The sequence below is a fragment of the Diadema setosum genome, chromosome 13, assembly GCF_964275005.1.
Source record: "Diadema setosum chromosome 13, eeDiaSeto1, whole genome shotgun sequence".
In the NCBI taxonomy this organism is placed as follows: Eukaryota; Metazoa; Echinodermata; class Echinoidea; order Diadematoida; family Diadematidae; genus Diadema; species Diadema setosum.
In genome coordinates this window covers 14,606,320-14,709,254 of record NC_092697.1, presented here as the reverse complement: position 1 = coordinate 14,709,254, position 102,935 = coordinate 14,606,320, and the positions used below count along the sequence as shown (strand labels likewise).

General features: G+C 39.3%; 3 protein-coding genes across 3 annotated transcripts; 1 reads left to right on the top strand and 2 right to left on the bottom strand.

Moving 5' to 3' along the window:
• Window positions 1-14,924: 14,924 nt before the first annotated feature.
• Window positions 14,925-34,797, bottom strand: LOC140236748 (pumilio homolog 3-like). The gene is made up of 15 exons (XM_072316676.1): window positions 34,491-34,797; window positions 32,512-32,635; window positions 30,527-30,602; window positions 29,795-29,888; window positions 29,048-29,289; window positions 27,489-27,592; window positions 26,853-26,928; window positions 25,271-25,369; window positions 24,193-24,327; window positions 23,117-23,259; window positions 22,067-22,212; window positions 20,520-20,611; window positions 19,614-19,695; window positions 18,698-18,803; window positions 14,925-16,993 (listed from the first exon to the last, which is right to left on the bottom strand). The coding sequence occupies exons 1-15, from the start codon at window positions 34,747-34,749 to the stop codon at window positions 16,864-16,866; spliced, it is 1,908 nt and encodes a 635-aa protein (XP_072172777.1). The 5' UTR covers window positions 34,750-34,797; the 3' UTR covers window positions 14,925-16,863.
• A 1,724-nt stretch (window positions 34,798-36,521) lies between these two features.
• LOC140236801 (dedicator of cytokinesis protein 7-like) lies at window positions 36,522-89,359 on the top strand. The gene is made up of 42 exons (XM_072316736.1): window positions 36,522-36,562; window positions 37,947-38,040; window positions 39,076-39,251; window positions 40,076-40,271; window positions 41,833-42,051; window positions 42,721-42,806; window positions 43,876-43,942; window positions 44,576-44,800; window positions 45,891-46,035; window positions 47,833-48,044; window positions 49,077-49,170; window positions 49,769-49,931; window positions 50,518-50,635; window positions 51,332-51,544; window positions 52,574-52,675; window positions 53,836-53,859; window positions 59,627-59,713; window positions 60,469-60,685; window positions 61,078-61,272; window positions 61,757-62,031; window positions 62,974-63,069; window positions 66,694-66,834; window positions 68,202-68,315; window positions 68,914-69,251; window positions 69,818-70,133; window positions 70,848-71,036; window positions 72,965-73,115; window positions 74,169-74,262; window positions 75,844-75,940; window positions 76,367-76,501; window positions 77,306-77,458; window positions 78,185-78,343; window positions 79,162-79,274; window positions 80,841-81,021; window positions 81,629-81,772; window positions 82,058-82,189; window positions 82,912-83,046; window positions 84,268-84,448; window positions 85,142-85,287; window positions 85,947-86,090; window positions 86,685-86,782; window positions 87,536-89,359. Exons 1-42 carry the CDS (start codon window positions 36,522-36,524, stop codon window positions 87,762-87,764), a joined length of 6,435 nt encoding a protein of 2,144 aa, XP_072172837.1. The 3' UTR covers window positions 87,765-89,359.
• Window positions 89,360-96,832: 7,473 nt separating this feature from the next.
• Window positions 96,833-101,037, bottom strand: LOC140237210 (GTP:AMP phosphotransferase AK3, mitochondrial-like). Its single transcript, XM_072317155.1, has 5 exons — window positions 100,883-101,037; window positions 98,995-99,111; window positions 98,390-98,562; window positions 97,589-97,707; window positions 96,833-97,087 (listed from the first exon to the last, which is right to left on the bottom strand). Exons 1-5 carry the CDS (start codon window positions 101,022-101,024, stop codon window positions 96,988-96,990), a joined length of 651 nt encoding a protein of 216 aa, XP_072173256.1. The 5' UTR covers window positions 101,025-101,037; the 3' UTR covers window positions 96,833-96,987.
• Between the last annotated feature and the right edge of the window lie 1,898 nt (window positions 101,038-102,935).

Below are 102,935 nucleotides of genomic sequence, written 5' to 3'. Positions count from 1 at the left end.
CCATGCGGATAGGACATAAAATGGAGGTCCCGTGTATGAGAGAGTCACAGCTCATGCACGTAAAAGATCCCGCTTCATTCATTCATCGCAAAGAGCAGGGTGTCTAACCCGGTGAAGTGGTCCCACCCCACATCCAACTGGACCCCATGGAAGACCAGCTTAGTGTAGCTGAATATGGGCTATCCAGCCATCTTCACAGATGGAAAATGAACAACAACAACAACAACAAGGTTGTGTTGTCATATCCTGATTCAAAACAAAATCTGCCGTAGCGCTAAGAAGTTTTACTATACGACGGTACCCTGTTACCTATGAACATTTTTTTGATAGAGCACTCGTTTATTCCTCTCTGATCCCTACTTGCTCCCTCCCAGACAACCATGGAGTGTTGCATGAGTATAAATGGCACGTAAACTGTGAAGAAGAACCCTATTGTACAGCATGGAGAGATGTTAAGCTCCTGAATAGATCGCTTTATCCGACACGGATGCGCTATCCGCTCTAAGCACCGAGATATCTGGTCTGTTTTCTTTGGTCGTGGTTCGGTAGCTTTTGTTGCCGTTGTAATTTTATTTGTGGGTTTGTTTCTATCTTTTCTTTTCTTTCTTTATGGGAAGGGGGATGATGAGTGATCTTTTTTTTTGGGGGGGGGGGGCTACGCGTGCAACCATGGTGCAATCTGTGGTCATGCCCTGTCTTATTTGCTTCGGCAGCATGGATGGGAAGTTTTTGAATAAGCATTCCTTTTCCCACTGATCATTGAAGTATGCCAATCGTGCTGGTTGAATAATAGTGTTGTGAGAATAAAACACTATGCTCCCTATCACTCCGTCTTCGCTACAGATGTAGATCTAATGGATTACCCGTTAATAAGGGCAGGTTTGATGCAAGCCTGACAGATGAATTGCATTATACTATTTGTTCATCCGACGATATAGGGGATGAATTTCATTATATTTTTGTTTGTCCCTTTTTCAATAAAGAGAGATTATTGTATTTACCAAGTAGCTTGACGGCCAGTAGACCAAGTGCATTACATAATTATGGCCAAATTATTCAATTCAGCTAATGCTTGCCATTTGAAAAAACTAGCCAAATTTGTCAGAATTATTATGTTTCAGTTCTCTTCAATACCAAAGAAGAAAGACAGTATTTTTGTAGAAAGTAAAGTAGATGTGAATGTTTGTACACGTAGTGGTAGAGTAGTTAAACGTCCTTTACGCCTTGTTTTGTAAACATATTTATTCATATCTGTTATTTTCACACGTACATGTACATTATCACTTATATTTTTGTATTCATATATTGTAAATATGTTTGTACTCTCATACCCCGAGAGGGGGTCGATAGAGTCAATAAAATCTTACAAATCTTACAAATCTTACAAATCTTACAAATACTTGGAATATAGGGTTAGTCTTTCGAGATTGTAAGGTCCGATGCCATGCCAACACATATTATCTAAAGTAGGGAAGCATTTTACAGGGCCTGTAGAACCGTGGGGGGGGGGGCTGGGGGCTGGGGGTGAAGCCCCCCCCCCCCCCCCCCATACATTCGACAACACACGCTCAACCATTTAGAAGCATTTATGAGAATTATGAAAACATGAGAAACAAGAGAAGGCAAAAACAAACAAACAAACTTAACATAAATACAATAACATACATTTTAACATCCATTTCTTACTTTGCAGAACTGAAATAGCATTATCAGACATTACAAGCTAAATGTAAGATAAACTCTGACATGACGGTGTCCGTGTGAGTTGGAAGCGCGAAAAATTGAAATGAAGAAAACGAATCAAGCGTTAATGTAGCCTTAACCTTTATTATAGCAGTACTGGTTTCGAGATAAAATCACTGTTCGTAAAACTTTGGACAGTGATTTAAAATCTAATCCGGGAAAACAAACACACACACACACACACGCACAAAATAAGCGGTCGACGTCTTGCATAGGTGAATGAGAGTGTGTGTGCTGTCTTTGTTTGCAGATTTCTGTTTTTTATATCTGACTGTACAATAAATTGATGAGAGAATCGATGTGCTTTTACGTGTGTGTGTGTTGTGTTTTGTACATTTGTCCCCTTTGTTTGTGCGCTCAATCTGAGTTGTGGTGAACGTGTGCGTGTGTGATTCTGTGTGTGTGTGTTTGTGTGTGTGTGTGTGTGTGTGTGTGCGTGTGTGTGTGTGTGTGTGTGCGTGTGTGTGTGCGTGTGTGTGTGTGTTTGTGAGTGTGCATGCACGTGCGTGATTTTCTTCGTTAGCTCTCCAATTGAGATGCTTTTTACTTGCATTGTAGTTTGGTTCTTTTGTATACGGTTCCATGACATTTGCTCCTGCGACAATTGCTCCCATGAAATATCTGCACGCTAAGCGAAACATAGATTCTACCCACAAGCATAGTCCTAACCCTTATTCCAATCCTCACATCAAACTAAAAGGGACTGTACAGTACTGGTTGAGGTGGGGATTCATGTTTTGAACATTCCTAAGTGAGATACTGAGAAACCTCTTATGATATATGGAAGAGCATGTAATTTCAAGAAGGATTCAACGTTTATTTGATGAAAATTGGTTTTCAAATGGTTGAAATATCCAAAAAAGTGATAATAATAAAAAACTACAGGCCACGCCTTTTATTAGGATCTCTTTGTTTCACCTTGTTTTTGGATATCTCAGCCATTCCAAAACGGATTTTCATCAAATAAACTTTTGATACCCCTTTAGAATTGCATGCTCTTTGACATCTCATAGAGTGGTTTCTGAATATCTCGCAAAACGTTAAAAGATAAATCCTCACCTCGGCCAGAACTGTGCACACCCTAAACCCTATCACGACCCTAACCCCAACCCTATGTCCTTGAGGATGGATGAACTTACACTGGAGCAAATGTCGTGTTACTATTTTGTACTGCACCCGATGTCACGTATTCTTGTGGTATAGCGACCTCACCAATTCATGTACGACAACTCTTCAAAGATGACTGTACAATAACGGAAGAAGTGTGTGTGTCATCTAATATTGTATGCATGTTGGGTATTTTGGCGGAAGGTTAAAAAGCATAGTATCGTCAGGGTCAAGGTTGGCAATCAAAAACGTAAAACGGGAGAAATTGTAGCATTGCAACTTACATCAGAGTAAGCCATCATCAGTAAAATATACAACGCTATTGCTAGTTACGTCTTTAATGCTATAACTTAGCTTTACTAGAAAACCAACCATTTGCAATCAGAGACTGAGTCCACCAGTGAGATTAGGCCCTAAACATATTGTGAAATGTTTTTCCCCCGAATCACACAATCCTGGGCTAGCATTCAAGACTATACATTGCATATCATTCTACGCCGAATACACGTTCTGCCAACACGAATAACGAAAGTCAATCTGCGTGTCATATGCTTTGTCGCGATCACTCTCACGTTTTTGCGACCATCATGGGTGCAGTGAGAACGTGTCAATAGTACGAGATTATTCGATGGTGAGGGCTTAGAAAGGGACATTCCCTTTTCCCCGTATCATTGCGTAATAACGGGCTGGTCGACAAACATGGCATTGTTCAGATTCTCTTTGGCGAGAAGGAGGTGCGTTCACCACTAAAGTCGTCGGGACTCATCTCTTAATACACCTAAGAATGCTATTGACCTCTTGTGCTGGATATATTACGGGAGCGATGGCGACATGATTTAAGTGAAATGAAATGAAACGAGGTGAGATTTTATTCACCAAACAATAACATGATAAACATTGCCAATATATTCAAAACCGGCAACAGGGTACGGGCTAGTCGAGGGCAGCCATTTCAACAATATAAATCATTAACGTATTTGCAATATTTACAGAAACAAAATTACAGTATACCTATTTAAAGGTTTTAAAATCCATTCCTGTTTGTTTGTTAGTTCGTTCGTTTGTCTATTTATTCATTATCATTAAACAAACGTGTATATATAACGAAAAATATAAAATTTATAAAAAGCATATATACATCATATAAATACATTCATTATTATATATACATTTCATTATTCATACATAAGAATGCTTTCAAAAAGGAAAAAAAAAAGAAATGGTATATTATGGCTTACCCATTTCAGAGTCGTACATAAATAAATTCTATCATGGGGTCCGGTACAATAATTTATTGACAAATGTAGTCATTATTCATCGAACAAAGACGTATTCATGAGCATAGCAACCCCCCCCCCCCCCCTCCGTTGATGTCTCTTAGATTTGCCAAAACTAGTTTTGCACCTGTAGTTTCTATGCCAACGCAGACTTCAAGTTGAATTCGATAGATAAGAGGTAAAACAAACACATTACATAGCATGGTAGACTTTTCATCAAAACAGGACATATGGAATTATGATGGCTATGGAATATTCAAATTCATGTATAGTTTCCATGGAACTTTCTGTCACAGTCACAGATGTTAAGCATTTCAAATGCTGAAACGATATCTTTGTGCGTATATAATTATATATGTATATATATATATATATATATATATATATATATATATATATATAAATATACCATATAATAGACATATATGTGTGTGTGTCTGTGTGTGTGTGTGTGTGTGTGCATTGTTCTCTTTTCGCTAACCATTATCATTCGTACATATATTTTGTATTATATTTAATGATGTGTCCTTTCAAATATTGTTTTAACAGTTGAATCGCTATAAAAGGCACGATTTATTTTTATATCATACAACAATAATTGGTTTTCTGCATTTTCAGAATCTGTTACCTCCTAATATTTCTCAAATGTTTTGCGTAAATAACAACATCCATCATCATAATACTCGTAACAGTAAGTTATTTCATATGTTTAAAGTTAAATACAACTTTGGTTTTTTTTTTTTTTGTTTGTTTTTTTTAAATCTGTCCGTTTTAATCTCCCCGTTGTTTGGAATTCTTGCTGTGATAAGTCTTCAAAGATGTTAAAAAAATCTCTCAAAATGTATTTTCTTGATAAATACTAAACCTCATTGTTTTTATCTGCACATTTTCATATGATTGTTACATTTCTATTTTTGTTGTTGTTGTTTGAAGTTGTAAAACACACAATATGTCTCTATACTCATACAAACGTGAGAGAACTTTTTTTCATACAACCCCTCAAGGCTGTTTTGATAATCATCTTTTTCATTTCCATGAACTGCTTGATATGGCAAAATATGTAAACTCTCATTTTGTTTTTCTGCATTATGTCATTGATTTCATTTTGATTGATTTTTGTTTGTGTTCTTTATAACCACAGATCTTTTATTGGAATGAATAAACGAACGAACGAAACGAACGAACGAAACTTCAATTATGTATTTCCTTTGATTGATGGAAATAAAGTATATTTAATTGAATTGAATGAATTTGACTTACACTTGGAGACTCATACAGGGATTGTATGGTGAACTGGGAAAGCTCGTCTGGAAATTTAAAACAGGAATAACAGTTATTTTTCTCCTAAGAACTTCCGCATTTTCAGCCCCAGCAAGGCTGAAATAAATATTTGATTATAGAGAACGACAGTCCAAGGTACAGGTGTTACATCCCATCACGCTTTCAATTGTAATCTGATTGGTTGTGCGACAAAGAACGGTGAGAGCATGAAAGATGTGTATCATAGCATTAGATACCAGATAGGGCATGACTAATAGTGGGATCAGTATTGTCATGGAAATTGCACACCGACTGTTCTGAATGCTTTTATGCGTCTCAAAGTCTCTTGCGTTCCAGAACTTAATTGTATCGTGATACAAACAAACACATAACCCCCCGAAAAAAAAATTACAAAGAAAAAAATTAACAACAACAACAACAACAACAGCAACAACCATAAAAACAACAACAACAACAACAAAAGACTGAAGGCAATATGCGGTAGACACCACCACCTATAGACCTTTCTAAATATAAACATCATTTTTTTTTCGACTGAGGAAAAAAATGTTACACTGCAGAATGGTCAAATCTTCTCAAATTTTTTTTCTTGCAACTTTGCCAGAGAGTGTGTGTGTGTGTGTGTGTTTTTTTGTATGTTAATTAATTCCCATGTACAATCCTAAGATTAATAAGCAATCATGCTATTACGTGTATATCGTTTTGCTCTTAACCCAGGTGTATATGCTCATAAACAATTTGCAGTTTTGTTACGTCAAATTACACATAATGTTTGTATCAATTTTCAAACGGGGAGGGGAAAATTCGGGGGAAAATGTGGTTTGATACTCTTGTCCCGTATTTCCACCCACAACATCGCACGTTTTGTTTATAGTTTTCGTTCACTTTTTTTTTTCTCTCGAGGAGCAAAATCTGCTCCGCCATGTATAATGCGAGGTGTAATATTGCAAATATTTATATTTTACACGTCCAACGATGACGTCTAGATTTGAACACAGCTGACGCGAAGCAAAAGATTTACAAGGCAAAAAAAAAAGTACAATGGAGTTAAACTTTATTTAGTATTCGATCAGATGATTTGTTGTTTTTTTTATCCAATCGTAGCGAAATTCAGCTCCACACTATCCGCTATGGGTTACGTAAAACGGACCAGGTGTATGAGCAAAGCGGACCACGCATCAGACTGGAATCAGATTTTCCACTTATTACTGTGATTGAATGATGTTTGGCATTCTGTTCATGGTTTGTATGGTATCAGTTTGTAATGATATAGCATGGAACTATGTCTAGACGATTAAAAAAGATTTGGAAGAATTGAAGAAAAGTCCTATTGCTATCTTTTAGATTGCAATCGATAGCAAAATACCCAGGTTTTTTTTGTTGTTGTTGTTGTTGTTTTTTTGTTGTTGTTTTTGTTGTTGGGTTGTTTTTTGTTTTTGTTTTTGAGGGGGAGAGGTACAATCGGTCTATTCATAAATACAGACTGCAACGAAAATAATTAGGATGTCAGTACATTTTAATGAATATCAATATGTATGTTCCCCCCCCCCCAAAAAAAAAAAATAGCAATCTTTATCTAGCGTGTACGGTTATGAATGCACTCGCGCATTTCATCCTGGAAGATGCATTGAGTCCTTGTCAAAAGCATTGCTACATCAATTGGGTCAAAGGCCTGTCTTACCCCACAACGACCTTCGGGAAGTACAGATCCCTAACTAAAACAGATGTGAATTCATAGTATTCATACCTAACTCCAAGCATTCATGATGGACAATAAAATCAATCAAAAATCGTAAAAGTTGTAGAGGTTAATCATTCACACTTAAAAAAAAAATGAAAATAAAAACACAGAGAAACCATTAAATGACATCAGGTACACTTCACTTTATGTTTCAATTTAATTCAATTACATTACATTTCAATTGCATCTGTATAATTATATACACTTCATTTTCATTCAACAAAACTAGTAATACATTATACTTTCGACAAAATATATTATATTTAGAAATTTGTAAAACACATGTTATAAAGTGTAATACAAAATACATGTACGAATGGATTCATTGAAACCCTGCCGACTTTGTATTGGTAACAAAATGGAAATATTTCTAGCAATGGAAAAGAGCCATGATCTCCTGAAAGACGGAGCCTGCAAGACGTGGATCATTCCATAATACCAATTACGTCTACATCTATATCAAGACTGTACATGTGCTACTGTGTAAACAGCATATTATACATATATTATAGTTGATGTGTTTGCGGTGATATATATTTTTATTTAGAGTGTAGGTTTAAGATTTCTTCAACCAGCACACATAGAGCAAAGTTGAATGGTTTAAAAAGTGTTTTCTTTTCTATTTTTTTTTTCGGCGAAAAACAACGTAGGTCTATTTGCTTACCTTTACGACAGATCGGCTCAAGGTGCTGAGTCAGGCTACTACTGGACTCGCGAAGACAACTTGCTTTTCGAGTCAATCAAAGGAAAATAATTATAGCACGTAATTCCAAGTTAAGTCTGACTTTGAGCTCGATCCACCGTTGAGCATGGGTACCCATGAGCACTGTACTACACACCTGTTGTTCTCATTCGCTGCCGATCGATGTGGTGCTGCGACTATGTATCATCATTGTGTTACAAACATAAAAGCCCAACGTCGTCTTCGGTATGATCACGTGATCGCTACTGCTCAAATCAGAAAACGTCAAATATTAGGACAAACGACGCTGAGTGGCGTCAAAATCGTGGTATTTCAGCTTGTCGCAGTGCGTTAGTGTATAGGGCCTACAGTAGTATAGTTGGAGATTCGAGTGCCTCTAAACGAAGACATACTGAATATACAGCAGTGGTACGTCCAGTTCGTCGTTTACAATGAAAGTAAAATCGTCCAGCCGTTCCCTATTCAACGGAGAGTACAATAACTACACTGTCAGGCCTACTTCACAGTTCCGCTCCATCGCATTAAATCGCATATTCCCCTATCCTTGTAGAATTTGAGGTTATTTACCAAATCAGATTTCTGTATTTTGAGTCACTATTTCTTGGCTTTCTATGTGGACTTTTATGTGTGTGTGTGTGTCAAGACTGGTGTGTGTGTGTGTGTGTTTTCTATTGATTCCCTTCCCTTACTTTAAGGCCTATATACAGGGGCTGCGGAAGCGGGGGGGGGGGGGGGGGCTGCAGCCCTCCCCCCCCCCCCACACACACACACACCAACGGCGTAAATCCGTACTGAGGAGTGGGGGGGGGGGGGGATGGTCACCATCACCACGATCACAAGCCCATAACCGGACCGGCGCAGCCCACACACACACACACTTTACAGGGATCGGATGTCCCACTCTTTTGCAGAAATATAAAGTGGGAGGAGAATGGCAGCAAAAATATGAAGACATTTTGTTCTTGTTGTTGCTTTTTTTTTTTGCTTGTCAGATGACTTGCGGCGGAAAATCAGTTTGTTTTTGAAATATCTGTGAGAGGGAGCGGAGCGACTGAACGGGGGAGGGTGTGTATAGGGGGGGGGGTGGTGTATCCTCTCCACACGAGGAAGATTTTGCATTTTTAAGACCTGAAATTCAGCGATCTGGTGCACACGTTTGGTGAAATTTTTGTGTTTTTTTTTTCTTAAAAAAACCCAGTAGAAAATGAAATATTCACAATATATTATTGAATGATTAAATCGTGGTATTTCAGCTCTTGCTCCGCCTGTGCGACATCACTGCGAAGGCCTACAAAATAGTGGGGTCTATCACCGGCGTAGACAGGATTTGATCTTAGGGGGAGTGGTTATGAGATCGTGAGGGAGCGAAGCAAGCAAGGGGGGAGGGTATGGTAGGGGGTTTCCCCCTCCCACGGTGAAATCTTTTTACATTGAAAATTTTGACATTTTACTGTCCAAAACTGCCGTTTGTAGCTATATTCTTCGCTTTGGAAACTAAGGGGGGGGGGGGGCACACCGGCGCAACTGCTGTCAATCACTGGCAGCAACATCAGGAGAATGGCTAAATGCGAGCGAGCGGAGCGAGCGAGCTTGAAAATTAAGGGGTGCCGCACCGGGCGCCGCACAGGGCGCAACTGCTGTCAATCACTGGCAGCAACATCAGGAGAATGGTGTAGCGATCAAATGCGAGCGAGCTTGAAAATTTTGGCATTTTACAGTCCAAAAACTGCCGTTTGTAGCTGTATTTTTTTGCTTTGGAAATTAAGGGGGCGCACCGGGTGCCACTGCTGGCAATTACTGGCAGCAACATCAGGAGAATTGCATAACAATTGAATGCGAGCGAGTGAAACAAGCGAGCTTGAAAATCTTGACATTTTACAGTTCAAAAACTGCCGTTTTTGGCTGTATTTTTTCGCTTTGGAAATTAAGGGGGGCGCACCGGGCGTAACTGCTGGCAGTTACTGGCAGCAACATCAGGGGAATGGCAGAACGATTAAATGCGAGCGAGTGAAGCGAGTGAGCTTGAAAATGTTGACTTTTTACAGTCCCAAAACTGTCGTTTATAACTATATTCTTCGCTTTGGAAATTAAGGGGGGGGGGGGCGCACCGGGCACAACTGCTGGCAATTACTGGCAGCATGCAACATCAGGAGAATGGCATAACGATTGAATGTGAGCAAGCGAAGCGAGCGAGTTTGAAAATTTTGACATTTTACAGTCCCCAAAGTGCCGTTTGTGGCTGTATTTTTTCGCTTTGAAAATGAAGGGGGGGGCACACCGGGTCAACTACCGGCAATTTATACTGGCAGCAACATCAGGGGAATGGCATGACGATTAAATGCGAGCGAGCGAAGCGAGTGAGGTTGAAAATTTTGACTTTTTACAGTCCCAAAACTGTCGTTTGTAGCTATATTTTTCGCTTTGGAAATCAAGGGGGGCGCACCGGGCACAAGTGCTGGCAATTACTGGCAGTACGCAACATCAGGAGAATGGCGTAACGATTGAATGCGAGCAAGCGAAGCGAGTGAGCTTGAAAATTTTGATATTTTACAGTCCCAAAAACTGTCCTTTGTGGCTGTATCATTTCGCTTTGGAAATCAAGGGGGATGCACCAGGTGAAAACTGCTGGCAGTTACTGGCAGCAACATCAGGAGAATGGCATAATGATTAAATACGAGTGAGCTTGAAAATTTTGACATTTTACAGTCCCCAAAGTGCCGTTTGTGGCTGTATTTTTTCGCTTTGGAAATTAAGGGGGGGGGGCACGCCGGGCCAACTGCAATTATTGGCAGCAACATCAGGAGAATGGCATAACGATTAAATGCGAGCGAGCGAAGCGAGTGAGCTTGAAAATTTTGATATTTTACAGTCCCAAAAACTGTCCTTTGTGGCTGTATCATTTCGCTTTGGAAATCAAGGGGGGTGCACCAGGTGAAAACTGCTGGCAGTTACTGGCAGCAACATCAGGAGAATGGCATAATAATTAAATACGAGTGAGCTTGAAAATTTTGACATTTTACAGTCCCCAAAACTGTCGTTTGTGGCTGTATTTTTCGCTTTGGAAATTAAGGAGGCGCACCGGGCGAAAACTACTGGCAATTACTAGCAGCAACATCAGGAGAATGGTATAATGATTAAATGCGAGCGAGCAAAGCGAGCGAGCTTCAAAATTTTGACATTTTACAGTCCAAAAACTGTCGTTTGTAGTTATATATTTCGCTTTGGAAAATAAGGGGGGGGGGGGGACGCACCGGGCGCAACTGCTGTCAGTCACTGGCAGCAACATCAGAAGAATGGCATAGCGATTAAATGCGAGCGAGCGGAGCGAGCGAGCTTTAAAATTTTGACATTTTACACTCCAAAAACTGCCGTTTGTGGCTATATTTTTCGCTTTTGTTTGTCCCACTGTTATGGGGGAACCATTCCCCCCTCCCCCCCCCCCCCGCCATCGACGCCTCTGCATAATGAGGGAGCTTTTGTTAAGTGAAAGATCTGCTGCACACTCTTTGATAAATTAGGGAAATATACGTCAATCTCAAAAGTGTACAAAGTCTATCGAAAGGGATCCTGTATAGCGGAGCTTTTGCATGTTTAAGATTGCAATACAACTATCTGGTGCATAGTTCTGGCGATATTTGGACAATTTTCCATTAAGAAGGTTCGAGATTTGTCCTCATCTCGGGAATTGCTTGGGGGATAAATGATTTGTCTGCCTAAACACTTCCGTAGGGGCGGGCAGATGCCCCTTTGCCCCCCCCCCCCCCCCCCGAGATAGATTCGACGCCCCTGATCTTCCCTGGGTATGCCCATAGATGTATCCTGACTGAGTCACCAGTCACTGTTGTTTCTCAGGAATGATTCAGGAAATTGGGGGGTTCAATTATGGCGATATAGTTTTTTTTATTGTTTGTTTGTTTGTTTTCGTACATATTTTATAGTCTATGGTGTTAAGGCCCTTTTGGCATAAGGCCGACGGTTATGTCGATGTTACTTTCTTCGCGAGCGAGGGAAGCGAGCGAGCGCTTGAGAAAATTATGTATACATTTTCCTACAAGATAGAGTTACTGTTCAGCTCTGTTACCTGTCTGAAGGCCGGCGTACAAACGTCACGCAATATGCCAAAATTGATACAATCACATTTCTGCCTCCTCCATTTTTTTTCAAATTTCAGGGGGGGATTATTGTACAGGCCATCCCCCCCCCCCTCCTCCATTTCAGGGGGGGATATATCCCCCCATCCCCCCCCCCGGGATTTACGCCCATGCCACACACACACTTTTGCCCCTTCCAAAAACAAAACTATTAAGCCGATTCACAGCGCGTTTACATCAATCATTGTCTACAGCGCAACTAATATGCCTACACTCTATGCCTACTTACTTTCTTCTTAATTGTATACACCAAAACAATTTCAAGATTAAAGCCAAAAATAACTTATCAAAATCAATACATCATTACAACAACACATACACTGTAGGGTCCTACCAAAAAGACAAAGGAAATAGGACCCCCCTACCAGCACCCAAACAGCAGACTGTTCCGCGTCGACATGGGAAACTACATGTATGAACAGTGCCCTATAAGTCAACGTCAGTGAGGTTTTTAAAGCTTTAAATCGTGCGGTCTGGTGCACAGTAAATGCAGTATTTTGAATTATTGTAATAAAATAGATTGTCTCGAATTGACTTTTTTGGTGGTGGTTGGAAATCCATATTAAAGAATTTTTTTTTTGTGTGAGGCGTGAGATTAAACTTGCCAGGCGTGTGAGCGTGAGAAATACCGCAGACGCGTGAGTCTACTGCTTATCGCTAATTGGTATGTTTGTTAATAGAATATAGAATTATTGTAAAAGAAAACATGTAATTAAAATCGAACATACAATAAGAAATAATTATAGCATTTCACTTTTCACTAGCTTGCACGAAATAGTGGTATCGGTCAAAGCCACATTCTCCTACCAATCTGCAGCACTGGCGCCATTGTCAAACAGCAATCCTATTATTTACACAAAGTGAATGATATACATATATATATATATATATATATATATATATATATATATATATATATATATATATATATATATATACATACATATATATATATATATATACATATATATATATATATATATATATATATATATATATATATATATATATGACTTTGATTAATACTTCAGTAACTGTACCAAATGACCCACTGCGAGGATGTTGTAACACTACAATAATCTAATTCAAAAGGTACAGGATATTTCTAGAGATTTCATTTTTTTAAAATGGGAATGAGCTTTGTGGAGAGGTAATGAGGCGAGACAGTAGCCAGCAACTCATTTAATTTGCAGACTTGGTTGTGTCCATAATCACTGATTTGTGGGAACATCTGTGTGTGTGTGTGTGTGTGTGTGTGTGTGTGTGTGTGTGTGTGTGTGCACGTGCGTGTGTTCAGTGTAGTATCACGCAGTTATACATTTTTTCTTTTAGTTACTTGGATATGCTCACACAAAAAAAACAAACAACCTTCTAAACCAGTACTCTGCTTATGACATCACCAGTAAATCATTGCTAAAGTATTTATATCATTAAGAAAAGACACAAGACTAAGCAATGCAAATACCCGCTGACTTGCCTTGATTAATGATACCCTCAACATCACACATGTGGCCAAATGAATATCTAAATAAGTGCCGTATATTTTTTAGTAATTTGTACATTATCTTTAAGATTACTTGGATATGCTCGCAACAAACTTTCTAAACCAAGATTCTGCCAGTGACTTCATCTGTCAATCATTGTTGAGGTACTAATATGATTAACAAAAGACATTAGAATGCACCTTTCTCCAGATTGAGAATAACTTGGCACGAGTCCATGTTACTAACATAATCAACAAAAGCATTGCAGGGAAACTTGCATGTTTGCTCGGTCTAGGCGATAGCACATTCCATGCTATGTTTGTGGGTTTTTTTGTTTTTTTTTTAACTTTATTAGTAATTGACAGATGATACAAAGGCAGAATCTTTGTATAGAAGGTTTTATGGTGGGCGTACACAACTAATTTGAAAGAAAATAGTAGAAAAATGATTAGAAAATACTTAGTAAATGGAATATACACTGTATTTAGATATTCTTTTGGCCACATAAAGGGGGTATCTCCCTGCGCAGCAAATGTCTGCAAACGTAGCGAATTTTAGGTTTTGTTAGGGTTCGTATTAAAACAGATGCAATCAAGTTGGTGAACAGTTGCAATCAAATTCACGATTTTCCTTGTTGCAAAGAAACTGTGAACATGTTCAAAATTTCACAAACTTGATTGCAACTGTTTACAAACTCTGACATAACCTAAACTTGGCTATGTTCCCAAACATTAGCCGCTCAGTGAGATACCCCCTTTAGTGATGATCACGGAAAATGTATGAAGGATCAATACCAGTCAACATGAATTTGCATTGCAGTGTTTCTTTAATTGACTTGTTATCATTATGACTCCAAAGTGATTGCAAATGCCTGACGAAGGTCTTAAGAAACCTGCTGAACTGTACAGGCAAAAAAAGAAAAAAAAATCTTTCCAAGACAAATATTTGCTAGCTGGGGAAAACCATACACTGCATTGTGAAAGAGAAAAAATGTGAACTAAATTAATTCTAAAAATAGCATTTCGTTCTCACATCTTTTACCCATTTCCAACTTGAAATAAAGGTGATTAGGTCAATGGAAATAAAAAGTCTATGTCAATATGCCAGGTAGGTTTCTCAACACTAATGCATACAATCACTGCAGTTTAGTGACACCTTGATCACAAATATAATTTCTGAGGGTTGGTTTCAATGAATAGTCCGTCTGTGCAGCTTGACAAGAAGCCAATGTAACTAATATGTAAATCTACCATTTCCATAGCAAAACAAAAACAAAACCAAACAAAGGAGAATAAAACAAGTATGACATAAACAATACTACTGCATGTATCAGTGTCAAAGACTTTTGCTATGAAAGACACATGGTATATGATAATTTTGTCTTTCCTGATTGGAATTCAGAACTATTTCACAAGAAAGGCACTAATAAAGCCAAAGTTGGGGCTACTCCAAATATATTTACTTTATTGTACAGCACGCAAACAAAGCACCAATCTGGTACTAAGACAAGACATGTCACAGTGTGCCTACATGCCGACAGGGAAGAATAAGAAAACATATGTTGCAGAAAATGTATATATCCAAAAGGTTGCATCTGACATCTGCTCTCGACAAAAGTTCTATAGCAAATCATTGTTTAACTGATAGTAATCATTTGTGTAAATCAAAACAGGAAGATTGAAAGCAAGGTCTAAAAACTTACTGAAATATGAAAGATAATTACCCGTATTCACAAAGGTGATTAAAAAGGTCCGTGGGTGAAAAAATTAGCATGAAATAGGTGTACAATTTCTACGTGCATATCAACGGGACGGTGGTTACTGGATGTCTGTTGACATACGCATTCTGTCACATGCACTAATGCAAAAGAAAATTAGCATTCATCATGGACTAACATTAAACCATCTTTGTGAATACGGGCCAACGCATCAATATTCTAACTTGGCAAATGGTAAAGTGAGGTAATACTTGACATTTGACATAGACACAGGTTTCACAGCACTCCATGTCTCCAGGACACCTGCAATCACATCACACGAATGAATTTGTCGATGGAAACGTTTCCTCCGGAAGACTGGGTTCATGACAACTGCTCCAATCAGCACAACACGGATGCTTGTTTCTAAAGGCGTACTGCTGAAGGTGTACTGCTCATATCATATTACACATGCTAAAATCAAAAGGCCCTACACAAAGGGTCTTCATACTGTCTTTTTAACTGTCTTCAGTCCTTCCTTCATTCTTTCTTTCCATTCCTTCCTTCATTCTTCCTTTCTCTTTCTTGCCATCGCTCCCTCTCACTCTTTCTCTAAATCTCAACTTACTCGTTAACTTTTTGTGTGCCACATTTCACAAGCCTGATTTGCTTAACTGCTTGCCAAAACTTTGCAAGTTTTTGCTTGAACGTGCTACCGTGCGCAAACCGATTGATAAATCGCAATATGCCACAGTACACTGAGAGTGTCATGGCCTCGGCCTTGTCAAACAGTCTACATCACAGCAAAGGTTGGAAATTCCTCCACGACTTTGCAGTGCTGCGTTTCTTGCACGAATGCTTGTGCAAAAAGTTACATGGCTGGGGGGGGGGGGGACAGGATGTCTTCAAAGAGCGCTCATGCATAGTAGTATCAGAATAGTGCGGCACACACGGACATTTACATCAAGGCACACAAAGAGTTGACTGTATTTCATTTCACAATCCCATCAATCTTCTTTGATTAAAGGGATTGTACAGTTTTGGTTGAGACCTAATTTTCTAACATTTTTGGTGAGATAATGAAAAACCTCTTATGAAGTATGAAAGATCATGTAATTCTATGAGGAATTCAGTGTTTATTTGATGAAAATTGGTTTTGAAATGGCCGAGATATCCAAAAAAGAGCGATTCTACTAAAGTGTGGGACCCACACTTTATTAAGATCGCTTTGTTTAATTTTGTTTTTTAATGTTTCAGTCATTCCAAACCCGATTTTTATCAAATAAACTTTGAATTCCTCTTAAAATGGTATGCTCTGTACTATATCGTAAGTGTTTTCTTGGTATCTCGCAAAAAGTTAAAAGCCCAATTCTCATCTCCACCAATGCTGTACCATCCCTTTAACCCATTGAAGGCTAGTCCCAAGTATACTTGGGCAGGTGTCTATGGGAAGTGCATGTTATAGCAAAATCAGTCCATCCTCAACGGGTTAATATCATTCCAACTCATTTCTTCACTTGTCTCTTTCTTCTCCTTATGCTCAGTTTCTCCTTTCTCCTTTCTAACATCATATTCTCCACTTCGTAAATATCTTGCGGAGGAGGATCATCTCAACAATCATCCTCCACAATTTGAGTCCATGTGTTACAGGTTTCCAAAGTTCATCCGAGGTCGATGGCATCAGTCCATCTGCAGCTTTTCTCTCAAGACCACCACGCCTTTTGATGACAGCTTGGCGAAGCCCTTCCCCCACTCCTGCATGACGGTGCGTATCCTCTCGGTAGCGTCCTCGTTGCCGCAATCCGCCAGGCTTGAGGAGAGAGATAAAGGGGAAACATCAAACTTATTCCCTCTGTGTTAGAGAGGGAGGGGAAGATGGGGGTCTTTCTTTGTTTGTCTGTTTGTTTGTTTCGTGGGTGGATGATGGGTGGATAAGTGCATTGTCTGTAATCACCTCACGGGATCGGTGTTCCCCTGCAAATTGCAGTCCTTTGTGCGAGACAAGACGCCATGTCTCTGCATTCTCGTTCGCTCAAGCGAGTATTTCTTCACTCTCCAGACAAAGGATTGTTGTTTTCAATTCCATCCCCAATATGCCTGTCAGACATGCTCAATCTCTCACTGACTCCATCACAATGTGCTTTTGCTTCACTTAATGGTTTCCACATTGTTAGAGCACATGAATGATACAAACTGAAAAAGGTTTGGTGCTACATAAATTTCAAGTACACAATGTTCACAAATACTTGTCCCCCATCCCACTGAATTTCAATCCACTTACTGTATTTACAAGCAATTATAAATCTGGCATTTGCTCTTCAGGCATTAGACACCAAAGCAGCCTTAAAGGGTAAGATCTGATACATCATCAGAGTACTTGAAAATAAAAGGGGGTGGTAACTCACTACCTTTGCAAGAAATTTTTATGGTAATAATAATGGCAATAGTAATGGTTGGTGGTATCAATCTACCGTCTTTTTACAACGGATACACAGTGATTAGAGATATCATCCCTGGGTGTAGCATTAGAGTCAATATTTGTACAAACTAAAAGGCAGTGACAATACAAGTTCAATAAGTACATGGGGTTTCAGAATAGGTGCGTCTCGAAACTCTGAAGTATGTTTGATTTCTTTCAACTGCTGGTGAGAGTTTTGAGGAGGAGGGAGATTGTTTCATAATTTTAGAGAAAGCTGCACTGTCAGCCAGTTTGTTGTTAAATGGTAAGCACAAACATCACACTGGAATGAGCCTTCTCCCTTACCTGTGTGTTAGAGTGATACTGCTTAAAAACTGGAAGGGAAAAATCTGTTTGACTGGTCTGGTATAAGCAAAATCAAGCTCGTACAGCATTGCTTTCATTCACCATACAAATTATTATTTTTGTTTTTGTTTTGTTTTTTTAAATAAAGTTATATTGGATTATCAAATAACAGATACCTGCATGTACCATGATTAGACAGATTGAACTATAAAAGGAATTTTTGATGTTTTCTTGTTGAGGTATCTCTCTTCATGCAAAAGGAGACACAATATCAAACAATAGATTGCACGCACCCAAAATTGAAACTCTGCAGCAAATGTTCCACTGAACATTCCTTCCTACCGTATCCGAAGGCCTTTGTGTCACACATCCCTATTGTGAGTCTCACCACAACCTTTGAAAATAGCAGTTATGTAGAAAGATGCCTCAAACGACCCCCTTCCCCCCCCCCCCCCTTGATAATAATGTTAATGTCTTCTTTATTAACCTGGGTAGCCTCTTCAGTGTCGCCACTGCTCTACCAGAGGGCCCTGCTATTATCATTACCCCAGCATTGCCAGGTACCCATTATTACACCTGGGTTGAGAGAGACATTGCGAGTAAAAACATCTTGTCCAAGGACGCAAGTACTGGGTGGGAATGGAACTCGGGTCCTCCAAATGGGAGTCAGGATTCTCATTCACTATGCCACAGCACCCCCACTTTACCCAACTTTGCACTGTGCAGAATAATAAAGAAGACATACAATACCTTGCCAGCACAAATGCCCCTCTGTTGACCCTGGCCCAGGACCTGATATTTTCGTCTGAGAGTTCCTCCAGCAGACAATCAGAGAGCGTCGACTTCAGTTCCGCACCTGACGCACACAACAGCAATAAGGAGGAGGGTGAATATATACCGGTGACGTTCATTATTCAAAATGTTCGTTACACCAAAACACACAGCAAATTCTGTGCACCTAAATGTTTGTCAGTATTATGAAACAGTATTGTGTAAATCCAGCCATTTGCACCATTATGCCTAAGGTTCATCAGACTGAAATTTGAAATCAAGCTTTTTTTTCAAAGGATTTGGCAATCCAGAAATTAAATAATGTATGCTGTTTCAATGGTTCATCAATCTGAAAACGAAATAAGATTTGCTACATATATTCAGAACTGCAGAAGGTTCGGTAGTACGAAAATGAAAAAAAAATGGAAAAAAGGTGCAACTGACAAACCTTAGTAATTTTGAAGTTAATTCCTTTTCCACATTTATGAATTCATATTGTCTCATTTCCCAAGAAAACATGCATTTACTGATACCGTGATACACACAGAGATAATATAATGTGGCATAAATCATATCAGCTTGATGAAAGAGTTTTGATTTCAAACAAAACAAAGAAATACACAAGAGTGAAGAAACTTTTACAAATGCATCAAACAGAAAAGTCATCATAAAAGTATGTTACACACATCTCCTTATCAGTGAAAGTCTGCAAGTATTGAGAATCCTGGGACAACATAAACTGCACATGAGTATACAAGACCTGGAAATATTAACATACAATCCTTGTACCTAGAAGTCGACTCCAGGACGAAGTAGTTTATTTTTATTCATTTTTTGAATTTCACACGCAAATGCAATAAACATGCCCTGGCTGTGTGATGTGTGGCCAACATACCTTCTTTCTCTCGCTGTGACTTCTCGAAGGCAAGCAACCTCCTCACCAGGAAATGGCCCGAGGGATGCTCCACAAGGTGCATCTGCAAGCATTAGCGAGTGGAAGAACAGATGGTATCACATCGAAGTACATCAAAAAGTCAGGCAAATTCATAGTGAGACATCATCATCTCTTCACTGAATTTTGTACACTCTAAATATATGAAAAGGCTATCATCTGACAGGGAGACTACCATCTGTATGACATGCCTCAAAGAGGCAATGTTGATATATATATTAACAAAAAAAAAAAAAAGCCAAAATACATGGGATAACATCAGAATATGAGATACAAAATATTACAAACTCTGAATAAATAAATTGCATTCTTGATTGGAAATTCCATCTCAAACTGAAAGGTACATATAAGTTTAGATGTACTGTTTACCATTGGGAGCAGTGGTTTAAAAATGTTTTGAGTTATCACAATTGATGCATATGTGAAGGTCGGTTGTATCACAAAACATCCTAACATATAAACAGTGTACATTCACACACAAAAAAAAATTGCAATAAAGCCTAAAATATATAAGAGATATCACTATTTTTCTCAATAAACCGTAACTGTAGATGGTTTATTGTAGAAACAGTTCTAATAAAACCTATTGTTCACCTCTGATATATTCAACAATACTTAACATTGATTATACTGATCAACAACGTTACATTGGTCGTTTCCATCCCTAACTCACATTTTAGAACTATTTAGAAGCACTACAGCTGGTTTTTGTTTTATCTGCAAATGGCAGATAGTGCCTTTAAATGGATATAAACTGCTGACGTTTTGCCTCACATATTGCCTAATGACAGTACACAAGACATTATGACATGAAGATGTGGAAAGGTCCAAGGTCAATTACGCACTCACCTCGTCCATCCTGCTGGGGTTATTGACCAGGATGGGTACGAGATCCTCCGCAGCTAGCGTTGCAAACATGGCAAAGGACGAACTCTTGTCACCTTTTAGAAGGAAGATAAAAGGTGCCATTTTAATAGTAATGTAAAGGTGCCTTTGTACAGTTTGTGTAATAAGCTAAGGTGCCTTTGTAGTAATCTGAGCTGCCTTGGCAGAAACCTGCCGTAACCACACACATTTTTTTTTCTTCCTAGCAGCTTTTATCATTCCTTTTTGAAAGTATGGACAATGTGAACACAACATGTTGATTGCAGGTTGTGAAGAGAAATTTCTAGTGCCTTCCAAAAACATGGATTAAAGGTCCTTCTTGACACATGCCTCATGAAAAATATTTACAACAAGGAAAATATTTCCTGTTCCTTTGTCGTTGTTCTTTCCTCAAGTGAATTCACTTTGCTAGGAATTTATAATGATGGCAATTTGTGGGAAGAAAATTGTCAGAGCCCATAAGGAACAGGGGTAAAATTTGCTCTTTGGCACTATCATTATCACTAGCATCACTATCATCATCACCAGTGTCATTACCATTGCCATCATCTTTATCACCATCAACATCATCATAGTCATCATCATCATCACCATCACCATCATCATCATAATTATCAACATCATAACTAGTCATGACCACCACCACCACCATCCTCATCATCATAATCATCATCATCATCATCATCATCATCATCACAGTTATATTGATAATGGCAATGGGGTAATACACAACATATCACTCCAGGAAATTGTGGCAACATGGAGAGGGACAGCAAATAGATAACCCCCTACCCATTTAAAATTGGAACAATCAAAGGATCCCATCAAAACTGAATAAAAGAAGAAATTAACCATATCCAGATGGAGATAAAAATATCTTCTTCCCAATCAGTAGATGAAGAGGTCAATTCTTTTCAGTGTGAGTGAAGCTGGACCTTACAAATATGAATAGATTTTGCATTTGATGACATAAATGGTATCCTGGGGTACCAAATAAAAATCAGCCATTTTGTTGAATTATTTATTTTTTTAAAAAGGTTGTACCCTGGGTGCCAAAAAGAGGAAATTATTTTGGTGCTGGAGCTAGTGCGCGCTAGCCACTGCACTGCACTGCACTAAAGCACACGCTAGTGGTATCGCAGCTTCCATGCACGCATAGTATAACATGCAGTGGCATGGGAATGACTATGTACACGCACACACAGTGCATGCATTTTTCTCTGGCTGTCCTCGAGTGGACCTGAGGTGGCGCTACACAACGCGGTTACCGGGGTACTACGGTACCAGGGGTAATATGTGATGTATCATTTCTGGGTGCTTTCTCCAGTCCTCGCAATACTTGTTGCTTCATTATGTCTTTCTTGTGGCAACTTAATCATGCAAAATGCTTAACCCATCGCAAAGGAAAACATGATGAGCTGTGCATTCGTGTTCCTGGGAATTGCCACCTGTGGGCGGCAGGGGGTTTACGCCTGGCTTTGGTGCATGAAGGTCGTATGTCACTTTATTACCTTGTGCATGTTCCAGGATAGCCAAGGCCAGCTGACTGTTGGACTTGCTGTATGCCATCTCCTTGGTGTGGGTCAGCAGCAGCTTGAGGAGGGCAGGGGAGGCCGCCTCAAGGAGTTCCTTCCTCCGTACCGTCCTGTCCTTCTTACTACAATGACACGAACAGAAGAGGGTGGTTTGCATTTCCTTCAAGACTGACAGCTGCCTACCATAACAAATTGCTGATATTACAGGGGCGGATCCAGAAAATCCGTAAAGGGGGGGGATGTTTTTACAAAATTAGAGGGGAGCACACGCGCCCCCCTCCATTTTTTCTTTTTATTTATTTTGTTTTAACATAAAAATAAAGGGGGGGGGCCCTGTGTATCCCCTCTGGATCCGCCACTGCATTTTGTTGGTATTACATTACGAAAACCAAAGTACAACTTACAGTACACAGAATCTTGGCACACTGATGTAATATCACTTAATTTTTTCATGCAAACACAGCTTTGCATTAAAAGCAATGTTGAAGTGTGTTTGAACATTCTATCTTCTTGTTAGTATGCCACAATGTGCTTGGTTGATACCATTTGCTAACTGTTGCGAGTCACTTGGGGCAAACCACACAGGGTTGGCATCATTTGCCCAATTTCTTTTTCATTTTTTTTTTTTTTTGTGGGTAGGTAAGCGGACCACTTCACTGGCTTACAACCCTGCTCTTTGCAATGAATTAAATGAAGTGAGATCTTTTATGCGCATAAGTCATGACTAACTTACTCAAGGGACCGCCATTTTATGCCCCATCCAAGGGGCAGAGTGTTTTGCCTCTTACTAGAGGACACGGTATGATTTCACACAACACTGCTCAGTTGGACTTTGAAATCAAACACAGGCCATTTGGTTTGGGAGACAGGCTATACTAAAGGACATGGAGTCTTACTGAATCTTAGAGAATTGATTCTTAATTGAATCATAAAATGAATTCGCACCCCTGTGTGTCTAAATGAGCATCAATTATGCAGCAGATCCCCCTTTTCAGGAATATATGCAATAATAAGCTCCATCCCTACCTGACTGGGTTGTCATCGCCTTTCTGCAGCTGTTTGACGATGTCCGGATGGAAGTGAGACGGATCTCTCGGGACAAGGAGGTAGAATAGAACCTTACGGCCGTACTGGTCTGTAGCCACTTCGTAGGCAGACTTCATCAGCTCCTGTTGAAAAAAAAAGGGGATGGGTCATGATTGACTAAGTACCTTTTGTGAAGAGGTTGACCATCGCAGTAAATTCTATGATGCTTCAGGTAAAAATAATTGTTTGTCTCGTGAAGAAATCGCAGGTAAGATGTATGATGTTTCGCTGGCTACTGCTGAGCTTCGTCAAGTACGTACAATGAGACATGGTGGTACGTACAATGAGACATGGTGGTACGTGCATGTAAGTTATAATGTGCATGCAAAATTCTAGTTGGCAGCATGCCATCTTTTCCAGGACGGGCCTGGCAGGGCGCCTTACTGCGTCCACTGGTTGACAGTCCGGTTTAGCGGCTCCTTCACGGACATCACAGGTGGGATCTCATCTAAGATGTATTGCCACACTGTTGGTGGAGGTGGATGGACATCCCTTGTGTTGGTGTCTCATTGTGCTCGATGAAGCTTGGCAGTTGTGAGCAAAATGGCACACGTCTTGCCTACGATTTTTTCGTGAGACAAACTCCCTCCCCCCACCCCTTACATCATGATTAGCCCTTGTTTACATGTCCTCCTGTGCCTTTCTGCTAATGATACCACAGACCTCCCAACCTTTCTTACTGAAAAATAGGGATGATTTGGTGCAACAGTGAGGAAAGAAAGAGCAGTTCCCATACACAGTAGGATCATGTAGTAGAATAATCATGGAAAAATAGGAAACTCTATTGAAATAAGAGCTGGGAATGGTCAAAATTTAGATTCTTTCCTCCAAATTCAGAATGGTTGGGGGTATGGCCCTGTTTTCTGAAGAGTTGAAATTGATTATATAGCTGATTTCAACTGTAAGTCTATGGCAGCCTGTGTGGTAAGGAAATCTAAAATCAATTTCATCTTTTGATAAAACGGGGCCCTGATATATCATAATTGAACTGGAAAACTTTGAGGCCCCATACTCACTTCAATGATGACTTTGCCCACAATCTTGGTGTCATCCACTGAGTCAAAGAGGGCCAGGAGGACCCTGTGCCCAAACTCCTCCTTGGCGATCTTTGTCACGTACGTCTTGAAGGACTTGATGATGATCTTCCGGTCCTGATGCAATATAAAAGGAGAGGAAGTCACAAAGCTCAACGTTTGGTATTTCAGTCTGAATCTCATGAAGGGATAAAATAAAACCTAGAAGCATGTTTCACCTCCCACTGCTTAATAATGTCACAACTTTGCTATGCTTGTGATATACGCTGATTGTCCACAATTACTGTATGGGCTGAATATTTCAAGAGGTTTTTATTTTCGGGGATTTTGCAAGTCGGGTGCTGTTTGCAAATCTAAAAACACACAAAAATATTAACTCTCATCCCAACATGAATGTGATGTGCATGCACACATTTCTACAGTCAGTACTGTACTTCACAATTGCAAATTTAACCACTTGCGAATTGTCAGGAAGTCCCAATTCGCGAAAAATCAGACTCACTTAATATATGGCATATATTCTGGCTCAGAAAATTGTTCTAGGACCAACAAACTTGATTCTTGATACAAATGGAAAAATAAATATCACGGCTCTAATTGTGTTGTAAACAATGCTTCAACTAATGGGTGCACTTATGGCAAACGTTTCTGGCCTTAAACATAGTTATGAAACTGTGTTTCGTGAATTACATTTTGCTATAAACGGTAGCCGAGATTACAACCATGATTTTGAGACATGGTTTTGAAATGCAATAGTTGAGGCATTTGGGAGTGGAATTTAAGAAAGCAGTTTGCATATATCTAAATACGTCAGAGTTCATTCTACAATATGGTGATAAAACTCATTTTCGGTATTCCATGCCCTAAGGGCCCTTTTCTTGCATCACTGCCCATATATTTTCAAATTATTATTATCATTACATTTCCATTCATTTTCTTCTAATTGGCGCACAAAAAGGGGAGTAATAAGCATGAGGGCAAATACAAAAGTTATGAGTACTCTACAATGGCTCCCTGAAAATAGGACCGAAAAATAAAATGAGAACATAAGCATTCTTACCTTGGCAGTTCCAAACCAGAGGCAGTACATGGCAGCCCGAGCTCCGTCCAGTGTGTGAAGGATCTGTACCACCACCTCCCTTAATGACTCTATCAGTTCCTGCCAAAAAAGAAAAAATGTGGTGAACAAAAATTCACTGTTTGCTTATTCTTCCTCATATGGCACAATGTGTCTGGTTGATACTGAGGGACAGAGCGTTAGCCTCTTACTAGATGAGATGGTACACACAACATTGCTCAGCCAGACTCGAGACTCGAACCTGCGTTGTTTGGAGTGGGAGGCAGATGCGATACCAACTGAGGTTAACATCCTTAAATTCAGTGTGACAGTGTGCGTTCATTTCTAAGGACGGTTATAAATGGTCTAAAGAACCATCAAGAACAGTTTTGCATTGTTGTCCTTTCACTTTGTTATTTTGATATTTACAAGTTGTTAAAATCATTCAATTATTCTTTTTGCTGTCATTTCATGAAGGTACTCAGCATTTAAAGGGACTGTACAGTACTGGTTGAGGAAGAGATTCTTGTTTTAAACATTCCTAAGTGAGATAATGAAAAGCCTCTTATGAAATATGAAGGAGCATGTAATTTTAAGAAGGATTCAACATTTATTTGATGAAAATTGGTCTTTAAATGGCTGAGATATCCAAAAAAGTGCTAATAATAAAAGGCGACATGCCACAACTTTATTAGGATCTCTTTGTTTCACCTTGTTTTGGATATCTCATCCATTTCAAAACCGATTTTCATCAAATAAACTTTTGATACCCCCTAGAATCGCATGCTCTTTGACATCTCATACAGTGGTTTCTGAATACCTCGCGAAACGTTAAAAGCTAAATCTACACCTCTCCCAGAACTGTACACACCCTTTAAAGGTGTGCTTTCAAGGCCAGTTTTAAATGATCGACAGAACCATTCAGAAATGTTTAGCAATGTTGTCCATTCAATTCACTATCTTTGAAGTTTTTACAGTAATGCAATGATTCTCTGTGATAGTCATTGTTATTTCATGAAGCTACTTAGAATTAAAAATCAAAGTGTTAGTAAAGATGAGACAGAGTAGACATGGAGGTAACATTTACACCATGAAGTGTGCTTGGATTCAATTTTAATGTTTTGTCTGGGTGTTGTGTATTCTACCTCTGAAACCAAGGGCTTGAAGTCCCCTCCTAAGCATTGACGGGGCACTGAATATTTAAATGACAAACCTGAGGGTGCATCCATTTCTGCCAGGAACCTAACAATGAAGAGTCTTAGGTCTGATCCACTGAACCATTATTGCTCTGGTAATTATCACATACAGACAAAAATGAATTGAAAAAATAAATGATGACGTGCTTCAGAAAAGTTTCAGTAACTTCTCTTGCAACTAGCAAGTTAGTCTGTTGAGGGAAAGATGACTTTGGTATAGCATACATTTCCCGTAGACACGTGCCTGAGTACATTAAATACCCAGGACTAGTTTTCAAAGGGTTAATGGGCATATCTCAATGGAATGCGATCACAAATTTTGTCAGCTAAAAACACTGGTCTAGCTCTATACAGCGACCTGGAAGTAGGACAAAGTTCATCCAACTCACCCCTCGCATTTTTTCAGGTGCATGTACCAGGAAGTCGTAAATGGCCTTGTGTACCATGGTGTGCTTGATCACAGCCCTGCACATGTGACAAAACACAGAATATAAGGTCACATCTCCACCACACATTGACTTTGCATGAACTGGAAACACAGATATCATGTGATGTATCACCTCAAATCCTCCAGATTCCTTTGCCTCAGACTAAGAATATTTTTGTGAGCACAATTTACCATGTATAACCCGCATCCCCTATAAGCCAGTTCGGAGTTCCATTTTGCACATGTGCAGAAAAAAGGTCATTCGTACCAACAGGCATGTAGGTAATGATGGATCATTCTGGTCATCTGGTCTATGCTTGTTCATTCTTTTTTCTTCCTTTTTTTTAACAGAATTGTTGAATCAAATATTTATTACATAAAACTTATGCATTATGTTGTCCAGCAAATGAGTGAAGTACCCCTAACCGACAGAGAAAAAAACAATGTGCCCATGAGCTAACTCTGAGCAGGCTTATCCTTAGGGTATTTCTAGAAAATAACAACAAAGGTCTGGTTCATACACCAATAAATACAGCACTTGAGGTTTTGAGTACTCTAGAATTTAACAGTTGGAGAGTTATTCATTAGTAACTCATACTTGTCAAGAAGGGGTGTGAGGATCTTCAGCATGTGTTCCAGTATACTCTGCCTCATAGTGGGGTCTTTCTCTAGGATGTCATCTAGGGTGTGAATGCCTGATGCCTGAAACAAAGACAGCCAAAACACAAAATAAATATTATATTTCTAACAGAGTCTTCCCAAATATATTCAAATCAATAGATGTGCATCTCAGATCATTATGTTACTATCAAAACACATAGAGCAATTCAGAAAAGATACCATTACTAGTAAACTATGACAATTTCATAGGAAGAATGCAATGGGAGTGCTACTTGTTGCAAGATGATGATATGTCACAGGAAAGACTACCGGTAATGCAAACCACTGGGGTTTCCATGACTACCGTATCCTCTGTTGGGATGTGTGAAAGCACTTTGAGATTCTCCAAACGTTTTCACTGTGAGAGACTCAGGCACCTAAGACTTGCGGTTTATCATGTTGCTAACCCTTTCTGTACAAGGGACTTTGGACCGTGTGTACAATGCTATGGGTTTTCTTGTCTATTCAGCACTCAAAGCACACAACAGGTTTAAGGGATGGTACAGTTTCGGTCGAGATGGGGCTTAAGGTTTCCAACCTATTTTGATGATTATTTTATGAGATAATGAGAAACCTTTTATGAAATAGGAAAAAGCATTTAATTTTTAGAGGAATCCAAAGCTTATTTGATGAAAATTGGTTTTGAAATGGATGAGATATCCAAAACAGAGCGATCCTAATAAGAGGTGGGACCTACCTTTTATTAGGATCGCCTTTCTTCTTCTTCTTCTTCTTTTGTTGTTGTTGTTGATATCTCAGCCATTTCAGATCCAATTTTCATCAAATAAACTTTGAATTCCTCTTAGAATTGTATGCTCTTCAACATTTCATAAAGTGGTTTCTAAGTAACTAGCAAAATCTTAAAAGCTGAACCCTCACCCCAACCAATACCATACCATCCCTTTAAGATGATTAGAAAATACTGGTCACATGAAAGTTTCTGGTGAGTGGGTCCTTCTGAGAGCTGATGCTCACTCCAGACAGATTTTGATTCACAGTAACTATATATCAAAGGGACCTGAATATAACTTAAAAACATGCACTAGTCCCTGTGTGGAATTGAACCACGGATCTTCCGCATCTACTCATAATAATACAGGGTACTTATAATGCTCCAATTCAACATGACTAATGTGCCCAAGGCGCATCTACACAACTGTGCACTATCCACAGGTCCTGGTCCTACCCACCTCCCTTGAGTTATTCGTTGCATTAGATAGGCCATTGCATTTATACCGTATTGTATTATCGGCTGCCAAAGGGTCAAGCTTATAGCTTTTTATTGGCAATATAGCTATTTGGCAACAGTTCTGTATGGTAATTCATAACACATATACTATAATCATGTCACAGATGTATGTGCAATGAAAATTGTAGAAACTAGCTTTTTTGAGTATTATATTTGTATATATTATGTTTGATTATATTCCTAAACTAAGAATTGTAAATGATGCCATGCAGAGAACGGATGAATCAAATCAGATCAAATTAAATTACCTTAAAGACGGCGAACCTGGCCCCGTAGAACTCCTCCATGAGGGCGGACCGGTCCTGTGCGTTGGCGTGGTTGTTGTACGCCTCCTCCACCACTTCCGCTGCCTCGCTGTGCCGAATCAGCTGGCACACCTTGCCATGGAACGCGCGCATGATGAAGGCGCGCTGCTCCCGCGTGCCGTAGCGAAGCATCTTCAGCACGAAGAACTTGGCGTACTTTGACTTTGCCAGCTCAACAATGTCGTCTTTGAGAAGGAGAAATCATGGCATACAAACAACTGAATATCTGTGCATTCTCAATTGAGGAGTAAAGGTTAGAAACTGGTCTTGGTATACCAAGAGACTAACTTACATTTCAGCGAAAATGTTTACCAAAAGAAATCACCAGAGTGCCATTCACTCATGATTTCAACAATTTCACTCTTTTGAGAAAGAAGGGGAGAGACAAGAAAATTCATCAGACTTACTGCACATACTTTATTTGTAGAAGAAGCTGCATTTGTATCAAGTTACGCAATGGGAAGACCTACATTTCATTAATGCAATAGCTACACATGACATCATCAAATATGACCCCCAAAACAAACAAACAAACAAACAAAACAAAACAATGAATTAAAGAAAGTGAATGTTACATAGTACACTGGCTCACATTACTACATGTGGTGTCAAAACATAGCATAATTGCAAGAGAAGCCATGAAGCTTCATCAGATCAAAGTGTCTATAAAATAAAGAAGATAAGACTGACCTTTGACCTCATCAAAGATTTGAGTCCTCTGTTCAGGTGTTCCAAACTGCACACAGCACTGTATGACCCTCACAGAGTCGTGTGCCTTCATCAGCTGATGCAAGAGAATGCAGAAAGAGAAATTTTGCACCGTGACTCATGAAACTGTATCATACAAAAGTGTACATCGTTAGCTCAATATAGTTCATTTCATGTGAACAGACATAGCTCATGCAATATCTTGAAATACTACTGTAATTTTTGCCTGAATTCAAAGATTGTGAAAGGTGAACACAAAGATTCAAGATCTAGTAACTGCAACTATATGGTGGAATACATTTGTCATAAATTTTCCCTGCATGTGTAATGATATTAGAAAGCATCTGTAAAACAATGCCTTATTGTGGACAATGTTCATTTTGTTATGATACATATTCTCTGTACACCCAAGGTTACGTATACTACTGCATACTAGTAACACACCCTAGAAAAGTTCATAGAATCAATGAACACTTTTGAACTTGGCTCATTCTAAATTCAGTACCATAAGTATGAAAACACTTCAGTCAAAAATTATGAACATATACATAAAAGTAAAGCAGATTATCTACATCTAACTATACCTAATTTCAACATTGGGATAATTCTATTGACATTATACAAACATTTTAATCTTTCGAAACTAAGTGTCACATCAGTTAATGAGTTTACAAATAAATAGGCCAAGGTTACAAGTACAAAGTTGTTACTCACTTCCATGACCCTGCCTTTCAGCAGCTCACACAGCTCGCTGATATGCTTTTTCCTTGTCTCCGCTTTGCAGTCATGTCTGTTAAGATGAAACAAAGTTGTTAACATGTGGTATAATGGTTTCCTCTTGAAACTATTCAAGATAATAAAAAGTTTTGGTACGTCAAAAGTTTCCCTGAATTTCTGTGTTTCAGGTTAAAGTATCTATCATATAACTAACACTGTGAGACTTACTCGCCCCAAAGTGCTCTCATTTCTTAGTAATCATGCAATTAACTGCGACCAGCAGCCCCATACGCATAGCGTAATGGGGCTTCGCATTGTAGCATCCAGGATCATGACAGATTTAGTATCTCGGGCAAATATCAACTTAAAATCCACAAAATTCTTCAATTTGAAGACTTACCAATTATGTTGAAGTCTTGAAAACAGGCTTCGGGCAACGTTTGGTTCTGCCAATAGTCCCTTTCTGTTCGAATTGATGACTGAATGTGACTCTGTCGAGAGGACCGTGGGAGAGCTACATACACTGATTACTACGGCCAGCGCATACGCACACATCACATGCGAACAAATTTTAAATCCATGAACGGATAAGATGTTTGTGTGCGCATGCGCTGGCCGTCAATTCAGTGTAGCTCTCCCAAGGTCCTCTCGACCAAGTCACATTCAGTCATCAATTCGAACAGAAAGGGACTATTGGCAAAACCAAACGTTGCCCAAAGCCTGTTTTCAATACTTCAACTTAACTGGTAAGTCTTTAAATTGAAGAAATTTTTGGATTTTAAGTTGATATTTTACCCGCGATACTAAATCTGTCATGATCATGTAAGCTACAATGCGAAGCCCCATTTAGCTATGCGTATGGGGCTGCTGGTCGCAGTTAGCTACACAGTATGCGTATGGGGCTGCACGCTGCTGGTCGCAGTGATATTCGCACAATACGTGTACTACCTCGCCGCCGCCGTATGGCGGCGGCTCCGGTACGAAACCATTATTGCATGATTACTAAGACATGAGAGCACTTTGGGGCGAGTAAGTCTCACAGTGTTAGTTATATGAAAGGTACGTTAACCTGAAACACAAACTAAGACAAGGAAATTCAGGGAAACTTTTGAGGTAATACCAAAACTTTATATTATCTTTAAAGCAAAGTATCTCAATCAAAATACACACATATAAATACCAAAAATTCATAGAAATAAAATCAAACATACTTCCTGAACTCTCTGAAGACAACCCAAAGACAATACAGAAATACACATTTTGTCAATTTAACACACATAGTAATTAAAACTTACAATCAAAATTATAACAAATATATCATACTAAAGAAATATGTTGTACTGTGTGATCACACCTGTTTGAAATCAAATGAACACAAATATTCAAGGGGTTTTAAAAGAAAACTTCTTGCCTTTCAAATCTACAGAATATCACACCTTATAGATTGGTCAAAATAACAGTAGACCAATAAGAATGTACAACAATCACATCCACATCAGCAGACCTGGGTCTGTCAAAAGCCGCAGTCACAGTGAAAAAAAAGAGATTATGAAGTTTAAGATTGCGACGTTTAAGATCTCAAAGTTTTGCTCCTGTGAGAGCAAACTTTCAAAAAAATTCTCATTACACTTCCCACTTAAACTAGGGAAATTTCCCAGACCCCTACCAATCTAGATGTTTGTGCAGTGTGAACGCTAGCAACTAAAACTGCAAAGTTTGTCACATGACCAGTCCACCATCTGTTTGCGAACAGTGCTCCCAAAGTGCGCTCTCATTGGGATGTACATGTGTGCATTGATATGTCACAATTAGCTGTCTGACGAAGCGCTTTATCTTCTTTCTTACGCACACGCACCAGTGACCCAAACTTTTAAAAGTTTGGCTGCCAGTGTAGACTGACGAGCAAACTTCACAAAGACTTGGCAATCTTTTGCCAATGTGACCGCGGTTATAAATTTGCTGTCACCACCATCACTACTTACTGCCTGATGATCTCCCAGCTCGCCTTGGCCTTCTTCGCGAGTTCAAAATTGTTCTTCACTTGTCGCCGGACCTGTCTCCTCTCTTTCTTCTTCATCTCTTCCATCTTGGGCCGCTTGGTGCCTTCTGGAATGGGGGTGGAGGGGGTTGGGGGAGGATGGAAGAGAAGCATTACATAATCACGCTGCAGAGGAAATCAAATCCTACAGGTTAAAGGTCATCTTTGATTCGTATTAAATACTGTAAAGCAAGATATTTTAGCGGCATAAAATTTTCATGACATGAAAGTTTTGCGAATTGGATTTGACAACCTTTTTCGTGACATGAAATTTTTGTGAGTGATTGCAATCGGCGGCCTTTTTCCCGGCATGAAATTTTTGCAAATTATCATTGGCATTCAATGCATATAGTGTAGACAAGAACTTTCACATAGTATGCATTTTAATTTTGTGAGTCTTGGCTCTAGCAAAATTCACGAAAATAAAATGTACACAAACATTCCTTGTTTTACTTTTGAGCATGAATGATGTGATGTTCAGTAGATCCATTTGAACAAAGGCACAACTATGCCTAGATGTATAGTTACAAATAAGGGCCGCCTGGACAGTGCATAGATGCGAAAATTCATTGTCTCTACAGTAAGGTGTATCTTTTTCTTGGCTTGCCTGTTCATGATTTGGAAGGGAAGACGGATAAAAACACTAGGTTTGCAACTATCTCCAACAAGAGTCATAGCTATAGCAGGGCTCGACACTAACAGTGGCCCGGTGGCCCAGGGCCACCAAAAATGCACGTCGGGCCACCAAAATTTCAGAAATGAAGAATTTGGTGGCCTGATTGGGCCACCAAAAAAAGGTCGGATGTTTGCCTTTGGGCCACCAAAAATAAAAGTTAGTGTGGAGCCCTGGCTATAGGGTTGTCAAGCAACAGATCTGATAAGAGTCATCTGTGAAAGTACATCTCCTAGGAATTCTCTTGGTTGTTTAAATATTAATGCATGTCTAGATTTTTGATATGGCAACAAAGAGGTATATTTCATGGCATTTAAAACATCAGTGTATAAACAAGAAAAAAAAATATTGGAATGTAGCAACTGTAATTTTTTTGTTACTATCAAAGAATATATGCAAAGAAATATTGGAGCTAATTAAGAATTAAATTCCAGTTTTTCATCTGTCTATTTATATAAGAATTAAAAAGCAATGCAATCAGGAGTCCCAAACATAAAACAACCAATAGAGTTATTACTGAAGAAAGATAAAGGGGTCGAGTGGAGTCTAATACTGCAAATGAGATACATGAATTCTAACCTGTGGAAGCCCCAACAATATGAAGCATTTCTCCTACACAGAAAGAGATACAAATTACATGTATCTCATACACTGAATGTAAAGCATGGAAGTCAATATCCCGAATTTAGTCATCAAGCCTGTCTTTGGTTTGGTTTGCACTATTTTATCATCATTGATGGAAAACAAATCATTGAATGCATACCAAGTACAACATTCTGTTGTAGGTCATACCAATAAAAAAAAATCTAAGACTTCTTTTCCTCTGATTTACATCCTATGAAGCACTAATAACAGATTGAATTCACTGACCAATAAAGTTTGTGAAAATATATTGTCTACCATAACTACTGAAAACGCTATACTTACATTTATAAATTACAACTATCTATGAAAGTCTGCAAAAAAAAAAAAAACTTTTCCTGTAAATACTGTATACGCCATATATTTTGCAAGTCTAAATTTTCGCGAATCGGGAATTCCGGACGATTTCACGAGTGGTTACATTCGCGATTGTGGAGTCCTGTACTGAACGGAGAAGTATACATATGCATACGTCACATTCACATCGGGATCAGAATCAATATTTTCGCGTGTTTTTAATTTTGCAAATACCACCAGACTCGCGAAATTCGCAAAAATAAAAACCTCGTGAAATATTTGCCGTATACAGTAATAGTCATTTGATTTACCACTGTTGCCATCCTTGTTTTTCTTCCTCTTCTCTCCTGCTTTCCACTTGTTCTTCTGTTCCTGCCTCTTAGGAGCAGGTTTCTGGAATCTGGTACTGTCTCTCCCTCCTTTGCCCGCAGTTGCCTTTGCAAACTTCTGTTTCGTCTTTGATGATTTCGAGTTCTTCTCCCCTTCTGATAATCCTCCTGCATGTTTCTTGGGCTCGGGGCCTGTGCTGTCCCTTTTCGACCCTTTTCTCTTCACTGACGTCTGCTCCATATTTGTGCCTCCTTCTTTTGCCTTGTCTTTGTTTGAGTTTGACAAGTATGTGTCTGAGAGAGGGAGGAGAAACAGAGAGATTTCACTAATACAGTTGACAAAGTCCTACACCAGTGGCTGTTGAGGCAAGGCAACTTGGAATGTAGAGCATTTGAAACAAAAACCTTAAATAGATACTACAGTCAACCTCGCCTAAGTCAAATCAATACAGACTGAAGAAATAGCTTTGACTTCAGAGAAAACTACACTTATGAGGGATTAAAATCAATAGAATATACAATGAAGAGGACTTGAAAAGACCTTCGACTTAGGCGATTACTAGACCTAAAATGTAGGTCAGTTTATCTGTACTGAACGTGTACAGCGTCCTTGCCTAAGTTGAATCTACTTGGACTGAAGAAAGAGCTTCAACTTAGAGAAAACTTGACTTATGAGGGATTAAAATCAATAGACTATACAGTAAAAGTGACTTGAAAAGACCTTCGACTTAGGCGATTACTAGACCTAAAATGCTAGGTCAGTTTATCTGTATTGAACGTGTACAGCGTGTACACCTATGTACAGCTACGGTGGGAGCAGTTTCTGAGATAGCTTCTGCATTTACGCGCTATTTATATTTCCATGCCATCCGTGCCAGGATTTACGAGATGCACCATGGTTCAGCATAAAAGTATGCATGTTGAATCTGTGCGTATGTGAAAGCAAATCTTGAGTAGAGTTATCTAGACAGCATGGAGTATACTGCAAAAGTGGAAATTTTCACGGTGTTGAAATTTTCGCGCATTTCGCGCAACCAGAAACTAGCGCAAAAATAAAAGCACGCAAATATTTTTGCTTGTCATATGTTCCAGCAGTTGATGTCTCAATTCCGCAGAATTAAAAACCTGCGAAATTTGTCTCACCTGGCCCAGCCGAGTGCGAAAAATTAGTCGCGCAAAAATATCCACTTTAGTTTTACAGTATTGAGTACCGCACTCTCATAGTGTGTCAGAGCTCTCGTCTGCGCGTGGTAGAATCATGGCACGCACGCTAATCCATTCACAATCATATGGTGATCAACAAAGAATGGGCATAGGCGTCAAACAGTGGGCGCAGGAGGTTGAATCATGCTCACTAAATTGCTTCCGCAACCTCAATCTAAAAGACTAAATTTCGCAAGTAGAATCTATATCCTTTAGGTTGGTGATCAGTAAGTATATGCACATACTTTATGTGCATCCGTGCATTTCTTATCGGCGTAATAGTAACAAATTCATTGCGCGAAATCAGGCGTCAGTTAATACACACGGGCGGTCGAAAAATGGGCAACGCGCTGTTGTATGTCTAACGGTTAGCTATAAACCCGTACCGTACGTACCCACTAGTTTTTGAACGTGTGGGACTGTTATGCACTAGGGGCCTACAACAGATGAAAACAGCTTCGGCTTCATAAACGAGTTCTTACACTCTTTGACCACACGCCAACTCTAAACCAGCCAAACGTTTAAATAACATCAACGGTATGTTCTAAATTTTCTACAATCTCTCTTGTCTGCCACCAAACTAAATGAAAATCTAATATGACTTTAGCTTACCAACCTAACAGGCACGCACACGTGTGTTTTCCCCCAGTGTTTACTCGGTTATTCGGAGAAGTATCCGCGGATATTATTGTGTCCGTTCTGTGGCCGTAAGTGAGTACGGTGTACGTTTCACAGCTCAAAACCCCGTGCCACTATCTGCGGAGTCGACTGTATCCGATCCCGATCAGTCAGGAAGTGATTTGACTGAACATGGCTTCTGGTCAGAGGGCTTTCGCCCAAAAACTTAACAAGTAAGTATATCAGTATCAGACATCGCAATTTCTGAAAGTTACTCCCAATTTATGTAGTTTTCCTTTATGGTTCATCGTTACAGCATTTCATGCTGAATTCGTATCATATTTCCGGGTGTATTTTGCCACAGTGACAGATTGGAGTTATTACCGTCGTTGGTTTGTTGTGTAGGCTGGTGGAGTGGTGCTGTGCGGCTTGTGCTGTGCAGCTGTGCGTGTGGTATAAATACAGCAAGGAGCGCTAGCCGCTAGCGCTAGAACACGGTTAGCAGAGTGCTGTGACAGCGACAGTGTACAACGTCAACGGGCTGCTGCTGTGCTGCATACATATGCGCCACTCTACTACCTTTTGTTTGTGTAGTGTCATTCATTCGAAAGGCAGGGTGCGGTATAATGCACAAGCTAGATCAGACATAGTGATGACGGATGCATTACTTGAATTAATTTACCTGTCTTCCCTCAAAAAATAATTCCCTCTGTATGATTCTTTGGTGAATGTGATGAAAGTTCACAAGTCAGCCCGACCTCTCAGAAAAATAACTGATAAATATAGTATACCCAGTGCATAATTGGAACCCAGACGTCCCAGTCATATTGGGTGTCCGGACAGGTTGTGGGACCGGACGCGTACTGTAAAGTGTGTCTGGTTTGACAATTGACGTGCCTACGACTACATAGACAGTTGTTTGTCAGTGAGGAGCTGTGTGTAAATGCGTATTCAAAGTAAAATAAGCAAGTCAGTACGCGATATAAGTGTCCGGACACCCAACCCCCCAATCCTACTGGAACCTAGACTCTTGAGAGCGTTGACTGTTGTTAAATGTTAGTGTTATCTGATGAGACACTGATATCTAACGTTATTAGAGTTCTTGATCTTAGAATTAGATCGAGAGAGACAACTTACGGTAACTGTTGGTTATAGCGTTTACTGGTCTTCACATGTAACTAACAATAATTAAACATTAACAATTAGATTCCACTGCATCAACCATAATATTAATGATCGGCAATTGTGCACTTTACGGCCCTAGATAATATTATCGTGGGATATCACCTTGGCATACGGGGAATGAGGTACCGATGCGATGATATAGGGCCGTAAAGTGCACAATTGCCTGATGATCAGACATGCTAGAAATATGTAGTCTCGACCTTCAATTAGATGCCTTGCTATAAGGTAGTGCAGATTGTGAAACTAAAAAATCCTCAATCACCCTTTCCCAAAGAACACTAACACACTGATAACAAATACCAGTAATCACTGCATCTATCCAATATTTCCTGTCTATCACTGTGCTGTTGGGTTCTAGATTGGTATGGAAACATTGTGGCTTGACTCTATTAATTTAACTTCATACCATTGTGCGGATTTTGCATTTTTCAGATCGCGGCCTGCAGCAGACATTCGACGGCAGGTGTCATCACACTACTCAGCCAGAGATGTGGCCAGACTCACCAGCTCCCTCAGCCCAGGCGCCGTGAGTTTCTACTATCTACGATCCTGCATTCAGTGAAAAAAAAGAAAGAAAGAAAGAATAATGTTTTTGGAAGTGGTAGCAGCTGTCTGGATTGATAAAGGGCCCCTGTAGGTTTAGATCCATGAAATGACATGCTTTTATTTGAACAATTTCAAAAACCAGTTTTCGTCAAATAAACGTTGAATCCTTCTTAACATTATATGCTCTTTCATATTTCATAAGAGGTTTCTCATTATCTCACTTAGGAATGCTAAAAACATGAATCCCCACCTCAACCAGTACTGTACAGTCCCTTTAACCCAACCAGCCACAAGCACTAAACCCCACACCCCCCCCCCCCCAAAAAAAAAAAAAAAAAAAAAAATTAAAAAAAAAAAATCTCAGCCCCTTTAAAGGTAGGGGATACCTTTTACAGAACTCCCAAAATGCAGCAAAACATTAAATATGAACCTCAGGGGACTTGTTTAGGCCACTGCTTAGAAATTGGGAAGTCAACAGTTATCTACAATTTGAATAATGCACAAAACTCAACTACTCAGTAGTTCTGTGTGTCAGCCACACTTAAGCCTTTTTGTTGCAGTCTTCTGTATTTTTTTTTATCTATAAACACAAATCTAAAAGTATAAGAGCTGATGTAATAACATATAGAGTGTGTGGCAAGAATGTATATAGAAATGTTTGTAAGTTTTGATGAACTTTATTCACAAAATATACATGATGGACACACATGCAGTGCGTGGGTCTGCAAAGGTAGCCTAGTAATGTACTGAAATTTACGGTGAGCCCCGAAAAAAAAATTCAATTCAAAATCTAACGGTCAATAAAAATGTACTAAAAAACCTTCCACTTTCAATACTTTATGGGAGTTTCTAAAATGATACTCTTTTCAACATACCACTGTGTTTACACAACTCTTCATTTAAGGCATGCAAATGGGATTCCCTACCTTTAAAAGGCCCTTTTTGTTTTCTAGTGAGGGCTAGGGCTGCTGTCTTTAAAAATTACCGAACCTGGTCCTGTTGTGTCCATCTACAGATACCTCTCTCCGAGATCCTGGAACCCCTGGAGTATGAGGAATATGTCAACGAGAGCAAAGGGGCCCTGGAGACCGACCCCCTACGCCACCTCCTGGAATACCCAGATGATGACTTGAAGGTCATGGCTCTGTCGCGCGAGATGCGCACCACCAAGCCACCCCAGCCAAGCCCTGAGTAGGTGTCACAATGTCAGAGAAGAGAAGGAAAGCTATAAGAACTAAGGATGGCATTCATTGTGTGAAGACTTAAAGTTATTTAGTTCATTTTGCCAAAGTAAGTTAACAGAAACTGAAATCTAGTACATGGATTGAATTGGCATATTGTATCTTTTCTCGCAACTGCTAATTAGATAATTATATTGATGGTAGTACCCACATATTTATGCCACTGTGTTGATATTTAATGAAATTTGACTTGGTGATGTATGAAGTTTGCCAAGCTTTTTATCAAATATGGCTACATGTATGTCTATCTTTTTTTTTTTTCACAAATGTTTTTCCCATTCAATTTTTTTTGAATCTGTGGATTGTGGATATACATTTAGGAGACAGAGAAAGTATGTGCATGACACTGTGCTGCTGGTCACGCGTGATACCAGCTTCAGTCAAGATTCACAATTCAAGATTCTACATTCAACTCGGGCTCTTTTTCCACTGGACCATGTCTGTAATGTATTACTATCTATGGGTGCTTCTTTTCCTATAGCCTGGAAGACAAAACCTTTCATTCACCAGCTCCCTCCCATTGAGTTCCATAGGCTGGAAATTCGCTTAGTTGTTGCTAGGCAGGGCAAGCCTTTTGGCAACTTTTGTCAACAAAGCACGCATAAGATTTGAATACATTACAGAACCAGTCTACTGAAAGGAGCCTTCACACGATGATGGGTTAGACGCACAACAAATGTCATCGGAAAACGCTCTTCAAACAAACTGTAAGGAGCTAGCACATTTTTTTTAAATCTTTCTGTTTTTTCCCCACTATTCTTTCTTTCTCGTAAGCATGGAGAATGTTGGGCTCCAGGTGCGTGACTGTCTGCAGTGGTACACCTGCGCCTGGTCCGTCGTGGAGCGCAAGTACAAGGAGTATGCCATGGCGCATCAGGGCAGCATCATGAAGATCAAGCAGCAGACTTTGGCCAAGACTAACCGCCACATCTACGAGATCGACGAGGAGGATAGCGAGGAATGCACCACGGTAAGTGGGGGATTTGCCCAGGGATTTGAAACATCAGCCCCATTCACACACATCTAGAATTTCAATGGTTTTTGAAAATCAATTTTGGCAACGTGATGTGAAAACCATTACTCCTTGTTATTGGCACTCTTACAAAGAAATGAATAAATAAAATATGTTAATAATAATTATATTTGCATTGCAATGCCAAAATCAGCATATCTTGGTCAAACCCTTTCGAAAATTTGCTCATCACAGCATATGAGTATGGCACACAAAGAAACCATCAATTCTTTAATCCCGTTTTGCAATTCGCTATGTTAGGTCTGCACATTCTGGTGCCCTGGGTCACACTCTGGTCATTTTTTAGCCATGTGCATTCTGAAGATTCAGAACATTTAATTTGCAGGCAAATTCTCTTTTTTTTTTTCCTGCCTTTGAACGTTACCAAATGGAATGAATTTCTGCATCACAATGCAAAGATAAAAAGATGCTGTGTTTGAATGCAGCTATTGTTCGTAAAGTTAAGGCACCAGCTGGACCTCTGTAGGCAGAAATGGCATCTTTGTGGTAGCATATACAGAGAGAGAGTGTGCCCCAAGAAAGGGTTTGCATTGTATGAGTATATCAAATGAAAGTTGAAGACCTTTCAATGTTGTTTTAAAATCAATCATTAAGTTAATTAAAACCAGTGAATGTTCATAAGTCATCTGGTATGGGGGATGATGGGCTCCTCACTATCATTTTTCCTAGAATGTGACTTTGCCATCACTGGAATTATTGTGATGTTTTGTGCATAAAATTTCACTATTAAATTTCATTTTATTTACGACATGAATAGTCTTTCTATAGGCCTTCTGAGTACACATTTCAGTGCGTACTATAATGCCATATCCACAAAGCAAGGAAATTTAATTTGTAAAATCCATTGCACAATTTGAAGAATCTTAAATTTCAGATCTATCTTGTGCACAATAAAATCTCAAGATACCTATGCAAGTAAAATCATGGCTGCATACAGAAGATGACTCATTTCAGTATCAAGAAGAATTCATTTTTTATGATTTAACAGAAAAACTACCAAAGCAATTCACTCTATCAGTTCCCATCTACTTCTTCCACCAAGGAAGGAGGAGGTTAAGTGATCATCAGCATTGGTTTGTCTGTTTGCAAAATAACTCAAAAAGTTGGGACCGGCTTTGAACGAAACTTGCAGGAAACATTGATAATGACACAAGGAACAGATGATTAAATTTTGGTAGCAATCCAGGAATATTTATGGATTTTTGAAGGATTTTTTTATCTTTTTGCAGATAGGGTCAATGAACTTAAGAGGTCAAGCTGTGCGTGTTTAAGGTTTGCATATATGCGCTTTAAGTGTATGCTTTACTCATGGGAGGCACTGCGTAGCTTCAAGCTGATGACGTAAATAAAGGCTTCTATAATGGGAAATTGCATGATTTTCAGCACATGTGTATGATAACTGGGAGTTAGCTGCATGGTTGAGATCTGCGGTCTCAGAGTGCTTTTCTAGTTTTATGATTTTCGCTCTGCTCGATTCGCTTGTTCCTCTCGCGGACAGCCCACGAACGAGAGGAAGAGGACCTCGATCCACCTCGACTCCACGCCCCGGAGCTCGTGGTCGTCCAGCATGTTTGATTTGAGCCGCAGCGAGAACGACGCCCTGCTGCCGGGGCTCCTGGATCGCATCCCCATCGAGAAACAGGACGGCATGAATGAGGAGGTCCGGCTGAGGTACAGAGAGACCGATATATTCAGCCTCTACCCTCCGCCGGATGAGGTGAGTCCCTCTTGCATTATTTGTGTGTGTGTGTGTGTGCTCACTCACTCACATTTTTCTTCCTTTTTGTTTCTATTCTGAATGTAACTTTAAACACTTTTGTCAGTGAGCAACACTCATGCTTCACTTTGGCTGTCAGATGGCAAAACAACATATCTACATTGTATGCAATTTTCTTTTCTCGTAAATCAAGTTTAATGGGTTTTTTTTTTTCAAAGCTATAAGTGTTTTTGTGTTTTTGTCTAATATTTCATATCTGATACTGCAGAATGCTAATTCTATTTTACTAGAGCCATCATTTTTTTTAATGATTTACATAAGTCAAAACATATGTTGATTCACCGTATGAACCAAGCCAAGCTATTTCAGTGCAGCCAGTAACTATGTAGACATGTGTATGGCAAAACAATGCCTTGCTCTTTGTCTTGTTTTGCCATCAAAATTCTAACACATTCTTTCCATCGGGAGGGGGCATCAAAGCTAAGTAACAGGGTGCATTCTGATTTCAAGATTTGGTTGAAATTTACACTACACTAAGGCAAATTGAAATATGTGACTAAGTCAATTTCCAGAATTTTCAACATACTTTGTTTTGTCCTCTCCTCACCAACTTTTGGTACTACTTGTGTGGAGTCAACCAATTCTTTCTTTGTTCTTTGTTTGTCCCAGAATGATGCTATAGAGAGGAAGACACTACCGCCCATTCCAGCCGAACACTTTGGATATCGATTTCTCATCAAGTGCCTGCAGCTGAAGTAAGATTTTCTAGCAGAGTGATCAATTTTTCAACTCAGACAATAAGTCATGATGAATAAATTGTTAGAGGGAGGCAAAATTTAAGAAAATTCACAGCTGAACCTTCACCCCTCTGCTTAATATTCTCTTGCTTTTATCAATGCCTTGTCTGCCTTGGACTACTTAACATAACAGTGTCGGAATTTCAGAGCTTGGGTATTTGTTCCAAGTTCACCGTGTCACTGCCGGCAACCAGGGACAGCCTGGTGGTAGTGTCGCTGCCCAGAAAGCAGTAGGTGACAGGTTCAAGTCCCGTGGTTCCTTTTTTTTTCCGACATGTTTGTGAAATATAGATCAGCAGTTGCGATCTTACAAATATCATTTGTTAGAGGGAGACAAAATTGAAGAAAATTCATGATGAATTTGCATGTTTTACTTATCACGGGTAGTCACAGCATGGTTTTATCCGAACAAAAGTAATCAATCCATGCATTGTCATGGAAAAAGACAAGTCAGAAGTAGGCTACATGTGTGTCTGAACTAGATATTTCAGCACGACAGAGCATATAAATGCATGCATGTCAGCAAAGTGTCAGATTGTAAGTCAAATGCTCATTCAGTGCATATGGATGCAAGTGTTTATGTTAACAAGCAATTTAGATGAGTGAAATATTCTTCTGTCTTTATTTCCATGTAAGTTCCATGCCACACAAAGTACTCAGACATTTCCAAATTTGAAAAAAAAAAATTGTGAAAATTTTGTGCTCTGGAATCCATTCAGTCAGGTCTTGTGCTATTAAATTGAGTAAACGTTTTTGTAGTCAAGAGTCAAGAGCAACTGAAAATGTTGATACATGATGAATACAACAATTTGTGCATAAGCATTACCTCAGACTATTAGAGGTTGAAGTGCTGGGATGTCTTGTGTATGTTCTAACAAGTTGAAAGTCGGTGAAAGTGCAGACATGCTTACTGAGTCAATGTTCTGATTGAACCACAAACTGTTCCATACCTACTGTGAAATGAAATGTACTCCCAGGCTTTACTCGTATATACACATCTGATTTCTTTCTCTTTAATGCCTTCCAGACTTGAACCAGAATTTGAACCCATATTTGCCTCCATGGCATTGTACGATGCAAGAGAAAAGAAGAAGGTGAGTTTCAATCTTTTTTTTTTTTTTTTTTTACATAGAAAATAATGATGAGGTACAGCGACATGACTCCATGACATTTTCTCCTGTGACAACTGGGCCCATGAAATATGTGCACACTAAGCCAAACATAGATTCTACCCTTAAACATAACCCTTTACCGTAATCCTAAACCTCACATAAACCTGAAACCCTATCTCAACCCTAACCCTACACTATAAGTCCTTGGAAAAATAAGAATGGAGCAATTGTCACAGGAGCAAATGTCATGTCACTGAGGTAAATAGACATACCTTCAAATGCAGTCAGATTGTAGATACAAAACAAAAGGCCTATACAAGCAACTCCCACTGTACCTAAGTCCTCTGGACTGGCAGTTTTCTTTCGTTATACCAAAATTTCATAATAAACGAAGGGAATTTTGCACCATGGTTGCAAGTGAAACTGATTTTGGGACCTGACTTGTTTACTTCAGTGTGACAAGATTTTCTTATAACCATGTTTGTTGTAACTGGAGCGCCCTGAACTGGTAGCACTGTTTCTGTAGCATGTATGGTGTGTATGATTACTTTGAAAAGGATTGGTTCATTTTTTTTTTTAATTCGTGGACTTTGTTTTCACTTGAATATGACACAGATTTCAGAGAATTTCTACTTCGACATGATGACGGACCCCATCAAGGGCATGATAAAGAGTCGCCTTGGTTACCCAGACGTGTCCAGCCTGGCGAGGTCAGCCATCTTCTCGCTGACCTACCCCTCCAACGACGTCTACATCGTCATCAAGCTGGAGAAAGTGCTCCAGCAGGGGGACATCTCGGAGTGTGCCGAGCCCTACATCAAGGAGTCTGACAATCCCAAGGTATTAAAGGGGTTGGTTGGCACCAGATTTTTTGCTTATTGGGTGTATCTCTGTATGTTTCTTGTTTGTTTGTTTGTTTGCTTGCTTGTTTGTTTGTTTGTTTGTTTTCTGCATTCCTTTTCCATACATTAATGTAACATGAAGTCAATTGATCAGAGTTACAGATTGATATTTGAATCTTAAACAATGGAAATACCAGGAAACAGGTAATTGATTGACTCCAGTGCGCAACTGATAATAGCTTAATATTTAATCTGCTGCCACATACAATGGTGTATATTATATCTATCCTGAAAGTTGAATTCTTTCTGAAGACTCTTAAAGGGTGTGTACAGTTCTGGTGGAGGTGAGGATTTAGTTTTTAACGTTTTGCGAGATATTCAGAAACCACTCTATGAGATGTCAAAGAGCATGCAGTTCTAAGGGGTATCAAAAGTTTATTCGATGAAAATCGGTTTTGAAATGGCTGAGATATCCAAAAACAAGGTGAAACAAAGAGATCCTAATAAAGTTATGGCATGTCGCCTTTTATTATTAGCACTTTTTTGGATATCTCAGCCATTTGAAAACCAATTTTCATCAAATAAACGTTGAATCCTTTTTAAAATTACATGCTCTTTCATATTTCATAAGAGGTTTCTCATTATCTCACTTAGGAATGTTCAAAACATGAATCCCCACCTCAACCAGTACTGTACAGTCCCTTTAAGCTGTGCAGATGTGTACTTCTGTATAGTTCTTTGATTTTGCAGAAGTAGCCCCGAAGCTTATCCTGCTCTCATTGATTGGCAAATTGAATTGACACTTTGCCGAGTTTAATTACCTCACTCACCTTTTCAAGGCACAAGAAATTAAACTATGAATGGAATTTTCATCCATTCATTGCCTCTTGATATTAAAAAAATTGTTTGCCAGATCTGAACCAGTAGTTTCTGTCGTCAGTGACATCTTAGGATGATATCATAGATGAAAGGATCAGCGTACTGGAGGTAAAAAGAGCATATTTCTGTCAGACACCTACAAGTATGTTTTTTTTTTTGTGTGTTTGGGCTACAACCACTAATTTCCATTGCATTTCACCTACCATTAGCACCTCGAAAAGATCCGAGCCACATCGATGTACTTCTGTGAGAAGCTCGGAGCCTATCGCATGCCCCTGGCCTGGACGGCCGTCCATCTCATGAACATCATCAACGGAGCCAGCAGTCTTGACAGGAGCTCCGAGGCAGATCTAGGTATGGCTGACACATCCCCCTCTCTCTGGTTTCGCATTTAACCCTCCCAGCTCCACAATCTGAAAATACCATTGACATTGTATGTAGAGAGGTTGCCAATGATGTTCACAGGGTTAGAGGTACTTTGAAATGATATTTGCATCAGGAAATCTTCTCTACCTCTGCTGTGGATTTATGTCGTACAATTCATCTGATCAAAACTATATTTTGATAGCAGGTACTGTACACAGTATAACTCTCTTCTCATTATTGAGCCTCACCATACATAGCGCCATTACGGTATACAGACTTACACCTTACACATGGAGATATGCACATGTGGATGAGACTACATGTGATGGAAGGTTTGGTTTCTGTACTGGAACAAGCAATTACAATTTCTAAGCAATGTTCGATATGACATGTGATCGATTTTATGTACAGTGTTATGATGATAATAGATATTTTAGGCATATGATTTGAACTCAGATATTTAAAAAAGTCAGTGGCATTTCTTATCATAGATTGAAAGTCCATGATGCATTGTGAATGTACATTGTATGTATCCGATACTCCCTGTACACCAGTGCGTATACCTCCCTGTACACCAGTATGTATATCAGTGAATGTACATTGCATGTATCCGATACCTCCCTGTACACCAGTGTGTATATCAGTGAATGTACATTGTATGTATCCGATACCTCCCTGTACACCAGTGCGTATACCTCCCTGTACACCAGTGTGTATATCAGTGAATGTACATTGCATGTATCCGATACCTCCCTGTACACCAGTGTGTATATCAGTGAATGTACATTGCATGTATCCGATACCTCCCTGTACACCAGTGTGTATACCTCCCTGTACACCAGTGTGTATATCAGTGAATGTACATTGCATGTATCCGATACCTCCCTGTACACCAGTGCGTATATCAGTGAATGTACATTGCATGTATCCGATACCTCCCTGTACACCAGTGCGTATATATCCCTGTACACCAGTGTGTACATGTATATCAGTGAATGTACATTGCATGTATCCGATACCTCCCTGTACACCAGTGTGTATAGCTCCTTGTACACCAGTGTGTATATCAGTGAATGTACATTGCATGTATCCGATACCTCCCTGTACACCAGTGTGTATATCAGTGAATGTACATTGCATGTATCCGATACCTCCCTGTACACCAGTGCGTATATCAGTGAATGTATATTGTATGTATCCGATACCTCCCTGTACACCAGTGCGTATATCAGTGAATGTATATTGTATGTATCCGATACCTCCCTGTACACCAGTGCGTATACCTCCCTGTACACCAGTGTGTATATCAGTGAATGTACATTGCATGTATCCGATACCTCCCTGTACACCAGTGTGTATATCAGTGAATGTACATTGCATCGATACCTCCCTGTACACCAGTGTGTATACCTCCCTGTACACCAGTGCGTATATTAGTGAATGTACATTGTATGTATCCGATACCTCCCTGTACACCAGTGCGTATACCTCCCTGTACACCAGTGCGTATATCAGTGAATGTACATTGTATGTATCCGATACCTCCCTGTACACCAGTGTCTCCGCCTTGCTACCCCCTTTATTGAATTGAAAAAAAAAAAAAGATTCTCATCAATGTCATGAAAGAGAATCCTCTTGTAGCTGATGGCAAAAAGTGCATCTGACATTCCAGACCAAATGCATGCACATGACCTCATTATATGTCCTTGAGTGTGTAATACTATGGGTCTTTCTGTGAAAGAGATGATTGAGCGTTTGGCATTTGCTGCTCTCTGCATGAAACAGCCAAATCAAACAGCCTGGAGCACGGACGAAAGAAGAGCGGCCCGGGAGAGGGGGGCCAGTACGGCTCTCTTCCTCGCCGCGGCGACGGTGCCTCGTCCTCTCTCAAGCGCAACAGCTCGGAGAGGAGGAGTTTTTACAAGGTGGAGGACGACATCAGCAACCTGGAGTCCTTCCACCCAGTTACAATCACTGTCTCCAGCTTCTTCAAGCAGGTGAGGGCATCAGAGTTGTCATTGCAACGCATCTTTTTCTCCTTTTTTTTTCAATCACTGTCCAGCATCTTCGGATGCTTAAAGGTCCTGTTTACCTTTAGGAGCAGTGATTTAAAAAATGTTCAAGATATCACATTTGATACATATGCGTAGTTCTGTTGTACCACAAAACATCCTACCATATAAAGTTTTCGCAATAAAGCCTAAAATATAAGGAGATATCAGTATTTTCCTCAATAAAACGTAACTGTGTACGGTTTAGTCTGGAAACAATTTTATTGTAACTATTATTCACATTTTGTATATTTAGCAATACTTAACGTTGATTTTACTGATTTAGATTTTTACAGTAGTTGTTCCTATCCCTAACTCATATTTCAGAACTATTTTAAAGCACTAATGCTGGGTTTTTGTTTCATCTGCAAATGGCAAACTATGCCTTTAATGAGTTAGTTGATGTATATTCCTCAGCTTCACTTAGCAAGGAAATGGCTAGAAAATGCCTACCACTCTCTCAAACTCTTTTTAACTGGCATATGATAACACTGTACAGTCAACCCCACCTATACAGTAGACCTCGCCCAAGTCGAAATACAGGCTCAGTTAAAGAAAACTTCCACGCCGGGTGGATATAAACTTGTATTAATTCAATTGTGTACTGTATACATCAAATATTTTGTAAGGCTCTTATTTTTGCAATTTCGTGAGTCAGGTGCAGTTTGTGAATTTAAAGACATATGAAAATGTTGACTGTGATCCCTCTATGAATGTGACGTTCACGTATACATTTCTCTATGCAGTACTGTACTCCATAATCGCGAATTTAACCACTCATGAAATCTTTGGAGTCCCGATTCGCAAAAATTCAGACTTGCTAAATAATGGCATGTTCAGTAAGTCAAAATTTGTGAAAGTCAGACAATTTTCTCCAGTCCCTTTGGATTCGATCTAAGTGAGGTTGACTGTGTATTGAAGAAACTGAAGGCTTGAAAGCCGGCGTTGTAATTGGATGATAAATTTGCATCTCTGCAGGAAGGAGACAAACTGAGCGATGTGGACCTGTACAAGTTTTTGGCGGACCTTAAGAGACCGACGACCGTCCTCAAGAGGCTTAAGTGCATTCGAGGTGAGATTATTGAATAATATTTCCATTTCTCTAGCATAATGAAAAAGTCCCTAGCTTACCCCTTTCAGAAGGCAAGGGGGAATAATAATACCTGCACCACATGTCAGTAACAAGTGGAAGCACTGTGTACATTTCATTACAAAAAAGATGCAATTTTGCGGAATATTCTTTGCAGTTTTCTCAAATGGTTAGCCTACAACTGTGACATGACAAATTGTTGTAGTCATCTTATCCAGTGATGATAATACCAAACTTTGAAGATGCATATCTTTTTAATAGCTGTGAAGATGCATAACTTTTGAATAGCTTGTCTGATTCAGTGTTCAGTTAATAGTTCTGCATTTTCTCAATCCACATACCCTGGATGTATTTGGTTTTCATTCCCCTTTATCTACTTCCTCACTCCAGCTGTATCTGTAACTCTCCATGTGTGTTGCTGTTGTGTATGAGTGGTAACATGATACTCCAAGAATTCCAGGGTGTTTGATAATTGTCACCATTGTTGTGGATTTTCACTCTGAGGCTGTAAAAAAAAATGAAATGTCTAAACAGGAAGCCATGACAGAATTTGCATACATCTTACCCCCCACCCCCACAGGGTCGCTGAGGCTGGACATCTCACCCGTGGTGGACCACCCGGCATACTGTTTGACCCCTGACCTTTACCAAGTCAGACCCTTCCCGGATAACAGAACCAGGCCCACCAAGGAGATACAAGAGTTTCCCACCAGGGAAGTCTATGTACCCCACAGTGTCTACAGGTGAGAAAAAAACAAACAAACAAACACACCCTAGTTCTGAAGAAACTATAGTTTGATTATAAATCAAAAGGGCTCTTACACAAATTTATGATTATGTTTGGTTGATTGCATTAGAAAATTGAGATATGAGCAATTAAGGTTTGTTTGTGCGTAAACCCTTTAATAATTTTGCACATCATCGTAATATTGTGTTCATTTTGGATCTACAAAGACAAGAACAAGAACTTATAAACCAATCTGAACCCTCATTTTTCATTGCAACTTTCAAAAAGATTGAACAGTGTAGAGTCAACATCTCGATATAATGGAGAATGAATACCATGTGATGAAAGTAATAATGCGATGTTATAATTTTGTCTCCCTTCATCCCGTTGATTTTGATGCACTTAGCACTAAGAATGTAGCGTTTATCTTGTGTTTCTGCTTATCTAGATTCAGAGAATAGTTGACTTTGTGCCATGTCTAATGACTTTGTGGTCAGCTGTAGATGATGTTTGTGATACGTCATTGACAGAAGAGTATGTAGACTCCACATTTCTAATGTGCAAATGTTGGTACAATTTTTTGTGATATCATATTCCAACAGGAACCTGCTGTTTGTCTACCCTCGGAGCCTCAATTTCTCCAACCGCGGGGGCTCGGCCAGAAACATCACGGTCAAGATCCAGTTCTTGGCTGGAGACGACTTTCAGAGTGGCATGGAGGTATGTTTGTTGGTCAGCCTCTCTTTGTCCGTCCAAGTGCTGGATATAATCTTCAACACCCTTTTATTGAAAGATAAAATTTGTGTTCAAAACGTATGGCTTCTCATGTTGTAGTTCTCATGTTGCTTAAGTTGAATTCAATAAATAATTCATACCTGCATGAATCCACATCTCTCTTGCAGACAGGGTGCATATCGTCACTAGGGTTACAAGACCTTGTATCTCAAACTTTGGTGAAAATGACTTTTTTGGATTAATGGTCAGATAATCAGTTAAGTTATGTCCAGTCCAAATTTTAGCTGTCATCTTACCCCCAAAATGAAGCCACCGCGACATGTCAAAGGAAAGTCTATCTCATTTGATATAGTGCTTTGGCTGCCATGTTTTTTTGCACTCCTGAATATTTGACATTTTGTTGATATGAGGCCTTGTTGCCCCAGCGATGATATGGAATATATTTATTTTCTGACTCTCTCACTTTTCCTTTTCTGAACTCTGTTGATCCTTTGGGGGGTCTTTGATTTAAAATAGACCCTTCAGAATAGGAGTTGAGTTTGGGAGTATGTTACACAAAAGTTGTTTGTATGCCCTATGCTGTTACAAAAATGATCAACAAGGTGACCACATCATGTCACCAAGAAAATACTCCTGCTCGACCGAGTGTACACTAAATACCATTCTTGTTGCAATGTGCAGTGCATCATGGGTAAGTCGAGCGGTCCAGAGTACGCCCGCCACGCCTACACCTCCGTGACCTACCACAACAAGTCGCCCGACTTCTACGAGGAGATCAAGATTCGCCTGCCGGCAGACATGCGAGACCACCACCACATCCTCTTCACCTTCTACCACATCTCCTGCCAACGCAAGCAGGACGTCACACCCATCGAGACGCCCATCGGCTACTCGGTGAGCTCCCCTCCTTCCCTTTCTTCCTGCGACAGGATTGTCCTGTGGCTCAATTCATCTCAAAATTAATGTTTCTAGGGGTAAATTTTTTCCAGTTATAGGAGTGATGGTTTTTTAGAGAAGTCTTTCTTGATGTTTGAAATATTTTAGTGCAGAAAAAGGTGGTGTATTATGTAAGATGCTCGTTGCCATAGTGCCAAATTGAAAACTAAAATCCTTCGCCATTTATTTGTTACAAGGCAAAATATGTAAAAATATGAAGTGGACAGAGGGAAAGAATGAACGAAAGTATTCAATGAATCACTGCGGTCACACTGGTAAAAGATTGTGAAGTTTAAAGATTGAAAAATCTTCACAATCTGTGGTCATCTGTCCGCACTGGCACCCAAATTTCTCAATGTTTATGGAAATTCTCGGAGTTTGGATCACTGATGCGCGTGCGCAAGAAAGAAGGAAGAGCATGCTGTTTGGCAGCTGGTGATTGTGATTTAACAATGCACATCTGTACATCACAATGACCGTGCACTTCGGAGGCACCGCCCGCAAAATGATGGCAGACTAATAACGTAGCAAACTTTGCGAAGTTAAATTGCTAGCGTTCACACTGCCCAAAGATCGAGAAGATTGGTGGGGGTCCAGGAAATATCCCCTAGTTTGAGTGGGAAGTTCGATATCTAAGAGTTCCCCATCTATAACTTTGCAATCTTTTGCCAGTGTGACCGCAGCTGCTTGAGAATTGATTGCTCTATCCAATTGACTGTTTGTTTATTTATGTATGAATTTTTTCTTCAGTATTTATTTGTGAAGTTATCCATGAAGCAGAGATTAGATTAGATTGCAATTATGTTACAATTATAATATGCATATATCTGATGTAATAGGAATGTCCATGAATGATGTATGAGGCAGATTTTTACATTAATAATAGATGATATTTTCAGAGCGCCTTTACCGCTGGGTACAAAGCGCTATATGTATGTTTTGAGATAACACAAGTGGCACGTTTTCTGTTTGTCACTCTTCTTACAGTGGCTCCCTCTGTTGAGGGATGGCAGACTACAGACGGGAGAGTTCAGTCTTCCCGTTTCCATGGAGAGGCCACCGCCCAACTACTTCATGCTCTCGCCTGACGTAAGTAAAACGCACTTAAAGTCACATACCTCCATTAACCCTTTCCCGTAAGCTGTAATTACCAAGAATGTAAGATTATTTTTTCCCCCAATGTTCGTTTTGACATGAAATTTCAGAGAATATCTCACCCTCAGGAGATACATGCAGACAGTCATCTTATCATTTCGATTTGTGTCATGTACGTTCTGCTAAATCTGCTAGTTGCCAACTTAAAGTGTGGTTTTTTTTTTCCTGTATTTTTCAAGATAAAGTTGTGGCTCACGAATATACAGTATGTATATCCTTTGAGAAGAGTTATGTTCATATAACGCAAATTACATTATTCTTGGTGGAACTCAGAACATAGTTGAACCTCACAGACAGGAAGCAATGATTTTGCTCTTCAAATTTGCTCCCCCTTAGACTTCGGAGAGAAATTAAGTGGCTAATTGTTGATACAGTCAGCAATAAAGTGTGTTTGTTTGTGATTTTGTCATTTCTTTTTTGTGCCCTTTCATTCTTGTGCAATCTGTGTCTATTCAGTTCAAAAGCCGAAAATTGCCAACACCAGCAAGGGTAATTATTGAAAGTAAGCCAGTCAGAAAAAAAAACAAGCAAACAAAAAGCACAAAGGTGGGGACACACATTTATCATCAATGTTTGAAAAGAAGCGTGTTTAAGGTTTGATTTTTTGGTTTTTCATTTATATTAAGTTCTAATGGGCTGATAGAAAATTTGTCATTTTAGAAGGTAATGAGGTGTTAGTGACCATCAGTAGATAGAGTCTATCACAGGTAGCACAAACCTACTTTTGTAACAAATCTGGTTTATAAATCATCAGGTTTAATGGGTGCTTACTTGTCCTCAGTTGTATATAAAACAAGATATCCATTCCATGGTGTTTTGATAGTGTGTAGCTGTTAAAAGTCCCATGTTTGATTTGCATTGCAATTTGTATTCATTTGGGGAAGTGAAATAATAGGTTACTTTTTCATTGATGCCACAATATACTTCTCACTGGTAATTGGAATATACTGTTGTTGTTTTTTTTATTTCTTTATTTGTTCTTTTCTGTTTTGTTTTTGGTTTAATTGTGTCTTTGGTCTTCTGTTTGATTTACTTTTTGAGTTACTCTTCATGTGTGTCTCTGTCCCTACGTGTTTAATTTTTGTTTCTTGTAGAAAAAGGCGCCGGCGAACGAACAAGTTAGTAACTGCGACTTTGTGATCATGCTAAAAAGAAACTTAATGTGTGTTCAGTGGCTTTATACCATTCCCATGTATGAAAAACATGCACCTTGTGTATCATGTGTGGGAATCCATAGTGTTTATCGCCACATCTAATTGTATGCGTTGGTGTGCCTTACTATATCTTGGGCCATGTTAATAGCATTAATCAGAAGTGACTTTGGAATATGTACAGCTTGTACATGAAGCTTCCATCTCCAGCAAGTTACTACTTAGATATGATGTAGATACTTCATTTAGCATATAAGGGAAAGGTTTTACAGTCGACTTGCATCCTGGAGTTAGAGTGTAGGCAGATTACTCAGAAGATTTTCTTGTAACCCTTGATCAGAGTTTTAGATTACAGTCAGACATCATGTACACACCATTCCCCATAACTATGTATTCACACTGGGATAGCCAACCACATTTTGTACATCTAGTTCCGTTTTCGTGTATGTGAATTCCTTGAACACAGAGTGATTTCAGTGAACATAGACACAAACATGTAGCCACCAACGATATGCTGCTGCATAGACTGTTCAACAGTGACTAGTTTTCAGCCAGATCCAAATATCTTCTCTCTTTTTTTCTTTTTTTTTTTTTGGGGGGGGGGGGAGGGGGAGAAAGAATGAGGTCTGCAATGTATTTGTGATAATTTGGGTGCACATGCCAGTATTTTATTAGAATTTAGTTGTTTGGGTCCACTTCTATTATAGGCATGACAGTACCATAGAGATATCATACAGGTCATGTTATCAAGGTTCCACCAAGTTTGTGTGAAAGTATGTTATTGGAGGGGGTATGATAATGTTATTGTGTATGTGCTTTTGTGAAGTCCAATGAAATCATCACCATAGTACCAAATTGATCCCCCACCCCAATTGATCCCCACTCCAAACTTAGGGTCAAGTGGCTGACTTTGAAGATACCAATACTTATGCTGATATTATCTGTGTACATATTATGTAGAAGTGCAGTTACAATGTATATGATTGCATTTTCCAGTAGAATTTAAAGATGAAACAATGACATCTGTTTAAATAGCTGCCAAGTTTCCCTGAAAAAAAAAAATAGATGCACAAAAGTTGTATCTTCATTTCCAGATAACAGAATACAAAGCCTTCCTGACTTGGACATTATTTTTCCTTCTTTTTTTTTTTTTCCTTTTAGAGATGTGTGGAATACACAAGTACATGTATATTCCATATAACTCTTTGGAGTCTTCCATATTTTGGGTGTTTAAATGTCGACATCCCTGCCTTAATTGATTTAGTATGTTTTCTCTCACATCAGAACACACACACACACACACACACGCAAACACACAAACACTCACAAAATGAGTGTGAATCTTGTTTACTCCAAAAATACATCCTTTGCCTTGCTATGACATGAGGGCCTCAGACACACAACACACAGGGTGTGGATATGTTATTACAGTAGGCCTTTGGATCACTTTGGATGCTGTACTTATGCAGTACAGTGCAGTGATTTCATCTTTTCATTCTAATAATCTGTTACGGGTGTGTTGTAAGCTATATATAGAGGAAACATTTTGTAGAACAGATCTTGTGCTTAGTGCATTGCGCAACCCTGTAAGCTGTCTCAGCTCTCAACTGTGAAGCTGATATTGTAGGCGCGTATCGTTTTGGCCAATATTTGACTTGGCCAAGCAGGCATTCCCAGTTATGCTATAGTCTAGTGTTCTCTGGCCAGAGATTAGCATAGTACTATTAGTAGTTTTCTCGTAGAGCGATAAAGTGGTGTACTGGTTCACGCATCCACACTCCTGCATTTTTTTTTCACAGCAATTTATAGCACAGCAAAGCCACTTGGACATGCTCTAGTATGTAGTACTTCTCAGTTTGGGATAGCTAACACATGGATCCATAAGAAACCTTCAGATGTTTTCTGTTCATGAAATATGAACATTTTATGTCAAAGATATTTGAATACTTTTGAGCAATGTAGGTGGTTCAGCTATCAACTTTTCTGAACTTTGTATTAAGCTAGCTGTGCTCTAAGTTAGGTATTTGTGAAAAAAGTGATCAGAAGTATCTGCATAGATTGCAGTGATTGCTACTATAGGTTGAGTCAACTGTGATAGTGATGTTTTGCAAGAGGAAGGGAAACCTAATTCTACACTTGAAGAATAGTGGATGCAAGGTATTAGTGACAGCATTCCATTGTATGTTGCTTTCACATATTTCTCATCGCTTCAATCCGATTTCTCACATTGCTCCTGTATGGGATCTGCCCTGCCCCCATACATACATACATGCAGCTTTACAGTGTGAGTACATTCTATTCTTCCATGGTCATTCATCGTAAAAACAACTGACCAGTGACTGCCCCTTGACCATTCCCTGTCCCTTCCCTTCCCCTGGTCAAGCTCCACAGAACAGCCTCCCAGTCCACGATATGCAATATGTACAGTTCTCCCTTGCTTCATGTATGGTGGTAGAATGTTATGTCACCCTTATTTCAAGCAACTGACCAGTGGTTACCCATTGACCATTCCCCCTTTCCCTTCCTGTCCCCTGGTCAAGTTCCACCGATAGAAGAGCATCCCAGTTCATGATATTTGTATACATTAGTTCTCCATAGCTTTGTGTATCATGGTCAAACATTGCCTGATGTACAGGCCTGTGATGGTATTCTATGCATGATGACCACTGTCATGTGGAAACCCGACAGTAGAGCCTCCCCTTCCCCCCTGCCGTTCCCCATCCTTGTTCCCTCCCCCCCCCCCCATACCAAACATATATTTCATGCTTCATAGAACCCAGCATGAAGAATGATCCAAACCGTACAGATACCTAACAACAGCAAAATTAAGCTTCAACCAGCCTTTGTATGTGAATGGCTAGCTTTTGTCCACTACTAAGGACTTTCTCAAGCTAGGATGATTCCCTCCAGTCAAATATAAAGGGTAGTTGAGGCTTAATCATTTTGTTGTTACTCGTAGCTATACTTTCTCCCAACAAGCAGAAGTCTTCTGTATCGGTACAGATGCCTGGTTGCAGGAAAGTTGAGATCATTAGTAGTGACCTCCTGCTTTAGTAGCAGAAGAGCAAGATTGTATGTTGAGTGTCCAGAATAACATCCATCCACAGTTACTTAGCTGAAGCAAGTTAGAACTGTCATGGAATAGTTGTCAGCTTGGATTGCCATCAGAGTATCTCTTTTATACACAACACAGAGAAGGACTATCTAGGCAGTAACCTGTAACAGACAAAACTTTAATTTAGAATAAAAATCTAACAACTAAAATAATCAATTAGATTATTTCCATAATTCATTTATAAATGTAAATGTCTGTAGATTGTTGTCTAGAATTTAACAGATTTTTACATGACAGTCTGTGTAGTAATATCACAATGATGAGTTTATGTAACCATGACTTATACATGTGTATGTGTATGTAAATTGCATGCTGGGACATTTTGTTCCTTTTTTCCATGAATATTGAATCTGGTGCTACCAAAGTGGATATTGACGTAAATATTGCAATTTTAATCAAAGTTAGACAAGTCTAGCTAGTTACAAATTGACAAAAATGCCTCGGGGTTCGGTGTGTGATTGTATAGCATTCTTAGAAACATCATTTTAGATCAGATCAGTAGAATAAGAGTCTAACTTGATGAGTAGATTACTATTTTACATGAGATAAATTTTGGTACTGGGAACAACACTAGTAAATTGTTTTACAGCATGAATGCCATGGACAATGTGGTATGGGCTTGATTTTAGGTTGTGTGTGTTGATTGTTTTACTTATCCACTATGTAACACATAATTAGTCACCATTTTGCATTTTGAACTTTGAGGAATTTCATGAAACTGCATTGTAATTCAGTAGCCTCCATTTGCAAGGACATTTTTGTGCTGGTCTGCCATGTATGTTGACTGCTCCACGAAGCATACATGTACATGCACATCAAATTACAATTGTATCCTATTTTTACTTAGCCGTTGCTATTTGTGGTTGTCATGGGAATAGTATATACGTGTATCATTTGAAGAGCTTACCAGGTATATACCACATTTTTACCACCACAAAATATGTATTTATGATATGAAGAAAAAAGATATGCCATCACCATGTCCAGTTATCTGAACACATACCATATTAAACAGATATTGCCTGTTTAGAGTTGTAAATATAACACTTGACATGAATCCAACGGGAGTTATATCCCCCAAGAGATTATATTTTCCCAAGGCACACAGCACTGAGATAAAATATTGTCTTGAGGGAAAAAATACAGCTCCTATTACAGGAACTGTCAAGTGTTGTGTTACAACCATTGACAAGACAATATTTGTTTACTATGTTATATGTATATGATGTGTGCATTTCTTTTCATTCTACCCACATCAGCAGCTGGTCAAATTATATTTATCTGACACGACCTCACTGCGGGCAATATAACAGTTTTGATCCCTGCTTCATAAGTCACATGATTGCTTTATGACCAATCACTTTTTAGCAGTATTTATGTAGGCCATTTGATATATAGAAATGTAGTATATATTTCAAAATATAGTATATAAAGAAATATATTAATATATACATGATGTGGGTCATTAAAATGTGTGTGTCTCCCTCTGTGTTCAGCATGACATTTTTCTCCCTCCTTCTGCATTTGTATGTGCTCCTGCCTTTTTATTCATACTCATCCTCTTGTAATGATCCTGTTCTTTTTTGTCCTCTGTACATGGGTTAAATGTGAAATGCTAACAGTCGTTAATGATTTGTCTGTTTCGCTTTTGTGTGTTTTCCCTTCGCCGTTTCATGTCTAATCTTCGGTCTCTGAAATTATACCTTTTTCTCATTCTTCATTGTGTATGCTCTTTTTTCTGAGTTTTTTTTTTTCAATGTCATGTGTGTTTTTGTGTTGATGTGTACATACATACACACACACAAACAAACAAACGAACACACAAACACATGTATTCTCATCTTTCTCTTTGCACATGATCTCATAATTTAGTAGAACTGACTTACACTGCATTTACCTGTACTCTAAAAGGTTTTATTCATACTACTGGGTTGCATGTAAATAGATGATATTCTTTTCTTTTTTTAGTTCACTCTTGCATTGATGCATAAATTTTGACAGAACTGTAGCCAACATTTTAGCGCACAAATGTTGGGAGGACTTTTTGCAGTGATGCTGCTTAAAAGCAAGGGCACTGTTCCTACAGCAAACAACTGCGCGATATGTTTTTGCTGTCGTGATTAGCAAGGGATAGATGTATACATTCTTAATCTTATTGTAAGTGAAAATTAGATTATATACACACATGTATTATATGCCTCAGATGCAATGTACAGGTATGATATGTATACACTTATTCAAAGACAGAATAGCAACCAATAGGATGCAGAATTTTTAATTACACCATGTCTTCTTCTCAAAGAAAAAAAACAATCTGACGTGAGACGGTGAAAGGTAAGATTATCAATGAAAAAAGGTTATTGTTTGATAAGATTTATAAGATAAATGCTGGTCACAGAAAATTGTAAATGGTGATACATGTACTTGATTCAAAACAATTTGCTGCCCATGGCAGTATCGTAGAAATAACGAATTAACTTGTGTCTGCATTCCTGCTCAAGCCACGCCTCTTTTTAGACTAGTCTTCATTCTAGGCTTATAAATACATCTGATGAATTACAACTTACAACGGTAAGCGAATGTGTTAAAATCAAATCATCTTCCTTGACCCCACCCCAGGTCCAGCTTCCGGGCATGAAGTGGGTGGATGGCCACCGGCAGCTCTTTAATGTCACCCTCAAGGCAGCCTCATCCGTTCACCCTCAGGTAAGTGTAACATTCAGCAGGGGAGGGTGATAAAAGTTTCACTGGGAACACAGTCATAATTGACAGTTAAATTAAAGCAGCAATTCTTGAATCCATGCAACTTGATTCTTTGCATTAGAAATTTAATCGCAACTCTTTTTCCATTCTCCCACCTGCACATCCACTGGTGTGCCTTCTATGCTGATCAACACAGATGTGATGAAACAAACTGTCAATGAACACCGACGGTACAATCCCGTCGGTCCCTTTTGTAATGCCATTGTGGAGTGACCGTCGCATGGTTGCAGATGACAGAGTGTGCCTACCTATGTTAAGGCCAAGTTTTGGGGAAAACGTAATCAAATGCCAGTAATACGCTCAGCAAGCAATGGCTAAGTGTATTTGTTCATGAAGGCTTTATTTACACAATATAACATTACCTAAGATGCTGAATAGCTACCAGTGTGTTCTTTCGCATTTTAGCAAGTACTAAAGCAGGCCTCAAGGTCAGAGTGAACCTAGATGTTATTTTTATCAATGTCAAGTTGCCGTCCATTTAGTTTAGGTAAAGTTAAACCTCAAGCAGCAAAGCCATCTCAGGATTTTTGTTCATTGACATGGAACCAACATGGTATAGGCCTAATCTATATGTGTTGACCAAGATAGTTGCGGGTAAGTTACTTGTTAAGTTGGTCTTGTTGTGACACACTTTAAAGCATTCTTCTACAAAAACTCGCCCATTCCCCTCCCCCCGACTCCTCCTACCCACATCACAGGATCCCTGTGTGGACCGCTTCCTCAACCTGTGCCACGCCGTGGAGCAAGGGAGCATCCCCCGCTCCATCGGGGACCAGAACATGGAGACGGAGCTGGTCAACAGCACCAGCAACCTGTGCCACGCCACGGCCGAGCCACTGGTCAAGTTCCTCCACATCGTCATGGACAAGCTCATCCTCATGATGGTCAAGGCACCCATCATCAATGGTTACATCTGTGAGTGGACCGAAGAATCTCTTTTTACTCCCCCTTCCAAATCATGCTTTCTTAAAACATTGGCCACCATAATGGTGTCATTATAAAAATACATAGCTACTATATCCCTTCAAATCTCAGTTAGCGTTGGCATTATTCAAGTACATGTGAGTGATTTATACCAGTATGTGTAATGTCCTGTATCAAACAGCCCATATTGCACTGATGCCTTTGACCGTGGAATATTGATCCCAGTCATAGAAAAGAATGGTAAAAGGTAGTATGTCCAATCTTCATTTTGTCATGGTGAGTTACAAGGTGTGACCCAGATGCTGTTGGTAGACAGAGTTGATGCACTGTTGTGGTGTCATTAGCAACATGTCAGATCACAGCATTATTTAATTCTACAACAGTGAACATGGGTCAGGTCTGCTTCGAGACCATGGCGGAGATCGTTGACCGCCTGCACGTCTTGCTGGACAATCGACTGGACAATCATGGCCGCAACTCCCTCCTGGCTTCTTTTGTCCACTACGTCTTCAGACCCCCAGATGCGGACGATGATTCGCTGGTAGCAGGTAAGACACATGGCTCCCTAGTCTTTCTTGGTTATTTGTCACCCCCACCCCCCGCAGTCCCCAAAGCTTCTTCCAAGATTTTTTTATCTTTGATCTTTCGTCAAAAGATACAAATTCATGATCATCTTCCATTGTAAAGCATTTACAAGTATTGAAAATGTCTGTGCTTGAGATTGCTGTATATCCAGATTACAAAAGAGCATTGAATTTTGTAAGCCATGAGATAAACCAATAAATTATGGAAGTGATTGTCAAAAAAGAAAAAAAAATTGTTATAAATGTGTTGATAGAATGGAAAATGACTGTGAAGATTTGGTGTTAATGATGGTGATGATAATAATGATAGTAAATATGATAATGTCGATGGTGATAATGGTGACGGTGATGATGATGCTATCCAGTGTGTATCAACGAAGACAATCAATAATCACACAAAAATTAATTCATGTAGAAAAGGCTGCAGCGGTTTGTCCAGTTGAAAGTTTTAACCCAGATTCCTTTTCCTTGACCACAGGATTAGCATCTGGCACACCCACCCAATCCATGAACTTCAGTAACTACGGCACCGTGGCACGGTCCAACAGCCTGAACTTCAAGCACCGGCCGAGCCTGAGGAACTCCAGCGCCAGTCTCAGCATTCCCCCCTCACCGGAGGACGACATGGACGCCATCCTGCACAACCGCTTTGGCAGCGAGCGGCAGGGGTCGGCCCGGTCGCCCAGCCGGTCGGTTACCGGCATGGGCAACGTCCCCGTGATCGGACTCGGAGGGAGAGTCCCTCCAAGAAAGGTGAGATTTAGCTGGCTGTTTCAGTGCGATTCCATTCTGTCATCACGTTTGCTCTGAGAAATGTACTACACTCAAACAAATAGAATCAAACTTAGACCTGACATAATTTTTTTTTTCCTTCTTGTCCTTACCCAGCATCTTCCATCTAAACATTACGGTCTGAATTCCCAAAGGGAGTTTAAATCAAATCCATGGTTTGAATTCAGTCCATGGACAAAAAAAGAACATGAAATACAATGTAAGCATACCCTTCACATGCACATGTCAGTGCACGTTCTTTAATTGTGATTATTCAAAGAGCATCTTTTTTCTAAAGGTGTTATGTCATTTTGGAGGACATTGATGCTTTTTTATTCATTTTTATCTAAATACATTCATCTACAGATGATCTCTATCCATCTTTCCTTTGACATATGACAATCTTATTGTGTATTTGTGTTATTCATATCCACTTGTTTATGTTTTCATTTACAGCTGGTTATAAATTCCTTTCATTCATAACCACTTGTTTGTGTTTTCAATCACAGCTTGTTATGAATTCCTTGCATTCATATTCACCTGTTGTGTATTCAGTTACAGCTGGTTATAAATTCCTTTCATTCATATCCACCTGTTTGTGTTTTCAATTACAGCTGGTTATAAATTCCCTTCATTCATATACACCTGTTTGTGTTTACAATTAAAGCTGGTTATAAATTCCTTTCATTCATATACACCTGTTCGTGTTTACAATGAAAGCTGGTTATAAATTCCTTTCATTCATATCAACCTGTTTGTGTTTTCAATTACAGCTGACTATAAATTCCTCTCATTCATATCCACCTGTTTGTGTTTTTATTTAAAACAGTGAAAATAAAGTTTGAATTGAATTGAATTGAATTGAATTGAATTGGTTATAAATTCCTTTCAGTCATACCAACCTGTTTGTGTTTTCAATTACAGCTGGTTCATGAGGAGCTGACCCTTCAGTTTGTGGTGTCCAATGGCAAGGCCAAGGAAAAAGCTCTCAACAGGGCCTGGTTCTTCTTCGAACTCATTGTGAGTTGACCGATCGATGGTCAAGGGTTGTGCATTTACATGGAGAATTTTCTCCATTGGACATGCAGGTCCCACGTTTAGTGTCCCCAATTATTTGTAGAACTGGTGACAGATGTTTATATGTGAAATATCTCAAACATATATTCACTCTGTTGAAAATGTAGTCATATAATCGCATGAATTGACTAGATGTCAGTAGGGGTATTGATATGACTCGAAGACCATGCGAACATTCATGAATATTTTCTTTTACGTTTTTTTATGTAGATGTCACTGAGAAACTCGGCAGAAATGGTTTCAGGTGGACTAGTGTGATTTTTATAGAAACAGTGATAAACAGAAACTTTGTCATCACACAAGCGGTACATATAGGTGGTAGATGACATCAGTTTGTCAGAACTATACTGAAAATTTTGGAATGGTGACAATTATTTCAAAGCGCATTCTCTTTCAAAATGTTTTGTGTCTGTAAATGTCCATTCATTAATTATAACCATTGTCTTTTCCATTCTGTTTGTATTACACTTTTTTCTTCTGAAGCAAATATATTGTTTCTTCATTTTAATAGAATTGTATTCAGTCCCATAGAGCTGTATTATACGTACTAGAGTGCGGACTCGTCATAGGCGCGCACGTTAAGGCTCTGTGATCGCATGGAGCACGATCCGCCATTACTAAGAGTGGCAAAACTTCAGTACAGTGCGAATCGCTTGTGTATTACCAATGTACCGTTGCGTTGACAACCACCCGATTTGCTCCTTTGCAAGACGTACATGTACACGCGATGAAAATCAACGATTTGAGTGATAATTTGATAATCTCATTCACAAAACCACGCGTTAGGCAATATAATTGCTATTTTTTATGTAAATTAAAGCTAAATAATTATCTCCTCAGTAGTGTATCAATTTTCATACGCTGAGCGCTGGTTGTTCATCGCGGATGTATCGCGGACATTTAAGTGCAGCTACGCAGCTAATTAGCTCTGATTGATCGAGTGGTGAACGCAACTTGGAGATAATTTGTAACCCCGGGGGCGGGAATCAGTGGCATAGTTAGGATTTTTCCAGTAGGGGGCACTGGGGGCCTCGCAATTTTGTAGGGGGCACCTTGAACTGCTACTGTGATTATTTTTTATTAAGCATTTTTTTTTTTTCAGGGGGTGGGGGTGGGAGGCACATGGTGGCATACATTTTTTTTTTTTTTTTTGGGTGGGGGGGGGGGGGGCCAGGTCCCCCATACCTACAGCCCTGGGGACACTGCCATTACAAGTCCTGTATAAACAATGCGTGTAAAAGGGGTTGTTCACGGACGGGCGATGTACGCGCGTATAGTGAAAAGGGTAGCAAAATCGCTGAAATCAGAGGAAAAGGCCATACTTTTACAGAAGTAGTTAGGCTACTTGAAAAAAAGGTAGCTTCAGAGTGAATTTGGTGTATTTTGAGATCAAAGGATCATTACTTGTACACACACACACACATACACACACGCGCGCGTGCGCGCACGGGTGACACAAACACAAATACACACACATACACATCCATAACACATCCATAACAAACACAAGTAGGCCTACACACACACACATACACATCCATAACAAACACAAATACACACACACACACACACTTACTGAAGCCCCCCACCTCAACCTTAATTTGGAATACAATAATTTGAATGGGACATAGTGAATATTTTGTTTTTCAATGATATTTTATTGATTTCATTCAAATTAATCATAAATCAACCCATTCTGGGTGTAACATGAACATAAGAACGGTACAAATGCCATTCAAAAGACAAATCCATTACCAACTTATACTGCCCATCATCTCCCTTCAAACATAACAACTCGATTATAAATCAATCCTACTGACCATTTCTTCACGAGAAAGTATTGACATGTACCAAAAAAAAAAAAAAAAAAAAAATGTATATATATATATATATATATGTATCTTTGACTATGGTATACTTATACTGCCAATCATCTCTCTTCAACATAACAACTCGATTATAAATCGAGTATGTAAGGGTATATATATACAAGGGTATATACATAAAAAAGCAACAAAAATACGTTATACAAACTAGAATGAAATCATTTCATTGAAATCAAATCCCCATCCCCCACCAATCCCGATGCACTCAAACCTATCCCACACCCCCACCACAACCCCAAACACATACATCCACAACCACCACACACATACACCCCAAACACCAACACACATACACACCAACACCAAAAACGCACATACACACATACACCCCACACACAAAACACACCCGAAGCGATACCACCTTCCTTCCTAATAAAAACGACTTTCAAATTCAGAAACATTTTCCCATTTCAGCAAATGTAATCCCAGCTTATTTCTTTTTATAGCAATTTCTTTTTCTTCATCCCGAAAACTTATTATTCTTTTACAAATTTCCTCCAAAGTAGGAATTTTTCCCTCCGACCTAGATCTAAAAATGATATATTTCAAAATAAAAATTATTGTATTATAAAATTTTACTTTTGGATCCCTTCCCGTAACACCAAAATGAACGTCTCTCCACTCTATATTTCGAAGATCTGCCATCTCAAACCTATCTATCACTTCCTGCCACAAATTCTTAACATACACACAATCCCAAAATAAATGTTTATATGTTTCTACCGATTGCTCACAAAAAGAACTCCGGTTATTTGCAACGAAACCAAACTCAAAAAGATTTTCCTTTGTATAAACAACTCCATGTAATAATTTATACTGAAATTCCCTAAGTTTTGTTAGAAGTGTTGTCATTCTTGGTCTTAAAAATATATGTGTAATTTCCTTTTTCGAAAACAAATAATCATTTTGGCCATCTTTCATTCGTAAAACATACAATTGCTGTAAATTTGTAACAAAGAGTTCATACACCTTTCTAAATGAAACATCTTTCAATAAAATTACATTCTCAAAAATTTTCAAAGAAATATTATATTCCTCTTTATCAACAGAATAAAAATCATATATATTTCCCTCAAATTTCTGGCTTCTTACAACAACCTCCCCTATTTCCCAAACTTTAACTATATTTTCACTATCTAATCCTAACCTGTGAATATGCCTGCACACACAAACATACACACCCACACATACTCTCTCTCCCTCTCCCACACACACACACACACACACACACACACACAGTCCTGAACGGTACTACACAGCTAATGCATTTAATCTTGTCATGGGATATTAATTCTCAAATTATTTGACATACATCATAAATGGCTGTTAGAAAATCTGTAATACAAAATACAGAATTATTTAAAGCCCAAGTACGCACTGGCAATATCGTCTGCCTGCACAATTTTGGCAGATGCAGTGCGCATGTAATGCACTTGCCACTCTCACTTGCCACTCTTAGTAATGGCGGCGAGCTCTCCATACGATCACAGCGATTTAAATGAGTACGCCCTCTAGCGATATGTAAATGCAGCTCTATGTTCAGTCCTTACCCCCACCTTCCAATCAATGTTACATTGCATAGATGACAGGTTAGTGGAAATTTGTGCTTTGTGGCTCATTGTGTGAAAATGACATGCCTACAAATGGGTAACACAAACTACAAATAATATTTGTTTTCCAGGTAAAGAGCATGGCGCAACACCTAGCAGACTGCGAGAGGCTTGATTCCTACCGCAAGATGAGATTCACCGACAGCTTCTGTAATGACATCAACTCCGTGGTTACCATGGTGACCACCGAGATCATCGCGAGATACAACAAGGTGTGCCAAAATTCGGAGATGACAACTTCTAATTAGTGCATTTATCTTTCACACTTTGGTATATTGATTGTGATTCTGAATTTAGTTTACATTTGCTGCAGGTGTTCCAGTTTCCGGGGTAGTCAGCAGGTGGTTAAAGTGTCTTTAGAACACCTGCACTTCCTCCCACTTCGTTTCATGGGTCAACATGAGTTAGGTTTCATATTTTCATGTCGGCCTTGATACACTCAGACCGAGTCTTCCTTGGTCTTCCACATCTTCTGGAGCTGGGAATTGGCATACTTAGACAGATCTATGCATCATGCATGTCGAGTACACTATGCTAAGGTTGGCTGCTTTCTGCACAGTCATGTGGAAAATCTGCTATCAAAATCTTGTGGCGAAGACTAGCAGAGTTTTTGAAGCATTTGTTATCTACCTATAATTCAAAGGGGATACTAAAATTAATGTTATACCATGGCATAGTTGACCAACACATAAAATTAAATACAAACAGTAATGTGGGCTCTGATATACATAGAATGACAAGAACATTATTTTAGTACTCTGACATACTCTTTAACAGTATGGCACTCAATGGGGATGTGATGTGAATCAGTTGCACTGGCAATAGATTTTGTTTATAAATATTTGTCTTTAGTGTGCTTCATTTTTGTTGAATATTCATATGTATCATTGATGATACTTTTAGTGGCATATTAGATAAGACTCATGACTTTCCACCGGAGGACCCGAGTTGGAATACAGTCCAGTGCTTACATTCTTGGACAAGATGGTTTTTCTCATCATGTCCCTCTCAACCCAGGTGTATAAATGGGTACCTGGCAATGCTAGGGTAATACAATGTAGTAACATACTTGCCAACTAGTAAGATTTTATCAGATTCAGTAAGATTTTTTACGTTAAAAATAGCAAAATCAGATTTTCTGTCAGAGAAATCAGATTTTTAAAAAATATTTAGATATACCTTTCATGTGTATTTTCTGAAGATTTGACCAAAAGTAAGATTTTTAACTTCAGTTTGCATATAAAATAAGATTTTTGCAATCCACAAGTAAGATATTTCATCTTGAAATGTTGGCAGGTATGTAGTAATGGCAGGGCCCTCTATACCAGTAGAACAGTGCCAACACTGAAGAGGCTACCCTGAAGTAAGGAGACCATATTATATTATCATTAATATTCATATTTGATCTGGATTTTTTTTTTTAAGGAAAAAATGCATCAAGTGTTTCTTGTGATTGATACTGAACTAGATCAGTTTGTCATTTGATAAAGTTACAAACTAAGTTGGTTTTAATGATTCCTATCTGAAGATTAGTTATCCTTTCTCTTGATCTCATTTTTTGTGGATGTTCATTCTCCAGGAGGTGAAGGCAATCCAACTCCTCAATGCCAGCCTAGCCTTCTTCATCCAGGATCTTCTGACCCTCATGGACCGAGGCTTCGTCCTCAGGCTCCTCCAAAACTACGTCAAGCAGGTATTTGCGTCTTTACTTTTGTGCGATTACATTTTCGAGCTGAGTAGCTCAAAACATATGTGTATGCACATTCTAACATTTGTGCAGCACAATTACTTTATACTCGTTAATTTTTATCCTATTTATTGAAAAAGACTGAATGTGATATGACATTTCCGTGCATGAAAATTGATATATTACTTCACTACGCAACGTGGGTAAAGACGTGTGCCCAGGATACGTCACTCTAGACAATGAGTGCTGTGCAATACGCATTACACACAAGTACACACATTTGATTACGGTATACACGCAAGCAATCTTTTTGACTGTTGTTCTGAAACAGGGGAACAGCGTTATAACAATTACCTAAATTTCAGCCAGGGCTGTTCTTCAGCGTGTTCTTTGTTCTCCACTCAATTGAGTGTCTCCACAGTAGCAGTATGACAGTGACAGCTTCCACTGACACAGCCATGAGCAACATCGTGGCTAACAATGTCACATATCTGTGCACAGATAAAACAAATGATATAAATGAAACGGAATCCTAGAAAAGAAAAAGAAACTAAATCCTAGAAAAAAGAAACGATGACCACATTGTGCCTCCTTTGGTCTGCAGGTGTCCGGTAAGATCAATGCGCTGAACGACCCCACGACCCTGGCGCTGCTCAAGCTGGACTTCCTGCGCATCGTCTGCAGCCACGAGCACTACGTCACGCTCAACCTGCCCTTCCGCACCTCCCTCTCGGCCACCTCCCATGCGTCCCTCTCGCGGCCCCCGTCCCCGACCCCGTCCATCGTCAGCACCACCTCCGTCGGCTCCTTCATCTCCATCTCCACGGCGCTCTCCTCGCTCGGCGAGCAGCACAAGATGGCTGAGCTGTCCTACGACTACCGCCAGCAGCACTACCTGGTCGCCCTGCTCCTCTCCGACCTGGCCAACGTCCTCACCACCCAGTGAGTACCCTCCAGGGTGTACCGAGATTTCACAATGCTTTAGAGAGGAAATCCACCCCAAAATTAAACTTCAAAAGAAAGAGAAAAAATATTCCCTACAGAACGATAACAAAAATGACAAAAATCAGATAAGAAATAAGGAAGATATGACATTTTGAAATTTCACATCTTTTTTTCTTAAAGCCACTCAAAGTAAAAAAGAACAAATGTTAACTCTGATATATCTTGGTATGGGAACATGCTTTTACCTGTATTAGCTAAAAATAACATTTTCTGATTTTTGTATGTGACATACATGAAACATATATAAAAATATATAGCATACATGAACAATTTTTATTTATGTTTGCTTGCTCATTTTAATATTCTGAGGGATTGATCAAGAAAATTTTTGAAAAAATGTAAAATGTTTTGACATCTTATTTTGGTGTACGAAATTGCTTCACGATGGTATTCATATCATATTTTGGTGTTATTTTCACATAAGTGTACCTGGCATTTAGGAAAGATATGGAAACTGTAGCTGAAATATCAAATATGACTCATCTCCCTTCTTGTTGCCATAGTAACAGCAACCTGCATCGCCAGGCCATAGACACCATCACCAACCTGCTGGCGTGCCATGACGCCGACCAGCGCTTCTCCAGCCGGGAGTGCCGCATGCGTGTTGCCGCCCTCTACCTGCCGCTCCTGGGCATCATCACCGACGCCCTGCCACAGCTGACCTGCGGCAGCGTGGACCCCAAGCACCGGCCCTCGGCCGCCCTGGGGGAGATGGAGGACGTGGACGTCCCCCTCAACCAGTCTGTTGCCATGGCGATCGCCGGAACCAGCATCTACACGGGGGCCGCGGAGAGGACGGACTCTGCCCAGAGCACCCAAGTGAGTACAGTACTCTTCAAACCACCAACACACCTCACAGATCAGGGCACCATTTCATGGCAGTTGTCAATCTCTGACAATTTCAGTAAATATGCTGGTTTCTGATTGGCTGAGAAGCTCTGGTCATTTACTGTTACCATGGTAATTGTCAGAGACTGACAACTTGTGATGACTGACAACTTTCATGAAACAGTGCCCAGTTCTGTACTCAAAAGACTTTCTGTAACCTGTTAGTAGAGAGAGAGCTAACCGTTACACGGTTTACCATTTAACAGCAATATTGTATTGGTAACAGCTTGAAATATTGTCTACAGATAAGCTGCAACTATAGTTATCATATGCAAGTTTCAATCACAGTAACTAGTACGATCTTTTGTGCAAAGAAATCCTGTTACAGTGCTATGTTAATGTCAAATTCAAAGTGAACTCTGTCATATTTTGTGTGGATATCACTCTTCATGCATTAATATTTACATAGATATATTTATATATGTTTGGTCAAGTGACTTTTATTATGTGCTGAACATAAGATTTTCTCATGGCAGAGTTAGCTTTTTTAAAGATTTTTCCTCATGCACAAAAGATTGTATTTAGCAAAGAGGGTTTATTTGTTAATGAGCAAAAATTCATTGGTGTGTTGTTGTTTTTCCTGCTATCAAATGTTCACTCGATTTGCTGTCTCTGACCTCTCCCATTGCCATGGTTACCACCCAGACTTCGCCCAGCCAGGGTCAGACGCCCCTGTCAGAAGAGTCAACTAAGGACCTTCTCATGTGCTTCATCTGGGTGGTGAAGAATGTGGAGCCGCGCACCCTGCAGGAGATCTGGGCCTCGCAGCGCCCCCAGCGGGTCACCAAGATGCTGGACATCCTTTTCTTCTGCATCTACTGCTTTGAGTACAAGGTGGGTGTGGTCGGGGGGAAGATCTCCGTCTCTGGCCTGTTCATACAGGCATCACACTGCCATGAAATTGGGCAAGGATGGACACACGATAGAGGGAATATTCAAATTTGGCTGTGATCGCTTAAACATTTGGTCATTTGTAAGGGCATCTTAAGCCATCGTATAACTACTAGTGGAGTTTTTCAGGCTCCAGCAACAAATTTCATGAGTGGTGGTATAATCTTTGTGTGTCCTTTGGGTAAACTTCTTAATGAAGCTTCACATCTTCATGTAGCCTTCGCGTGTAGTTTAGATGTCCTGGGCCCCGTTGCAAGAAAGTTGCAATCAATTGCAAATAATTGCTAATTTTGAAACAACCATTCTGATTGGCTCAGGGTCTGCCCTATTAAGAAGACATGCATGCAACAATGATTTTGATTGGCCAGTGACAATCAGTTGCAAGTTGCGTTTAAACGCAAAGTTTCTAGCAACGGGGCCCAGCAGGCATTGTATTTGCTGCGGCTGTTGATTGGCTTTTGACCGCATTCTGGGCCAACTTTACATGATGTTGATTTTTTTTTTTTTAAGTCAAAGTTTGGAACAAAATACAAACACCTGACATTTTAGTCAAGTTTTTAGGGAAGTACACTGACCACATTACTTAAAGCCCAAAAAAAGTTCTGGTACGCCTGCAAAAGTTGTCAAATTTTGCTCCAAAATGTGAACGTATGCCTAGGAAATGTGCGGAATAAAGCTGTAATAACAAGATAGTTAATTGTTACCGACGAAAATGGGAAATATTAACCAAAAACGTTCAGTCTCAGAACTTACCCGAACGGGGTCAGGCTAGACTCGGACTCGGGGATAACTCGGCCTCGCTTTGCTTGACGGCGGGATGAGTTGTATTGGTTGTCCCTCTGGATTGTACAGTGTGGTGTACTATGCATATGGGAGCGGCCTGTATAAACTACATTGTAGCGTTCTGGCTACTCGCAGTAATGGTCCGAGTTGTTACAACGCGCGCGTCAAAAACCTCTTTGGCGCGCATACAAAATTAGTGTGCGCCTCTCAAGCACCTCTAAAAACAATCAAAGACGCTTGATAAACAACAACAAAAACTTCAAAGACCGCGCATCTCAGCAACTGAGGTGATGTGCGTATACTAGTAGGCTTGAGGACCGCGCGCTGTCCATTTGTTTTGTACAGGATTAGCACGCACTTTCCTGTCTGCTCAGTAAGGCCTCGTTTGGTACCTGTAGTATTATAGAGTACTGATGAACATGGCGATCACGAACTGTGTGTAAATTGTCTGAAATAGGGTCGAGTTTTCCCTGAGACCGAGTTAGTGTGGAGCCTTCTGGAATAAAAGTCGGTCTACCGACTTTTATTATTTTTCTCAAAATACTCCAAAACGACTCATCATTCCGGCAAACCGCGTCAGCCAGGTAAGTTTCTTTGTAGACTCTATCGATATATTGCAAGCAAATATGAAATGGTGCCAGACGGGTTCTCAAGCCCTTACCAGAACTTTGTTTTCATTTTAAAGGTCAGGTTTTGAGGGGAATGCACAGACCACTTCACATTACAGTCAAGTCTAAAGGGGAATATACTGAACATATTACATTGAATGTCTGTTTTTAACAAATATATTGTGCCATACAAATGCTGTGAATCATCACCATCAACAGCATCTTACATTACAGTCATGTTTCGAGGGGAATATACTGACTATCTTACATTATGGTCAAGTTTTTATTGAAATACTCTGACCACCGTACACTATGGTCAAGTTTTGAGGGGAATACGCTGAGTAACGTACATTATGGATAAGATTTTAGGGGAATAACGGACCACCCATAAACCAGCTTTGCTGCAAGGCTCAAAAGAGTGCTGACATACATAAAAGGTTTACTTCTTGCATTGGTCTGCATTTACATTTATCTGTGTAGGGCAAGCATGCGGTCATCCAGCGGCTCAACAGGATGTCCTTTAAGAAGAACGATGTGATCAAGCAGCGGCTGGAGGAGGCCATCTTGGGCACGACCAGCGCCAGGAGCGACATGATCCAGAGGCACAGTAGGCAGGGCTCATCAGGTGAGGGCGCCGCCGTGCGTCGGGATGCTCTCATATTACATACACCAGCCAGCCACAATACATTTGCTACAATCTTGGGACACGTCAAAACACAATGACAGGCTCTTCCATGCGCACAGAGGAAATGAAAGAACCCAATCACGACTAAAATACTCAAATTGAATTCTCATTATACTTGAGGGAAATCCTGTAGTAATTAGGGATAAAGATAGTTTTCAGTAAGGTTCTCATAGAGTGATGAGAGTTTAAGAAAAAAAAAAAGAAGATCATTTTGTAATCCAGTAGACGCTGAAATCCGATCACAGTGTACTTTCATAATTTTGTTACTCTTTGGCTGTTCTAATTTTCCATTGAACATGTATTGCTTAGAAACACCCATTGTAAGTGCTATGTAAATTGTATTTATAGTCATTATGGCTTTCTCTGTTCTGCCAACTCAATTTCATTTTGTACACCTGTCATTGTTATACACAACAACTTTCTGAACAATTGTCCACCTCTGTCTTGCACAGGACATAGTTTGCGTACTACTGAAAGCTAAATGTTTCTTATCATATATGTGTAGTCTTTGTTTCAGGCGATTCTTTTGTAGTAATTGCAAGAGGAGCAAACGGAGTCATGTGACCTGAGACTAGTCACACCACCATTCTGAGCCAACACACGGCAAAAGGGCCTTTGCAGATCTTTCTGAGTTATGACTTTGAATAATCAAATTTTGCTACCAAACAGTGATAGGAAAAATCTTGACCACATGGTAATTCTTAAGAGCACAGTCAGAAGAAGCCCATGCATACACGTTTCGCACTGATGGCCGGTTGATAAATCGAATTAAAATTCTCCTTGCCACAAATAATAATCACAATTGGCGATCCCAAAAGGTTTTCATGCTGACACGCTCAGCTTTGACTCTCTAGCCCTTTGCTCACAGCCGTCTGTGCTACAGCATGAGGGCCGGTAGATAAAGGTGAAAGTAAGAGTGATGAGTGTGAATCTGTATGAAGGATGATAAGCAAGTGTGTCATTCAGAGACATGGATTTGTTTTTGGGTCCTGGCCCTAGACCGAGGGTTCAGTCCAGCCTTGGGACAGACGGAGAGACTGAGGTGGAGGAAGGACCTGACCCACTGGAGACAGAACACAGAGGTTCCAGACAGGTGAGGCTTCTTAACCCATTGAGGACATGCTGATTGTGCTATAACACGCATTTCCCATTGCCACCTACCCGAGTATATACTTGTGACTAGTCTTCAGTGGGTTAAAGGGATGTGAGGCTCCTTAACCCTATTCTAACTGGGCTATTTGAGACTAAGTTTTTACTGGGGGGGGGGGGGGGGGGGTCAATTTGACCCCCCCTTCAGATCTCGGCCGCCGATCACGCGATCGCCGCAAAATTTTGCCTGTACGTAGAGCCGGATGTCAACTACAAGATTATATGGTCATACAGTAGAAAAAATTTGATTTTATATTTTTTAATAAATTGATTATGCAAATTTACGCATGAAATCATATTTTCACCTATAACTCCATTAAAAAGATTGAAGGATTGCTAAATTTTTGTGTCAGAGTTCCTCAAGACATATCAAACAATTTTCTGATAAAAAAAAAGCGCAATCAAAATCAGTTTCTTTTGTTTTGTATTGTTTTGTTAATTTCTTATGTATTTTACTGTTTTTTCGACCTTTTGTTTTCTATTGTTTTTTTGCCAGAATTTGTTGCATGTATACAAGTATACAAAAATGTTGTGAGGTTTTGACATTATTGCTTAACCCTAAAAAGACTGGGGGGGGCCTAAAAGGCCCCCCCCCCCTCGACATTTCGCGCGATTACTCAGCAACACGCAATGCTCTCGCCGCGATGCTCTGTGACTTTTTTCTTTCGAGTTTCCCGCACATTTTGACACCAAATTTGTGACGCCCGGGGGTACGGTTCTGAAGTTACATAACATTTTGTACATGCACGTGAGACCGAAAATGGCTCAAAAATGCGATTTTGTGTACAAAGTCAATACAAATTGAGTTTTATCATATGGTTCATATAAATATGCTTATTTTTACTCTCAATGGCTAAAATCAATTTGTTTTAGTAGTATCATGCTTCAAAAAGGGTCTGCCACAAATTTTGCGGAAAAAAACAACAAAAACAAAAGGTCGAAAAAACAAGGAAATACATAAGAAATTCATAAAACAATAAAATAAATTAGGAATTAATTTTGATACCGAATTTTTTTTCAAGTATATTTGCTAAGAATGCTACAAAGATTATCTAGACCAAAAATGAGCACTTTTGGAGCTTTATTTACTGATTTAGATAAAAAAAGTCTGATTTCTCGCATTAATTAGCATAATTAATCAAAATAAAATAAAAGAAGACTATTTTGGAAAATTTAAATATACGATCTTGTAGATTACATCGCACACTACCATTGTGCAAATTTCCGCGGCGATCGCGCGATCCACGGCCGAGATCTTAAGGGGGGGCCCTTTAGGCCCCCCCCAGTCTTTCGAGCTACCAAAATAGCCCAGTCTTTTTAGGGTTAAATCAAAATAAAATGTGGACTAAGGTTCACAGAATGAAATCATTTACCTCTAGCCTAGAGCATGTGAGTCCACAAGTGATTCCCACATTAGATCTGCCCTGTCTCCATAATTGTCTTAATCTGTATACAACATGAAAGATAAGACATTTAACCCAGCTGTAACTTCTTGATACTATATCATGGTGTTGTCTCCCCCCAGACCCAAGGGAGAGCTGGAGCAGGAGGCGGCCCTGGAGGCCCTGCTAGCCAACGAGGTCTCCTTCACCGTACTCGACACCCTGGAGCTGATGGTGCAGGTAACTACAGAGCCACTAAGACTCTCTGACAAGCAGGAGACTCCCTGAAAAGTAGAACTTTCTCTTGTATCCTGACAAAAGAATATGTAGCAACCTCCCCCATGTTGAAATTATCTTTGCCTACCAAGATGTACGTAATACGCATATACATATCTCCCCTACTGCTCTTTGTGTGTACGTGCATTTATTTTTTTTAGTGTAAAAGTAATATAGGTGTTACACCACTGCCTTGCTAACCAAAGCTCTTCGGCTTTCAGCAGCACACAAGCAGGGCAAATACTATCAGATTGTTTGTTGACAAGCAATAAGTACCCTGCCTTGTAATTGTGACCCGATCTTGGCATCTCAGAAAAGGAGTGATGAGTACCATTTGTTGCTAAGCAACCATTTCATAGTCTCCACTCCTTGCTCTCTGAATTCTACCAGACGGTGTCCCAGACTGACCACCTGCAGGGTTGCTTGACCGGCATCATGACTGTCCTTCTCCATGCCCTGGCCCGCAACCAGAGCACGACCGTAATGGAGAGCATTCTGGCCACCCAGCGGTCACTTGTCTTCAAGGTCAGTGCCTTCCGGTGTTTCCACATTAACTTTTTTTTTTTTTTTTTTGGTAGCATCTTACACTAGTGAAGGGGAGGGTTAAATATATGAATGACAAGAATGCAGACTTCACACTTTGAAGATTCTCAACTATTTGGAAGAATCAGCCAAATTTCAGTGATGAGTGTTGCCATGGTTTTTCTGTTTGTGCAATTTCTTGTCCATTTGAAGAAGATTATATCTTAAAACAGGAAGTTTCTTGCACTTTTCTCCTCCCCCTTTTTTCTTATGTTCCAATTCAATTCAATTTCTTTCAGACTGTCGCCCCTTTTCCCCAATCCCCTCTGTCTTTTCCCTAATGGATGTTAGGATGTTAGTTAACCAGTAATCAGTTAGTATCGGTTTTGGATTCATATAGAGTATTTTGAGCAATCTAATAGAAACACAAGATGCTTTCAAGGCTGCCCGGCCGTCATTGTCAATGCCAGTGTGATTTACTTTTGTGTTTTATTTTACTGAATGAATTACCTCAATGGGCCTTAATCAATCAATGTAACACAATTTTTTCTAGGATCTCTGTAAATTTTCCTGTTTTCCATGTCATCGTGTTGGCAGCCCTAATACAATGTACTGCATGTTGACTCATGCAGTTTGTTACTTTGTTGGTCTGTCTGTTTATCTATTTTCCTATCTGCCTATCTATCTGTCTGTTTGTCTGTCTGTTCTTTTGTCTATATGTCTGTCTGTCTGTCTATCTGTCAATTAGACAGTCACACAAGTTCTTCATTTATCTATATATCCATGGTGTTCTCTTGTTTCTGCCAGTACCCTGAGCTGTTGTTTGAGGAAGAGACGGAGCAGTGTGCAGACCTGTGCTTCCGCCTCCTCCACCACTGCAGCTCCTGTATCAGCAGTGTGCGCTCCCACGCCAGTGCCTCTCTCTACCTGCTCATGAGGCAGAATTTTGAGATCGGCAATGTGAGTTTGACAGTGTGACAGGGTTATAAATTTCAGAAGTTGTTTCATTTTTTAAAATATTTTTTTATGCTTCTGTGCAATAGGTTAGCATATAAAGTATCATGATAATGCAAGTTTTGCGATGACACAGTGTTCAAAGGTTATCAATATCAGAAGATATCAATATTTTTCATATACTTATTTGTAATGAGTTATATAGAGCATGATAATAGAATTATGTTTATATTTTTTGTGGGAGATACATTGATCTGGATATGTTTATTTGTGTGACTGAATATCGTCAATAACTCTCGTCTATTCAGTGTTCTTGAAAGTTCTCTGAAGGTTTTGTTGATGTATTTGAACATTTTGGATACACTTACATTAGAGGGATTTGTGGCAGACAACCTCAAAGTAATCAAGATCAAGTTACAATGTATATCGTGTATTAAAGTTGTGTGCTGATGTGCAATAAAGTGTACATATGATATGCATAACGACAAAACAATGCATTGTATTTGCCATTGTTGAATCACTCCTGTTTTGTAGCCATCTCGTCTAGACTGTGCAATTTGGAAAAGGAATGGGGGTTTGCTCTATTCATACCTGACAAGTACATGAGATATATGGTAGACACATGTAAAGCATTTCTAAGAACACACACACACACACACACACACACACACACACACACACACAACATTCTAATCTGTCCAAATGCTGATGCTGCCCATGTCCGATCCACAGAACTTTGCCAGGGTCAAGATGCAGGTCACCATGTCCCTCTCCTCGCTGGTCGGCACGGAAACCAACTTCAACGAGGAGTACCTCCGACGCTCCCTCAAGACCATCCTCACGTATGCTGAGGAGGATGTAGAGCTGCAGCAGACCACATTCCCAGAACAAGTGAGGCCTTGTTTTGTGATAATCGTGTGCAGCTAATTGAACAAACCTACAGTATGACTTACAAAGCATTTAAGAGACTTTGAATTTTAGGCTGAAGGTATTATAACATTGGCATATCATTTGAATAGAAATAAATTACGATAATCTGAAATAGGACCCAAAAACTTCAAACTTTCTAATTTTTACCTGTGCTTTCAGGTTTGCTGCGAATTGTGTGAAAGTTCTAATTATCCACACTTCTATTATGATTATGTAACGTGTCATCAATGCATTGGTCATAATCAAACAATGATAGATATTAAACCCACAGAGAACGATTCCCAAGTATACTCGGGCAGGTGTCTGTGGAAAATGCGTGCTGTAGCAAAATTTGTCCGCCCTCAATGGGTTAATTCACAGACATTAAGCAGATAGAGATTTTGAACCACGGCATGTGATGCTGGGTAATCATTTGTCATTATACACTGTGTAATCATTGGTAGAAACACACGATATGTGCATAATCCGTTTGTAATGGATGAACCTCGTAGTGTGCACCTCGTGTGAAAATTACTGGCAATACAAAATACAGTGTCCATGAATGGGTCATACCTGGTGATGGACAGTTTGAACATTGTTAGCAAAGCACAGTATGGTCAAACCAGCCTTCACCTAAAGCAAGCATTTAAAAGCAGTGCCAAACTGCATGTATGCTGTTTATAAAGGAATTAGATGTGCCAGTCTTTACGGGCAGATGGTCTTTATACCAAGGTAGTCACTAAAGTAGGTTTGAATCTTTGGGTATCATAGCGTGACTGTAACCCCTCCCTCCGTCCTAGGTGCGAGATCAAGTGTTCAACCTCCACATGATCCTGTCGGACACGGTGAAGATGAAAGAGTTCAAGGAGGACACAGAGATGTTGGTGGACCTGATGTACCGCATTGCCAAAGGGTAAGATGACCCCCCCCCCCTACACACACACCAAGGCCAAATACTGCAAGCTGGTGCTCTATTTATGCCATACTTCAATATTCAACCCTCTTGTTGTCATGTTATAATGTTTGCAGACAATGTCAATGGTATTATGAGGTGGTAGGCCTGAAAGGGTTTACCCTTTCCGAGGCCAGTGACTTTGGACAGTGTGTAAAGTGCTCTGGGGTTTTCTTTCTCAATCAGCATTCAAAGCACACAGAGAGTTAACCCTAAAAAGACTGAGGGGGGGGGGGGGGGGGGCTTTTTAGGCCCCCCCTCGACATTTTTCGCGATAAATCTGTAACGTAAAAGTCTCGCGCCATGACGTTTTATGACTTTTTTCTTTTGAGTCTTGCGCAACTTTTGAGACCAAATTCGCGACGCTCGGGTAGGCGGTTCTGAAGTTATGCAATATTTTGTATGTGCATGTCAGACCCGAAATTGCTCAGAAACGTGATTCATGTACAAATCCAATGCAAATTCTGTTTCTGACCAAAATTCATAAATGTATCATTATTTTTACTTTAACAGATCGAAATCAATTTATTTCATGTTGTTTATGATCTGAATAATGTCGCCGATGATTTCCATTGAAAAAAAACCAATAAAAAACAAAAAGTCGAAAACAAAGAAATACATAAGAAATTTTAAAAACAATGAAATACATAAGAAAAAAAATTGATACTGCCATTTCTTTTTTTTTTTATGTACATTCAATAAGAATCCTACAAAAAGTACCTTGACCAAAAATTAGCAGTTTTGGACCTTTGATTACAGATTTACAGCCATTTATTGTATTTCATGCATAAATTAGCATAATTAATTTATTAAAAATAAATTTGAATAATTGTGAAATCATTACCTATTCAGTTTTATAGATTACTTTGTGGGTGACGCGCGTGCCAATTTTCCTTGCGATCACGCGTTCAACGGCCGAGATCTTAGGAGGGGCCCAATGAGCCCCCCCGTCCTACAAGGCATCAAAATAGCCCAGTCTTTTTAGGGTTAAGCAAGTATTCTATTTTGACTTCATTCTTGAATCAGTGTATTTAGAGTGATATGCTGCCATCTGTGATATGTCTCTTTGCATCGAAAGTGTTTTGACCATTGACTACTGATGATGCCCATGCAGTAATCTTAGGGAATATTTTGGCTTGTTCAAGGCATGTAAAGAATGTAAACAACCTAATGGTGGTGCTGTGCAAATGTAGCTGTCATTTAATTTTTTCAAGTGATGTCTAATTTGTTTGAGACCGGAATAATTTCTCCTAAAATATTAAAACCATACCTCAACTATTTCTGGACCAGTTATAACAGCTTCTCTCATTCCTCGATTGGCAGAACACGTATTATGCAATGTGTGACACACAGCACACTGTCCTTGTGTACAAATCAAATTAACCTGTTGAGGACGAGTCCTGAGTAAACTCGGGCCAGTGTCTGTGCGAAATGCATGTTGTAGCAAAATCAGCCAATCCCCAACGGGTTAATGGGAAGATTTCATGACTGTTTGACCTTTGACCATTTGACCCTCGCACTTTGCAGGTACCAGAACTCCCCCGACCTCCGCCTGACCTGGCTGCAGAACATGGCAGGCAAGCACTCAGAACACGGCAAACACACGGAGGCTGCCGAGTGCTTAGTCCACTCTGCTGCCCTCGTTGCTGAGTACTTGCACATGCTGGAGGACAAACCCTACCTCCCTGTGGGCTGTGTCAAGTTTGAGGTAAAAAAAGAATAAATAAATAAATAGATAATTGAAATGCTTGCAGCACACACTCGTGTATGAAAACAGTGGATTAAAAATTTACCATGAGATCATACTTTTCTAGCAAAAATAAGAGGTTGTTTGTACTGACGATAGGGTTTTACTTTATGTGTGAACAACAAAGATTAAAGTGGTTTCCTCTCAGATGATGCCAGGTGTAGCAGCAGTAGATTCCTCATTCCATTACCATATTTGGAGCAGACAAGTCTCATAACCATTTTCCTTGTGCATTTTTCATGAAATTCAGCAGAGCTGTTATTACACTATTTTTGACATTGCAATATTCATGGGTACGATTGAAGAATTATTTCAAAAGCGTTCAGGTCTGACGTGACAAAATAAAAGAGACATTTTATGAACAGCAATCTGACTGCCAGTTATTTATTGATCTTGTGTTTGATGAGGAAAGAATCGCCAAGTCCACATGACTGCTTATGCAATGTCAAGGTTTTGTCATCTGTGTTATATGTGTTTTTTTATAGATTCATGCCTATCATGTTTAAATTTTAATCATTTTCTTCTCTTTTCTTTTTTTTTTTTTTTTTTTTTTTGCTGATGATTGCAGAAAATTTCACCCAACGTCTTGGAGGAGAGTGCTGTGTCAGATGACGTGGTGTCTCCAGATGAGGAGGGCATCTGCACTGGGAAGTACTTCACTGAAAGTGGGTTGGTGGGACTATTGGAGCATGCAGCAGCATCCTTCAACCAGGTGGGGTTTGGACCTGCTTACATCGCATTGCATGTTGACACAGAGCTATGAAAATGCAATTTCTTGTTAGATTACTTATACATGTTGGATTGTAAAATGGTATTCCTATGGTTGTGTTAAATGGTTTGAGCATATAACTAGTTAGTAAGTGTCTTCTCTATAATGAGATGAAAGATATAAAACAGAGAATCAGACCCACGCAATTTCCATGGTAGTACTTCTGCTCTTCACATGTGAATCCCATATGACCTTTGACCCTGTGTCTGAATTGCCCTCTAATCAAAGGCCGGCCTGTTCGAGGCAGTGAATGAGGTCTACAAGATTCTCATTCCCATCCACGAGGCCAACCGGGAGTTCAAGCGCCTGTCCATCGTCCATGGCAAGCTGCAGGATGCCTTCAACAAGATCTCACACCTGGTGGGTTTGACATTTGACCTTTGACCTAATGAGATAATCATGTCCTTTTTATGTGTGCTTCATTTCTATTTCAGATAAAGTTAGATTCAGTTTGTTCGATTAGACTTAGAAGCTTGCAAGACCAACTATTCCAGTGTATTAATAAGGCAAGATACTTGGTGAATAGAGTCAGAGGCATAACTGTTACCCCAACGATAACATATTTTGTGGAAGTTAGTGTGTTAGTGATTATACCGTATTAAGTTCAGAGAACTTTTTGAGTAGGTGGAGTGTAATGCTGCACTTGTGTCAGAACTTTATTCATTCGTACTTCATTCTGTACTATGTATCTTCTATTTGAAGGTACCCTACGTAGGGTCAGATTTCAGTCTTCTTAATGTAAGCATCGTCATTCAGTGCTCCAATAAGTATAAGTGTCTCTGTTGTATCTCTATTTAATGTTAGTCAGTACATAGTGCATTATAATCATTGTGGGTGGCACTGAGCGGTTGTAGCCAAGTGGATGAGACCACAAACGATCAATCTGTAGGTTCCTGGTTCAAGTCCCCTGGCAGCAATTGTTGCCCCTCTTGGCAAGGCACTTTAACCTTCAGAGGGGACTTTAAAGTCATTGGCCCTCTGGTTGCTTGCTTGCAAGCATTCTGTAGTTTCTCAGTGGTCTCGCAAAATTGAATCATGATTAAAAGTACCAATGTATACGTCACTGGTCTTGTTCCGCTCAGGGCCCAAAGCGACTCTTTGGGACGTATTTCCGAGTGGGCTTCTACGGGCCAAAGTTTGGTGACCTGAATGGAGAGGAGTTCTTGTACAAGGAGCCTGCCATCACCAAGCTGCCGGAGATAGCTCAGAGACTAGAGGTCAGTGAACTTTGGTGGAAGAAACCCATGCCCTGAAAGTGATTTCCTTTCTCCCTTTTCACCTTGCTATTCCCCCCTCCTCCCCCTCCCCCCCAAAAAAATGAATAAATAAATAAATGAATAATGAAATAATGAAATAAAATCATCATTTAAGAACAGCAAAAATCGATCAGTGAAGTGGCATTTTAAGGAGACATGGTTCATAGTTCTCAGTGATATTTGCTATTGATTTGAAGGGACTGTACAGTTCTGGTTCAGGTGAGGATTTAGCTTTTAACGTTTTGCGAGATATTCAGAAACCACTCTATGAGATGTCAAAGAGCATTCAATTTTAAGGGGTATCAAAAGTTTATTTTATGAAAATCGGTTTTGAAATGGCTGAGATATCCAAAAACAACGTGAAACAGAGATCCTAATAAAAGGTGTGGCCTGTCGCTTTTATTATTATCACTTTTTTTGATATCTCAGCCATTTGAAAACCAATTTTCATCAACGTTGAATCCTTCTTGAAATTACATGCTCTTTCATATTTCATAATAGGTTTCTCATTGTTTCACTTAGGAATGTCATAAACCTGAATCCTCACCTCAACCAGTACTGTACAGTCCCTTTAAAAAGTTTCTTTGATCCTGCATTATTATGAAAGAGTTATGAATTATATGCTTATCTTATGCTTACTGTAAAACTAGAAACGTTGTTGACATGAAACTTTTGTGAATTAGAGCTGATGACTTTCTTTGCAGCATGAATCTGTCGCAAATTGGCAACTGGCATTCAGTGCACTGTGTACACAAACACTCTTGCGTACATTTTACTTTCGTGAGTCTTCACTTCTCATGAAATTTGCAAAAGTTTCCTGCACTCAAATAATTTCTGGTTCCGGCATTAACTCACATTGCACTTTAATAATCATAACTCATTGAAGAAGACTAGTTCTGAGTAATCTAGGGCTGGGCTGAATCAGAAATGCATGTTATAAGGAAATCAGTCCTTCTTCAGCAGGTTAATATGCAGATAGGTAGATGCTAGGATGAAATAGGACTGGAAAGGTTCAATATTTCTGAATTTGTATAGGTTTTTTTTTTGTTTTGTTTTTTTAGGTTTTTTTTTAAAGAGTCAAATATCACAACATTGATTGTGTGAAGGCTACTCATATGTTGCATAACCTGATATATTTATCAATACATGTGATAAACTCTATCTTCTGCTTTGTTTTCCTAGAAATTCTACCTTGACCGTTTTGGCGAAGGGACAGTGGAGGTCATCAAGGACTCTAACACCGTCGACAAGTCCAAGCTTGACCCACTGAAGGCCTACATCCAAGTCACCTATGTGGAACCGTACTTTGATTACTACGAGATCCTCCAGAGGCCAACTCTCTTCAGCAGGAATTACAACCTCAGTGAGATTTTGATTTGATTTGATTTGATAGCATATACAGTATTGTAACATGTCATATCATATCATATCATATCATATCATATCATATCATATCATATCATATCATATCATATCATGTCATGTCATGTCATGTCATGTCATGTCATGTCATGTCATGTCATGTCATGTCATGTCATGTCATGTCATGTCATGTCATGTCATGTCATATCATTTATCATATATCATTTATCATATCATATCATATATCATATTATATCATATACCATATATCATATATGATATTATTCATATGTAATATCATATCATGTCACATCATATCAAATCATATAGTGTTTCTTTTTGTCATAGGATATGAAGTTTAAGACACCCATTTGTGGCATTTTGTCCATGCAGAAAAGAATGACTCAAACAATTCAGTTTTTATTTGAGATTTTAGGAAGCTGTAAACATACAATGCTATGTAGATTCAGAAGTCTGACACCCCCCCCCCCCCCCCCAAAAAAAAAAAAAAGGAAAATGAACTATGTTTCGGGATGACAATTTACTGAATTTTCGTAACAACCATAACCCCTAAAATGAAAACTTGAAATTATTTTTTTTTTACCATCTGTACAGAATAATTTTTTTTTGTGTGTGTGTGACCTGTGACTAAAGGTGTGATTTTTTTTTCTCCCAAACTTTCTACTTGCTCCAGAGCGGTTCATGTTTGCCACCCCTTTCACCAAGGATGGCCGTGCCCACGGTGAGCTGAAGGACCAGTGCAAGAGGAAAACCATCCTGACGACGTCACACTCGTTCCCTTACATCAAGACCAGGGTGTCCATCGTGCACAAGGAGGAGGTAAATTTGGCTCAAGCAGCATCTGAAGGGGGGAGGGGATGGCGGTGGGGAGGGACCAAGGAGGCTAGAGGGAAGGTGGAGGGAGAAGGATAATGGAAGAGATGGGTGGGGTTTTTGACTATCAGGTCTCAAAGGAAGGGAAGAGAGTAAGGAGAAATGGAGGTATGTAACAGAAGAAAGAGAGAGAGAGATATGGAGAAGGGAAAAGTGAAGAACAGAGTGAGAAGTAGGAAATAATATTAAGCAAATACATTGTAGCTAATAGTCCAATGTATATTTTGTGTGTGTGTGTGTGTGTACAATGATGCCCATACCCGTCTTATTGTTGAATTTTGACCACATGGTATTCAGCCTTGAAGGTGATTATTTCATGTTGTTCCAATTCTAATCAGCTGTGATTTACAGCTGTCACGGTAATGGTAGCCCCTTGTATGAAAGTGCACTCACAAGCTGTCACTTATCTGTTGGAGATATTTATCTGCTATATTTGTTTATTTAATCATTGTATACTTATTCAATTATTTTATCATTTATTTAGCTGTTCAAACAGTGTATGTCTATTTACCTGTCCATCCATCCGTCTATCTGTATATTTGTGTACTTACTCATTCATTCATCCATTTCTATAATTTGTCGGTTTTCATCTGCCCCTCTTCCAGATCGTCCTTTCTCCCGTGGAGGTTGCCATAGAAGACATCCAGAAGAAGACCAAAGAGCTGGAGCTGGCCACCATCCAGGAGCCCGCTGATCCCAAGATGCTCCAAATGGTTCTACAGGGGTGCATCGGCACCACAGTCAACCAGGTGAGGGGGGTGGAACTGCACCCATTCTTGTCCGTGTCTTTACCCCCCTGGGTGTGGTCCATAGTGGCAAGGATGTTATTAAATGGGTGCCGGGTTTGCTAAATAGCATGCACAAAGACAGGAAATGGACACCGAGTAACGACAGAACTATCCCTTATACAAGATATGTATCTGTTGTCACAAACTTCCGCAAATTTTAAATAGTGAGTTTTGAATAGGACTTGGGAAAAATAGAATCAAGAAAATTTGGCAAAGAGAATGCTATTTCACTTTTGCCAGCAGGTCACATCAGCAAAAACATATTTGTTGATGCGCATTTAAAAATGAAATTTCTTTTCCTAAGTTACTTACTGATGAACAATATTTTAAAATGCTAAACTTTAATGAATTGAAATTTTCTTCAGACTACAATTAAGAATTTGTCTTTTAATCTTTTTTTTTTTGGGGGGGGGGAGGGAGGGGGAGGATTCCATTGAATGATCTCATGGATTGAGAAAGACATAGTTACCACAGACAGTTTGTATGTAGTTGTACATCTTCAGTTACATTTTCTGTCTTGTTCCCCCCTCCCCAACCATTCATCCTCTCCCCTAGGGTCCAATGGAAGTGGCCCAAGTGTTCTTGGATGCTGAGAAGACACTAGACAAACACCACAACACCCTGAGGCTCTGCCTAAAGGATCTCCAGAAAAAGTGAGTCACTATTGGAAAAATAGAAAACAATCTAGACTTTTGTAAACTGTCTTCTTTCAGTCATGTAGCAAGCTGTCACTTTCAGGTCCAGATTTGTTTCCCCTTTTGAGTGCAAATTGTGTGATATTATGTGGCCAGGACTAGATTTTAAACAGGAGTTGGTGTTATAAGTCTTTCCTTTTAGAGTATCAGTATGAGTAGTGATAAGTATGGTGAAGGTAAGATGGATATTGCTCAAGCATCATGATTTTTTGGTGTCTGTTTGCAACTTGATTAGAGGCATATTCAGCTGTTCCCAGTTCACTATTCTGCATAGTATTGCATGGTTGAACTGTATGTAGACAATTTACCAGTAAGAATTTTTGAGCTTGCAGGGAACAAGTTATGTGTCAACAATCTTAAAGATTGATGACACTCTCTTTATGTACATTTTTTTTGTCTGTTTGTTTTACTGTAAAAGCTGTTATTTTCCTGAGGGTTTAATTTTCGTGAATTTCGCAAATCACTATTATGCCGCAAATTTAACAATATACAAACTTGCTAGAGTACTTACTAGTATCTTTGTGCAAGTACGATCTCCTCGATGTCAAATCTAAAAATAAACATACTATAAAATTGTCTGTGACCTCGCCATTTGCAGAAATATCTGTATGTGAAAATGCCTGCTTTTACAGTAGTTTGAGGAGGTTATGACATTGTTTCTCTTTTACCTTTTTTTTTTGTGTGTGTGGTGCCTGTCCCTGCCTGGTACAGATGCGGTGATGCCCTGAGGAGGAACAGGGGCTTGATAGGCCAGGACCAGCGGGAGTACCAGAGGGAGCTGGAACGTAACTACCACCGCTTCACCGACCGCCTCATGCCCCTCATCTCCAAGCGCAACCACCTGGTGGGCACCATCCGACGGACGGGGGGCCGGCGGGACATGTCGCGGGTCCCGAAGAGCGCCTCCAACCACAGCATCCGCAACAGTGAGACCCTCTGAGCGATGAGTGGAGGACGGGGCGCAAGAGGGGCAACGTTCAGTTGGACAGTGTAAAATCTAAAACCTAGGCTCTCTGTTTGTGTATGCAAGGTGATAGGTGTGTTCTTCATGCGATCTTGTTGTATTGCTAGCCAGCAGAGGCTAATTCTGCCTTTATGATGTGGAATCCAGGGCCCTGTTTCACTAACATAGGAACTATATCAAGCCAAACAATGAATTTGGACAGACTCTGATCAGATCTAGTTGGGAAGGATACATAAACATTCAAGATGTATTCCAGAACGTGGCAATGTGGGCGCAAGATATTGTTCCCAAATGGCCTAATGAAACAGTTCCTAACTTTTGATGACTGATTAATCCCAAAATTGTTCCTAAGATCAGTTGAATTGAACTTCAGATTGATAGTAGAGCTTAGCGAACCAGCCCTTGGAGCCCCACCCACATCAGGTGCACGGCAACATTCATTCCAGTTTTAATCTGTGTGTGTTGGATGAGTACAGGGCACACATAGGAAGCAATGGTCTCCTATGACACCACACTAAACTAATATGTCTCAGCGTCACATGACAGTATGCAGTGTTATGTCCACTTCAATGGTGCTGTTAGAACACACTCGATGAAATAGACATGAGAATACTGGTCCTTGTTATTCGAAGATCTAGATGAGTTAGCAGGACATTAAGAGTCGGATGGATATTCTTTTGCTGGTGAGTAGTAGTCCTATCTGAGCGGAAACTTGTGAAAGTTTTCTTTCGAGTGGCAGCGCTAACTATAAAATGTATCCATAGGAGAAAAGGCATCGGTTTGGGTCACCCAGTGGACAATTGTTGAGGAATGACCTAAGAAGCAAAAGCTAAGAGGTTATATGTCGAATATTGAAACCTTCAAATGAAACTGAAGGTGCTATTCAGATCTATTTTGTAAAACTTGAGTAAAAGTTCTATTTCATGTAGAAAATCCATTGGATTTGAAGAAAAAAAAATCACTTCATATTCATCAAAGAATTTGCCTAACGTGTCGTGTCTGTACATGCTTTTCCTAGATTCTCTTGTCATGGACATAGTTGTGGACAGGTGTTTGAAATATGAATCATTGGTATGATAATGTTGATTGTTTCCGTAGCCCATCCATGGATATCATGTCACGCCGTGTATTTGCCTACGTGTGTTTCTACTGAAGCAGGATGTTTGCCTGTAAGATGCCTTTACTCACAGAATTTTGCCACATTACCGAGATCAGCATTCAAAGTAGGTGTACGTTTGTGGCAGTTTGAAGGAACATAATCTTTTTATACTAATGTAGCATAGGAAAAGTCTTGTCTGTCTTAATTCCACTTTATTAGAAAACAGAGATTAAGATAAATCTAGATATTGTGTATATAGAATTTTAAGCATGTGAATAATATGTATACATATTTTGTGCTGCATTTAAGTGAAATGGCTTCCACAATCAACCCAGCTGATGTTTGTGATTGCGCCAGATACGTAGCTTTCCCATCTCTTCGTTTCTGTACGATATTCCAGTTCAAATCATTCTTGTGTTTGCGTTCACACGAATATTCGCTTCCAGAGTGCGCAGGTCGGAGACCATTTCCAGGTGCCGTGTTGTCACAATCAATCGGTGTGAGAAACTCACGATCGTTCGCGTAGTTCATATCAAGGCAGATGGAAAAGGCTCCGTGTGTGGTAATATGTTTATTTGTGCTGTGGTTTAAACATTATGGGACTTGGCACACTTCTATTGACATTCTTATGTTATTGCTGCTTAACCACTCGTTTCCACAAAAGTGGAAGAGCGCAGAATGTGGCATTGCACTTGTAAATATCAGTTTGTATTTATTTATGTGAGTCTTGCATATCTCACCATGTATTTGCTCCTAAAGAACTGATCTACTTACCCCAAATTTTAACAATGCATTGAAAAATATTGCTAAAATATGCAGGAATGCCAAAAGGAAAACAAATTCCCTCAATGCACTGTGAAGAAATAACTGCGTGCCTGCTATATGCAGTCTTTGTGTTAATCATCATTTTGTTCCCGTGGGCATTTGCTCCCATAATCATTAAAATTTATGACATTTCTACTCTTCTTGATATCCTCAAGATCTCCATGGTGGGGCATGAACGACATGATTAATCTCATGCAGATTGACTCGATTTTCTGCAATTTCCGTGCGTTCCAAAATCAAATGTCTCTTCACGGAATGAAAGCTACGTAATGGCATGAGACAAACAGTAAAGAGCAGGTAAAGTGACAATCTAGATCGAGTAAAGCTCAATTTTCTTGGGAAGATTTTCACCTTTCAGGGACTTTTATTTGTAGTCAAAAGACAGTCAAGAGATTTTCTCGAATGATCAAAAAACTGAACATTATCTAAAAAAAAAAAGATCTGACACGCTTGTTTTTCTTGCACTCTTTTTATATATTTTTTTTTTTCATTGAACATCTTGTTCATCCCAGAACCTAAATACTTTGACAGCTCTGATATTAGCATTGCACGGCATTGATGCATTATTGTCTGTTTCTTGTAAGAAGACAATCTGTTATTTTTCAAATGTGTGTTTCACTGTTTCATTGTGAGGATACCTGGAGATGCTGGTGTTTGTCACATGACCAAGGCATGATTATCACATGACCAAGGCTCGGTCATGTGATTTCTGTTCCAGACTGCTATACTAACTCTACTCTGAGTTAGTTTTGCTTCTTCTTTTTTTGTCAACATTGCACACTGACACTGGTCCGACGGTCCCTGACCAGAACAAATCACTGTTGGACCAGTAACCTTTTCAGGAATGGACCAGTAAAAAATGGAAAAACTGGGTACCTGCTGGTTGGACGAACAGGTTGAACCAGTTGAAAAATGGTTAAGTGGCAGTGTCATGAATATGATGTCCATGTGATGAAATGTTTCAAAACCTTGCCATAACCACCCAATTTTGTATTTGTGCTGCTTTTTTTTTTTTAACAAGTAGGAGTTATCTGAATATGACCTTGTAAATTAAAGTGTATATTACAATATTCATTTTGTATTGGTTGAATCATACTGTCAATAAAGCAGTTACAGAATACTTAAGTGGCTTTGATCATTTTGAAGTTGAATTAGTAATCAAAATTACATAATCATTATTTATCATTTTATTCTATTATGTTGCTTATGATTAGACAAAAAAAAAAATGATTATCCTACTATATTTATTATGCAGCTCATGAAGATTGACTAGAATACATGTATGTATGAATTACTTGGGTTTTTTTTTATTGATTTAGTGTTCAATGTGGTTACTTTTGTGCTTTGCAAAGTTGAGCGTAAAGGAAAGATTTAGGATTGATAGCCTGTGATATAGGTCTGACCATGTCTCCTGATATCGAGTTTCATTCTGTAGTCTGTGGAAGTATTGCGTATAAGGTTATTAATGTGCAACATCTTCACTATTGTAGTATGTTTTATTACCTTGCTTTTTTTATTTGTCTACACCGTACACAATGCACAACACACACACTACACAGTATTTACACAATACACTGCACAGTACACAATTAATATTACACAATACACACTCATTACACAATACACTGGAGAGACACCCATTTGTACACTTTTTAATAGCACATACATGGGACAAAAGATATCTATGGTACTTTCAAATACCATTCGTGAATCTGAGAGAAGCATGAAGGGGTAGTGTAGATGAATTGTGTGGCCGTTGGGAGTCCATTCATTGTTGGCAGGCCCAAATTTTATACCCAGGACCAAACTGCCACCAGCCCAGAATGCTAGGAGTCAGGGACACCCCCGATGGCAAGTTTATTTGCTTGTTATCATTCAGTAACGAGGAAACTATCGAGTGGATAGTGGAACAATAGATATATCTCTATAAAGTAAGAATGAGTTTTATGCTTGTAACTATCATCAGAAACTATGCACGTTTATACTCGCGTTTATTTGGTTATATGCCGTAGGATATGTCGTGTTTAACACAGTGCAATTGTAGCTAATACTGGTAATATCCATTTCACTGGAATGTAATTTATAGATTGTCTGATTATGACGAACTTGCTTAATAAAATTGGTGATATTTACATCATATTTCCCTTTTTGTATTTTGCATTTTGTATTTGATATTGTGTCGCCTTTGAACACTTACATGACCCTGCAAGGTAATTGTTCTGGTACTGTGTATGGAATATATTTTGTGAGGTTTTTATTATTCGCAATTTGGTTGCTACAGTATGTGTGAACTTTTAACAACTCACAAAATCATTTGCTGTGATCTTGACATGAATATATGGCTAAATATATGGCGTATACAGTCTTTCCTTACCTTGATTGGGCTGAGCAGGACTTTTTTCATCATGTAGGAGCATTTTGCACACGGTTTAAAAGGACTAAACAGTTCTGGTTGACCTGAGGATTTAGCTTTTAACGTTTTGTGAGATATTCAGAAACCACTCTATGAGATGTCAAAGAACATGCAATTCTAAGGGGTATCAAAAGTTTATTTGATGAAAATTGGTTTTGAAATGGCTGAAATATCCAAAAACAAGGTGAAACATGGAGATCCTTTTGAAAGGCGTGGCCTGGCGCCTTTTATTATCACTTTCTTGGATATCTCGGCCATTTGAAAACCAATTTTCATCAAATAAACATTGAATCCTTTTTAAAATTACATGCTCTTTCATATTTCATAAGAGGTTTCTCATTATCTCACTTGAGAATGTTATAAACCTGAATCCCCACCTCAACCAGTACTTTACAGTCCCTTTAAGTCTTTGCAGACAACCATAAACTATAAACTATAAACTGAACTTGATGTACTTACATTCACTCGTATGACATTTGTGTGCGATGGAGTGTACAACTGGAGGTACAGTAGTAAAGTTGTATATATATAAAACTAGTTGTCTACTGTTACACTGTGCCAGCCACTAAATTTGACGAAAGAGAAGGTGCAAATGTGGAATGCCCCTATTCAAGAACAAATCATACCACAGTCACAGCTGCTGCAAAATACATTTACACAGATTTATTAATGTGGCCTTTGGATTCAAACATGCATGTATCAGTGAGTAGTTTGGTGCTGTAAGATATAACATCTCTATACATGTAATTGCAAGTGGCTCCATCTCCCCCATTTTAATGAAAATCTGTGGTCCTGTCCATGACATGTGGCATTGGACCACTGCTGAAAGGGACTTCCAATTGGTGTGCACTGACACACAGACGGGCAGACAGACAGACAGACACACACACACACACACACATACACATACACATACAACCCAAGTTCCAAACTTCTGCACCCATTCAATGCAAGCTATCCACACACGTACACTGAGGTTGTACAAACTATGAGAGGATTTGTGCTAGGCTCAAAAATTACACACCTATACATCTGTTCATGTTTAGTTTGATAAGTGTATGACTGGATGGTTGCAGTAACTTTATGCAACCATTTTATGTTTAGCAGGTCTAATTCTTCATAAATCAGGACTTGAAAACAATTTTGCGAGTGGTTGAATTCGTGACAGAGGAGTATGTGTATGTGGACGTAGAAATGTACACATGCATGCAAACATTTATTTCCGGGTCAAAGTTAATATTTTTGTGTGTTGTAAAATTTGCAAATAGAGCCCAACTTTGCAAAATTTGCAAAAATAAATACCTTGCAAACTATAGGCCCTGTGGTGTGTACAGCATCATTCTTAGCACATTTCTTAATCCCGTCTCACGCGATGGAGATTTTCATTTTGTTTCTATATGCAGCTTTCTAAAGGCAGACACATATGTCTGCATGTCACTCAAAACATTCTAATTAAAGACATTTCCCTTGCACATGGTAAAAGATCTAATCACATCAGTGGAAAGAAATTGAAAAGAAGCCAAGAAACCAGAGGACAATTATCTGCGGTAGTCTCCTTTATTGCTGATACATTATCAAATTTATCAGAGATCATGATTAACATGCTTTTAAAATATGCATACACACATTTTTTTAATGGAATGCACATAAACTATTACACAATAACAGATTTTCATTTTTATTTAAATGCCCATCATACACTGCAGCTGCATTACATAAAAGCCAACCATTCAGTTTGCATTGATACCTTATTACATACTACATTGTGCAACATTTCAAAAAGGGTCAATAATCACCTGCAATTAACCAATATGCATTAACTTCACTGTAAGGACAACAGTGCCTTCTTTTGCAAAGTAGACTTCATGATTACCATAGCAACAGCTGACAGATAATGGATTCCTTACAGTTACCATGGTAATTGTTTTTTTGTCATTTAACATTCGGTCCTTGTACATAAAATGCTCGAGGCAAAAACAGCCTACTGCATACCAGGTATTCTAACCAATGCACATGTATGTCATTCAAGACAGATAATGTATTAGCAAATTTTCATGCAGGATGGATATATGCATTTGTAAGTGGGTAATACAACTTTAAAGGTATTAGCCCACATTTGTAAACCTGCAGCAATTGGTCTCATAGTTAGCATGGAGTTTGGGTATGATTGCAGTAACACCTGTGCAAAATTTCGTTCCAATTAGTCCATTACTTTCATAAAAATAAATGAAAATGCACCGTAATCCGTATGCATGCGTACAACGCTCGCTAGCTCCGGTCCACGTACGTGTTACATGTACAATGTACGTAGCTATAGCCCGCGCTCGTAATTCGATTTTGGGTCGGGTTGACCCGGTTTGAAAATTGATTTTAAAACGATGATTTTCTCTCTTTTATCGAATGGTATAGACAAAGAGCGACAGGTGAGGTATGTTACTGTTATAACTTGTACTTGAAGTCATATTGGACCTGTTTTATGCAGTTTTGATTTTCGTGGGTTTGCAAATGTGGGCTAGTACCTTTAAAGCACCATCAAGTTTTGTAGATGATGCAGTGAAGCAAAGTTCATCATAGCAAAAGGAATTCACAAGTGCTTACGAATTCCAAGAAGCACACTTTGTTATGCATACAAAAGCTACAGGAGCACAATTCTACAGAGTCAGTTCACTTTCTACCAAAGCACGAAACTGAATTTAAAAAAATGCTGTTGACATAATATGTTTATACATTGTATTATAAAATACTCACTGCTTGAGATACAGTAGTTCTAGTTTGGCACATCTAACACAGTACATTATGTCTCTTTGATTTAGAATCAAGGCTAATACACAGACTTAATAGCAATGAAATTGCATGTACATGCAAAAGTTTTTAAAAACTCATAGCAGGAACTGGAAACTATAGAGAAAACAAAGTGGAAATGTAAGCATTTGACATACATGCATTAAATGCAAATAAAACTTAAGAGCTGAATTGGGAATAAAGAATGGAAAAATCGGGGGAATGCAAAAATTTCACACACACATAAAAAGAATAGCAAATAAATCTGTAAGCACTGCCATTCTCCAATACAGCATGCTGTTGTTGTTGTTGTTGTTGGTCTTTTTTTAGGGGGGGGGGGTTGCAACTGCTACATTAAACAAGATGTTGCTGCAAGTAAGATTTCTATTAGAACAAAAAAATAAACAAGCATAAGAAGCGATATGTATTTGTCACAAAATTCACTTTTACGCAGCAACATCTGAATAATGTCTTTGATTCTAACATTTCTAAGTTTTTCCAATGTCTTGACTCATGATTCATGTTTCCCAACTTTAACCTGAGACTAATTCCTGACTTAGAGAACTTTTGAATAATCTTAGTAAGGCACATGAGGTTGTTAATCATGAACTTTTATGCCTGTAAGAATCAGTTCCAGAGTACGGTTTACACTGCAGCATATCTTGAAGCACTGAAAGTGAAACATACATATTTTCAAACAAACAAAAAAAGAACTCTTATATATCTAAATAAACACAATGATTCACCAATGATTTGTAAAATAAGATTGTTTTTCTACCACTTGTAAGAAAACATGACATCACTTTGGTTCAGAGACTTATAAAGTTACAGCTCTTCAGTATACAGTGCAAGAAATGCAAGTTAAAAAAAAAAAAAAAAAAAAAAAAAAACTTTTATAACATTGTTTACACTGCTTGAGTTGTTCTTGAGTATAATGTATAGATATGTTACGCTCGTACGTGCATGCGCATATACGCAGATCATATATATTTGGCTTTGATGTATGTTGTGAGTGACCCAACAAAATTGTTTCCATACTTCTATCCTCCTACAGCAGGTTCAATTTCTGTTCATAATCCAAAGTGCTGTATTCCTAACAATGGATGGATTAAAAGGCGCATGCATGCGATATTTGTTTCCATTCTTCAAACAGAATATGTCAACAATTCATATGGGTAAAATTCATGCATTTAAACTGGAAGGTCTATCACTGGTGGGCGATTAAAAATCTCGCTTGAAAATGGAGCAATCAAATACCCTAATAGAGTAAGAGTAGAATACCTACATAGGTATGAATGCCTTCATTTCACATGCCAACAAACGGATGAATACATGATAACTGTATATGCTGTTACTTTCATGTAGAGATAAATTCACAAATGACGAGGTCACGAACATTTTTTCATAAGATGTTGTTTTCCAAAGTTTGACACCAAGGTTATCATAAAGTGCACTAATGACTGTCAGCTCGAGATATTTTCCTGTATTGTCAAATTTGTGGTCCAACAGTGATTTGTGAAAATTAAACCCTCACGAAAATAACAGCTTATATACAGTATGCAAAAGAAATTCAGTTGACACACATATTGCATGTTTCTATGGTTTTCTTTTTTCTTTTTCTTTTCTTGGGCCCTCAACCAATAGCAAGGCCGTGAACATCTCATTGCATCCAATAAGATTTCAGGTCTTATTCTGTTTTAGCTGCCATTGCGGTGGAGATGACGACATAGGGATTATACACCAAGATAACCAATGTACCTTCACAGCACACAATGTCAAGACCTGTAGGCAGTGAGGTGTTAAAACTTTTCACCACAAGCCAAACAGACTGAGGAAGCACTGATAGCAGCAAGTCTGCTTTACTTCATCTTATCATTTTTTTTTTAAGAAACTGCCACAGGCAATTGTGCAGCCACCTAGTTTGATTTAAAACCTTGATCATCAAAAAATGCTGGCAGCAGTTTCTTAAGACATGCAAACTTGTCGGAGTAAGATTACTTTGAGAATATTTTCTGTTGACTTCTTTGTCTGAAAGTCTGTCTCAGACATACAAATTCATTGTTCTACATGTCTGGCAGGGTTCAGCTCGACTTGGGAAGCAAAGTTGAGAGGTATGACTCGACGTGGGGCCATATTTTGTTGGACTCGGTCCCCTGGAACTCTTTCAAGATGCCTTTGGACCTAATGAATACAAATAGTAACATTCAGGAAAATCTATCATTGAAACACAAGCACGAGCATCGTACGAGAAACTAAGGGGCATAACACTAGACTCTGTGTATCATTCTCACCTCCCCGGTTCTCACCTTGTGTCCCAAAGACACATGATAATCTCATGATACATATGATACAAAAATCATGACTTATTCAAAGCATTTCTCTTTCCTTTGTCGTCTTTTCAATTTATGTTTCTGATATTCTGATGATTATACCATTAACTTTTTCCATCAGGAAATAGATATGACAGAATTAAATGAACATTGATGAATCATCAAGAAAAGCAAGGCAACAAACAGATTATGCCAATCCAAAACCCTTCTATCTGTCTTGTGTCAACTGAATTCTTGATTTTTCTTAATTACTGTTTTGGTTTTAGTTTGTTTGTATGTTTGTAAATCTGTCTGTCTGTTTGTTCGTTTTTGGGAGGAGTCTTTCTGAAAGGAAAGAAGAGGTTTCAGTTACCTGTAAAAGTCTAAGACTGGTCTGGTGAGTTTCTCATAGGCCTGTAGCCTGGCTTTGACCGTGGCTGGTTTGTCATCATCTCGCTGTATCAGGGGTTCTCCCGTCTCATCGTCTTTAAACTGTATCAAAAAAAGAAAGATACTCCTCTATACGTCATATGTTTCCCCAAAGTACAATATTTCATGAAATAGCACTTTCAAGACAATTTTGTAGAGTGATAAATTTACAAGAAATAAGCATTTACTATTATCCCTTTCAGGAGAAAAATCTGTGATATCCCACCATGGAGGCAAATTATATAGTGCATTTGTGTTATGGGAGGCAATATTTTTGCGGGTTGTAAATTTCATCCCCCCCCCCCCCAACAAAACAAAAAAGCAGTCGACTTGCATCAGTCACGAAAGTAAAAGCACAACAAAATATACCTCATATACTGCATAACATTTCTACATTATTTGATGCCAATACTGATGTGATTTTGTGAAATTGAAACAGTTTCTTCCCTCTCCTAAAAATTAATGATTTTGAGATACAAGGTCTTGATACTGGTGACATGACATTTGCTCCTGCGACAATTGCTTGAGCCTTATTTTCTCCAAGGACTAATTAGGGTTAGGGTTGCACTTGTGATAGGGTTTTAGGTTAAGTTTGATGGTAGGATTAGGATTAGGGTTAGGTTTGTGGTTAGAAGTTATGCTTGGCTTAGTGTGCAAATATTTCATGGGAGCAATTGTCGCAAGAGCAAATGTCATGGAACCTTTGTCACCGTGGGACAAATTGTTTGTTAGAATGTCGACTTACAGGCTCCTTTGGGGGATTCCACTCCAGATTGTAGACCCGCCCACTTCCTGGGTGGAGCCATCGACCCTCCAACCTTTGAATTATTACCTCAAAGGGCACGTCTAGGTTGACGACAGAGTCAATGTCTTGGTCCGCTGACAGGGCCTCTGCCTGTGCCACTGTTCGTGGAAACCCTGCAAAAAAGAGAGATGAATGAAATAAACTATTAATCTTATTATCATCAGAATCAGATTGCAAGATTGACCATTCAGAGAAAAGCATTGTTCAAGACAATGCCCTCTCAAAACAAAAAACAGACAAGATATATATGTCAGGGCTAAACATTGATGGCAGCCCAGTGGCCTGGGGCCACTACAAATGGATGTCAGGCCACCAAACTTTCAGAAAGCATACTAATATCTTTTGTTGGTCCAATCGGGCAGCTAAGATTGAAAATAGAATGCTTTGTTTTCTTTTGCTTAGTGCCAATACATTCCTTTTTCAGGTCACCAACATTTAAAATTTGGTGATTTTAGTGGCCCAAGGGCCACCAGAGAAAAAAGTTTACAGGAGGAGTACAGTACTAGTTGGGAGAAAATGCACTGCCTTGGATGGAAATGTCTCACCATCTAACAACCAGCTAGATGACATCTTGTGAAGTTCTCCAGTGATAAGTTTCACCATGACATCATCTGGAACCAAGCCACCTTCATCAATAAACTTCTTGGCATGAAGTCCAGCCTCTGAATGCAACAATAAATAAATGAATTCATGTGTCAATCAGTCAATTAATCGATCAATCAATCAATCAATCAATCAATCAATCAATCAACTCACAGAAATGAACTAGAAAAGCACTCTGAGAGTGCAGACCTCCGCCAAGCATGAAGCATATTTCCACTACTACACTGATCTTGTTCTTCCATAGAGATATCATACGTACACACAACATCGGTGCTAAAAGTCGCCCGATTTCCAATATAGAAGCCTTTGTTACGTCATAAGCCTTCAGCTGCACGGTGCACCTCACCCCAGTAGAAACTAGAGCACGCACTTTAGTGCGCGCAGGCAAACCTCAAATACGTGCAGCCTGAACTCCTAAGTTCATAGACCCTACCTGCCAAAACATCAAAAATCCTTCATAAATTCCCCAAAATTCTCGGATCATTACCAAAAGTTAATCGTTTGTTACTTGTGTCATTCTCAACCTTTCCTGCAAGTTTCATCCCAATCCGTTAACTACTTTTGAGTTATTTTGCACACGGACAAACTAACTAACGAACGAACGAACGAACACACAAACCAACGGTAACAAAAACATAACCTCCTCCTTTGGCGGAGGTAATAAATAGGGTCTAAAAACTGTCTTGAACAAATCCCACGTTGAGGAAAAACGATATTCATTTCTGTGTTAACATTACAAAGAACAAAATAACCACCATTTCAACATTACTTTTTTTTTATGACACTGCTCTGATTTCATCTTTAGGAGAAACTGGTTTTAAATGAGGCAGATTCTGCGTCGTCGCCGGTCACACGAACCGACGAATCACTCAATTTTGGGTCAAATTTTCGATTTTGAGATTTTCAATCATTTCGATAGTAGACATTCCATACTACATATTCTGAAATTCTCAGTGTGTAATTCGGTGTAATTTTTACGTAGTTATCACTTTTGTAAAAGTATGTAATTCCATTTGTGAAAAACATTTGTTTTCCCCATAGACGTGTGTGTTAAACAATCGGGTGATTCGACGGTTCTACTACAAATAGTACTAGTACGCGTACTAGTACGCGCGGTCACCGAACCGACGAATCAGTGCGCATTGACATGCGTGTAGTTTTTGAGATTCAACAGTTCATTGACCGCGCGCACAGTGCGCGTACTATGTAATACATGCGTTGACAATGACAACGCTCAATGTACATGTACATATGGACACACATGGAAAATGACAACGTTCTTTGCAGACCGAAAATACATGCATGCAGCTCTTTGACGATTTCCCGCTTATTTGTTAACAATAGTTAGAGCAAGAATTGAAGTCTGATGTACTACAAAAATAATTGGAAATTATAGACATTAAAGTGTAGCAACCATAAGTCAAAAATGGGTTAATTTCAAACGCGATTTTCTCGAATTGTCATTCTTTAAACGCAAACCTGAGGGATTCGTCGGTTCGTGTGACCGGCGTGACAAGCAACATATAACTTAAGGTTTCACTTTCAAATATATACAACCATAAACATAGGATTTCTCTTTCCTTGATTTATCTTTAATGGCCCTTCATGAAACTTTGAGGATGTGGAGCCTTCTTGTATCCTAGATACATCTCAAGAAAATGTTATTTCTTTTAACAAATTGCAAGAAATACCATTTTGCAATCAATAGAATCTACTCATGATAAATTCTCTGCAGTATACCAGTAATATTCACACGCAAAAAGCTACGTGTGGGACCACTGACTATGCACACATATGAATGCACCACAAAAATACCACTACGATGGCCACCTGTTTTCTGTTGAATTTGACTCCGGAGAAGGTCCCCACTGGACAGGTGGTTCAAGTTGAATGCCGCCACAATACGAGATGAAATGGTACCCTTGCCAGATCCTGGCGGGCCCATAATAATTGCTCGAAAGATCCTCGACATCGCGACCTGGAAAGCCCTTTGCTCACAACCACTGTTTATGTAGTCTCGATTCAGTTTGAAACTGATATTTCACAGTCCGCTTTTGGCCATACCCCTGGGACTCTCTATCGACAAGTTAGTATCTTGAACCTTGCAATCCTTCGCATTCTTACGCATCTAGTGCAGTAAAAGTGGACGGTAGTTGCTGGGGAGGTGGAATAGAGGACTATGTGGCGAATGAATTGGGTGAGAAATGGTGAAATATTATGAGAGAGATGGAGAATGGTTTCGTAGCCGATAGTCAGTAACAATTCTCCCAAATTGTTCATGAGACTAAACGTACAGAATGAAGACTAGAACGCGGATTTTTCAGAGGGGAAATCGAGGGTAAGAAAAAAAATAAAAGGACCCTGGAGGAGAGAGAGCGGGATTTGAGACGGGAAGAAGCGGCGACATCCGATGCCACTCGAACTTTGGTCCTCGGCTTGGACTGTCCATGCCATGACCACTCGACCACCACCAGAATGGAATCTGACTGTCGGCGATGACCGGATCGGTGTCTTGGTGTCGTCTTACTTGGCACAGCCTCGAGCTATTAGGCCTTTACCGGTACCGGGCCGGGGCGGGTGGGGGGGGGGGGGGGGGGGGGGGGGAGGGAGCTATATATATACAATGTATATATGCCTTTCCTCATCACATTCCTATTCTATAAGTGATGTTCAGATTATTTAGGTGTGTGTATGAGATGTGGACATACAGAATCAATGCGATAACATGGTGTGCAATTCTATATTGAGAATATCAAAGTGTTCTCTGAGACTTTGGGCTTGCAAAAGATAAAAATACTCAGAACTGGAAGACTAGTAAAACAAGAATGCTGCTAATTTCGTACAAGAAACAATGGATGGACATTATACCTTGAAAAATCGACGACTTTCGTAGACTTTCAAATTGAAATTGGAACTCAAGAGCGGAAAGATTGAAGAATTAAAGGGACTTATTACCCAGTCATATGGACATAGTTTAATTTTTTTTTTCGCATGATCTATTTGTCTGTGTCATGCTCATTTTGAATGCTGTTTTTTACGTTCGGCTTTCTCTATATAAGAACAACTTGCTTTATCTTATAATATTATTAGGGCAGTTGAGTAGACCGATTTAAGTTTCTTTGTTATGTTTTGTTTTGTTTTGTTTTTGCTGTTGCTTTTTTGGTTTCTATATTGTTTTGTTTTATTTCTATTTGTTTTTTGTTTTTGTTTTTTTTTAAGTGCGTGCAATTTAGAAGGCATGATGATCTGGAAATGACAGAACGGCTGTACAACGAATGTTCATCAAACCGTGATATTCCAGTGCTCTACGTTAGTTTACCCCTTTACTTCTGTTGATTGCTTTCAAAAGATGCTTATCACAGAACATTTTTTTTTTGCCTGAAAATAAATCGCAGAACAATCTCTCTTCATTTGTTGTCTTGACATCATTCTCCGTTACCACATTCTCGTATGTTTTTACTTACTTTTACATGTACACTGTACTTTAACGTGTACACTGATATTTTACATTCACCGTATATGATGTTAGACTGCGCATGAAATATACTCAGAATTATTGCATTATCTCATCCTGCGTATGTGTATGTTCTGTCAATCTTTTTGTTTATTATGTGTGGGGTGCTGAAAAAAAAAATAAAGGAGAGCCCCTAGCCGATCAACGTGTTCCATCGATAAGTGTGACCAGCTGATGAGCTAAAAAAAAAAAAAAAGCACTCGGAAAAATTTAAAACCCGCAAAGGCCATTGCATATTATAAGTGGGCTGTATGGTTATTTATGTAAGCGCGGCATTGTTTCTTCTCGGGTTGCGTTCGCTTATACAAATTGTAATTAGGCATATCGGATAACACTTCATATTTACTTTATCAGGTAATCTAGTCTACC

Coding starts and splice junctions, on each gene's coding strand:
- LOC140236748 (XM_072316676.1), bottom strand. CDS start 34,749: ATGGAGCAGACGTCAGTGAAGAGAAAAGGGTCGAAAAGGGACAGCACA. Junction 27,593..29,047: donor CCAGGTTCGCCGTCTTTAAG/GTAATTTAATTT, acceptor TCTTTGTTTCAG/GCATCAGGCATTCACACCCT. Junction 18,804..19,613: donor GTCACAGCGAGAGAAAGAAG/GTATGTTGGCCA, acceptor TGTGTGCGTCAG/GTGCGGAACTGAAGTCGACG.
- LOC140237210 (XM_072317155.1), bottom strand. CDS start 101,024: ATGTCGAGGATCTTTCGAGCAATTATTATGGGCCCGCCAGGATCTGGC. Junction 99,112..100,882: donor TCAAATTCAACAGAAAACAG/GTGGCCATCGTA, acceptor TGTTGCATTCAG/AGGCTGGACTTCATGCCAAG. Junction 97,088..97,588: donor CCAGTCTTAGACTTTTACAG/GTAACTGAAACC, acceptor TGTATTCATTAG/GTCCAAAGGCATCTTGAAAG.
- LOC140236801 (XM_072316736.1), top strand. CDS start 36,522: ATGGCTTCTGGTCAGAGGGCTTTCGCCCAAAAACTTAACAA. Junction 82,190..82,911: donor TCAACAAGATCTCACACCTG/GTGGGTTTGACA, acceptor TGTTCCGCTCAG/GGCCCAAAGCGACTCTTTGG. Junction 85,288..85,946: donor CCATCGTGCACAAGGAGGAG/GTAAATTTGGCT, acceptor CCCCTCTTCCAG/ATCGTCCTTTCTCCCGTGGA.